The 121,896-nt window shown below is 34.0% G+C and overlaps 13 protein-coding genes, 1 long non-coding RNA gene and 4 other non-coding genes across 28 annotated transcripts; 7 read left to right on the forward strand and 11 right to left on the reverse strand.

Moving 5' to 3' along the window:
* Window positions 1-5,502: 5,502 nt before the first annotated feature.
* Window positions 5,503-7,543, reverse strand: LOC144563702 (ABC transporter G family member 10-like). The gene has a single exon (XM_078313197.1). The coding sequence runs from the start codon at window positions 7,386-7,388 to the stop codon at window positions 5,661-5,663; it is 1,728 nt and encodes a 575-aa protein (XP_078169323.1). The 5' UTR covers window positions 7,389-7,543; the 3' UTR covers window positions 5,503-5,660.
* An 11,942-nt stretch (window positions 7,544-19,485) lies between these two features.
* Window positions 19,486-21,617, forward strand: LOC144563042 (acyl transferase 4-like). Its single transcript, XM_078312410.1, has 3 exons — window positions 19,486-19,494; window positions 20,249-20,422; window positions 20,520-21,617. The coding sequence occupies exons 1-3, from the start codon at window positions 19,486-19,488 to the stop codon at window positions 21,360-21,362; spliced, it is 1,026 nt and encodes a 341-aa protein (XP_078168536.1). The 3' UTR covers window positions 21,363-21,617.
* A 789-nt stretch (window positions 21,618-22,406) lies between these two features.
* On the reverse strand, window positions 22,407-32,108 carry APG7 (ThiF family protein). Of its 2 annotated transcripts, none has more exons than XM_078312016.1 (14): window positions 31,808-32,108; window positions 31,213-31,427; window positions 30,657-30,848; window positions 30,114-30,168; window positions 29,947-30,041; window positions 29,002-29,191; window positions 28,622-28,727; window positions 27,981-28,125; window positions 27,457-27,615; window positions 26,575-26,763; window positions 25,462-25,626; window positions 25,121-25,236; window positions 24,654-24,813; window positions 22,407-22,750 (listed from the first exon to the last, which is right to left on the reverse strand). In XM_078312016.1, the coding sequence occupies exons 1-14, from the start codon at window positions 31,962-31,964 to the stop codon at window positions 22,577-22,579; spliced, it is 2,118 nt and encodes a 705-aa protein (XP_078168142.1). In that variant the 5' UTR covers window positions 31,965-32,108; the 3' UTR covers window positions 22,407-22,576. The 2 variants fall into 2 exon arrangements, with proteins under 2 accessions (XP_078168142.1, XP_078168143.1); XM_078312017.1 differs by having other exon boundaries at window positions 31,213-31,449; window positions 31,808-31,929.
* A 9,246-nt stretch (window positions 32,109-41,354) lies between these two features.
* LOC144563163 (acyl transferase 9-like) lies at window positions 41,355-43,863 on the reverse strand. The gene is made up of 3 exons (XM_078312571.1): window positions 43,497-43,863; window positions 43,090-43,225; window positions 41,355-42,354 (listed from the first exon to the last, which is right to left on the reverse strand). The coding sequence occupies exons 1-3, from the start codon at window positions 43,766-43,768 to the stop codon at window positions 41,515-41,517; spliced, it is 1,248 nt and encodes a 415-aa protein (XP_078168697.1). The 5' UTR covers window positions 43,769-43,863; the 3' UTR covers window positions 41,355-41,514.
* Window positions 43,864-47,246: 3,383 nt separating this feature from the next.
* LOC144563315 (uncharacterized) lies at window positions 47,247-51,412 on the reverse strand. 7 transcript variants are annotated; one of them, XM_078312776.1, is made up of 9 exons: window positions 51,272-51,408; window positions 50,924-51,001; window positions 50,295-50,557; window positions 49,881-49,933; window positions 49,354-49,391; window positions 48,742-48,822; window positions 48,538-48,711; window positions 47,768-48,224; window positions 47,248-47,598 (listed from the first exon to the last, which is right to left on the reverse strand). In XM_078312776.1, the coding sequence occupies exons 2-9, from the start codon at window positions 50,950-50,952 to the stop codon at window positions 47,437-47,439; spliced, it is 1,257 nt and encodes a 418-aa protein (XP_078168902.1). In that variant the 5' UTR covers window positions 50,953-51,001; window positions 51,272-51,408; the 3' UTR covers window positions 47,248-47,436. The 7 variants fall into 7 exon arrangements, with proteins under 7 accessions (XP_078168904.1, XP_078168902.1, XP_078168903.1 ...); XM_078312777.1 differs by having other exon boundaries at window positions 50,924-50,989; window positions 51,272-51,383; XM_078312780.1 differs by having other exon boundaries at window positions 47,249-47,598; window positions 50,295-50,491.
* A 4,066-nt stretch (window positions 51,413-55,478) lies between these two features.
* LOC144563165 (Adaptin ear-binding coat-associated protein 1 NECAP-1) lies at window positions 55,479-58,813 on the reverse strand. The gene is made up of 8 exons (XM_078312572.1): window positions 58,453-58,813; window positions 58,340-58,371; window positions 57,920-58,020; window positions 57,423-57,495; window positions 57,256-57,287; window positions 56,885-56,975; window positions 56,399-56,510; window positions 55,479-55,960 (listed from the first exon to the last, which is right to left on the reverse strand). The coding sequence occupies exons 1-8, from the start codon at window positions 58,558-58,560 to the stop codon at window positions 55,694-55,696; spliced, it is 816 nt and encodes a 271-aa protein (XP_078168698.1). The 5' UTR covers window positions 58,561-58,813; the 3' UTR covers window positions 55,479-55,693.
* Window positions 58,814-58,887: 74 nt separating this feature from the next.
* On the reverse strand, window positions 58,888-58,958 carry TRNAG-GCC (transfer RNA glycine (anticodon GCC)). Its single transcript has one exon. It is a non-coding gene; the product is annotated as a tRNA-Gly (tRNA).
* Window positions 58,959-59,043: 85 nt separating this feature from the next.
* Window positions 59,044-59,114, reverse strand: TRNAG-GCC (transfer RNA glycine (anticodon GCC)). Its single transcript has one exon. It is a non-coding gene; the product is annotated as a tRNA-Gly (tRNA).
* A 1,228-nt stretch (window positions 59,115-60,342) lies between these two features.
* On the forward strand, window positions 60,343-60,981 carry LOC144563044 (uncharacterized). Its single transcript, XM_078312412.1, has 2 exons — window positions 60,343-60,713; window positions 60,802-60,981. Exons 1-2 carry the CDS (start codon window positions 60,357-60,359, stop codon window positions 60,979-60,981), a joined length of 537 nt encoding a protein of 178 aa, XP_078168538.1. The 5' UTR covers window positions 60,343-60,356.
* A 790-nt stretch (window positions 60,982-61,771) lies between these two features.
* Window positions 61,772-65,449, forward strand: LOC144563166 (uncharacterized). Its single transcript, XR_013514275.1, has 3 exons — window positions 61,772-62,183; window positions 63,807-63,916; window positions 65,181-65,449. It is a non-coding gene; the product is annotated as an uncharacterized LOC144563166 (long non-coding RNA).
* Window positions 65,450-65,553: 104 nt separating this feature from the next.
* LOC144563668 (uncharacterized) lies at window positions 65,554-66,357 on the forward strand. The gene is made up of 2 exons (XM_078313143.1): window positions 65,554-65,666; window positions 65,840-66,357. Exons 1-2 carry the CDS (start codon window positions 65,582-65,584, stop codon window positions 66,178-66,180), a joined length of 426 nt encoding a protein of 141 aa, XP_078169269.1. The 5' UTR covers window positions 65,554-65,581; the 3' UTR covers window positions 66,181-66,357.
* Window positions 66,358-68,965: 2,608 nt separating this feature from the next.
* On the forward strand, window positions 68,966-75,097 carry LOC144562743 (RNA-binding (RRM/RBD/RNP motifs) family protein). Of its 3 annotated transcripts, none has more exons than XM_078311993.1 (2): window positions 68,966-70,430; window positions 72,890-73,226. In XM_078311993.1, the coding sequence occupies exon 1, from the start codon at window positions 69,041-69,043 to the stop codon at window positions 70,427-70,429; it is 1,389 nt and encodes a 462-aa protein (XP_078168119.1). In that variant the 5' UTR covers window positions 68,966-69,040; the 3' UTR covers window position 70,430; window positions 72,890-73,226. The 3 variants fall into 3 exon arrangements, with proteins under 3 accessions (XP_078168119.1, XP_078168118.1, XP_078168120.1); XM_078311992.1 differs by lacking the exon at window positions 72,890-73,226 and adding an exon at window positions 72,303-72,680; XM_078311994.1 differs by lacking the exon at window positions 72,890-73,226 and adding an exon at window positions 74,586-75,097 and having other exon boundaries at window positions 68,973-70,430.
* Window positions 75,098-77,182: 2,085 nt separating this feature from the next.
* Window positions 77,183-83,197, forward strand: MEE18 (maternal effect embryo arrest 18). 2 transcript variants are annotated; one of them, XM_078311995.1, is made up of 13 exons: window positions 77,183-77,441; window positions 77,559-77,675; window positions 78,100-78,232; window positions 78,424-78,520; window positions 78,732-78,775; window positions 79,105-79,261; window positions 80,180-80,251; window positions 80,363-80,446; window positions 80,809-80,910; window positions 81,146-81,193; window positions 81,302-81,427; window positions 82,605-82,697; window positions 82,892-83,197. In XM_078311995.1, the coding sequence occupies exons 1-13, from the start codon at window positions 77,273-77,275 to the stop codon at window positions 83,036-83,038; spliced, it is 1,389 nt and encodes a 462-aa protein (XP_078168121.1). In that variant the 5' UTR covers window positions 77,183-77,272; the 3' UTR covers window positions 83,039-83,197. The 2 variants fall into 2 exon arrangements, with proteins under 2 accessions (XP_078168121.1, XP_078168122.1); XM_078311996.1 differs by having other exon boundaries at window positions 77,247-77,441; window positions 78,081-78,232.
* A 2,549-nt stretch (window positions 83,198-85,746) lies between these two features.
* Window positions 85,747-85,832, reverse strand: LOC144563747 (small nucleolar RNA Z102/R77). Its single transcript, XR_013514415.1, has one exon. It is a non-coding gene; the product is annotated as a small nucleolar RNA Z102/R77 (small nucleolar RNA).
* Window positions 85,833-85,917: 85 nt separating this feature from the next.
* On the reverse strand, window positions 85,918-86,014 carry LOC144563746 (small nucleolar RNA Z101). Its single transcript, XR_013514414.1, has one exon. It is a non-coding gene; the product is annotated as a small nucleolar RNA Z101 (small nucleolar RNA).
* Window positions 86,015-104,260: 18,246 nt separating this feature from the next.
* On the forward strand, window positions 104,261-106,395 carry LOC144563167 (senescence-specific cysteine protease SAG39-like). The gene is made up of 4 exons (XM_078312573.1): window positions 104,261-104,775; window positions 105,026-105,137; window positions 105,576-105,831; window positions 105,941-106,395. The coding sequence occupies exons 1-4, from the start codon at window positions 104,446-104,448 to the stop codon at window positions 106,260-106,262; spliced, it is 1,020 nt and encodes a 339-aa protein (XP_078168699.1). The 5' UTR covers window positions 104,261-104,445; the 3' UTR covers window positions 106,263-106,395.
* Window positions 106,396-106,815: 420 nt separating this feature from the next.
* On the reverse strand, window positions 106,816-108,797 carry LOC144563168 (50S ribosomal protein L34). The gene is made up of 4 exons (XM_078312575.1): window positions 108,468-108,797; window positions 108,302-108,378; window positions 107,667-107,778; window positions 106,816-107,141 (listed from the first exon to the last, which is right to left on the reverse strand). Exons 1-4 carry the CDS (start codon window positions 108,737-108,739, stop codon window positions 107,012-107,014), a joined length of 591 nt encoding a protein of 196 aa, XP_078168701.1. The 5' UTR covers window positions 108,740-108,797; the 3' UTR covers window positions 106,816-107,011.
* A 6,772-nt stretch (window positions 108,798-115,569) lies between these two features.
* On the reverse strand, window positions 115,570-120,172 carry LOC144563169 (GDSL esterase/lipase At1g28600-like). The gene is made up of 5 exons (XM_078312576.1): window positions 119,841-120,172; window positions 117,860-118,075; window positions 117,271-117,419; window positions 116,742-117,018; window positions 115,570-116,068 (listed from the first exon to the last, which is right to left on the reverse strand). Exons 1-5 carry the CDS (start codon window positions 120,076-120,078, stop codon window positions 115,788-115,790), a joined length of 1,161 nt encoding a protein of 386 aa, XP_078168702.1. The 5' UTR covers window positions 120,079-120,172; the 3' UTR covers window positions 115,570-115,787.
* Between the last annotated feature and the right edge of the window lie 1,724 nt (window positions 120,173-121,896).

Here is a 121,896-nt window from a genome sequence, read left to right on the forward strand (position 1 = left end):
CTTGATCCTAATTAACGGTTTATCTTTACAAAAAAAAAATTTAACGGGATAGATTATCCCATCCAGTACTATAGCACTTTTTTTTTTAAAAAAAAAATCTCTCTTAGATGAAACTAAACTAAAAAAAAAAAAAAAGTACTACAGTGTTGGACAGGATAATCTATCCCGTCCAAGGTATATATATATTTTTTCTGCTTAGTAAGATTAGTAGGGCACTAATTTGGACGAGACGGTTTATCTCTTTCAGACATTATAGTTGGACGGGATAAACTATCCCGTTTTTCCTAAATTCCAATTTTTCAACAAAATGATACCCTTTTCCGATATTTATTTTATTGGAGCCTGATAATTGTACTCCAAACAAAATCTCCAAGCGCACTCTCCAAGTAGTTTGACAGAAAAAACTTCCAATATTATATAACTTTCATTTCCAGCGCTAATATCCAAACATTTAAAGCTTTATTTATAACATTTTACAATGCTACTCGTAAGCATTTAAACCTCTGTCTGCAAGCATTAAAATTATAAATCTGTATAGGTTTAACTTCTAACTACTTTTGTTTTCAAGTCAAAAACGGAAATATTCATTTTACCCACTTTTTTTTTCTTTGATCATTCTCATCTTTTTTCTCGACGATCCGTGATGAATTTTGCGAATCTAAAAATATGAACAAATTTTACCCAATTTTCTTTTTCAAATGAGATCCATAAAGAATAACTTTCGAGTTATATTTGTGTCGTAATTCTTTTTACCATTTTAAATTTTTGTGACTTTCAAATTTTTTTTTAATTTTACTTCAAAATAATTTAAACCTCATGTACAAGCATATAAACCTCATTAATAACACTTTAAATCTCTAGAATAAAACATATAAACCTCATGTACAAATAATTTAAACCTCAACAATAACACTTCAAAGCATATAAACCTCAACAATAACACTGCATTTACAAAGCATATAAACGTCATTTACAAAGATTTAAAAACTTAAAAATTTAAAGTGTTCATGAGTTTTACTTAAAAACAACAAATGACTTTAAAATTACTCAAAAGTATTTATTCATGGATCTTATTTGAAAGATAAAATCGAATAGAAAACGTTCATATTTTTAGATTTGTAAAATTCATCACGGATCGTCTGGAAAATAAATTATAATGATTAAAGAAGAAATAAAAAAAAAGTGGATGAAATAAATCTTTCCATTTTTGGCTTAAAGACAAAAGTAGTTAGGAGTTAAAATTATACAGATTTAGAATTTCAATGCTTTCATACAGAGGCTTATATATTTGCGAGTAACATTGTAAAATGTTATAAACATAGCTTTAAATGTTTGAATATTAGCGCTGGAAATAAAAGTTAGACAACATTGAAAGTTTTTTCTATTAAACCACTTGGAAGATACGTTCGGGTATGATGACTCGAGTACCAGAACATTTCTCTATTTTATTTTATTTTCGATTAATAAAAAAATCGGCAAAAACTTGCGCATCCAGCACAGCATGTGGGCGGGTCCATCAGCGCAGCACGTCAACGTGTGGCGACTAAATTTTCTTCGTCTCTTTTGTCGTATTTAAAAGTTTTCTTCCTCCCATTTAATTGCAGATCACCTCGCTGTCCTGCTACGTGTAGGCTCCAAAATTGAAAGCTGTGGATTTCATTAAAATGATACTAGTCACTATTTTATAATGTTTTATATACAGTATGTATACACAGTTACACACAAACATTATGCGCATGGATATGCTATACAATATGGAATCCGGATAATACGTTATTATCCGAATCGTACGCAAAATAGAGATCGGTTCATACTATAACTCAATATCTTCGTTTTCAATATCAAAACTTTTCTCATATGTAGTTTGCCAGAAACTCTTGTAGAATGTACCAGTAATTTTAGTTTGATTAATACAAATGCCTAAGGGCTTTCCTTCAAAAAAAAAAAATATCAAAACAGCTAGTTTGAATCGATTGATCTGTATCATATTTTTAAATTTTTTTTTACTATTCTTAAATTAGTACAAAATCACTATTTTAAATGATCTAAATTTTTTAAATCATATGATTTTTTTATCTATATAAAAAAATAGTAAAAAAAATTTAAAAATGAAAATTTATCTACAAATACATTTTTATATAGAGATCATATTGAATAGTTTAACCAATTATTTGAAAATTAAAATTAAAAATATTAATTTATAGTACAGACTAATCCGTACTATGCATAGTACCAAAGCCTCACTGAACATATTTTAATTCCAGCAATAAACATATGTGAGTGAGGCTATGGTACTATGCACAATGCGTATTGGTTCGTATATAAGTGGATTTATTAAGAGAATAGAGATCAATTGACCTTATTTATTTTAAAATGTTTTGTATTTATACATAATTTTTTATATAATTTAAAATAAAATTGAACCTGTACTCATATGAAACTTTTCTGAAATTCATTTACATTTGATCCTCATACAATGAAAGTCTGGCTCCACTCCTAAGTCCTTACTATGAATTTATATTATTATTTTCAAAGTTTAAATAGTCAACCTAAACTGTTCAACATAATATACATTGAAAATATGATTGTAGATCAAATATTACATTTAAATATTTTTACTATTTTTTTAAATAGACATAAAATCATTGCTTTTGAATGGTCTAAGTTTTTTAGATCAAGTGATCTTCTACCTATCTAAAATAATATAAATAAATTAAAAAAGAATTAGTCTACAAGTATTTTTTTTATTTACATATGTCAATATTGCTTGTTTGACCTTTAAAAATAACAATGTTAATTCACATTATGAACCAATCTGCGTTATGCATAGCCTTGTCATAACCTCACTCAACATATGTAAAGAATAGGTATCAAAATTAACATATCCTCTTTTATTTAAAAAAAAAAAATTCTTTTACAAATTTTAGTAAAAGAAGTAGAGGGGGAATGTTTACATACTCTTATAAAATATCAAATAATATAGTTACCCTCTAATTTTTTTTTAATATCATATTGATTTTTTTTACAAATATACAAAACCATCATACGTACCTCTCATAAGTTTTCGCATAATATGTATTGCATGATCTTAAATCACGTATCTTATGAAAAGTTTTCTGAATTAAATAACACATTAATTTTGATCCATTTATTGGTTGATGCACATATCATATTAAATGAAAGTATAGTATATAGATATAAATTGGTCGTTCTCCATTTATTAGAATCACAGGAACAAACATCTATCAAAATGCTTATGTAAAATAAAGAAAGAAATAAAGAGAGAAAAATTCATTTTCAAGCATTTAATCTATGACGACATTAAGATTATATGGCCGCTATTTTTATTAATAACATTTTAAAAAAAAATCCTTTGAAATCGGAGAATTTCAAAAATATCCGGACCGTCAATTTAATCTACGACCTCATTCTTGGAGGGGGGAAGCAGATTGAATTGGAAGGCCTCAAAAACCTAAATATCAGCATTACAGTGCATTTTTAAATTTTTAGGAGTCCAGATTAAATTGGCCATCCGAGTATTTTTGGAATTTTTCAAAAAATGTGATTTTTGATGTATTTTTTTTTTTGGAATATGGTATAGATAAAAATGTCGGATTATACGGAGAACTGTGACATGATTGCAGCCTTCCGATCTGTTTCACCAAACCAAACGATGAAACATTTTCACAGCCGTTCGATCTGTTCATTCGGGCTCAAGTGACAACAAACACAGACCCAATTATTATTAAATAGCTCTTGTTTTGTTTCGCTCTTCTGGGTTTCAATGTGAATGTTGTGACCTAAAAGTTAATTATTAGATAATTGTATTTTAAGTTTTGTATATACATTGGATTGGATGATTTATATTATTTTTTTTTTTTTTGAGTTTTATCATTTTATTTATCATTTGAGTTTTATTATTTTTAAACGAATTAAGCATTGTAATAACTCTAAATTGTTTCTAATCTTGATATTTAGCATGGAACGTTAATTAAATATTATAAGAATAAATTAGTATGAGAATTAAATACTAGTTATGATTTGCAAATTAAATGATAGTATCAGTTTAATTTCATAGATGCATAGATGCGTATTAGAGAATACAACATCAAATTGATCTTACGTGAGACATTATATGGATTGTATTTGAGTTATTAAATGTTTCATAGAGTGTTAATTAAGTTGGAATGTTTCATTTGATGTTCATTTTTTCTACATGAGACATGTATATTTGCAAACATTGTTCAGCGCTAGTCTTTACCGATAGTTATAAAGACAGTGCTTCAGCATGCATGACTTGAGTATAGGTAATGTGCTCATCAAGAAGACTGTCCATTCAAATATACAAGTGATAATATTTCTCGGTCTCTCGATGAAGTAGAATTAAATATCATAATATACAATCTACTTTGAAATCAAGAAAGTAATAAGTCATAAGAATGACACATTATTTATATCTTTAACTTATTTACGATATCATAAGACAAAAGAATTAACACGAATAATTATATTTATCTTGGACTCAATTTTTATTTTTGTCCAAAATCAAATTGGATAAAAAATTTGATTGAAATTTGCGGATAGTTTCAATAGAGATGGGCAGCTTTAAAATTAATACTTTTTTTTTTTTTTTCTGAATAAAAGATGAGGGTTAAACCCTCAAATTCCTTTATCATTTATAAGAGACACAAGCAGTGTCATTATTTACATAAGGTTCTAAAAGGAAAAGCAACAAAATGAAACTATAAAAAAGAAAAATGATGCTACAGATGGAAATAAAAATAAAATAAATATAAACTATAACCTAAAAAAGAAAGCTAAATGCCAAAGTGTAAATGAAAAAGAAACTAAGTAAAACAAGAAAATTTTACATCTATACCACCGGGATCATCAGAAGGTACTGGTACCGGACTTGCACCAGTTACCAGTTGAGTTTAGGATGTAGTATCTCTATCAAGAAACACTGATCTTGGCCATACCAGAAAACACTGGTACCGAACTGTTGCTTTAAAAACCAGTTACCAGTTGGCTTTGTATAACAAGGGGACCACTGGCTGTATCAGAAAACACTGATCTGGTCCGTACCAGTTACCAGTTGGCTTTGTATCCTTCTTTTTACTGATGCTCTAAGAACCAACTGCCATACTCATTTTTAATTTCCTCTTTAATTCTCTGCACTGTTTCAGTTTTGTCAGTAAATATTATGAAGCTTATTACCGTTTGTAGTTTGCGCACTTGCTGTATAGAATGCACTATAATTTAGTAATCAATAGTGAAGCACTTAAAATTCCACTTATTCAGAGTGAAATTCAATATTTTTTATATAAATTAAACTGTTAAAGATCTGTATATACAATTTTTTTTTTAATGGAATGGCAGAGGCTGCCATTATATAAAATTAGATAAATGTAAAATTAGCGAGATTAACATGTTTATTCATCAGAAAAGACTTGGTATTTTAGTGACAACTGACAAGTATCTTACCACTACTAATAAATCCAATCAATAGAATCCCTTATTAACAGAGACTTGGATGTATTTTTTTTCATATACTTTTACATAGTGACAATAATTAACAGCGATAAATTAATAAGAAAAATAAATTTATCTCAACAAATACACTCAATAGAAATAAAAGCTACCAAAAAGCAGAAACAAATCTATGTCCTCATCTTTTTGCACTTGAACCAGAGAAAAACAAAACAGAGCACTCTGTATCCAACAATAAAACCCAACATGACCCAGATATTGCTCCATCTCTGTGCCTCCTTCAAACCATACTGCTTCACAAACATACCTCCATTTATAACACAACCGGATGCCTCCATTTCCAAGCACTCTCTCCTCCCCTTCTCTCCGCCATACTCGTTCAAGACGAACGCCTCGAACGGATACTTAAACAAGCTTAAATAATGCATGAAGATCCAATACTTGGGTATGTTATCTTTGGAGATGAAGTAGCCAGAGAAGAGAAAGAAAGACCCCATCAGGCCGGCAATTACTGAATTGCCCATGATGAAATTAGGCACGATGGCACTGAAACAGGCAACGAACGAGTTGGCCATCAGCATGACCATCCATACTACCAGAGAGAAATAGAGGAACCTGTCAATTTCTGTTCTGAGACCCACAAGCCAGTATACCGGTACGGTGTACAGAAGTGCACCGGCCAGTAGGAACGGTAGAAATACCAATGCATTGGCTATGACATAGGAAGAGACTCTGTATGCACCTCTAGAGGTCTCCCTTTGTAAGATATTTTTCTCTTGTAGATATACTGGTAACCCCTCAGTCGTAGAAGACAGAAGGAAAGTGAGGCTAAATGCGAAAAACCCGAGGCGTGCTTGGATGTTTGTAACATTAATGAATATTGTACCGAGCCCAATACCGGCTAACACAGATTGTACCATCCTAGCTACGAATAGTTGCCTTGTTCTTAATACATTTTTAAAGAATCTCTCTGCAAGAATTAGTACCTCGCTGACATGAGAATTTGCATAGACAACCTGATCGTGCTCGACTTTAACATGCCTTGACATTTCGGTATCGTGCCTTTTTCCCATATTTTCCTCCAATTCTACAATTTTCGCACCAGGCATTGTATCCATTGCAAATTCTAGCACATTGACATGTGTAGGTATGACATGACCTAACTCCACCAACCGGGCCTCCATTGACCCGATCGAACCTTGGTGCCGCACCGTACCATCATTGACTAATATGATTTGATCAATCAATTCAAGGATCCTATAACCGGGTTGATGTATTGTCAGAACAATGGTTTTGCCTTGTGCCGAACCCATGGATTTCAGCATTTTAACAATTTGCAATGCCGAAACCGAATCCAAACCAGAAGTCGGTTCATCGAGTAATAGCACTGCCGGGTCATGTACCATGTCTACCCCAATTGAAACGCGCCTCCTCTCTCCCCCTGAAATACCACCACTTGATCCACTAATAGTAGAGCCCGCCACGTGTGACAAACCCAATTCAGCAATTAATTCACGCACCCGGTCTACAGCCTCGCTTTTCGTGGCCTTGAGCCTTAGCCGTGCACTGTACAATAAAGACTCTTCAGGGGTTAGCAAGGGGAAGAGCGCATCGTCTTGGGTCACATGACCAGATATGCGTCTGAACCGAGAGACCTCCATCGGGCTACCATTGACAAGAATTTCACCGGATACATTGCAGGGGTGAATTGCACCAGCAAGAATAGACAACAGTGTGGTTTTGCCGGCCCCGCTCGGGCCCACAATGGCTACTAATTGACCGGGTGGTGCATTGCATGTTACATTTTTAAGGATCGCTGGTTGACGGGAGGGGGCATTGGGGACATGATAAGAGATCGACTTTGTTTCGATGCGGTACCGGGTTTTTCGGGGTTTCATCGAAGGAGAATCTATTAGGAGATTGTTTAGTTTCCAAAGGAGAAAAAATGGAGGATAGTGAGGGGGTGTAAGGGAGAAAAAAAATGGGGTGGTGAGAAAAGAGAGAAAAGGGAAGAGAAGATGAGCTAACACACCAAACTAAGGTTTTGTGTGTTGAGAGGTGAGTGCTACATGGCGCTGTATTGTGGAAAGCTTGAAACAAATAGGGGATGTGAGGAGGCTTGACTTGGGAGCTTTGCTTCTGTAACCAACGGCATTATTATATTAATTAATTGGGTTGTTTGTTAATTCTAGATCTTATACAGCAACAGCACAAATTGAATTTTTAGTTGCTTCGCCAAATTCTGTAGGCGGTCCCTTGCATTACAGATCAATGCTATTACCATACCAGCTTAATTTAATAAATAAATCGTATTACAGACCAAATTGTGATATACTAGTAACACTCAGATCTTATTATGTAGTTTCCTGGTTTCAGATTATCTGTGGCGCATGTAGATTGTTTTATGGTGTAGCGAGTGGAAAATAACCGACAATTGGAACCCACATTTATTTTTTTAAGCAGTTTTTAACTTTTTTTTTTGAAAACTTGGTAGTAGCTACCAAGGTTCGTGAGGGGGAATCGAACTCTCGACCTTTGAGTATAATAATTTTAGGACATTTTTCTAGCCAATTGTGCTACCTCCCCTTTCAACAGTTTTCAACTTTTCTGTATAATTTGCTCCAAAGTAATCATCCTTTTCTCAAGTGAGACGCGTTTTTAGTTTTCGGAGAGAATTTTGGAGACTGGTATAAATTTTAGAACAGACAAAATATGACAATTATTTCTCAATTGGATTGAGATTAAAATAAACCATGAAAGTAAAAAAAAAAATTCCGTTTAATCGGGCCACATAACAATTAATAGCTCAATGACATCTTATCCAACAGTCAAGCGTATTTCATTCTTCACAACACTAATTAACAATAATAATTTTATTTATTTGTTTTGTTTTGTCTTGAAAGAAAATGATATTAATTAATGCGTCACCATAGAACAATTTCTGGAGCTTTTTAATTTCAAGTATACTATACATAATATTTATTAGCCCCTATCATTTCTCAATTGGATAATTCCTAATTAGATTGAAAGATTTCCCAAAAGAGCAATTAGTAAAATTTAGGTTGTTGTGATTTGGCTTGTGACATGGTGACAAGACAAATAAGAAAGTATGGTGCAACCAATTTGCTGACGAGCTACAACCAAACATTGACCATTTTTTTTTTTTTTTTTTTGAGAAGTTTCGGTTGGTCGGTATGTGGCCTAACCTCTCTCTATCTATTCTCCAACTCAAATGCACCAATTCTGTGTTCTTTTCTTGATTGGGTATTAAATTTGGACCTAATAACCAATTAAGAAAGCATCGAACTTAACCTAGTTAGAGTTCGATTTCGAACTAATTTTAAACCGAATTAGTTCAAAATTAAAGCAAGGTTTCGAACTAAAAAAGAGAGTTTGAGTTTGATTCGGTGCGATTCGAATCAGTTTCGAATCTAATTAACTGGTTCGAAATTGAAGTAGGATTTAGAACTAAAAATAAGAGTTTTGAACCGAGTCAGACTCAATTTGAGTTCAAATCGAATCAATTTCAAATCGAACTGCGTTTGATTCGTTTTAGAACCAAGCTAGTTTGATTCGTTTCAAACTGAATTTTTTTCGAATCAAACTCAATCGAATCACGAGCTACGAGATTTTTGTGCAGCCAATAACAATTGCTCGAGTTGATTTATATGCATATAACTAGAAAGAAAATATAATTAATCATTTCTTAATTTTATTACATAATGTGATAGTGCCCTTTTGGCAAGAACACACAGACATACTGTTTAGAACATTTTATTACCATTGGATTTGGATGGGACTAGGAAGAAATACATAGAAACCATTCAACATTTTTCAGAACAATTTTACTGTTCATCTATTTAATGATAGATTCAAAAGAAGTATTTTTCACATTTATCATAATCAAAATCTTCCAATTCAAAAGTAAAAAGAAAATGTAAATGTAAATGTATTGTTCATCATTTTTGTACTATTGGTCCAACATTCTATTTAGATAAAGGATAAATATTACACAAATTTATTTATTTTTAATATCCAAACAATATCATTTTAACATCTACCTTACAAAAATGAATGTGGACTAAACCTACTCATCATTTAAAACTTCACCGCATCATTGTGACCAACCTTCATAAGAAGTAAATAGAACCATAAATAAAAACATAAAGGTTAGTACAATAGATGAAGTGAGATACAAGAACAATTTAAACAACAACATACATTTAATAACAACTAAATATTATTTGAACTCTTAGTTAGGGTATCATTTGGAATATCTTGTTTCCTCTAAAAAAGAAACACCAATTAGTTGATTTATTTTTCTTGTAAGAAAGTGTTACTTGAAAAAAAAAAAAAAATTGGTGGTTACCTCTATCTTTTGTGATGATTGAGAAAAATAACAGCTCAGACATATCTTTGTCTACAAGATTTATTAGTGAGTACAGATTAGAGCTTTTGTTAGTACCTATTTACTTAAATATAAAAATTCTATGAAGTATGGATTGGCTATATAACTTGGAGATCCGAATCTGCTGCAATTCTTCACATGTAAACAATTTCTTGAAAAATTTGTTTTTCTGAATTGAGTTGTTGAATTATTTCGAGATGCGTGCACAAAAAAAATTGAGCAGCTAAATTTAGAAAAGCAGAAATTTCAGGATCACTGTTCCTGAATTTCGGATCGCAGCAAATTTATTTTCATAACTTGGCCATGTTGATATCTATTTTGGTTTATCAAAACTTATTGCTCAGTGTTTTTTTTTCTGGTGAAGTGTTAATGCCAAGGAAGTACAGCTGAGAAATCAAATTTTGTGCATTTCCATTTGATTCCTCCATTGTACCTTTCAAGAAAAGAAATAATCATAAAACTATGTAAATATAATACCTTAAGGTGATCTCTTTTGCCTAACAAGATATCGTAATTGAGCTTTTAATTCAAAGAAACAAAAAGTATCATTAGTGGAACGAAGTACTTTTATATTGGGCTAAAGAAATAATATACTGGTGCCCCTCTTGCTTATTTCTTTTCCTTTTACAGAGTTTTTATGAGTTCACTAAATTCTTTATCACGAATTACGGAATTAGTCATTCAAATTTGATTTTTTTTGTAGCTATTGAACTTTTATTTGTTTCAATCAAGTCAGTCTGTTACTTTTTCTGTCTGAAATACTAAGGGATAATGTTAATTCATCACCATGTCACTTTATATGTTGTTAATATTTTGGACAGAAAAAAGTAACATAATGACTAAACTGAAATAAATAAAATGTATAGTGACCATAGAGAATTAGTAATTTGACTGGAACAAATAAAAAGTACAATGACTATAGTGGGATAATCAAACTTGAATAACTAATTTGCAAAGATTTAAATAGCGTTTATTGTGTCATAGCGAAACAGATAAAAAAAAAGCGCTATGTCTATATAAAGCCGGTTTAGTGCGTCAGTAGCGTCATAACTTTTATGGTCTGAAAATACTATAACAGTCCTATAATATTGTTATAGAGCGCTATTTAAAACTTTACTAATTTGCGACAAAAAAAAATTTAGGGACCCGACGAAATCTACTCTAGTTTTATGGTTATTTCTTTTACGGGTAAGGCTAAGGTGGTATGGGTTACATAGTGGGCTACGGTGCTACGGCTCAATATTCGAGTTTTCAAAATTCAAATGGTCGATCCGAACCGTTCATCTTGTTCTCATATTAACATGTTTTTGGAGACCAAATTTTACATTTTTTGAAAATTTTTTACTATTTTTTTTAGATAGGTAGAAAATCAGTTGATCTAAAAAATTCTGCACCATTCAGATGTTTGATTTTCTACCTATCTAAAAAAATAGCAAAAAATTTCCAAAAAATATAAAATTTGATCTCCAAACACATTAATATGGAGAACAAGATGAACGGTTCGGATCGACCGTTTGGATTTTGAAAACTCGAATTTTGAACCATAACACCGTAGCCCACTATGCAACCCATAGCACCTTAGCCTTACCCTTCTTTTACATAGTTTTACATGGGTTATTTCTTTTTACATAGATTGAGGATGCAAATGGTTGCAGAAAAGCAGCCCAGAATATAGAGAATTATGAATTTACTTCCTATTGGGCTATTTTTGTGAATAAAATTGTTGAGCCTTTCTGTATGATAATTGGGCTGTTATGAAGCTCAACAAGTTGAACAAAAAGTGTGAGCCTCATGTAAAGCAGTCTAAGACTCTAAATGGGTCAATTAATAGACATTTTTTATTCATCGCACAAACATGAAATTATACAGTTGGAGTAGAACTAAGGTGTTCTCAAGTTTAAGACTTCGTAAACTCAATTCTAAAATTTATCGGATTTGCTTCAAATAATAAATATGAACCATTGAATTCCATTTATCTTACAAGTGATGTGTCTATATATAAAAAAAAATTTAATTTTCAAATTAGTGTAGTATAAAGTCAAGCGGTCAAAATTAGAAGGTTTATAAATTAATTTTAGTTCATTCATTTTTTAACGTGTTTTGACCACTTGACTCTAAACTAATTTAATTTCAAAATTTAAAATTCTGCACATCACTTATAAGGTAGATGGATTTCAACAATTCGGATTCGTTATTTGAAACCAATTCGAAAAATTTAGAGTTGAGTTCACAAAGAGGTTTGGTGAACTTAAGAACATCATAGTCCTACTGTTGGTGTAAATTTTCAAAATATTCGGATAGTTAGAAATTAATTAAAATAAATCAAATTGAAATAGAGTTACCCGGATCGTGTACGAAACACTTTCCTTAAGCGTATTCCGTCTCATCGTGCAAGATGGAACCGCAACCAAGATAATCCGGGGTTGTTGCTCCTTAGGCACGCCATGGAAGCAACTGACGATGACTCCGCAGTATCCAGTATAGATCAGATATTATTTAATTTGATTGATACACAATCAAAATGGAGAATAAATCAAAGGAGTTTATTATTTGTGGGAGCAAATCAATTTAGCAAATGGTTTTCATTTCTTTAGGAAATATTGATCAGAGAAGGGAATTCGGAGAGAGTACTAGTGTATCTGATTCCATCCTTTTAGAGATAAGATAGAAGAATATATATCTCAAAAAATTATAACGCATCAGCATTTTTAATTGAAAAGAAAATGAAATGCATCCTTGAGAATGCATTGAAGAGATACAACGGTTGATGGCAATTAATCAATAATAATTGGTCATTAATATCTTAATAAATCACATTTGATCAAAAGGAAATTGAACAGAAACGTATATCAAAATAAAATGAATAATAAAGAGGTCTATTTGACAGGCGCATCTTAGATAAAAAGTTTTAGTTTATTCCCTCAAATTTATAAATATTAAAAATAGAGATTTTAGAAAAATTATTAAAGAGAGAATTTTGAGTTTTTAGAACTCAAGTTCCAACACCTACTCATACAATTATATCTAACCCGCATAAGCTAAAAAGCTAGGAATTTGGATCCCCAAAGTAATTAAATTTTGAGTTTGGATCTAGACCGTCCGATCAGAATCCACACGAACATTGAAGAGACACTGTAAATTTCAATATGGATTGGATTGGTCTGAAATTCTAATTAGACTGTCCGGATCAAATTCAAAATTTGAGTTACTTTAGGATCCGGATCTGGATCCGAAAGCTAGATCTTTCTACAAACCCTGAAATAGCAAACGTTAGCAACACACACATTAGCAAAGACCACCACTGATTTGCATTCGGCAACGGTATTCAAGCACAAAAATCCATACCTAGATAACAAAATTCAAATCTGAACCGGTACCAACATACTGGTATCCAGCTGATATAGACAAAATTAGAGCACACTCAGAGAGGTTTACAACTTATTATTAACACACTTTGAAATGGTTACTTATTTAAAGCACTGAATTCCCCAAGTATGCGATAACTTTGCGCTTCATTCCACCACCAGCGGTACCAACGGTACTGTACCAGTATCATCTATTCCATGTGGTATCACATTGATTGGAGGCACACATTGAATCGGGATCGTATCTATCCTCTGGCATCCATCGACCCAGTCGCAATTCGATTTCTTCTTTTACTATATATTTTACAATAAAATGCTATGAGTATTATAAAATTGACCTACATTCGTATCATAAAAATATTATATAATTGATCTCCATTCATTTTTGTCCTCATAGTTTGAAATATTATCTTTGCCCTGACTTGGCTATAAAAAATTATCTTTGCTCTGACTTGGCTATATAAGAGTATTGTATAAAAAAGTGGTCACATACATGATTCTGTTATCTCATTTGGGAAACGTAATGGATATAGATCAATGTCCCCATGCCAACCTTTGAATTATAAAACATGTCTGGTCAGGAGTTTGTTTCTGCTTAGCAGCCAAATATTTATCTTTATCTTTGATCCATTACCAACTATACATAGAATGAGAAAAATGGCACGACAGAGCCAGTTCCGTCACGGAACGGTACGGCACACGTGTTAGTTACGTGCTATGACTCGCGTGTTCCGTACCGTGACTATCTTTTAAACTTTAACACGGCACAACACGACACGTGAAAGATATAGTCAGCACGTGGTCACGCGAGTCATGTATAATTAGGACCATTAATTAGATATTGATCAAATGATGAATCTTGAATAAGCTAACTTAAATTATGATCAAATAGTTACACGAGTCACATTTGGGCACAACATAACTCACGTGGTGTGACTATTCGTGTGTTGTGACCACCCCTTGACATTTTGATCATGACATATAAAATATTAATTTGATCATGACACGACATGTTTTTTCCACTCTAACGTACATTCACCAATATCTTTCAAGTTCATGGTCTCCCTTTAGAAAGGTGAGAGCTGGGAGAGCTGGTTTTTTGGCCTGTGTTGATGATATTTTACATTAACAAATTATTTGTTTCCATAATCCATCATGGAAGGGGTTATTGAATTTTCACCACCACACTAATTAATAGACAATTATAATTGAATTTATGATTTTTTTTTTTCCATTTGTTAAATTTATGGTTAAAGGGAAATCAGGTGGGGACTTGCAAATATCGGATCAAATGGCACGTTTACCTGAATTCCGGATCCAAAATTATTATTCACCCGTTATTGGATTATACAAATCTTCACACTAGAGAGTTGGGACCCTGTAATATTAATTTGTAGAAAGTTAGCACATTAGTCAATGGAGTGTCATAATTTACTTTGCTTTTTTTTATTTTTTTATTAAAAGCTAGTCTCTTGTCAATTTTCAATATTATCAATGAGCAACAAGTTGAATAAGATTATGCACAATTTGGCATGTCAACCTCAAATTTGTTAAAGTCCCATTAGGAGGAAAAGTTAATTACAAGATAACCTCAGGGAAACATATCCCCTTGATACATTTTTTTTTCTATATAATTAATAAGTTAATCTTTTCGTTCCTCTAATTCCTCTCTTTTTTAAAAAATAAAGAAAAAGGAAGCCGCCCTCTATGGATTTTTTTATATCATTTTTTAACAAAATTAGCACAATCGTACCATCAGTTTTAATTTCGTAAGATGAATATTATTAGTGAAAATACATCGATGAATTATTCTCTATGCATTTATCTAACATTCACCGTTAATTTACTGTGTTATCAATTTAATTTCTTCTCCACTTTCTTTTTCTATTTTTCTCCTCCAAGTTTGAAAGCAGATGCTCATTGGCCAGTATGAATTTACCTGTGTTATACAACATTTTTCCATTGAGAATATGATAATATGTATATTACGAATCGATCTGTACTATATATTCATATTTTTATTTTAAAGTTCAAGCAGTAGATCCGAACAGTTAAAACTGATATCTATATAGAAATGTATTTAGAGACCAAAATTTATATTTTTTTAAAGATATTTGTACTATTTTTGTAGATAGGTAGAAAATCTCTTTGATATAATTTTAAGAGTGAGTCTATGGTACTATGCATATTACGATTTGCTACCGTGCTACGGCTCTATATTAGAGTTTTCAAATTCTAACGGTCGATCCGAACCGTTCATCTTGTTCTCCATATTAATATGTGTTTGGAGACCAAATTTTACATTTTTTGAAATTTTTTTACTATTTTTTTAGATTCATTAAAAATCACTGTTTTTGGATGGTCCAGAATTTTCAGATCAAGTGATTTTCTAAATATCTAAAAAAATAGTAAAAAAATTTCAAAAAATGTAAAATTTGGTCTCCAAACACATATTAATATGGAGAACAAGATGAACGGTTCGGATCGACCGTTAGGATTTGAAAACTCTAATATAGAGCCGTAGCACGGTAACAACCCGTGATATGCATAGTACCATAGCCTCACTCTAATTTTAAACCATCTGAAAATAGCAATTTTTTATCTATCTAAAATATACAAAAAAAATGTAAATTTGATTTTGAAATTCATTTTCATATGAAAATTATATTTAACAGGTCGTATTAACTATTCAAACTTTGAATATAGAGATATAAATTCACATTACAAGGCTAATCCGTAATATATACATTATTATAGTCTCACTCATTCACCTCTGTATGATTGGACATCTGCCCTAACCTTACCCTGAAGTTTGAATTTTTTGTCATCCATATGCAATTGGATTGTTGTCCCACTCTAAAATTAAGTTCTGTCATATTCTATGAAATCTAAATTTCCAACTACGGTCTAATTTTATCTCTATTTTTTGTACTCCAATGTAAATACGTGACGTGAGGAGTTATGATTTGAGTCATGTATTGTATTCAAGTCATATTTCTACATGTCGTGTCTAAATTCAGAAAAACGATTATGTCACGTGAGTCATGACGTGACTAGTTATGTTTGATCACATTTAACTATTTTTTTTATAATTTAAGTTAGTTTATTCAAAATTTAACATTAAAGTAAAAAAAAAGTAATGTATAAAGGAAGAGTAATCAACGATGCATGAGGTCAATCAGTCAAAATAAGCAGAGCGGACTGGACTGAAATAATTTTAAACCATCTGAAAATAAACTAACTTTTTTTTGTAGATAGGTAGAAAATCACTTTGATATAATTTTAAACCATCTGAAAATAGCAATTTTTTATCTATCTAAAATATACAAAAAAAATGTAAATTTGATTTTGAAATTCATTTTCATATGAAAATTATATTTAACAGGTCGTATTAACTATTCAAACTTTGAATATAGAGATATAAATTCACATTACAAGGCTAATCCGTAATATATACATTATTATAGTCTCACTCATTCACCTCTGTATGATTGGACATCTGCCCTAACCTTACCCTGAAGTTTGAATTTTTTGTCATCCATATGCAATTGGATTGTTGTCCCACTCTAAAATTAAGTTCTGTCATATTCTATGAAATCTAAATTTCCAACTACGGTCTAATTTTATCTCTATTTTTTGTACTCCAATGTAAATACGTGACGTGAGGAGTTATGATTTGAGTCATGTATTGTATTCAAGTCATATTTCTACATGTCGTGTCTAAATTCAGAAAGACGATTATGTCACGTGAGTCATGACGTGACTAGTTATGTTTGATCACATTTAACTATTTTTTTTATAATTTAAGTTAGTTTATTCAAAATTTAACATTAAAGTAAAAAAAAAGTAATGTATAAAGGAAGAGTAATCAACGATGCATGAGGTCAATCAGTCAAAATAAGCAGAGCGGACTGGACTGAAATAATTTTAAACCATCTGAAAATAAACTAACTTTTTTTTGTAGATAGGTAGAAAATCACTTTGATATAATTTTAAACCATCTGAAAATAGCAATTTTTTATCTATCTAAAATATACAAAAAAAAATGTAAATTTGATTTTGAAGTTCATTTTCATATGAAAATTATATTTAATAGTTTATATTAACTATTTAAACTTTGAATATAGAGATATAAATTCATATTACAAGGCTGATCCGTAATATATATATTATTATAGTCTCACTCATTCACCTCTGTATGATTGGACATCTGCCCTAACCTTATGTCATCCATATGTATGGATTGCTGTCCCACTCTAAAATTAAGTTCTGTCATATCCTATGAAATCTAAATTTCCAACTACAATATAATTTTATCTCTATTTTTTGTACTCCAATGTAAATGTGTGACGTGATGCGTTATGATTTGAGTCATATATTGTGTTCAAGTTATATTTCTACATGTTGTGTCCAAATTCAGAAAGACGATCATGTCACGTGAGTCATGACGTGACTAGTCACGTTTGATCACATTTGATCACATTTAACTATTTTTTTTATAATTTAAGTTAGTTTATTCAAAATTTAACATTAAAGTCAAGAAAAGTAATGTATAAAGAAAGAGTAATCAACGATGCATGAGGTCAATCAGTCAAAATAAGCAGAGCGGACTGGACTGAAATATTTTTTTCACTCCTGACTCAAATTCTAACTACACCACTGTTCAATAGTTTAGTGTTGTTGGTTTTCTAGTCTTTAGCCCATATTTTGTTTTATAATTGGCTGATTTCATTTTTGGTGATTTTAAAAGTTTCAACTAAACTGAAACCATCATCCCGAATTTTTTATTAATAGAAATAAAATAAATAAAATATTTAAAAAGAACACTACTGTTGAGTTTTTTCGAAAACTAAGTAGACCGGGCCCTGTAAACCCGTCCCACCGGACAGGTCCAATTGACCCGTCCCGGTTAATCGGATTAGCCGTTAACTAACACCTCAAAAAAAAAAAAAAAAAAAAAAATTTCCCGGACGGGTTTAAGCATCCCGTCCCGAGTCTGTTAAAAAAAAAAAAAAAAAAAAAAATTCCGGACGGGTTTAAGCATCCCGTCCCGAGTCTGTTAAAAATAAAAAAAAAAAAATCTGGACGGGTTAAGTAAACCTGTCCAGAATTTGAAATATTGTATTTATATTATATTATTATATTATATTATATTATATTATTATATTATATTATATTATTATATTATATTATTATATTATATTATATTATTATATTATATTATTATATTATATTATATTATATTATATTATATTATTATATTATATTATATTATATTATTATATTCTATTATATTATATTATATTATTATATTATATTATATTATGATTTTATATATATTATATTTTTTTGTTTTTTATATTATATTATTATATTATTATATTATTATATTATGATTTTAAACATTTGAATTAATTTAGTATAAAGTCAATCGGTCAAGATTAAAAGATTAATAAATTAATTTTAGTGCATTTATTTTTTGAACGTTTTCTTACCGCTTGACTTTATACTAAATTAATTTGAACGTTTAAAATTTTCACATGTAGATGCATCACTCGCAAGATAGGCAGGTTCTAACGGTTTGGATTCGTCATTTGAAAACGATTTAATAAGTTTTGGAGTTAAGCTCACCAAACACTTTGGTGAACTTAAGCACAACTAAACTAGTTCTATTCATAATATAATATATATATATAAGTATATTAATATAATAATATAATATAAAAAACAAAAAAATATAATATATATAAAATCATAATATAATATAATATAATAATATAATATAATATAATATAATATAATATAATATAATATAATATAATATAATATAATAATATAATAGAATAGAATATAATAATATAATATAATATAATATAATAATATAATATAATATAATATAATAATATAATATAAATATAATATTTCAAATTCTGGACGGGTTTACTTAACCCGTCCAGATTTTTTTTTTTTTTTTTTAACAGACTCGGGATGGGATGCTTAAACCAGTCCGGAATTTTTTTTTTTTTTTTTTTTTTCCGTGATGTTAGTTGACGGCTAATCCGATTAACCGGGACGGGTCAATTGGACCCGTCCGGTGGGACGGGTTTACAGGACCCGGTCTACTTAGTTTTCGAAAAAACTCAACAGTAGTGTTCTTTTTAAATATTTTATTTATTTTATTTCTATTAATAAAAAATTCTGTCCATCATCAGGTACTCTAAAATGGTTGACGTAAGAAAGCATGTATTTATTCTGGAATCTGTGCCTTTCAGGATTTGAGCCGCTGCATTATGTATGAAATAAAAAATAAAATAAAATAATTTGAGTGGCCAATTGGACTGCTCGGCTAATGTTTTGACGTTCAGTTCAAGGAAATATTCTGGCATGACTTTCATTATTATCATTACAGTTAACTTTTAAGTTTTAAATTTTGAATTATTAAAATTTTTAAAAATAGAGACATGATATATAAAAGATAAAGGTATAAAATGGAGGCATTGAAACATTCTCATATCTTCGTAAAAAAACGAAGTCATCGTTTATACTAGAGGCGGACTAACTATATTAATTAGGAGTGGCAATAAAATAAAAATTAAAAATTTATAATTTGTACAAGTACTTATAGATACTCTTCAGTCCCCCTTAAGAAGTTAGAGTGAGTCTATGATACTAATATAGTAAAAAATTTTAAAAAAATGTAAAATTTGGTCTCCAAACACATATTAATATGGAGAACAAGATGAACGGTTCGGATCGACCGTTAGGATTTGAAAACTCGAATATAGAGCCGTAGCACGGTAACAACCCGTGATATGCATAGTACCATAGACTCACTCAATCTCCCTCTAATATTTCTGAGTTCATTAAATTTGATGCTAGAAATTTATTACTAACAACCGTTGGCAAATATTTATCTCAAACTCAGTATAACTTATGTGCATTCTATGTTAGCTGTTATTAGCTTATAGATTGAGTAATTTAACAGGGTGAGCCTGAGGTTGATTGCACCGGCGAGGGAATCTGGTTTGTCGAAGCGAATGCAAATTGTAGCCTTGAAGAAATAAATTATCTCGAAAGGCCTTTGATGGTGCCAAAGGATCAGCTGCTGCCGCAGGCCCCACCAGAAGCCAGGCTTCAAGATGAAATCCTTATGGTTCAGGTGATTATTTTTATTATTTATTTATTTATCACCCCTTTTTTGTTGCTTGTCTAGTGGACATCCATCTACAAAAGGCAACTATATGTTTAAATTTCAGGTGACTGAATTCACCTGTGGTGGATTCACAGTCGGTATCTGCTCAAGCCACCTGGTTTTTGACGGACTAGGATTCGCGCAATTTTATAAGGCGGTTGGTGACATGGCACGTAACCTTCCTGAGCCAATTGTGAAGCCAGTGTGGTTCCGGGAAAACATACCGGCCCCACCCAAGGTGCCTCATGCCGGGCCCCTTCCATCTTTCACAGTCTTCAATTTTGCCACCTTAGTGGTAGATATCTCCCTTGACAGTATCAGTCGAACTAAAGACCTTTATATGGCCGAGACGGGCAAGAGGAGCTCAACCTTTGAGGTTGTAACCGCCATGATCTTAAAATGTCGTGCACGTGCACTTGATTTGATGCCTGAAGCTGAGGTACGGCTAGGATTTGCTGCTAGCACACGGCATTTGCTCCATGGTTTGTTACCCTCTGTAGAGGGGTATTATGGTAATTGCCTCTACCCGATAGCAGTTGCAAAGTCCACTGAGGAGATCAACAAGGCTCCTCTTGTATCAGTCATTAGTCTAATAAAAGGCGCAAAGGAGGCGCTTTCGACTAAGTTTGTAGATTGGATGTATGGACGTAACGAGTCATACTACAACATGCCATTGGATTATGGAACAATGGTGGTGTCAGACTGGAGTAAGGTTGGGCTCAACGAGATCGATTTCGGGTGGGGCCCACCGAAATATGTTTTTCCATTGAATGATGATCTCGACATCATTGCTTCGGCAATCTATCTAAAACCACCTTTGCCTAAAAATGGTATCAGGCTGATGTTGCGGTGTGTCAAGGAGGAACACTCGGCTGTGTTCTGTGACGAGTTGTTGAAGTTCGCGTAAATGTGCTGTTCATGCATGCATATTATACATATGGAATCAATTAGGCATTTTCCCCCTCATAAATCATAGTTGTTGTTCTGTCATTTGAAGTTTCTTGTGATCACAAACCGTATAGGATATGTGGGATTTTGTTTATATATAGGATTTAATTTGGCAAGTGTGTTTTAATTATTGTGCCGTTATGAGTATCGCTAATTGTAGAATAAAGATTTCCTACTGTTTTTTTGTTTTGTTTTGTTTGTCAGACAAATTAATCCACTTGATACATTTTAATTTAGAAAATAAAAGTATAGCTAATTGGAGAATGCGGTGTGAATGAGTTAATTTATTGGGTCATGACTCATGATTGCCTTTCCAAAGTCCATCTTTCGCCGAAGCGAGATAACAATTACCTCTTTTTATTTTGACTTATATCAGGTTTATACTTCATAGTTGGTGTTTTAGGATTCTTCTGAGATTTTTAGTTGGAATCTTCTAACTAAAATCTTGTAAAATTTTTAGTTTGGATCAAGCTGATTCTTCTAAGATTTTAGTTAGTATATCAGGTTTATGCGATGTGAATCTTCTAAGATTTTTAAGATTCTTATCAGATTTAGGATTCTTCTAAGATAGTAAGAATCATTTTTTTTTTCAGACAGAGGTTATACTAGAAGAACACTAAGTTTTTTTTTTTTTTTTCCTTTCCTTGTCCTTTGCTTACAGCATCAGCAAAATTTAAACCTCAAAAAGATCTAAACGATCTCAAGTTTTAAGTTCCTAAAATCTTTATATCATTCAGGCTGAAATTAAATGTAAATCTAGTCGATCCAATTAAATTTTATTGCTCGCTTAGGCAGATATCGGTATGTCTTTTTTTTCCGGCTTAAATATTAATCAATAATTTTCTAAAATGATAATTCTTCTAAACGCCCCCTTGTGAAAATTAATGCCAACATACTGCTATCATTTACTTTTAAAGTGTTAACCAGTTATTTTCTTCGTGGTGGTGGGGGTGATTTGGAGAGGGGCGGGGTCGAATAAGATATAGGCCATCATTACAACTTTTTAAGTATTGGAGGAGCAAAATAAGAAAATAGTAATTTAAAAATAATTAAGTTTGTTCATCTGATGCTATATTTCAGGGCATCACCCACTACTGAAGAAATAGACAAAATTAATTAATTAATTAATTAACTAACTAATTAACTAAACATCATTCTTTTTCTTTTTGAATATCAGAAATCATCAATTTCGTCCCCGTCAGCTGCATCATCGTCAATCCAATCCAGTTGGCAAGAGCCAACTGAATTCATTAGTTCAGTTAATCCAGTTAGATCCTCTAGATAAGTTGGCTGATTAATCGCTTGCAAAATAAACTCCAATCCTCTTTGCCTATACTCTGTCACAACCTGAGATGAAAAAAGTTCGAATATATTTTACAAGATCTTTTCTCAGGGAGATGGGGAATTGTTATTGTCTGGTACCAAAATGATCAGACCATTCTTGTGATGTAATTATACAAACTAAGAAGGATAACAGTGAGGCTATGGTACAATGCATAGCGCAAATTAGTCTGTACTATGGATTAATATTTTTGTTTCAAAATCCCAATGGTCGATTCAAACTGTTTAACATGGTCTCCATATGAATATGTACTTATAAACCAAATTTTAAATTTTTCTAAATTTTTTACTATTTTTTAAATGGGAAGAAAATCACTTTTTTTTTTTAGATCAAGTGATTTTCTACTCATCTAAAAAAATAGTAAATTAAAAAAAAAATGTAAAATTTGGTTTACAAGTATATATTCATATGGAGACCATGTTAAACAGTTCGGATTGACCGTTAGAACTTTCAAACCGAAAATTTGAGTCCATAGCGCAGGCCAATATGCGTTATGCATAGTACCAACGCCTCAAAGGATAATACACATTGAGAACCATAAAACTATAATAACTACTCGCAAAAATATGTATAGCCAAAAAAGAAGCGGAGAGTTTTCTCCATACATACATTTCCATATACATTTCCATATTACATACCGTAAACAAAAAAATAGAGCTCCCTCCTTGTTGATTGGCTTTGGGCAAAATACTGACATTTTTATTAATATCCAACTTTTTTATATATTTTACCACAAATAACCATGTTTTTGAACTTTTATTAAAAATGCCCAAACCGCAAGAAAATATTGCAGTTTGAGATTTTTTTTTTAGTTTTTTGCAATATAAAAACTCCGTTGCACTATATCTCTTTGAATTTTGAAAAATAAATAAATTATAGTGTAAAGAACATATATTGAATAATCATAGATAATTTCAATGATCTTTGAATAATAAATGGAACCGTAATCCATTAAAAAAATAAGCAAACGCACACAATAATTAGTAAATGCATTTTAAAATAATTATATGGGTAATTCTTGAATAATCTCTTAGGCTTTTGAAAAAAAACTAATACTGGTCATTGTATGTCTACCATTGATAAAAAACTTAAACTGAATTTTTTGAGGCACTAAACTACGTTTTTTTGCAATTCTGATTCCGTCGGGTGCCCGGGGATCACCCCCTGGGCAAGGTTGCGACCGTCTCGTCCCCCTCTTTCTGAATTGGGATCATACACGCAAATCCGACTTTCCTAGCCAAAGTTTTGGCTATTTAAAGTTTTTTTTTTTTTAAAAACAATGCTTCCATGCAAAAACACCAATAACACACTGATGCTTTATGCCCGGCTTAAAGATGGCATAAGTGCATCGATGTTTCATTGCTAAAACATCGATGACGCATCCATACTCTCTAAACGAACATTGATGTTTTGGCAATGAAACATCGATGCACTTCTGCTGTCATCGATGTTTTCTAATAATGTCATGGCTGTTTACATGATAATTGTTATTATCTTTTTCCAAAATTCAAAGAGATATAGTGCAATGGGGTTTTATAGTGCAAAAAACTAAAAATAAAAAATAAAAATACCAAACCGCAATATTTTCTTGCGGTCCGCAAGAAAATAGTGTGGTTTTTAATAAAAGTTCAAAAACTTGGATATTAATAAAAATGTTGGGGCAAAATATGTATTGATTATATTTCACATATTATTTTGGGTTATATAAGATACTTCTAGCAGCCTGTCCGTAGAAAAAGGTATATTGCACAAAAATGGGTACAATATACACGAAGTTGCACCATTTCGGCCATGTTTCCTTTTGGCAAAAAAAATAACATCATTCAAGTCTACAGGACTGAATGATGTTTTCACCATTAGCAGGGTCACACATTAAATTTTCCTATTTAAAAATTGGAAGTAGCTTACAGCTTGTGAACAGGCAGTGCAGCTGTGAGAAGAGTGGCCGAGAAGTGTTAGTTGAGAAGATTGAGAGATAGAACCACGAATTTGGTGAGGCAATATGCCGAGTGGTGCCTCCTCACTGCTACTTACAATAGAACCCGCATTCTCTCCTTTAGCATTTATCCTATAAAAATAGAAAACTCATGAATCAGAATACAACAAGTGTGTTATTTCATAACAGATAAAACCATCATGTTGATAAAACTTCATCAAGTATGAAGCAATAATAGGGGAGTTCAAATTACTAGATGTGGTAAGGCTCTTAGCAATCTGACAAGAGATGGAATATCTTTACGCAATCTGACAAGAGATGGTATATCTTTACATATTTATTTTTCATTATTATATAGATGGCCACAAGGAGTCCAAAGTGTTACACCCCTTCATGACAAATGGAGAAATTGAAAGAAAACAAGAGTATTAAGTTATACCTATGTGGATGATGTAAAAGGCCAACCAGCAACTCGACAGCTAGAGCAGAAGCAATTGGAGCAAGCCCGGGCCGTGTAACCGTGCATTGTTGATCCAATGTGCGGTTAGAGACCGACTAAACCAAATTAAAACATGAATCAAAGAGACAATAATTTATGCTCAACTATACAAGTGCACAACTATACAAGTGCACTGCTTTCAAATAATTTCGTCTTGACCCCCTTTATCTCAAGGGAAACTGTATGTGATTCATTCATTAAAGACAAATTTCAAGTAGATTTTGAGAAGTGCAAAAGTAAGCCTGAAAAGGAAGCTAACAGGAATTATTAAAGATTATTACATCAATTGGAGCAACGACATCATTGCAGAAGTAGCATCCCAATCGTGGACCAGTGGGCTCCACATCAGTTGCAGTGCCACATGGACCTGGAGCAGTTGGCATGGGTCCTGCCCCATGCCGCATCACAAGATAACTATCAAATCCTAGTGCAGCTGTGATAGCTATCTGCGCAGGAACAAATTCCCTCAAAACTGAGAAGTTTCTAACTCAATAATATATATCAAGAGTGAGGCTATGGTACTATGCATAGCGCGTATTGATCCGTACTATGGATCAATATTTTCGTTTTCAAAACTCAAATAGTAAATCTAAACAGTTTAACATAATTTCCATATGAAAATGTACTTGCAAACTAAATTTTACATTTTTTTTTATAATTTTTTAACAATTTTATAGATGGGTAGAAAATCACTACTCTGAATGGTCTAGAATTTTTAGATCAAGTGATTTTCTACCGATCTAAAAAAATAGTATATAAATTTGAGTAGAACTAGGGTGCTCTTAAGTTCACCAAAGTTTTGGTAAGCTTAACTCTAAAACTCATCAAATCGATTTCAAATGACGAATCCGAACCGTTGAAACCCGCCTACCTTACGTGTGATGCATCTACATGTGAAATTTTTAAACATTCAAATTAATTTAGTATAAAGTCAAGCGGTCAAAATTAGAAGGTTAATAAATTAATTTTAGTGCATTCATTTTTGAACGTTTTTTGACCGCTTGACTTTATACTAAATTAATTCGAATGTTTAAAAATTTCACATGTAGATGCATCACACGTAAGGTAGGCAGGTTTCAACGGTTCGGATTGGTCATTTGAAATCGATTTGATGAGTTTTAGAGTTAAGCTCACCAAAACTTTAGTGAGCTTAAGAGCACCCTAGTTCTACTCTATAAATTTTAACAAATATAAAATTTGATTTACAAGTACATTTCTATATGGAGATCATGTTGAACGGTTCTAATCAATTGTTTGGACTTTGTAAATGGAGATATTGATTCATAGTATGGAGCAATAGCATTATGGGCTATGGAGTACCATAGCCTCACTCATATATGAATATAAAATATCCCCACAAACTCCTGCACCATCCCACGTCCTAGAAAAAATACCTTATTTTTATTTGAGCAGATAAGTGTGGGGAGCCACCGGCTCTCTCGCGTATCAGTCAATAAAAAGGTCACATCATGAGACTCAATCAAATCTTCAAGCCGCTTGCATGACTCAAGCACAGTGTCTGTTTCCTTGGCTGAAATAGGATGCCCCGGCATCGGTATTGGCATCACAATTCCCTCCGCTTCCTGTCCCAAAAAGGAGGTCACTTGGAAATGTTACGCAGCAAGTAAAAAAAGGACACATATATACAAGGGCAATGCTGTATCCACCCTTTCAAATACTTCAATACCATACTGCCCCCTTTCTCCTAACTGTCCCACTTTCTTTCAAAAAATGCCTGTACCTTCCATTCCACTTGTCCCAATGCAAAGAAGAAAGAAGAGGTATTTTGTGTATTTTTCACAAAAAATAGCTTTGGCTTGGTCTAACTAACCATTGCCAATAATTCATGAAATAAAACTTACATTTACACCAACACTCTCAAACCAAAACCCCCTGTACAACTTTGAAAAGTCAAACTGATCTGAACTCAATGTGTCTAGACCTGAGATGACCTGACCCAACCTGAATCCCAACAACCCAACAACCCAATACTAATGTGAAGCTGGACAACCCAAAAACCCAATCTGAGCAGACCCGAAATTCAAACATTATCTCAAGCTAGATGACCCAGCTACAAACCGACCCAAACCCAAATCCGATTATAAAAAGGCAAACTGACACAATCCCAACCTGACCTAACATGAGACAACCCGGAACCCGTATCAACCCTAATCTGACCCAATCCAAAACCCAAGCATAACCTAAACACAAATGAACTGAAACCTGACCCAACACAACCCAAACCACCTAATAGCCATCTCTACTCCATAACTCACCACTGCTGGAAATATCTGTTTCAAATTTCTTGCAGCTGCATTAGCCTTGAATTCACCACCATTAAGGCAGTCTTGAAATGTGTAAAGTGATTGCCTCACTGGATTAGACATGGCTACTCTGCCACTATCTACAAGAGTCATTTTTCGAACTCCCCAAGCCTGAATTAGAAAACAAACATTTTATATATCAATGAAAATCACCAAACTATAAAGCTTAACATGGATATCAGTTCCTTCTATTAAGCAGAAATAAATATCTTGGGGTTTGGTATTGCTTTTTTCAGGTCCAGTATCTGCAGGTAACAATGGCTTCTTAGTTTGAGCAACCCCACCCCCCCTGGCAGTCGCAAATTTTTAAATTCACTTTCGTTAAATTGACTGCACAGTTAAGGCTTCACTCAATTAAATTAGGGTTCCAATTTCACATTTGAAGGTATCATGAAGTCTAGTATCAATTAGTAGCAATTAAGCAATGCTATAAGCAGTGAATAAATTTTAAATGTGCAAGGATTTAGAATACTGACCATGAGAATACGTGCAACCTCACAGCCGAGTGTACCAACCCCTAGGAGTAGACATCTTACACTAGACAACATATCTAGATTGAGAGAAGGTAAAGTACGCCATCTCATGAGCTTCAAATTAAGCTCAGCAGCAGAAACAGCCAACCTAGAAACATGACAGAATTTCTACAGTATGATATACATTTCTCTGCTGCTGATTGTTTTTAGCAAAAGTATTACTTCATCGTATTGAGTTTAGAACCAATATTTTACTGCATAGGTTTTACCACTCATTAGTACATTTAATTATTTGTCATTTCTTCAACTCTTCCGGTCATCAATTGCACAACTGAGAGTTATTCAAAGTCAGGATGAATGCATACAAACCATAATTGCATAGTCGAGGTTTAACTAAAGCAAATTAGGAATAAACTGAGGCTAAAAAGCCAAATCCACACCATAAGACTTATGGTATTGTACTGTGAGGGCCAATTACAGGCGTCTATTAATTAGGTTTCATAGTTACTGGCCAAACTTCTTCTATAATTTAAACCTTCATCCTTGTTATGGAATAACAACTGTATGTCCTCACTAAATCACAAACATTGGTGCTGTAATGGCTCCAGAAATAAAGAATAGAAATGGAGGGGGAAAAACTGTACCGTTCAGGATCCAATGATTCTGCAAGGCTTACAAATCGAGGCATGAGCTTTCCTCCTTTCGGTTCCCACCCAATAGCTTTAGGTAGGCATTCTGGCTCTCTCCATGCTAGAATGGAAAACAAATGCTAAAGGTCAACAGTATCAACATAATAAAATAGAAAACAAGGTTTCATCCTCCAAGAACTATGTACAACCAATGTTTTTTTAGCACTCAAGTGCGCAAATAAGCCTCGTTACAACAAAAGTTAATTTCATTAACACATCCCAAACAAGCTAGCATTGAACAAGATGAAACCAGAACATGAAAAAGAATTGTTGTATTACTTGGATAGAAGTCAAAATCGCTGAATAACAAGCTTTAACAAAGAACAGTTTCATACCACTTGGGGGAGAGACCGAGGCTTCACCAACAAGGGAAAGTCTCATGTCAGCTGATCCTTGTTTCTCTCTATAGCAAAAGAAATTTATCTTTTCTACATTCCACCTCAAGCTAATAAATGCGAGGAAGTTTCTAAGTGGCCATCCTGGATTTGTTGGCAGATGGCACGGGTCATAAAACCCAAATAAAACCTACAAGATGGCATTTGATAGGAACTTAATACAATACAAGAATTGGCAGACATAGTTTAAGCATAAAATGTTCAACCAGGAATACTACACAGAGCTCCTCTAAGTTGATTGAGACATCACCTGCTCCTCATTTTCCTAGTTTTTTTTCAAAATTACTAAAATAGCCACCTTTTACCTCATTTATCTAGAGACAAAAAGCAAGAAGGGCCCTTTAATTTTTTTATTTTTATTTCCAGGGAAAAATAGGGTTCCAGATGATGTCCTTTTGTGTGTGTGTGTGTGTGTGTGTGTGTGTGTGATAACAACATGCAAGTTGTTAAATAAATTTCACCTAATAGATTTGAAAAACAATAGATGCTAATACATATAAATGCTTAACAAAAGTGCAGAAGATTATCAAGAAGATATAACACTTGAGTTATCATGATATGTCTGCCTATGCAAGAAACCCAAACTATATAATATACGCCCAGGCAAAATAAGAAGCATCATTTTCTGATATCTAAAATGAGTTGAACTAATCCCATCCTGTCTTTCTAATATTGGGAGAAGTACAAAAGGAGGGGCACTTTGGGCATGTCTTAAGAAATGGGAAAGTAAGTTCATAACGCCATTCTCTAAAAAGAGGACCCTAGATTTGGTTTTTTCTTTCCAAGGGGTTAGTAAGCACCTGATTTTTCATGCATGTGAAGAAAGAAACCTCTATTTACAGAATTATAACTCAAATATTTATAATAATAAAAAAAATTTACAACCTTTTGACCTTCGCTTTTGCAGAGTTCCCAATCTTTCAATGGCCTAAGAATTGCACCAGAATTTGGACTTATACTCACGAGAAAGAATGGTACATCTGTAAATTTACTCAGTTACTTATCTTTAAATTTACTCAGTTACTAAAGAAGAAGAAAAATTAAATATTGACCTGTTGTTACACTTGAATTTCTCCACTCATTGCATGCTGCCGAAAGTGAAATCCCCTGAAGTATCAAATTAAAAGAGTAAATAACATGGTTGTACCCATGTAGTCCCCAATTTACCCCAATCTGCTAATTATTCAACTCAAAACCGATCCGAAACCAAAACAAACCATCAACAATAAACCACAACATGACAAATTGGTCATTCATACAACCAAGTCCCTTTTCTTAACCCAACTTTACCCCCACAATTCTGCAATAAACCCCAAAGTTAGTTAACTGCAGTTGGCGCTTAATTGTGCAACCAACCGTTAATTAAAATTCAACTGGTCCTGAATTGATATCACAGCCAACTTCAATTCACATCATGCATTTATGACAATGAATAATATCTCAATACTGCCAAAATTTTCTCCATAAATGAACTTTAATAGAAACCGGCTGGCTAATGTCAATATCAATATAAACAGTCTAATGAGTTTCAACATTCAAAGTAAAACAAAGGAAACTGATTGAATGAAATCAAACAAAATTGACAATTAAGGAACCTCATCAGAATTGATAGCCTCTGAAGCTGGTTTGAGGTTTAACAGAGTTGCAGGAGGATCAAGAACCAAAGCTGGAAATGCGCACCAGTAATAAAACCCCCATTTTTTAAGATCAGCAAATGATATAATAAGAAATCTTAGAAGCACGGACGGATTCTCCTCTGCTCTCCCTGAGCAAATATCCTCCAAAATCTATTTCAAATCAAAGATTAGAGATTCAATTACAATATTTTTGCTTATCTAGAGCTTCTTCAAGACCTGGAGTGTGGCACAGTGCATTTTTAGAAAAAATAGATTTATGCAACATTTGTTTAACAAATTTGTCATTTTAGTATATATCTAAAGATATTGTAATTGTGCATTAATTAATCCTCAGAAGTGAATTTAGCCTCTCAGACATTATGCAATTAAACATGTCATAACAAAAATAGAGTTTTGGTAGCTGACAAAAATTAATTTCAAAAACTGATTTTAGCTTAGTTTAGATCTTTCACTGAAGTACAATATTCAGAGCTTTAGACAAAAAAAAATCTCTTTAAATCTAAATTCAGCCTACCCTTTTGGCTTCGGCCTTCAGCAAAGACTCTTTGTCTAGGTTACGAAAGCTCTCCAAAGTATTTGTGTTGAGTAGAGTCCCAGGAATTGGGCATTTGTTCCTGTTTCCTCTCACCCGCTCTAATAGAGATTCCGTGTTTGAATCAGATGGCAGAGACTCAGAATGAAGTGCCAAGTAGTTTGACACACTTGAATGAGAGCAGGGAGCATAAAACCCTGTTTTCATAATTCATCAAAGCTAAAATCATTCTTTTTAGCAAATTCAGCAGCCAAATAAGGAGAAGCTTATACATATCAGAGCTGTTTCAATCATGAATTGTTTGACTATATGTGGATGGATCTTGCACAATGGAGAAAACTATTCCAGCTAAATTGTCAGAATTTCTCATAGATGATCAATCTCACACTCAAATTCTCAATCCACTAGCAAAATTCCCTTGATTACCGAGTCATGGAGAACTACGTTAGGATAGTTTTCTAATTTAGAAAAATATCAGGTATCAAACTCAAAAATCCTGAAACAACAATGTTGGAGCATAGTAGAAGGAAAAGTAAAGATAGAATTGACAGAAAAGGAGAGAGGCAACGGTACGGACCTGAGATGGGAATCGGGGATTGATCGGTACGAAGAGTGTCGAGCTTAAGCGCCGAGAGACGGCGCCAGAACCCGTGATCGACTATGCTCTGAAACGGCGCGAACTGGAGGATCCGACCTTCACTTGACGGCGACGGCGAATGAGAGGTATTCGCCATTGAAATCCGACACCGAGAGTTTGCCTTGGCCTTGCTTGATAAAATGCTTCTCTTCTACCTGTCTCGCAATAGTTAATCGGCTCTTTGCTTGTCGTGCTTGCTAGTTGCTTGCTTGTGCGTGCAGCAGCAAACTGTTTATTAATTCAGGTCGGGTTGGTCTATGATTTTTCGAATTTCTATCACCTAAGGTAACTCAAATTTTGAGTTTAGATCCGGACTGTCTAATCTTCTTTGACGCGAATATTAAGGCCCCGTGCGTTTCATACCTGTCCAAATTCTGATCGGATGGTTCAGATTCAAACTTAAAAATTGAGTTACCTCAGAGGATTCTATTCGGTGAAGAGGCGAGCCTTTCTGGTTTTTGCTAGTTGCAACCGCTAGAATAGTAAAATAGCGTAATAGCTTTAATTGCTAAAATTAAACTGAATGTTATTTATAATCATCGTCAATGTTATTATTGTCATAATTATAATTATTATTACTACTATTTATTTAATTCATATTATTTTTATTATATACCATCATCTTTATTTTAACTCTTATTTAAGTACAAATATAACAAGTTAACAACACTGTTCATTAATCATTCTATTTTTACTATTCAAATACTACATTTCTCACTTTTTTTTTTGTCAAATGAGACAAATGAGCTATTGATCCGTGCAAGTAATAGTATTAAACTTTGTTGACTTTCTTATTTGTTTTACAGGATATCGGATAAGTTCTGATATTATAATTTTATTTTATAATAAAACGAAAGTATTTTTTAAATTGATCATTTCTTTTTATTTTGTTTTCAAAAAATTGGAATCTCATCATCTCATGTCAAGCGTCTAATTATCTAATTCTCCCAATTCCAAGCGTCTAATTATCTAATTCTCCCAATTCCGTTTGCAAGCGACCACCACAAGCTGTGTGATCAGATTGTTTAGTGTTGCTATAAGAAACTTCAACCAAACACAGTTACAGTTTGTTGCCAGGTGCCAAACTTGGTTCATGTCCTCGCTGAATTCGGATCCCATGAAGTAACCTAATTTTTGAGTTTTGATCCAGACGAGATGTTCTAACACGAATCTTAAAGAGCCAAACTCTTCAAAAGTTCAAATAATACTGGCCCTCTGTGCTATAGCCTTGCTATGATTGTGACGTCCAAAGAAATGCCATATGGGCAATTTTAAGCGAAAATGGAGGGTTTAGTTGAGTGCTCACTTAATCTGATAGCTTGTTACACTAAAATCTCATGGGCAATTTTTAGCTTGTTACTGTAAGCATTTCTTGTGAAATTTCCTTGAGTGCAAGTTTGTCTGAATTACACTAAAATCTTGTTATACTTGCAAATTAGAATGGACATTCTCAAAATTGTTATTTTTACTCGACATAGATAGTTGCACGGATTAACATTCTGATGTGGTATTTTTTTTTTTTTTTTCGGCCAGCAGTGCCCTTAGGCTTTCATTCATACATAAAAACATTACATTCAGGGGTTACATTTGCAAATAAAGGAAAAGTGTTTCATAATCAAATTTATCTAATCTACCCAAATTTGCTAGTTCGTGGCCCATTACAGTTCTTTCCCTCAGAATATGTTTACATACAAACCCTCTATATGCTCTCATTATGCTCCAGACTTGCATTGTCTCACTATGCGCCCTCCAATCCACGCTAACCGGTATTCTGGTCGTGTTGAGTATTTTTACCAGCTCCATTGAATTGGTTAACAAGGTGCAGCTTGCTATGCCATTTTCTATTGCCACCTTCATACCTTCTAATAGGTAATAACGCCAAGGCCTCTTTGGAAAGGTGAGAGTGGTACAGAATATCCCACCCCATATTGTACCAGCACATTGTTTGTATGAATTACATACCCCATTCCTCCCTGATCTGGTAAGTGGAAAGACCCATCCACTATGCAAATTGTACCTGGTAGCTGGCTGCTGGCAGCTGGCCTGTGAGCTCTGCCATGCTGGTCTCGGCCCTGCTAGTTGCCTCTTGGTATGAGATTCGCCCATTTGATGCATGGAAATTGCTGAGTTGAGTACAAACTGTGGTGCTTGAGAATTTCCTTGATAAACCTGATCACACCGAGCCTTCCATATTGCCCAAACTATTGCCACTAGACAAAACTGCCCCTGGTCTAGGCCCTTCGATAGTTGCATGACATGGTATCTAACATAATTGAATAGGTACAGAATGGTTTTTTTTTTTTTTTTTTTGAGATTAATGCTCTTAATCTAGGTAACTGAGCAAAAATCTTCAGGGCATAAGACAACAAATCTGGTTTATGACCATTGCCTGTATCAATCCTCTTTAATTGCAGCCCACAATGACTTTGCCTTCCGTGTCAGTAATTCTGAACTAGCCAAAGGCAACACTTTTAAAGTCATGCGAGTGCCAGTGGTTGTAGTACCTCCATAAATACTGAAAATAAAGAAATTTGAAGCATAAATCAAAACAAATAACTAATCATTGTTTGTACTGTACTACCAATTATTATTATAAATTTAGTAAAAAGTGGTATATAAAACCTTGACTAGTACTCACATCAAAACTTGTCAGATCGGTATGGTAATACTATCAAGTTCACAATCAATTTAACTACATTGTAAAGCTGTATCAGATAGAAAGTAAAGGTAATTTCCTTCAAATTTTTTTTTCTTTTGTTCCACTTATTCAAATAAGTTCATACCAGAAAAACAAACACATCTGATAAAAATAGTAAACTGATCATTATATTAATTTAAGATAGAAAAAAAAGAACTCGAGCTATAAACTTTCAAAACTAGCTCATACTATCCCTTAATTCTGCAATTTATGTTCAAAATTAGAGAGAAGAGTAGTCAATTAGGTACTACTCTGTTTCATTTAGTCAATGGTCACCTGACATTTCTTGCTTCAATTCATTTTCTGTTTTTTTGCGGGCAAAAGTAGTCAATTAGGTACTACTCTGTGTTACGCCAGCTTTTATTGAGCTTCCTCTAAAGAAGAGTGTACCTACCAGTGTTGCACCTGAAGGCTCGTATCATGTACCAGTACTGACACTACTTCATTTTCCTGAGAGAACAATCTATAGTTCCTCTCTCGTTTCAATTTTAGGTACAACTTAAATATTCACACATGCAACTTCCTGTATTTGGAGTGCTGTTTGCCAATTCAGCAAACATGTGCGTACCAGTACTAACTAGTACATAACAAGTAAGCATGTATTTAGATAAATATGATGATTCTTAACTAATTAAGGGTACTGGCAACCATGAAATGCAAGAACTACAAACTGAACCTTGTAAGCTACGGAAATTGCTTTTGTTCATTTTCAAAGGGTTAATTATGGTAAGCATGAGAAACAATATAATTTCAGAGGAAGAAGAAGCATTTCAACAAAAATAATAGAAAAAGAAGAAGTAAACATCTTCATTGCTTTCATTACTTCCAAGGAAGAGAAGCATTTCAACAAAAATTTGCCCCAAAAAATAATTAACTTGACAAAACCTAAAATAACATTAAGCAAATCAACAGCGTAATCCATTCATTAGCCCAATTAACTTCAACTTCCCATCACTTTACTAAACAAAGAAGAATAACTCTAACTCCATACCAGAAACCCTAGACTGACAACCCCATACCACCAACCCTAAACCCTAGACTGACATATTAGACCATAAAATCCTAAACCCTAACCTGACTAATTAGACCATAGAAGATGGAGGCCTTTGGATTGGCCCCACCGATGACCTGAAAAATCCATCAGAGATGATCTTGTCCTCTCTGCATAAATGAAATTCCTTAATCAAACAGTAATTCAAGGCCTTGTCACAATACTTGCACGCCCCCCGAGGAAGTCCAACGTGAACATGGAGGCAGACGGCCTTCTGACGGATAAGGTCAGAATTCGCCATCATGCGAACTATCTCTCTGTTGCTACGCTCGATGAAAACGGTGATTTCGTCATGGCTAGCTCCAACCACGTCAGACAGTCCTCGAACAACATCGGAGAAGCCTTGGGATGGAAGCACTACAATAAACGAGCGATGTAGCGTGGTTCCACTCTCCAAGTCGCGGAAAATCACAGGGAGGAAGAGAGGGGAGGAGGTCAATATTGCCGCCATGAGTAGAGGAAGAAGAGTATTGAGCAATCCGCCTTAAATCGCCTTCAATCGCTCGATCTCAATGAGAGAATAAAGAAAATGGAACGGTCCGATATATAAAGACCTTGCGCAAATAAGCAAGGGAAAAGGAAACGGGGGCTCTGTTGCCTAAGTCGGTTATCTTCTGCACCGTCCGATTCTGCATCAATATTTGTGTGGTGCGATGAGAGGATTCTGACTTGACGGAGCGTGGAGCGTGTTCGTTAATAACTCTAACCCAAAAATATAACGGCTAGAAATTAGAATAGACTAATAGTAAAATAGCGTAATTACTTTTTTTTTTTTTTTTTTAAGCTAAGAAGCAGCAACCAGCCGACATTTTTATTTTTACCTCATTAAAAAATTATTTTAATAATAATAACCAAAGTTTAGCAACAATTTTAAAAATACTCCACTCGTGAAATTCACGGTGTGAAATTTTAATTCCAATTTTTTTTTTAAAAACAGAAATTTGTTTTTATTTTTTATTTTTTGTATTGAAATATTAGAAATGTTGGATATATTTCTTTGAAAATAGATAAAATACAATATAATTTGATTTATTAGAAAAACTGTAACAAATAACCCGGATCAATATTTTTCAGGCCGGATTTTTCGCGGCTGTAAGAAAAATTAATATATTTTTGTATGTGTTATTGGAAAAAAATAAAAATGCTTAGATTCTGAGTTATTGATCCCGGTTCAAAACTCACTTCTATGTAATCTAGAAAATATTGTGATCCTTCTAGGACATTTAATTTATGGAAAGTTGTATCTATTTTTGAACCGGGATCAATAACTCGGAATCTAAGCATTTTTATTTTTTTCCAATAACACATAAAGAAATATATTAATTTTTCTTACAGCCGCGAAAAATTCGGCCTCAAAAATATTGATCCGGGTTATTTGTTACTTGTTACAGTCTTTCGAATAAATCAAATTATATTGTATTCCATCTATTTTCAAAGAAATATATCCAACATGTCTAATATTTCAATACAAAAAAAAAACAAATTTATGTTTTATAAAAAAAAAAAAATTCCAGCCCGTGGAAAAATTCCACGGATGGTGTATTTTTAAAATTGTTACTAAACTTTGGTTATTATTATTAAAATAATTTTTTAATGGGGTAAAAATAAAAATGTCCGAGCAACCAGCGTAATTACGTAATTACCTTATTGATAAAATTAAACTGAATGCTATTTGCAAATAAGGAAAGGGAGCGGGGGACTAATTTTGGTTCGATGTCTGAGCTTGGTTTAATGCCATCCAATCCTGCATTAGCATTGGTGGGATAATAGGATTTTGACTTTACGAGGTGTTTTCTTTCGTTCAGTCAAAAATAGAGCAAAATAAATTATCTTCTATCTACCGTTCAGATCTTTATTTTTTATAAGTATGGTTTACTGATAACATAAAAAGCTAAATTTAAGAGTGAAAATTTAGCTTTTTTTTCATACTAACTAAATCAGGTCAACAAAATTTTAATCTATTAGCCATGTAATTGATTTTCTCAAAAAATAATAAATAGCGTAATTACTGTTGTGAGGCCTTGCTGTATTTATTTTCTCGACGCACTCAGTACGGATAATATTGTTGGACACATGGCATGACAGGATTTTTGTATTTGTATTAATAAAGTTGTACAATTTTATTATTTTTTGACATTTTTGTTCATATTAAATTTATTGTTTAATCTCTGTTTATTTAACACTGTATTTAATTATAGAATCAATAATTATCAAGTATGATTGCATATGATAGTAACCGGCAAAAGAAATATAAATTAAAATAGTGTATTTTGTTGTAATTCAAAAATGAGGAGGGTTCAAATGCCTCTATTTTCTGTGTCTCCATCATGTCTCCATTTTTTAAAACTTTAATAACTTAAAAGTCAAAACAAAACCATTAGATATGATCTATGTTATTTTATCTAGGTGCTCATAAAAAAATATCACATTCCAATTTTGTTTTTATGTGAATCAATAAGTAGAAAAATCAACGTCTAGAAATTATCCATATTAGTACATTTTTTGTAACTTCTTGATGACAACCAAAATAAAATTGAAATGTCATAATTTTTTACACGTGCATAGATAAAATGATGTAGATCACATCCAATGGTTTATTTTGAATTTTGAATTATTAAAGTTTTAAAAATGAAGACATGATGAAGGTACAAAAAAATGGAGCCATTTGAACCCTCATCTTCAAAAATTGCTTCATCATTCATATTATAATTTTCAAACGTTGGATAAAAAGTGAAATTATTTTTACTTGATTCACTTACCTATAAGCTCTCCAGTCTCCATCCCATAAAATAAATAAAAATAAAATAGAAAAACTTATGTGTCATCAACCATTTTACAACTTGTTTCTCTATTACATTCAAACCATCTATGTTCAAGTAATGCGTTTAATTTCTACTAACACTTAGCTACATTTAATCAATTGCTGCCAAAAATAAAAGAAATTTGGTTGGTCTTCTTATTCCCAAGCGCGGGAGGCCCAAAATATTTTAAGTTGGTTGACTAATTACTCATTAGAGATGCTCATTGCCTACAGTGCATTTATATTTGTCCTTTTTTTTTCCTGAGAAAAGTGGGCTTAAAAGATAAATTCTCACCATGAGTTTGAATTACCTCTGTATAGATCCTTACCATGTGTTTGAAGTGCCTCAAATCACAGAGGTTCCTGCTGTCGACTTTCAAAGACAAAAGAAGCAATAAATCAAATGAAATGCCTGGCAGAAAAATTTAGTAAGAATTCGCAACAGCGGTTTGGGGAGGGATAATGTGGCAGTACAACATCCCGGGCACTACTGCTATCCATCAGACGGTGTTGGGCTTTATGGCATGAACACAACAGGAGCGTGTTTTCACATTAGAGCAAATCGGTTCGGCTGCTCATCAGTGGTACTGGCATGGATATCGAAAACTGGTACAGACACATATAGGGGGCACCATGGGAAGAGCGAAGAGGAGACAGACATGAAGTGTGAAACTCACCAGGGGTACCAGCATGGATATTCAGCGCTTGTTGGCACATGTAATTGTAAATAATATGCTGTAAAAACGTATTTCTTGTTAAATGAAAATAGAAACACCTTATCTTTCAATCTTTGATTGACCTTAATAAAGCGAAGTTTCTGTTAATTCAAGATTCAAGGACTATTCATGGTTAAAATCAGGATTTCTTTCCCTTTTCTTCTTTATTTTTTCTGATACCGGGAGGTCAGAGACCAGTCCTCTGCCAATTCATGGTCAGGACTGGATCTGTCCCTAAATAAACCAAAACTGAGGTCTTAGCTGCAAATTTCAAGTCCTCGGTTTGATCAATGAAATGGGAATGTTGTCTTTCCATTTAATATGCAGAGATGAATATGATTCTCTCACTTTGGAGCATTCCATGATTTTCATCTGTTAGTTCATTCCTTAGATTTATACTAGAAGGTTTTATATTCATGAAAGCACTTATTTTGAAATGAAATAAAAAACAGCGGCTGATCTGAATTCATGTTTCGACAAAAGAAAATTGAAATTTCTTATGTTTGGAAGGGCCTAGTTGCGCCTTTTACATTCTTGATTCTATCAGCCTTTGCATATCCAAGTATCTGTACATTATACATAAACAGCTCACTTGTCCCCAAGTCTGGTACCAGTATACCGGTGCTGCACCAATATTGTCCGAGTATCAAACACTAGACATATAGAAGAACAAAGAAAAACTTGAAAATCCCTATGATTTCTGATTTTCTTTGCAAAAAGATAATAATAAAGATTTCTTTGTGATTTGAAGCCTAATTATTACTACGATTCCTTAATGAAACGAAGATTCAAAGCAAAAGAAATAGGTTGATCCAGTGTATGAACACAAGATCAGATCATGTGCAAAATTCTGCTCTATTCAATAGAGCACTAAATTTAGTTTACCAATTTACTGAGATTGGTATATCTTTTACCAGAAAACCAGGGAATGGAGAAAAGATATCCCTTTGGGACCATGATTTGGGGATGGATATCTTAAAGCTCCAGTTTCCACACCTGAGCATTCATTTTTTGCAACAAAACATCACACTACAAAGGGCACTGTCAGCATATTAGCAATGAAGGGAGGTCCAAGGATAAAGAGTAGTGTCAGTAATATTTGGAAACTCAAAGAGCCCCCAAGGATGAAAATCTTCGCCTGGCTCATGATAATGCTTGGTCAACATGTGTGCGCGCTATGCAGACATAATTCAGAAATGATTACACACTTTATCCCCATACACCCTGACAGTATACGCAATTAAGGATCAATGAGACACTGAGAATCAATTTACCAGTAGGGCTGGTTACTGCACCAGATGCCCTGGTACAAGGAATTTTCACAAAAGAAGAACTTAAGAGCAACATTGCTAATCACTAAACCCCTCATATCAGACACAGCCATGAGCGTCTAAGCACTCTGCATACATTCAGCTTCAGCATGTTTTTTATTTATTTATCTTCAAAGCTTTTCTTTTAACTTTTTTAAGACCTCATAGCTAGCAAATGGGTTACGGTAGATTCATTTTCTCTCTTTTAATTTCATTTTTTTGCATGCCTCACATGTTTTTAGTCAATTTATTAACTTTTCTGGTGTAAGTTACCAAATTCTGTAACTTCCAATCATTGGGGCAGATTTATTTTATCTCCATAGTTTCTTGACAGCTATTAAGGATCTCCATCAGAAAAGGGCAAAACAGGGAAAAAAAAAAAAAACCAGATTCAAAGGGTTTCAAAAATCGGACTAAAACTTCATGATTTAACAAAGGACTTCATAGCAACAGAATTCATTCATAGAAGCACAGAGAAGAAGAACAAAACAGAAACAAATGCAAAAATCAATACCAGTAATCATTATTATTAAATTATATTATTATCGTAATCATTATTATTACTACTATTTATTTTATTCATATTATTTTTATTATATTATTATGATCTTTATTTTTGTTATAACACTGTATAACAATTATTCTATTTTTACTAATCGACTACTACATTTCTCACACTTCTGTTATCAAATGAGCCATTGATCCGAGCAAGTACTAATACTAAACTGTGTTGCCTTTTCTTATTGGGGAAATTTTACAGGATATTGGATAGGTTCTGATATTATAAGTCTTCTTTTATAAAAAAAACAAAACTATGTTTTATAATTGGCCATCTTCTTTTTTTCAAAAAATTGGAATCTCATTTCAAGCGCCAAATTACCTAAATTCTCCTCATCAACACATTCAATACAATTTAGAACGTAAAAGGAGAAATATATTATAGATATTTCCTCATTAAACAATTCAAATAGCACAACCACAAAACTACACGTAAAAAAAATGAAAAGAGAGAAGAATTTATTCTTTCGAAAAAGAAAAACAATCAAACTATCTCCGAAATATCTTGGTGAATCTAAAACTTGAGCAGGTCATCACAGAACTCTGCTGAGTGCTCTTCTTCAACACACCGCAACATCAATCTGATCCCCTGCTTAGGAGTTGGTGGCTTGAGATAAATAACCGACCCAACAATGTTCACATCATCATTCAATGTAAAAACATATTTCGGTTCTCCCCACCCGTAATCCACTTCGTTGAACCCGACCCGACTCCAATCTGAAACCGTTACCGTGCCATAATCCAAAGGCACATTATAGTGTGTGTCAGAACCACCACTCATCCAATCAACAAACTTTGTCGAAAGAGCATCCTTTGCATCTTTTATCAGGGTTATGGCCTCCACAAGAGATGCATTGTTCATCTCCTCACTTGTTTTGGTAATCCCAACAGGGTAGACACAATTACCATAATACCCCTCCACTGTTGGCAAAACCCCATGGAGTAAATGGCGTGTGCTGGCCGCAAACCCTAACCGGACCTCAGCAGTGTCGGCCAATTTAATAGCTTTTGCACGGGCTTTAAAGATCATCGCACTTATAACGTCAAAAGTGGAGCACTTCTTAGCTGTCTCGGCAGTGAATTTATCCTTGATTCGGTTGATGCTGTCAGGTGATATCTCAATTACAGAGGTGACGAAATTGAAGGCTGTGAAGGAAGGAGGGGGCCCACTGAATGGCACCTTAGGTGGGTCAGGTATGGTTTCTCGGAACCACACTGGCTTCACAATTGGCTCTGGGAGCCCACGTGCCATGTCACCAACTGCTTTGAGGAATTGCGCTGCACCTTGGCCGTCAAAAACCAGGTGGCTAAAGCAGATGCCAACAGCAAACCCACCGCACGTGAATTGAGTGATCTGAGATCAATAAGAAAATATGTTTCATTTAGCGCATAGTTCATTTTAAGCAGAGAATAATTGCAACAAATGGTGAATCAGTATTGCCACACTGTTGATTTGTAACCGATAGATTGAGAATGAGATGATTGTTGCATTGGAATGTTAGATAGAAAATCATAGTGTTGAAAAGGAATATTGAAACTTAATGTTACAGAAAAAGGAGCACATCGTGCAGTTGACACCTACCTATGTGCACTACTAACTAATAAAGGGACTAAAAAAAGTTAGGTAGGTTGATTGGCATATTTCATGTGGAAAGGCAAATGTTCTCCCATGATCAACCCAAGATATGTCATATTTAATTGCTCAAAAGTTTTATTATTTTTTTTTCAGAGTAAATGAGCGATTCTAACCATCCAACGGAAGTACACTAGTAAGATATCTCTGTCATTACCTGTTAGCTAATGAAAGGTTCATCTCTCATTTTATTCAAACTAATTTAAGTAATTTCCTTTCTTCCCTATTTTAACAAGTGCAGTGATCTTGATTGCACACCAAAACATTTCCTAATCAAGATTTACTATTTACTTGCCACTAATTTATAATGGTGGTTAAAAAAAGATTCAAGTATTTCACACAGATTGAAAACTAGGTAACTCCTGCCGATCATTCAATGGTTAATAAGTCAAACCCTTCTAATTCGCTCCAGATCTACCCCAAACATAAATTTGAAAAAACAAAAGGAGAGATAACCTGAGCCATGAGGATCTGATCTTCAAGCTTCACACTAGAAGGAGGCCGAGGCAGCATCTCCTCCTTTGGAATCATCAATGGCCTCTCGAGATAATTTACATCTTCTAGACTACAATTAGCCGTTGCCTCTACATACCTGCAAATGAAATAACAAAATTTTAAGGGGACACATTTTAATTTCATGCTTTTCTAGATCAAAATGCATCAAGCAATTATGATCATTGACTTGTAAGAGTATCTCACTCTGGGGTTAAACTTTAATGGACATAACTTCACTACGGAAATCCACAGGAGATCAACCCAAATTTTCCTGGATCGAACTCTGATCTCGGTTTTTATTTATAAATTTCGTGCTTTAAATGACAAAACTTCGAAATTTTGATCGAGATAAGAAAGATCCACTGTACCAGATACCCTCTCCAGTGCAGTCCACGACTGGAACCCCCGGAGTGGGCTCCGCGATCCTCCCTGCGACAGGGTAGTAAGGCACAAGCGCCTTGGCAAAAGCTTCTTTGATCTTCACCTGCGGCTGCTCACCGTGCGAGAAGACCGAGATGAAGTCGACCGAGACGCGCACGGCCGCGGTGCGGTCAATGGAGGAGAGAGGGAGGGTCCCGGTCGGAGTGGAGGCGACCGGAGGGACCAGAACTGGAGAGGACTTGGTCACGGCGTAGCTCATGGTGTGGCGAGATGTGGGGAGAGATAAGAGTCGGGTTGGTGGAAAGAAAGAGGAGAGGAAATGGTATAAATAATGCTGTGCTGCGCTGACTCTCCTCTGGCTGGTGACTAGTGAGGAAGGTGAAAGAGTGAGAGTACATTCCTCTGAGGTAGCAGAAGATTCATTTTTAGATCCGGATCGTCTGATCAGAATCCGGGCCAATTTAGTCCAAGGTGGAATGCACAAGGACTTCAATATTCGTGCGGATCCTGATCGGACGGTCCATATAAAAACAGAAATATTCTGTTACCTTAGGTGTTAAGAATTCGGTGAAAGAGCACTATTGAGAATTGAGAGGAACTCTTCTCCTTTCGGGAAAATGGAGTCATCCAGTGTTCAGCTCCCTGGTTTTTCTCCGTTCTTTTCTTCTTTTTCCCCCAAAATTTTGAAATTGAGATAAACACAAATTAATCTGACTTTGGATTGAACCGCATGGATCTTGATTCTCGTCTCAGAGACGCATATCTAATTTTTGTAAGAAGTATTTAAAAAGATAAATAACAGTAACCCTTATTTTGCAAAAAAAAAAAACAACAAAAGAAACCCCGAGTTTGGATGAGATCAAGTATTGAAGTCGGAAGGGCAAGTTAATGTTAGGTTGTTAACTGTCTTAATTGGCTTCTCTCATTGTGGACGACCTGTTGCTTATGATTATGTACCAGTGTTGTAAATAACGGTATGCGGTTATCGGACGGACATGATACCGTCAAGCGATTAATTAGGAATAATCAGAAAAAATCGACTATAATCGAAAATAATCAATCGATTAATCAAAAAAATTTGTGACAGTTTGATTACTACTAACGACTAATCGACCGATTAATTGGTCTAAACTTATATTTTTTATAACACTGCTTTGTACATTGGGTTCTCTTTTTTTGGAAAAATTTCATATATACCACTCAAAAATTATGAAATTACGTATTTACCATCTAAATTTCTATAATTACATATTTATCATCAAAAAATCTAATAACTCAAATATTTACTCAATTAATAAAAAAAATAAGATTAATTAAGTTTAAGATTCTATAAAATATAATTCATAAGTTATTTTTCCTCCTTTTTTTTGACGTAACTTTTCATTTTCGTTTAAACCTCTTTCCTCATGTCGTCTCTTTCACTTAAACTCAGAGAGAAGGAGCAACAAACTCGAAATTAAGGATTCCAACTCCAGCCTGATCGTATAAAAACAAGGTAATCACTCCAATTTTTTCAATAAAATAACTCATATTGAATTCGACGATGATATCGCAACCTGTTATCAAAGTAGTAACTAAATTTAAGAGTCTGTGTTTTGTTATTGGCTTAGTTTGAAATATCTATTTTAAATATTTTATATTGGATATAAAGGAGAACGGAGTTGCTAAATTAATCATTGATTAATTATAATTTTAAGAAAATTAAACACAATTAATTTGAGTTATGAGTATATTTGAGATATACTAAAGTTATATGGGGTAAATATGTGAGTTATTAGAATTTTAGATGGTCAATATGTAATTTCACAGTTTTGAGTGGTATACATGAAATTCTCTTCTTTTTTTTTCTTTTTTTTGACCTTTGTTACTATTGTTGTAAATTTTGATCAGACTACAATCATCGTACAAAGAAGTGACCATTAGGCTGTGCTCCAGAAGCCTGTCGCACAGAGGAAGGGGACGGGAGAGGAAGGAAGGGGAACGCGCTCGTGTTACTCCGTCTACATCCCAAATCGGGGGGTACGAATTTCGCAGCTTTTGTACACTTGATTTCCCCCTGCCACAGTGCCGTCTCCCCTCCTCTCCTCTCCTCTCCTCTCCTCTCGGATCTCCTCGTTTCTGGAGCGAGTAAACGAGGCGGGCAGCAGCGGTCTGAGCGCGTCTCCCCTCCCTTCCCTTTAATGAGCGTTACCCTCCGCAACGCGGAGCACAGCCTTAGTTACTAATCTGCGCGCATGACTAAAATTTCAGCTATAGGTAAATTCAAGATGTGATGATCACGCTGGCAAATTCAATTGCCTGTTTAATTGAGGACACTTAAATTTTTTTTCTGGACATGGTTCAATAGGGGAATGATTTTAACAGGAAGTTTTGGCTTCATACAGCACATAAATCCTATATAATGTTGTTTTGATTCTATAGTACGCACGCTGCATGAAGCTAAAACTGTTCTGTTAATATCTTTACCCGGTTCAATATTTGCAATTTATCGTTTTATACTTTCTTATTATTCAGTTTAGCGACCATCATCTGATTAAAAAATATATACAATCATCAACGTGTGTTGCATGAAAACAACTGTTCATAGAAATGTATTTAAAGAATATCTGTAGTGCGCCAACTTTCTTTTATGATATTTCTAACAGCTATCGCCATCAATTACTTTTTATTTACTTATCTTGACGTTTTCATACTAATCATCATTATTAGTTGCAGATTATCCATAATTATCTTTTTCGATGAAAACCCATAACTATCTTTTAATATTATTGAAACGCGTAATGGAAGATTTTATGATAAAATAGTTTGCAACTTAACAATTTTTTTTAGTTGAAATGCTTATCAATATGGAGAATTCTGATCCAACTTATAGAAGTAGAGAATCGGTCTTTAATTTAGTGACAACTGACAAAGGCAATGTTTTTCTATGTCGAAAGTCGCACTATTGAAATTTAAATATATTTTTTTTAAATATTAAATAGTTGGGCAGTTTAATTCTGATCTTTATTGAGAAAAATCTAGTTAGAGTCTTAGAGATGCACAATTATATTAGTCTTCTGAATAGCCCGCTTTAAAAAGTCCATTTACGTAGTCGCTACCAAGCTTTTTTTTTTTTTTTTAAAAAAAAAAAAATCATTTACTGTTAAGCATGCATTTTTGTTTTTCTAGGCAAGTCTTTATTTTCCGAAATTAATTCCATAGTGCCTTCAGATGACATTCTTAATATTGAGCTAATGTAGTACCTTTTTTTGTAAAATACTTTGCATTGGAGGGGGGGTTAGTCTTCTTAAGATTTGAAGGTAATTTAAGATTATGCTACAAAATTATCAATTTAGCTCCCAAAGCTCAATGTGCTATGATTTAAATTTAATTAAAAATATATATATTGTAGCCTCCTCGTTTATTTAGTTGAAACTCCGTCACTTTTAGAAGAACAAGTAAAAGTAGAAGATTGTGAGGTCCTGGAAAAAGAAAAATCATTGATTTGATTATAATGCACACCTGCACATAAAGAAATGTTGGCATCCAGATGCTAACCTGTAATAAAATAGATGGCTCCCTGAAAAGGAGTTTATGCTTTAAAATAATCTGTCACAAAATTACCTTAATGCTTTTCATTTGTGCTATCTAGTTTGGCTCATTTAGAGTGAAATAATCTCCCATTTCAATGCTTCGAAAGCCTTAAAAGGTATTTTATGAGGCTTAATTACAGGCAGACTTGGACTTCTCAATATATGAAAACGATTTTAGCTTGGCTAAAATAATTTGGTTTTACTGAAAGAATTTAGTTTAATGCACAAATTACTAAAAATAATTCCTCAAAAAAAAAAACTCATGGTTTGACTTGTAGCACTAGGAAGTTAAAAACCATATTAGGAAAGGCCTCTCCAACCTCTCCAACCTCAGTATCTGACAAACGGAACCTTCTCAGCTTCTTTTATCCTTGACCAACTGAAGCTGATCTGAAAGAGAGATGCCAATTCCTATTCTCTCCTTTGTAAATTCTATATCCCATTCATCACCAATTCTGTCAGATACTATTTCTTTTGAACTGCTGGCGACTTCCAGTCTCTTTTTCCAAAGATGGAGCTGAATTTCATAAAGATAAACATAAATTTTGAAGTACAATTCATTTCCATTTTGTTTTTAACAGATAACATCTTGTTTTCTTAAAAGAGTAAAGCAAATAATTCCTCCAATATCACTTCTGGTAGCTGTTTGGTGCTGTACCAGTATGTGCAGGAGGCAATATTATTACCTTAGTTAGACGATCCTTAACTAGCCGGTCACTTTTTGCATTCATTTTCATTTTACCCCTTCCATTCCTTTCTCTCCTACTTTCTCCTCTCTCTGGTGCCTTTTTCTCTTTGATCATCGCAAGAATTCCCTTGCGCAGCCTTTTGTCCTTCCTGTTCTTCTCCATCTTCTTCTTCTCTCTCTCCATCTTCCTTTTAATTCTTGCATCAATTTTCTCCTTCATTGCTTCTGAAATCAATTCCTCTTTTTTTTTATAGTAGCTATCCCAATCAAGCTCTCTTTCACCACAGCCGCCTATTTTGGCTATATCTGAAATAATTGCTGCCCAGTTCACATATAACATGTTCTGATGATGTTTTTGTTTGAGGCGATAGCTGAAATAATCACTGCCTTGTTTCTTTTTACGCTCATCCCAGACCTGTTTCATCTTTCTGCCTATCTGCTCTTTTACTTCTTTGCTGAAACAATAAGAAGAAGGTGCATAACATACATTGTATAAACATCATCAAATGCGCAATTTACATGGCAGACCTCGACTTTTAAGTAACAATAATTTCACCTGAACTTGAATATTTATATATAGAGAGAGATAGGCTAATGTGCTTTATATATAAACTTGAATATTTACTCAAAATGATCTCCATGAAAATGTACATCGAGACTGAATTTTGCATTTTTAGAAAATTTACTAGTTTTTTAGATAGATAGAATTAAGTTGAGAAAACCAACTTATGGTAAGCAACAAATATGTAGTTAAGTTTCTATATGTACCTGTGAGGACCCCACGTTATTCTCACCTTTTTCTTCTTCTCTTTCTCCTTCTTCCTTGCTTCTGAAATCAATTCCTCTCTTATTTTATAGTAGCTATTCCAATTGAGCTCTCTTTCACCATAGCCGCCTATTTTAGCTATAGCAGCAATAATCTCTGCCCAGTTCTTATGTAACCTATCCTGATAACATTTCTTTTTATGTAACCTATCCTGATAACATTTATTTTTGCGGCGCATATACCAGGTCTCTTTTAGCCTGGTGCTTATCAGCTCTTTTACATTTTTGCTGAAACAGTAAGAAAAAAGGTGCATAAAATACATTTTATAAACATCATCAAATGCACAATTTACATAACAGGTCTTGAATTTTTTTGTAGTGACAATAATTTCACCTGAAGTTGAATATATATAATGAATGAGACCATGGTATTATGCATAGCGCAGATTGGACTACACTATGGATCTGCTAAACATTATTTCCATATGAAGATGTACTTACAGATTAAATTTTAGATTTATTAGAATTTTTTTATTACTTTTTTAGATAGGTAGAAAAACATTACTTTTTGAATGGTCCACCTATCTAAAAAAATTCTAAAAAATGTACAATTTGATCTACAAGTACATTTTGATATGGAGATCATGTTCAATGGTTCAGATCGATTGTTTGAACTATGAAAATGGAGATATTGATCCATAGTATAGACCAATATGTGCTATGCATAGAACCGTAACCTCACTGATAATATAATATATGACAAAACCAACTTATGGTAAACAACATTATGCAAATATATAGTTAAGTTTCTATATGTACCTGTGAGTACCTTGCATTCCCCTCAACTTTTTCCTAACCTAAAAGTGAGAAACGGACAAGATGTGAAATTTGAACCTAGAAACTAGAAAGAGGAGGGTTCAAATGCACCCTATCTTTCAAATCATTTTTCTTCGTTTTCAAAGTCCGAATAGTTAATCCGAACCGTTAGATATGATCTATATATTAAGATGTGCTTGGAGACCAAATTTTATATTTTTTGGAATTTTTTTACTATTTATTAAGCCACTTTGAAAATCGCTGATTTTGCATTTTCTGGACCATTGAATCAGCGATTTTTAAAGTGGCTTAATAAATAGTAAAAAAATTCCAAAAAAATGTAAAATTTGGTCTCCAAGCACATCTTAATATATAGATCGCATCTAACGGTTCGGATTGACTATTCAGACTTTGAAAATAGAGAAAAATGATAGGGTGCATTTGGGTGCATTTGAACCCTCCTCAACTAGAAATATAGGTAAAAAAAAGTGAACTACATAATTGAATAAAAATATCTTACATGGCATCACCTTGGGGTCACTCAAAGCTTCACGTGTTCTCTCTCTGATCCGTTGGATAGTCTCTGAAAGATGGAAGTAATAGAATAATTGGCATGGGCACATCTGAAACCTTTTGATTTAAACACATCTGAAACTCTTTGATTTAAACTCTCTGAAAGATGAAAGACCTAAATAGAAGGGAGTTGTAGATTCTAGCAACAAAAGCCAAATTGAAGAGAACTTGTAGTAGACGCAAAGCATAACATAAATTAGACAAGACTAAAATGAAAACCCTACAGACAGCATCTAACCAAAAAGAATGAAAAATTATTTTGGGATGCAGTAATAATCAGAATAACAACAACAATGATCAAGAAAAAAAAGGCTCTTCTTAAAATGTGAATTAAGTTGGAGGGGTATACATTCAACTTAGAAAGAAAATACCTTCTGAATGCTTTCTTCCTTTGTTCCAAGCAATGGAGCCTTTTTTGGCCTCTGAAATTTTGCGCCTCCTCTCTATCTCTATAAATGTCAAGGGCTTGCCATTCTTGCGGATCAATTCTTGACCCATTTCAAGCTTGGTCTCAACATGAGCTTGACATGCGTTTGTTTGACTCATTAGATGGTATTTTGTTGGCATTCTATGTTTCATCATAAATAACAAATCCCAGGTACTTGTCAGAAATGTATTTGCCATTGCATGCTTCCTGGAATAACAAATTATATTGCATTTAAGAGGTCACATCCAAAATATAACTTTTGTATAAGAAATTTACTATATATTCTCATGAATTTTTAACCAACATCGATTGGATGCGTAGATTTGAGGCACTTAGTGTTTGTATATTCTTTCTTTGATTATAACTTCGACATTTAACTTTAACCAGTCAGTCCCTGAACAGTTCTGTTTCCTACCAGTATGATCAAACTATTATGTATACAAAAAGGGAAGGAACACTGAAGGGCCTTTTTTACTTGAAAAAATAAGCTTTGTACTTTAGAAAAATGAAAACTACAACATTTTAAGCTAAACTTATTGAACACAAGATACAATAACTAGTTTTGAACTTCACCTCCACTTAATTTCTGCAATCAGTGACATCAGATTCTAACTTCTAAGCTCTATAATCAACCTTCTCCTGATATAATTTCTGACCAAATAGAGTCGATAATAAAGGCTAAGTTAACCTACATAACTTGAGGGGAGTAATGCTCAGAAGATTTTCTGAAATGTGGTTAACATAGAAGGCCAAATATTGGCTTTAACAGTCAATTTAAAAGACTGAGCATTAAGAACCTTTTAAGTAAAATTTCACGATTGGATATTTGGAACAAAGGAAGAGACAAAAGGAAAAATGGAGGAGAAAGACTACACAACTACACATTCACAGTAGACCGAGAGAGAGAGAGAGAGAGTGTACCGTTCCTGTAGATAAGAGATGGGGCCAAGAGCAAACGAGCTAGAGAGAGTTAATGATTCCATAGCACCATTGCCAGAAATGTGTGCATCCGAGTGCGCGAGCGTGGGATAGGGAAAGAGAAGAAAGGGGAGGTGGAGGCTAGAAAAGTAGAAAGCTAAAGTGAAATGGATAACGTTCGTCATTATTTTCACAGAGAGGTTACGAAGGTCTGCAAAGAGGGTTTGGGTGCCGCAAACGGATCGGATACGGATCGGGTAAACCCATATCCGTATTCGCATATGGATCAGATATTAAAAGGATAGATATATACATAAATATTTTTTATAATATATATTAAATATTTATTATACAGATATGGGTAATTAAAATTCAAAATATTATTTGGACACAGATATTCGGATACAGATCCGAACATAGTCAGATATTATCCGATCCGTTTGCACCCGACTGCAAATTAGAAGAAAAAAGAAAAAAAATTCAGAATTGGGCTGATTTTCTGAAATGTATGAACAAATAATAAGCCAGTCCCTGAACATCCAATTTACAACATATTGGTCCTCAAATATTATAAAATAACATATTAGTTTGTCCGTTGATACATTAGCATGTGAAGTTTTAATTAATCTAGATCTTATTTGTTTTATTTATGATTGTAAAATCATCAAAATATATAAGTAAATTTTAAATTATTTTTTACATGAAAATAGATTTATTAGCTTAAAATTATAATAAATATTATACATAATTTTCAGGCCGAAATTCCATGAAATTTTAAATTTCAGCCTAGTGAGAAATAATTTTTTAACCATCTCATTTCTATGAAAAATCAAAATCCTTCTCTCATATTTTCTCTTATAAGATTTTATACTCATGAGAAAATAAGACTGTCTGAGAAATCACAAGTCTCTTTTACTTCCCCCTCACATATAAAAAGAGAAAATTATATATCAAATTCTCAACCTTTTGGATTGAATTGGTCAAATTATACTTATCCTTATTCTCAGATTCTCCCTTGTTATTTCCATACAACCACTGGTGCTCCCATTTTGGTTTATTCAGGATTAAGTACTCTTTTGGATATTTATCTTATCCAACTTGGAGCCAGAATATATTATATACGATGAGGCAAAATTTGAAGGCATAACATAAATTTATTATAGAGTGATGCTACGGTATATGTATAGTGCATTTTGATCTATATTACTTATATTTTTATTTTCAAAATATAACTCGAACAATTTATCTATTGTACATTTTTCTATTTCTTTTATTATCTTAGATGGGTAGAAAATCACTACTTTTGAATGATCTAGAATTTTTAGATCAAGTGAATTTGTGCCTATTCAAAAAAATAGTACAAAAATATAAAATTTGGCATCCAATTACATTTTTATATGTAGATTATATTGAGCGGAGTGGATCGATTATTTGAACGTTAAAAATGAAAATATACATACATTGAGCAACCAGAGTGTGCTATGCGTAATGCCATAACCTCTCTTTTCATTATAATCTAAACAAAAATATTATTTTTTTAAGAAAAGTGAGGAATTTCCACCAATTTCATTGAGAACCAGAGTTATTCACTGAGACCGATATCGAAATGGTACCATTTCTCTATGAAATCGTTTTTACTACTTGGAACAAAATCAAGCATACGGATCAATATCCTCCCAAGTACTGTAGATGATTGTCCTCACTTTACGGTTTGAGATTTACACTCAGCTGGTTTGATATTTGAGCTAGCGCAGGGCAGTATTATGAGCTTTGAGATTTGTGCCAAGTTAAAAAGAATCGTCTGGATCCACTAATTGTAAAAGATTTCCTTTTCAGGTACCTTGGAGGATGTGAATTCTAACCATACATCTCAAAAGCACCAAGCTACCTACTACAAAGTATGCTAAGTCATAAAAGCAGTAGTAAAATCAGAAATTATCATCAATAAGTTAATTAAACTAGACAAAAGTTATTTTTCAAGTTGAATCTTCAGGAGACGGATCTTGCCCATTTGTTGGACCCATAAGGAGGGGGGGTCTGCCTCTCCCACGTCTTCCCCTTGATGTTCCTCCTCTACTTCTGTACCATTCTAAACTGGCATCTGAAAATCATTTGTATCAAGAGGCAAAAACTAAGAGAGTTTAAAAAGAGAATTATTTTGCAAGCCAACTTTAATATTGAAACTGTAAGTTTTGTTAAAACATAGAGAATTTTCTCTATCTGCACTGTCAAAAGAAACAGCACGCCGATTTCCTGAAATTCATATCCTCTACATTAACTTACTGTGCGTTAATAGATTTGGACCGTCCAATTGAGATCTGTACTAATATTAAAGGACCCCGTACGTCATAGGCGGGGCCGGATTGGCTCCGATCTTGTCCGAACGGCCTACATGCATTATACTCAAAAAGATAAAAGATTATGTTTTGAGTTAATGCAGAGATACGCGTTCGATCTCCCGAAATTTTTAAAATTACCATTTTATAAAAAATGTTAAACCAAAACACCAGTTCTGGCTGTTTTTTACAAAAGTCGCATGGCCGCTTGCCCTGGAAGCGGCCACATGGAGCTTGGCCGCTTTGGAGGGAAGCGGGCACCTATTATGGGCCGCTTTGGGGGCCAGCGGCCACTGTTCATTTTTTATTTTTTATTTTTTTTAACAGAATTTTTTTTTTATTGTTTGTATTAAAATATTAGAAATGTTGAACATATTTCTTTGAAAATAGATGAAATACAATATAATTTGATTTATTAGAAAGACTGCAACAAATAACGCGGATCAATATTTTTCAGGCCGGATTTTTCGCGGTTGTAAGAAAAATTAATATATTTCTTTATGTGTTATTGGAAAATAATAAAAATACTTAGATTCTGAGTTATTGATCCCGGTTCAAAATTCACTTCTAGGTAATACAAAAAATATTATGATCCTTCTAGTACATTTAATTTTTAAAAAGTTGTATCTATTTTTAGAATTATTTTTAATATGAAAGTAATTTAGTATGGACAAATCAGGTTGTGACACATCATAATTATGATAAATTGGACCATCTAAATTGTGACGCATCATAACATATGCAAAAAAAGGTTTGCACGCCCATGCAATTGAGCCATCTAAAGTGTATTTACTTTCCTCTTAATGTGTAAACACTTGGAAGTTCGGAACCTTTGATGACAAAAACAGAAATAGACAGGTTTGCATCAACTTTATACGAGCGTGCCAATTTGCACTCACTGGTGGTTGCTTAATTGGTTTCTAGTCTATTCAGCTTTTAACCGAATTAGAAAACTTTGAACTAATTGTTTCAGTTTTTTTTTTTTTTTGAAATGAACTAGTTTGGTTCAATTTTTAATCTATTTCGGTTTTTCTATTAATTGGTTCGATTAATATTATGATCCTTCTAGTTCGAAATGAACTAGTTTCGGTTTTTCTATTAAGGATCATAATGCACTAGAAGGATCATAATATTTTTAAAAATAGATATAACTTTTTATAAATTAAATGTATTAGAAAGATCACAATATTTTCTGGATTACCTAGAAGTGACTTTTGAACCGGGATCAATAACTCAAAATCTAAGTATTTTTATTATTTTCCAATAACACATAAAGAAATATATTAATTTTTCTTACAGCCGCGAAAAATCCGGCCTGAAAAATATTGATCCGGTTATTTGTTGCAGTCTTTCTAATAAATCAAATTATATTGTATTTCATCTATTTTCAAAGAAATATGTTCAACATTTCTAATATTTTAATACAAACAATAAAAATAAAATTCTGTTAAAAAAAAAAAAAAAAAAAATGAACAGTGGCCGCTGGCCCCCAAAGCGGCCCATAATAGGTGCCCGCTTCCCTCCAAAGCGGCCAAGCTCCATGTGGCCGCTTCCAGGGCAAGCGGCCATGCGATTTTTGTAAAAAACAGCCAGAACTGGTGTTTTGGTTTAACATTTTTTATAAAATGGTATATTTAAAAATTTCGGTTCGATCTCCTGCTCTTACTTGACTCCAAGTAACCCACAAAATTCGTCAAGATAAGGTGTTGTGATTTGTGAATTACCCACAAATCGCAATTTAAAAGAACTGAATGTGACATGAATACTTAGATCTATTAAAAAGTTAAAGGGACATTATTCATTGTAACTACTTTCTGTAAATTTGTATACAACTTTTAGTGTACTGAGCTCAATTTGTCAAGTCACCAGTGAAGTTTCAGAGATTATTATACTTATTGCATTATAACATGATACAGCTCACTCTTTTACAGGGGTAGTACACAACTTACATAGCGCCAAAGAAAATGGAAAAGAATAAAGAAAAATGAAATGTATCATTCTAGAAATATGAAAAACAAAGAAACAACATCACTTATTTGTTAAAAGAATTTCATACACAAATTTAAGCACTCAAAATGTAATCTCAAACTCAACCAGCCACCTGAAAATCCCCAAAATCATCGTCTTCGGTAGTATCCTGACTACAACTCTCTCCAGTTGAGTGGCAACTGGTGTCAGGACTATCTTTGGAAAAAGGGGAATTTACTGACAAGCTCTGAGTAGGCGACGGTGGAGGGGGCAACTTTAGGGACAAAGTGGAGCTCTCTTTTGTACCTGATGCTTGATTATCAGTCAATGAGAGTTTGTTCAACCCTTGTTCGAAAAATGCTGATTTGGCTCGTTTGCCTCCCTCTTTCTGCGCAGAGATAATTAGTTGATGTTAAAAAACTCATGTAATAAATAGTTTTAAATTGAAAAAAATGTCAGTGCAGACCTCAATTGAGCAATAACAACAATAACCTTTTATGATTATGAAATGATAATTTAATTATGTGTCAATTTGACCTAATTAAACCCAAGTTGGCACATCTCACTCTGAGCTGTGCAAATAAACACCAAACCACAAATAAAAAGAGATAACAGGACACGAAAACAACCAAAATAATACCATACCATTAAAGTTTGTGCCAGTAAAATGCTGGGTGTTCAGTGCATGCAATATGGACCACACCAAATTAAGAAACCAGGTATCATCTTCCTTTGGGTATTAAACTAAAATAAACTCAAAAAGGCTCCCATAGAATTTCAGAAATTGCTCTTTTCCAAGTCACAGACAAAAGGAGCAAAATATTACATTTTTTAGCTGCAGAACTAGAGTTTCGCCTTCTTTGAGACTGTAATCAACTGCTGATGTGTTCTGATATTGTTGCTCCATCTCTTCAGCAGCTTTCTTTTTATTAAGGTACCTTTTTTGATGCAACAAAAGAAAGAAGGCATTAAAAATGAAAAAAGTAAGAGATTCACCAATTCTTTACTTTGTGAATAATTGGTGCTCTGAAAATAACCTAGATCTATGTGGTTCGGAATCAGATTAAGCTTTCTCAACTATACTCGAGGAGTCGAGGTTACTGAAATCAGCCTGAAGATACACTCTTCCTCATTGAAATATTTGATTAGACACATATACACTTAAAAATGTCTTAAATTAGGTTCTCTCATTATTTTATTTAGGAAATCAATTTGTCTTACTACGACATAGTCGTGTAACTTCATGCCTTTCCTAAGAATATAAACAAGAGAAACAACAGTAAGATAACACAAAAATTAAATAAAAACATACTTCATGTGGTCATGAAGAGCAGCTTGGAAGTCATAAGCTTGAGGCCTTTCACGGAAACCGATACCAATAAATGCATGCCGCTGACGGCCACCTGTAGCTCATTGTTTTAATATTCTTAGGATTTAATTTGTTTTTATGGAGCCTGAGCAAATATACTTGTCTTCCATTTTTCTCAAGTGAAAGAGATGAGAGCAGAGGGAAGTAACAAATGGATATCTCATCTTCTTTACATAGACAAACAATCTATTTCTTGACAGCCACTGTCAAGATTTTCAAAAAAAAAAAAAAAAAAACAATCTATTTTGTTCCTAATTTCAAATTGGTAATCTAATGAATAAAAAAGGAAAAGAAAATTTGAGACAGTTGATTACCTATGTTCTCTTCAATCCGAAGCACAAAGTATCTGAAGAAGGAAAACAAATACAAAATCTAACTAAAAGGATAACTAAAAATACATGCAAACTAGAAAAAAAAAATTGGTTCCATGCCCCTGGATTAGTCAAGTCTAACACACAGTTTTAACAGGAGGGGTACAAACCTGCTACTATCAATGACAGCTTCGACTGGATGCGGTTCACCTTCTTTTAGAAATGCTCTAGCATACAACTCTCCTGACAAATAAACAAAACATATGTACTGATGAGGAACCAGCAGTTTTGACCATTAAAGAATGAGAAACAGCAAGCAAATGCACAACAAAATGTTCTTCGAAATGTTTTTTTGTTTTTTTAAAGGTAGATTTACATAATTTGCCAGAGCTATCCTCTCCAGTTTCTTTGGAGAATGCCATGAGCAAACAGAGAGAGTTTGGATCATTATTTTGAAGAGAAAGGTGAAATAATAACATGGAGTCACGGACCATAATTTAGAATATATTAAGAGACATTAAATATGCTCCTATTCACAAAGTTGTGCAAGAAATAACAAGCATAAACAGATTTTGCATTGGAGGAATTTTCCTTTATAGGTATACTGAGACAATTAAAATGCTCTATTAAGGGTATTACTGGCACTGTAACAGGCCTTGGTACCAACCTTTTTTGTTGTCTTCAAGTTGAATAATGCATTCCTCTCCCTTGCTTATGACTTTAAGTGTGCCTTCCCAAACCCACTTGTTTATATCCCATTCATCGGCTCTGAGATTGTTAAAAATTTAGTCAGTATCATAAAACTTTATATCAGTAACACCGCATATGCTGGCAATTAGAAAAGATAGGTCAGTTAATGCCCCAAATTGTGCATTTCCAGAATGTTGGATTGCAAAGGCACCTCTTATAATTGGCCAAATTAACTCACCCCTAACCCCAGGATATTCTTGTTTTTCATCGAGGCATAAATCAAGGCTAATTAATGAGAACAGCAGTTTGTTTATGCAACGAGGATTAAAAGGATTTAATTGAGGTATTGCAAAAGGTAATTCAATTATTAAAATTTAGTAATTTACAAAAGAAGTACCTATAAGAAGCTGCACTCTTTCTTGGAGGTATCTACACGAAAAGGCCAGACATTAAACCCCAAATCAAATACAATTTATCAGTACTAGATTGAAGTAGGTATCAGAAGTGTACCAAGTAGACATAGCACTCGGATACTTGGAAGAGAACAAGCTCAAGTGCCTCGCTCTCCTCGCTCTCCTCTTCAGCTTCTTTTCCTTTTTCTTCTTTCTCTTTTTCCATTTAAAAACGAGAAATAAACCGTCGATTTAGAATCGGTGATGGATATTGTCGACCTTTAATTGGTTGATTAAAGAAAGGAAGTTCGAAAAAAGGAAAGAGAGGGCTGGATCGAGAGGTGGAATGTCTATAGACTATAGTTTGAGGGTTGAAAAATTGGGAGCTGGCTTGAAGGCGAAGGGTAACTGGTGTGAACGCGAGAGGTAGTCTGGTAAATGTAACAGTAGTAACAGTCTAACAGAGGATGCTGTTGCCTGGAGCCCTGGACTCCTCTGGAGGAGAAAAAACGAAAAAAGTTTACAATAAATGACAAACTAAATTAAAAAAAAATGCACCAGCCGGGAATCGAACCCGGGTCTGTACCGTGGCAGGGTACTATTCTACCACTAGACCACTGGTGCTTAAGTGATCGAAATCGGGATTTTTATTCTAATATAAAATATGAAAAACGTTTACAGTATATTAAAAAATAAAAATATATAAATGTGCACCAGCCGGGAATCGAACCCGGGTCTGTACCGTGGCAGGGTACTATTCTACCACTAGACCACTGGTGCTTTTATGATTTAAATCGGGATTTTACATGGTGATCTATAATCTGACAAAAAGTTTTAAAATAAACGAAAAATAAAGACATGTAAACGGATCGCTTCTTGACACTTAGACTGTGCTCCAGTTGTGGGTAATAGAGGGGAGGGGAAAAAAGAGTAAGTTACACGCTCCACAAAAAAAAATTGAGAGGTAGAGTAAACAGCGAGAGTGACCGGCTTACTCTACTTGGACGAAATTCGTCCCTCCCAATTCGGGGTGTAGCGGAGGGAAAAGAGGGCCCACCAACGACAATTTACTCATTCTACCCTTTCCCGCCTCTTCAACTCTGCGTTTTTTGTTTTCCCTCCTTCCGTGCACAAATAGATATAAGTGAAATCAGTTTATCTTCTTCTCTCGTGCCCTCACTTGATCAGGTAAGATGTGAAAACTTTGATACTGATTTGCAGACAATGATCTATTTGCCTTGATCAAAGCAAAGAACGATCTATTTACTCATTTTCAGAAATCTCAGTTTTCACTTTTCACATTATTTCTTTACTTTGATTTTTAATCGAGAGAAAATGTGAAAACTTTGATGCATTTCGTACTTTGATTTCTAAAAGGCAAAGAGAACAATCAAATGAAAAATGTGAAACTATCAAATTTAATTGGAAGTTAGAAATTGATACTGGTACCAATCTTATACTAGTACCAATCTTATATTAGTTCGAATCAAATGAAAGATGAAAAATGTGAAACCATCAATTTTTTTTTTTTGTACTGTTACCAATCTTATACTAGATAATTGGTACTGGTACCAAACTTATAAAGCATGATGATATTCTCTTTTTCTTTTTTTTGTCATGCTCAAAACAAGAAATTACTTAACTCATTTTTACTGACAAACTGTTCCTTTACTTTTGCTAGGCGATTTCTGCAAATTCTTTTGACGAAATTGGTACGTTTATTGCCAAAGTGTTCCTTTACTGACAAACTTTACCGTCCTTTCAGCTTCTAATTTTTATGAATGATCTAAAAATTATAATACTGCAAATACTACTGTATAACCATTTCAATGAATTGCAACACTGAAAACAACTTATGGAGCATATAGTTTTAGAAATTATGCCATGTAGAAAATTTATTGCCTTCTCATATAAGAGTGCCTATGGTCACAACATGATATGATGCAAATGAGCTAACTTAAAATACCAGCATGCTTCATTATCGAACCTAACTTATGATCTTTCATAATTTGCAGTTTTGAAATGGGAAAAAGGAAGGATTCATCCAACACCGCTGGAAATGGCAAGGAAGAATTCCTTCATTGGAACACCGCCATGGATGGCTATCTCATTGATGCATTTGTTCACCAAAATGAGATTGGAAATCGAGTAGGTGGCACATTTACCAGTAAGGCTTATGATAACGTACTTTCAGAGCTCTCAACGGTATTTCCTGAGAAAAAAATTGACAAGGAGCGAATTAAGAATCGCATCAAGTACATAAAGAAAGGATTTGGACCGTGCTATGATATATTCAAAAATGGATTAAGTGGCTTCAGTTGGGATCCATTGAATAGTATGTGGTGTGCCGAGCCAGAGGTGTGGGATAAATTAGTGGAGGTAAGTATTTTGTCGCTAATTAAATAATTTCCAATGCATAACAAATTATTAATCTCGGGTTTTCTAATTTAGTAAATTATTTTGGAAGGCTCATCCTAATGCAGCTTCATGGAGAAACAGGCCCGTATATCATTATGAAAAATTGGCGCGTTTGTATGGGAATGACCGTGCAACCGGAGAAGAAGCTGAAACACCTGCTGAAATTAGGGAAAGAGAAAGAGATCTGAGACAGATTAATCACAATATTTGTTATATTCCGAAATTTTAAAACAATAATTAATTTGCTAAAACGATGTTTATGCTTAAACACAAATTTTTATTTAAAATTTATGATCATTCTGAATTTTTATTTTTATCTGACTGATTTACATCGAATTGAAAATTTCGAAATATAACGAGTTGTGAAAATACGTATATTAAAATGTAGAAATTTAGAAATAAAATAAACTACAAAACCAATAATAATTTTTATAATTATTCACGAAATCTACAAATCAAAATTCAGTACAAATTATGAAATAGAAAATCTCAAGGGTGAGAATGACAATAAGAAATTAATTAATAGGAAAATTAAATGAAGTCATAAATAGATTTGAATCTCAACAATGAACATTCGAAGATTCGTATTTAATTCTAAATGCAAGTTCGATAGTTTATAAGTGTCATGGTTTAATTAAAAGAAATAAATAAAATTCAATCCGCCACACGAATGGCTGAACGACATTAGCCTCACCCTCTCCCTCTCCCATCTTTCTTTCTTCCTCTCTTTACACGTGGGATGCATATCCCTCTCCTTCTCTCCCTATTCCTTCCTGGAGAAGGATTGGCCAAAGCCAATTTTAATTCTTTTGTCGGATCCGCATGCCCTTCTCTCTCTCTTTATTTCCTTCATGGGAAATCTCAACCATTCAAATACAATTGGCACAAATCTTAAAGCAGACCCCCTCCCATTCAAAACCCTCAATTCTCTCTTCTCTCTTTCTCTCCCCTGCTTCTGGGTCCCGATACCCTCCTTCTCTCTTTCGTCGTGTCTCTTCGGAGAAACCTAAGAGAGGTGATCGCCTCTCTCTCTTTCGATGGCGCGAACGCCACAGGCGCCTCAGTTCCACCTGTCCCGTCGTTTTGCCTGCGAGGGTGCAGCCGCTGACGGTACGGCTGTCAGTGAGCTACCCCTCCCCGCCTTGCTGCCTTGTTTGATACCGGGTTCTATAAATATCTCTCTCTCTCTCGTTTTGGGTTGGATGGTTTGCTTGCTTGTTGTTTAGTTGTGCTCATGTGCTGAGATTTTTGCTCTATTCCCCTCTATTTTCTGATTTTCGTTGATTGAGAGAGAGAGATCAAAGCTTAAAGCTTTCGATTGTGATACTTGATCGAGGCCTTTGCCGTTCTGGTGCTGGCCTTGTGTTGTTCTGGTGCTCGCTTGGAGCCGACCGTTTCTTTCCCTCTCCATACCGTGCTAGCTCAAATCGGGTAAAATTCTGAAACGCTCGTTTAAATTGATCGGATTTTGTTCTTTGCGCGAGTTGTTGATTTTCTCGGCAAGGATCTGACTTGGGTCTGTGCTGCCTTGTCCTCATGGCCGCCCCCCCTTGTTTCTATTTTCCCTTTCCTTTTCTGTCCTTGTTGGCTCGGTGTTGTATGTGTGATGTGCTTGTGCCTTGCTACTGCTTGACTGGTACTGTCCCAGTACCTGTTCTGGTACTGTCTCGGTGAAATTCTGTTCTGCTTCCTTGTTGTTGTCTCTGGTTGCTTGACTGGTACCATACCAGTGCCTGTTCTGATACTGACTCGGGGTTGGCCTAGTTACTTGGATGAGATGATTTGTTATGGTACTGTGTTGATGTTGTACTGGTAATGTGTGACTGGTACACCCGTTGTGCTAATGTGCTTGTATGTGATGCTGGTACCAGTGATACCAGCCCAGTGAACTGCTGGTACTGTGCTGAATTGTTGTGTACCAGACCTTGACTTGACAGGGACCAAAATGTAAATAAATTAAATTGGGGGTTGTTTGTGCAAAATACAAACCCTTGGAAGTATTTAAAATCTAAGGGGCCAAGGTGCAATTTTACATTAAATTTGGGCTTGGCCCTTTTTCTTGTTGGGTTCGGCTGAAAAATTAAGTTGGGCTTAGGCCCTTGTATAAAAACAGAAACAAATGAATTGGAATTGGGCTTTGATTTGTTGGGCCTATATCTAATTTATTAATAAATTAGAACAAGGCTTGGGCCTTAGTATAAATGGGCTTGGCAGATTTTAAAAGGTTTTTAAAGTTAAAATAATTCTTTTTAAACATTTTTCGAACTTGTATAAAAATTCGTTGCTAATTAATAAAGAACAATTAATTAGCAACGAAAAATATTCGTTATGGACTTAGATTCGAAACGGCTAATTAAACGTAGAAATTAAATTAGTTATAAAAATAACGAACTGCGCGACTTAGGAATAAATTAATTAGAAACACGCAAACTAATTAAGGGTTTCGATTTTAATTTTATAAAACGAATTATACATCTAAAATATAAAGTAGCTTAACTATATTAAAATGGATTATAAATTTCGTAATAATCATATAATTTATATATTTTATTAAAATATTTGTCTTAGGGATTTTAATTATAAATTAACTCCCGAAACCGAATTTCGACCCATTTAAAATTAACTATAGTCCATTTAAAATAAATCACGTAGATAGAAAATTAAAATATATGAATTAAGTAAAACCCGTTAATTTACCGTAGCTCTCGAACAATTATTTTTAATCACGAATAATTCGACATTTGAATTTCTACAAGCAATATATCTTCAAATTAAATTATTAAAAATATAAGTTAATTTAGAATTAAATTAGATTAATGTAGATCAAAGTGAATGATCAATATCTGACGCATTTATAAGAAATTAAGATTTATGCTAAGCTCAAGGACATGAAAATAAATAATTAATATATGCCCAACCGGATCAGTTAGACTGACTGAATCGGTAAATTTATAAAACTGAAATAATCAAAGGATTTAACTTGCACATTAACTGGGATGAGGGTTAGAATAAAATTAGCGTAGATTTTAATTAGTTTAAATTACGTGATCACAGATCAGTTAACTCCGTACGAGTCCGACCCGTGGGCCGATCCGACTGACCCGCAGTTAGGAGCATACGCGGAGCACGCTGATTATTAGCGACAGAGGCTCCAGCCCCCTCAGGTGTGGGATATCTGAATTATTCTTTTCGTGGGCGTACTCTTACCAGTCGATCCATCTGACCTGACATCCGCACTGTATTTTAAGTAGTTGCATTAAAACTGTAGAGCATGTTTATCCTTTTTCTGCACTATAGGTAGAATTGCATAAGCCCTGAAAAACCTGAATTTACTGTATTGTAGGAGTAATTAAATAATACTATACTGATATTATTAGAATATTAGGATACTAGTTTGTCTTTTTCTCGTGGAGACAATATATTATTATTATATTACGTGCATACGCATGCATTGGTGAGAGTTGAGCAGAGTCGAGTGACTTCGTTCCGTTTTGGTGTCACTTGGCATGGGACGGCCCGACAGCCACTGAGCTGAGGATCACTTGATCCTTGGATGGCTTTAGGATATTATATGTATAAACTTTGATTATATATCATTTTTTGATCATTTTACTATTTGACGTGAGCAGTTCCGATCTCGAGTTCTGTGGCACGATACGATTCGGGAATTTATTCCTTCCCTACATTAGGAGCTACTTTGCCTAGAACGGAAGTTCCCAAGGTCCAATGCGGGTCTTGAGGAATGAAGTGCAAGTGCATAAGGTCGGCGAGCCTTGATGCGCGGGGTCGAGCTCGAGTCGAGCCCCTGATTCCTATTGGTCTGGCCGGACGGTAGAGTTCTCTCCTGCTCATGAGGGAAGAGATTAACTTTTTACGACTTGCATTGTATGATTTCTCCTATTGGATATGTTTGGGTGATGAATCGTTAGGCGAGATGACACACTGGATTTGATATAACCATCGGCTAGTGTGTTGTATAACTTGTGGGCAATGCTCGATGTCATTAGGCAACGTGTATCATTGTACCTATGAACACAGTCCTTGGATTATATTGGTTGGATCGTTAGATCCTATTGGCACAGCACGGGGTGATATACTTTATCCATATTATTATTATTATTATTTTATTTGACACACACAGTGCAAGGAGTACTGGATTCCTACTTGTTTTATATCCGATATTACACCTTGATTTTTCTTTGGGTTTGTTCTGCATGTTGGCATAATAGGATAATCGCATCATGGCATCATTCAAAGTATTACAAATTATATTAGATATTAATATAGGTTCACCCATGTGCATATTTGTAAATTGTATTCATTTTATAAATAAAAGTGCTTTGACCGTAGAGGATCCCTGAGGGGATAATTCTGGGTCACATACTGGGCGATTCGTCGCTCACCCACAAGTTGTTTCGTGGGTTTTAGGTACGGGTTCTGGCGGTCCGCAGCAGGAGATGTCAGGAGCTGTCCCCGAGGGCCACACCACTTGACCTAGTTAGGGTTAGGCTTTTGATTAGGTTTACGAGTCCCGTATTTCCTGTGTTATATATACGGGCTCGATAGATCATGTATCCCCTTCTATAGATGGTGTTATTTGGATCCGAGATGGATCGAACTATATGTTATGTATGTGTATGTTTATTTATTTGCTATGTGACTGATGCTTGATATTTATATTATTTTGTTTCCGCTGCTGTTTGATTTATTATCCATGATTAGCCTTGCGTGCTTAATGATTAATTAAGCACGAGGCGAGGTTGATCACACCTTAATCCAGAATCCCTGGTTTGGGGTGTGACAATATTACCATTGAAGATGTTGATCACATGGTATCTACTGATGAAGTGATTTTAGAAAGCTACATCATGTCTACAAATGAAAGCTCTCCACTACTCAATAGGCAACCTGAAGGTATTGTTCTCTAGTCCATCAATTTACTTATGTCATGTGCATATTCACAATTTTTTGGAGGGGGTATTTGCATATTGTAGATTTCAAAATTCACAATTTTTTGGCTGCCTTAGCTAGTTGTGTCCTCTTGTATAAACTAAGATACTGATGCTGGTTTTTGAACCCTTTGGCAGGTAGTTCTCCACCACTTAATAGGCAACGTGAAGGTAATTCTTCTAACAAAAAAGCTAAGACCAAGGAATTGATAGATAATGATATTTCAATTTTGAAAGAATCATTCCAAGTTGTAGCTGATGCTATCTTGAAATCAACTAATGAGCTCGTCAAATCACAACCAACACCTCCAATAGCAAAGAGTGAAATTTGGAATATGTTGGTGGAGCTAGGTTTTGATGGCCTAGAGAGAATGGAGACATATCTCTTTCTAATCAAGAATCCTGATATGTTGGATGCTTTCCTTGGATGTCCTTTAAGTGAGCATAAGAAACTTCTAGAAATTATGTCCCTCAATTAAGGTACTTGAACTACTGCCCTTTTGTTTGATGCTATGTTATGCATCATTTTTGTGGATAAAAACTTGTGTGAAGATGGAAAAAAATATAGTTTTTGAGAGTTGGTGATAGTTTATGTGATGGAGATATATATTTTGTGAATGAAACTTGATATAATATTTATAGACTCATTTACGATTGATGTAATGTTTTCTATTGTCTTACCAGTAAGATTGTGATGATACTTTTTATTTACAAAATTTAATATTTAGATCTAAAACATAGATATTTGAAGCTGTCTTTAATCATTGTCAGACATGTTCCTCCTGTGAGATATTATAAAATGCTATTTGTATCTTTTTAGTTAGATACTAGTAATATTGTACCACGGCATGTACAAATATAATGTTAATATTAGGGTCTACTTGCAAAAATATGTTCCAGTTATAAAATGTTATTTCTATTATTCTGTCATATTCATTTTACGCCAAAATATGTTCCAGTATCTTAGTTTAACTAAATTAAGTTGATAAATAAATTCACATTTGGAATGAATATGTTAAACTATTAAATATTCACATTTGGCTGATCTTTGATTTTTGAGGGACTTGCTTGTAAGTTAATAAAAACTTCAAGGACTGACATGTAACTTTTGTCTACCTTCATTGTCAGCTTCTTTTCTTTGCTTACTGTTACATATTATTTTATTCAGCTTTTTTTAGTTTATATCTATTATGATTTATTTATGCTTCTTAGAGCTTACTTTTTTCACTATTCAAATGATACAGAAGGCATAAGATGATTTATGTACCATTATACCGGTATTGTATTGTACCGTTGTATCAGTATGGAAATTATTTATATACTGAAGAAGAAAGGCACATGTCGTTAGAAAAAAATATCAGAGAAGGAATTTATATAATTTGTGAAGATGTACATTTATTTAATTATTTATATATTATATGTAACTTAATTAAAGGAGACGTCATTAGAGCAGGTCCTGAAGGGATGGAAGTATATCAAAAATGTTGAGCAAGTCCGAAAGGATGCAAGTATATCAAGAATATTGGCATAACCAGAGCAGGTTGTGAAGGACTTCTCTATTTTGTTGGTGTGAGGGTAAATTAGTAATTTTAAATAAAATATAAATTGAATTAAAAGAAGTATCCAGTTCTCCCTTTCCTCTGTATGCTTTTCTGGAGCAAGTAAACATCTTAAAAAGTCCCCCTCCCCTCCCCTCCTCTCCCCTCCCCTCCCCTCCCCTTCTACTTTAAACTTCTGGAGCACAGTCTTACCTATTCTGGTCTCACGAATTGGATTTGAAGATTGGATCGACATTTCTTTCAAGATCAGCTACAGTCGCCGGTGGCAGCAGATAGAATTGTGCTGTATCATTTTGGTCTGGCCAAAGGGTCGGAAAGTGCTTGGTAGCACTATCGGGAACCAGAAATAAGTCTGCTGTGATTCCAGTGGAATAACAGGGTCCTGTTATTCTGATTCCAACCATTCAATTTTATTGAGGTTTGTGTATGAAAAAGTTTCTTTATTGAAATTCGCGTATGAAAAACTTTGAACGGTTGCCATCAGAATAACAGGACCCTGTTATTCCACTGGAATCACAGCAGATTTATTTCCGAGGGAACCTTGTCTTGATATAGTTAGGTTCCTGATGGTAAATCCCAGTGGCAACTTTGAAATCAAGGGATTTTAAGGAGGCACTTTCCATTCCTGTCTTTTTTGAGAAGAGGAACTGTTTTGACCGATTTTGTCTGGATTTGAATCCGAAAAATTACTTAAATTATCTAATCCGTATCCAGGACTATTCGTACTTGTATCCGTATTTGAAAATTATAACGACTAAGAATATAGTAAAATATTTAACTATCCATAACTATTCGTATCTAACTGTTCATACTCTCAGACCATAATAAATGTAATATATGTTCTTAAATTGATTTATTAAATTGCATATACATACTAATGATTTATTAAAATGTATATACATATATATTGTAATGAACAATATAACAACACTATGACATAATTAGTAACTAATGTTTTGATAATATGATATATTTTTTGTAACCAACAAATTTATTCTGAAAAATGTTAGATCTAATTTATGAATGAAAAAAAAAAATATAAATTATATTCTTTACTAGAATGTACATTAGTAATTTATTTTTAATTATTTGTATCCATCCGACATCTAATCCGTATCCATATCAATTTAATATCCGATCCGTATCCGGCTGTTTACACTCTTTACTAGAACAGACTATTTGCTGTGATTTTTTTATTCTACAGTCTGTTCGCTGTGTGAAGACAAAACTACTCTGTTAAAATCTTACCCCTCTGAATTCCCCAGCACACCCGCACCCCCCCCCCCCGAATTCACATCCTCTCCAATACCTGATAAGGGAATCTTTTACAATTACTAGATCTGAACCGTAATTTTTAACTTGGCACGAATCTCAAAGCCCAAAAATGGGGCCCCCTACAGTGACCCGAATCCCAAGCCGGTTGAGATTTAATCTCAAACCGTAAAGTAAGTGATCCTCTGCAATAATTGTGCAATACCTGAGAGGATACGGGTTCCCCCCACCCCCCACCACCAAGTGCGTATACGTCCAGGTACCTGAGGTGCAATTTCAAAAACGAACAGTTCAGATTAATTCTATTCAAATCAAACTTAATCCGGTAACCTCTGTGACTGTAGGGCATGCTTTAAGATTTGTTCCATGCTAAAAGAACGGTCCTGATTGTTAGCTTGCACCTCAGGTACCTGGGGTGATGCGGATTCCATTTATTGTTTAGGGCTTTTGCTCTCTGTTTCTTTCTCTCTCACTTCCATCCCCAGTCCACACACACCCACACCCACAAATGGAGCCCTACTCGAAGAAACGCAGGCCCAACGAAGACGGTGCTCCGATCACCACCGCCGCCGGGCCTCCACCTTACTCAGCTGCGGCTTCTTCTCCCCTCCTCGCGAAGGATGATGTATTGCGCATAATCGAGCCTCTCTCCCGCGATCAGCTGGCTGACATAGTCGCCTCGGCTGCGTGCCATGGTGGTCCTGCACTTGATTTGGTCCGATTTCTCTGCAACCGGGACCCGGCTCAGCGCAAGCTCTTCATTCGCGGCCTCGGCTGGGACACCACGCAGGAATCCCTCAGGTCAGTCTTCTCCTCTTATGGGGAGTTAGAAGAGGCTGTTGTGATCTCTGACAAGACCACTGGAAAGAGCAAAGGCTACGGCTTCATCACTTTCCGTCACGTGGACGGTGTAGTTCTCGCATTGAAGGATCCATCTAAGAAGATTGACGGCCGGATCACTGTGGTACAGCTTGCCTCAGCTGGTCTCTCTGATAAGTCAGCTCCAAATTCTGCTCAGAAAGCAGCTGAGTTGGCACTTCGCAAGATATTTGTTGGGAATGTACTTCCTGATATGTCGTCAGAAAGACTCTTGTCACATTTCTCGACCTACGGAGAGATAGAAGAGGGTCCTCTGGGATTTGATAAACAGACAGGGAAGTTTAGAGGATTTGCCTTGTTTGTGTATAAGACTGTCAGTGGGGCCCAGGCAGCTTTGGCTAGTCCAAACAAGATTTTTGATGGGCACACACTTGTCTGTAAGCTGGCTGGAGAAGGTAAGAAGGGAAAGGCTGGTGACGCATTAGAATCAGGTCTAGTTGGTCCCACTGGTCGGAGTCAAACAGGTGTGCGTAATTCTGATGTTGGCGTGTCTGGTATAGGCTCTTTGCCAGGACAGTATGGTGGTTTCAGTGCCGGGTTATCGTCTTATGCTGGTTCAGCTACTGGGTTGTCTTCTTATGGTGGTACTGGAAATATTACAGGAATTTCTTCCTTTGGTGGTGGTTTCCCCTTTCCGGGTTCTTTATCTGGTAACCCTGGTCCTGCAGCTGGTATTGCTTCTCTTAACACTGCTAATAACACTGGAGCTGGGCTTGGTATGGGAGCTCATGGGCCTGGTACGCAGTATGGGAGTTTAGCGGGTATGGGTCTGAGCTCAGGTTCAGGCCTGAACTCCAGTTCAGGCATGCTTGCTAAAATGGGGTTGGGAAATTTAGGAACCTCTACTTCAGCACTGCTTCGAGGAAACTCGGGTGTGGGTATGGGTGGAGGCTTTGCGGATGTGCCGTTTTGGGGACCTGATGGCCAGATGCAAGTGGGTTTGGGTCTCCCATCCAGTGCTTCAGCTAGGATGCCGGCCCGGCCAGGGTTATATCCCAACTTGCCTCCATATTACTGAGGTAACCAATTAAATGATTCAATATTACTTCTCTTTTTGTTTTTAAAATTACTTTGTTGGTTGCTTCAGCATTTTGTGTTATGTGTTTTAGTCCTTCATGCTAAAATATTAAAATTTGACAAGTGATTCCTATTTGATCCTTCCACTAATCTCCTACCTTGCATAACAATTGATCAATGCTACAGAGGAACTATTAAGATTTACGTGAGTCCCTTTGGAAAGGATTTTTAAGTGCAAACGTTAAAATGAAAGCCAGAAACTTGTAGAGGAACTCTATTCTTGATGCATCTTTTCCTCGTGCATTTCATTTATGGAAGTAACAAAATTTACAAATAAAACAATGGATAAGAATTGTAGAATACTTGCAGGATACTTTACTCTTTTTGTTATGCATGATACTTTACTCTTTTTGTTATGCATGTTGTTGTGTGATTTCCTCTTATCTGCCTACTGTTTGTTCTGTTGTTGTGTTTTTTTGTTATGCATATTTGGCTTTGCTATTATTGGGTTACGTCTTACATGTGGTGCGATATCTCGAACTTAAATCTGGGTTTTCTTTATGTATCCTCCAATTGGTGTTGTGTCTTTCAGTCAATTACCATTAGTCAAATGATGCTTGTTAACAGAATAATTGTAAGATATAGTATACTCTTTGACAAATAAGCTATATTACACTTAAGCATCAAGATGATGCTTTATTGTGTAGATATAAAAATAAGATGTTATTTTTTTCCTTATCTTTTTTGGGTGCACTTTGTTTTGCATTATGTCTCTTAGCTATCTAGATAGTGTGGATTACCTAGTAGCTCTATTATTCATCTTTCAATTTGTTCTGTGGTTTTGTTTTTTAGTTTTTGAAAACAGTCAGCGTGCCACTTGTTTCCCTTCCTTGAGGGATATCACCACCCATAGGTTCCTCATTCCGCAGGGAACGTACCGCATTCCCTTTCCCATTCCTTATATCTTATTGTTTCCCGTTCCCTGGTAACCCATTGGACCTGAAGTTAACCACAGTAACATGAGTGTACCTGAAGTTTGATAATACTACTGGAGAGGCAGGCATGAATTGAATATTGTATTCATAATTCTCAGTGTATTTTATTATGATACACAAATATATTTGGTATTTGGTGGAGAAAGGCCAATTGAAGTGCATATTGGATAAGAAGGACAGATCTCACTAGTTCATCTTTTGCTTTTTATCATTTTTAGTATTCACTTGTTCATTTATAATCATCATCATTCATGTTTAATTATCATTTTGTTAGAAGTTGTACTAATCGCTGCTAGTAGTATTATCCTTAAAAAAAATGAAAATAGTGGTGTGCCAGCTATATGCATTAGGCTTAGAAACACCAAAGAACTATCCTTATATTACATTTTTATTAGTAAAGAAATTTCTATACTTTTGAAATTGGACGAACAGGTTAAGGAAATAATTAGAAACCCCCAACCTGAAAAACAAGTGAAGGATAAAAGAAAAGAAAAAGGGGAATGGAAACAAAAAAAAGAGAGGGGAAATGATAATTAAGCTGAATCGTTCTATGGATTGATGATTTGTATTAGAGAAGGCCTTCTAAACCCGTGCAATAATTGTGCAGACATGTACTCTACTATTTTATCCTGCTAAAAAGCATTCTATTATATCTGGTTGTACTTTTGGGTTGTGTTTTACTACATTGATTGCAGTTGCAAATCTTGACTTTAGAATTCACTTTTTGGTTCTATAATATATTATAAATTAATTATGAGGGAAAAAAAATATAAGATTTGCTTTAAAATCATTGGATCAATAACTAAAATGTATTATTGATTTTGTTTTGAAACAGTTAGCGTTTTTTTAAGTGTTTGTGTAATGCCTCACTTGATTCAGGTATATTAAATGCAATCCGTTGGAGTTTATGAAGTGTCTCTGCTTTGATGGATCAGATGGTTTCATAAGTAATAGAAGTTTGAATTATTAGCTTTTAAGAGGATAATCATACAAATTCAGTTCCCTCTTGAAAGATTGTGTGCTATCATTTATCAGTTTAGTTATCTCATAATTAATTGTATTAATGTGAATGTTCATGGCACAATATGCTCTCTAGCTTTAGATATTAGATGGAGATTTTACTTATAAGTTATGTATTGTCGCTTCTCTTATTTGATGCAACAGTAATGCATTGTACTTTTTCTTTTATAACAATCGACTGTTATGTTTCCCTGGTGTAAGGCAAGGGTAATAGCAAGTAGAAATTCTGTTCTGTACTTTTGGGTTGTGTTTTACTACATTGATTGAATTCGCAAATCTTGACTTTAGAATTCACTTTTTGTTCTATATATATTATAAATTAATTATGAAAAAAAAAAATAAGACTTGTTTTAAAATCATTGGATCAATAACTAAACGAATTATTGATTTTGTTTTGAAACAGTTAGTGTTTTTTAAGTGTTTGTGTAATGCATCAATTGATTCAGGTATATTAAATGCAAATCTCTTGGAGTTTATGAAGTGTCTCTGCTTTAATGGATCAGATGGTTTTGTTAGTAATAGAAGTTTGAATTGTTAGCTTTTAAGAGGATAATTATACAAACCCAGTTCCCTCTTGAAAGATTGTGTACTATCATTTATCAGTTTAGTTATCTCATAATTAATTGTATTAATGTGAATGTTCATTGTGCAAAATGCTCTCTAGCTTTAGATATTAGATGAAGATTTTACTTATGAAGTTATGTATTGTCACTTCTCTTATTTGATGCAACAGTAATGCATTGTACTTTTCTTTTCCTTTTATAACAGTGGGCTGTTATGTTTCCCTAGTGTAAGGCAAGGGTTATAGCAAGTTCTGTTCTGTTTAGGCAGGTGTAGTATTGCTGAGCTTGGTGTTGTGTTCGTACTGGTTTTGAGACAGTAGACTTAGGGGCCTCTTATCTGGTATAAGAAATAATAATAATAAAAAAAAAAGAGGTACTGGCTGAAATAGGCCATTAATTACAAATAGGTGACGTAACAGTTATATTGGATTCCCCAATTCAACCAGATAAAATGTCTGTCTTTTAGATTTTTTTAATTAGAAAAATTCAAAAAAGGAAAATGGAAACTCAGTCGAGTTACATAAATATTCCATCTTGTTTGGTTTCAGTTTATTTAATTTTTCTTGAAAGATTTCTGATGTTTTCGTGGTTGTATGTATGTGCTTATAATTATATATGCATGACTGTGTTTGATTTTGGTGTGATTCTGGGCCTCCTCTCTGTTGGTTATTTTCACCAGCCTTGGTACAATTGTTTGTGGGCCCTCTTGTCAAAAATAGGCAAATACTGGTTTTACATTTGTCTTTAGAATGTCAATTGATCTCACAATTTTTATTTTTTTTCTGAATGTCATAAGACTCACAAGATATTGTTTGCTTTATCTCATGGAAGATAGAAGTGCTATCAAATTGTAAGCTAAGATACTTGAACTAAATACTTCTTTTGTTGTGCAAAGTTGAAAAATCTGAGTTAAGAGGCATGGTACTGAAGCTGCAAAAGACTGTTTTGTTGCACTTCTTTTTTATGTACTTCTATGGTTGATAGATGAGGGCTTACTTTATGCCTAAGCTATCATATCTTTTGGTAATATTTTGTTCATGAATTGCATATTGTCTGTTCATGCACATATTGCCATGATTTTGAAGTTTACTATGGATGTTCATTAGTTTCACTTAAAGAGTAACAATTACAGCATCTGCAAATGTTTGGATTTTCTTCATCTATTGAAAGTTTCAAATGATCTGTTGTTGATTATTTTGTTATGACTAACTCATTATCTAGATTAGTTCACCCCTTGTTCTTTTGTTAGTAATGATTTTCTAAAATGTTACCTGCTGTCAGTGTACCTTTTTCTTAAAATCTTCTTGGTCTCGTACTTGTTGATACATCAATCTTCGTGAAATCACAACACAACTGTACCTTTTTTTTTTAATCAAGTGTATCTCTTTGGTGTCATTGGTTTCTCTGGTTGCACCGTTGATGGCTTTCATGCTGTCACTTTTTAGTTTGATTGTCTTAAAGCTAGTAACGTACCCCTTGAATAAGGTCATGAATAGGTTTGTTGTTTTCCCCTTCCGGTGGGGTTACGATTCTTGCAATTTCGTGCAGTTTTTTTGTACATTTGAAATGTATTTTTTAGGAAATATGATCACTGCTACTTTTTATTAAAAAGTTCGAGGACCAAAACCTGAACTTTTTTAAATGATCAGCTCCTGATAGAAAGAAAGGGAACCACTATTTGCTTACAATCGTGGTTCCTCATATATATATATATATATATTTGTTTTTTTATGCTACTGATGAAAAGATCTGAAAGAGCTTTGCAAATAATTGGTACATGCAAATTTGATGGAGTTCCATTCCCCAGAGAAAATGTAAATTTTTCAGTGGTATTAAAAGTTGAAAAGGTAGTGGAAGCACAGGCTATTCAACAATGGATGATTGGTACCGGGTAGTTCGGTACACAGATCGATTGAGGTGGGTGGCAGTCAGGAGTAGTTCATTGTCTGACCAGGCACTGAATTTTTTTCTCTTTCATTTCATTTTTGGATTTGCTGCTAATGTAAAAACAAATTTGACATGATTGTTGTAACTGTAACCAACGACTTCAAAATAAATATAGACCTTGATTTCAGGTTTATCTTTTTCTAATATTGGAGCATGGTAATTGCAAAAGGCGTTCTGTTTGGTTTTGTATTTGTAACTGTTACGCCAATTCTAGAGGCTATTGGTAGATAATATGATATAAAGTGTTGACATTCTTACACAGCTGGCTTTTAGCAGACAGCAAAGAAATAGTTTATTATTTTATTTTCATGTTTAGCTGATGTATATCATGCTTTGCTAGTGCCTACGGTTGTGGTCGATTACATGAATTGGTATCCAGTACAGCGCTGCACCGGTGCAGCTAGGGGTGTTCATTGGGTTCATTGGCTCCGGTTTAGTCGGTTTCGAACCGAATCAAATTAGTTTGGACTAAATGGTTCGGTTTTTTGGTTTAATGGTTCGGTTCATTTTGGCTTTTTTTTAAAACATAATTATAACTTTGGTTCGGTTCGGTTTGAAAATTTTCAAAACCGAAAACCAAACCGATTGAACTTTTATATATATGAATTTAGTCCGGACGGCTCCGGTTTATTTCGTAATACCACGGTTTATTTCTTAATTAATTGCTTCAAATACTTTGGTTTGTTTCTTAATATTCCGGTTTATTTTTTAATATACTTTGGTTTATTATAAATCAATTGCTTTAAATAAAAAAAATAATATATTTTGGTTTGAATTCAACAAACTGAAATAAAACTTTGATTTGATTTGGTTCAATTCAGCTGCAATACTAAATTAGTTTGGTTTGATTCGATTTTTAAAATCAAATTATAACTTTGATTTGCCTACTCAACCGAACCAAACCGATGAACACCCTAGATACAGCGCAAAATCTTATACAGGTTCAAGGTTCATATTTATTTATTTATTTCCCCATTGTCACTATTTTTTTTTCCTACTAATAAAAAAATGGGTCAAGTTCAAGGTTCATAGTTATTGAGATTCAAAAAAATAACTCCTTGAACTATCCAAGGCCATAATGACATAAATCTTATACAGGTTATTCACTTCTATCGATTTAGGGAAGTAATATCAAAGAACTCATGGATTGGAGAGAACATCTCTTTTTGTGCATCTAATCTTGTCTTGGTATGCATGCTGAATCACAGAACTGATTTATATCCAACGATTTCAGAATTCGCATCCTCTGAGATATCTCATATTTTGCGTGACTTTTTGGAAAATCTTAACCGTTGCAGTACGTTCTGCGCAAATCTCAAAAATCAAATAATACTGCCCCCCTACATCACCCCTGAATAGGTGCCGGACACGTCGGTCACGCAAAATATGAGATATCTCAGAGGATACGCACTCACGATTTCAATGGGAACTAAATATATGTTAATCCCATCTATTTAAGTTTCTGATACCTAATTTGTTTAACTATTTGTGTGGCATACAAAAAAAATAACATCTATCGATTTAGAAACATAGATACTGAGATGGTACCGTTCAAAACTCAGCCACATTCCCCCACCATCATTTTATAGCTAATGTAGCAATCGAGAAACCTTGTAGACAATTGTACAGCTATTTTACATCAAATTTTTTTTATTTACAATTCCTCTTAAAGTATAAAATAGTAATAATAATAATAGTAATAGTAATAATAGTAGTAATAATAGTAGTAGTAATAATAGTTATAATAGTAATAATAATTATAATATAATAAATAACCATGTTATTCTGATACTTCATATATAGTCATGTATCGTTCTGTCGTAATCATATCGCTTCGAAAATTATGGTATCATTGTATATGTATCATATCTAATACGATACCCGTATTTGTATCCATTGTATCCTTGCAACATAAATAAATAGAGAAAAAGAAAGGAATTTGTATCACCTAAGGTGACAAAATATTTCCGTTTAGATTTGAACCGTTCATTCAGAATTGACACGACTATTAAAGCGGTCCTGTACGCTCTACCTCGACCGAATTGGCCCAGATTCCTATACCGTAATCCAAACAGATATATCCTGTTACCACCGAGGATATGGATTCGAAAAAAAAACTATTGCAGTCTTGCCGATGGCCATAAAGCAAGATAAAGAAAAAAAAAACTGCCACGTATTTGACAAGTAATCCGATGGATCCCATGCGTCAGTTTGTGACCCAATTCCCTCCCCTCCCATCCTGTCCACCAAAAAATTCTCCATCAGAGTACGAAACAAAAGGTACGAGAAAAGGCATATTTAATTAACCATCTACCGGAAATGGCGCATGGATTCTCTCCTACCATCTCTATTCGAAATTCTGTCAGCCCGGCTAGATCTCTCTTCTCCAAAACTAGACTGAGATCCTGCAAACAGCTTTCCTCCATGGCCTTAGCGCATTGCCACGACACTTCGCCTTGCTCCTCCCCTTCTCTGCTTGTTTTCTCAGGTAATTGAGCTCTCTCTGCTTTTTCTGAGACCAATTGATTTCGACCTTGGACACTTGACTTCCGTGATTTTGTTGTTCAAATTTCTGATGTATTGAATTTTTGGGGTTTTCAATCAGGTGGAACAGCATTTAATGGTGTGGTAGAAGAACTGAAAAAGGTAACAACTCGAGTTGCACATGTGTTACCTGTTTCTGACGACGGTGGAAGTACAGCAGAGATTGTTCGGGTGCTTGGTAAATTATATTTTTATTTTTAGCAAAATATTTTGCAATTAGAATTGGAATTGCAATTTCAGACAGTGTCATAATACTCAAGTTTGCCCCCTGAAATTATTACTTTTGAACATTTCACTGAGACTTTATGACAGTTGTGGTGGGTAGTGTCTGGTACATGCTGGTATCAGCTTACAGGAACAGCTCATTTTTTACCAAATTTCAGACACTTTACTGAATTCAAACACAAGACACGGTGACAGAAGGAAAAAACAAAACACAAACAAACTCCTTAATTCTATCATTAGTGCACAATTTGGTACATCCCTTGAAGTCCTTGCTCCCGTATTTTACCAGGAATGACCTGACAGGCTACTGTCATAAAATCTGTCTTCTAGTAGTATACCAATATATTTTTATTTATAGAGAATACATGACCTGACAGGTGGGCCTGCTGTGGGAGACATAAGGTCAAGATGTTTAAGACTGTCAGACGAAAGCACATCAGAAGCTTTAGCCGTCAGAAGGTTGCTTGGCCATCGGTTGCCCCTTGATCCATCTGAAGCCAAATTGAAGTGGTAGGTTTCAAATGTCTGTACTAAACTGGTAAGAGAATGCACCAAACTAGTCTGTGTTCATTGTTCTTTTCCCAAATTAGGTTCCTTCTACTATGTTTATTTGGAATTTTGAACAAATTAAGCTTTGTCAAGGTACAGAAATGGATTGTACCAATACATTAGCAGTTCTAAAGTTCAACTATTTTGGATAGGCACAAGATAGTGGAAGGTGAAGACCTTTTATGGGATGGTGTGTCACGGCCTTATAGAGAGACTATCCGTGCATTTCTTGTGTATTTTCAAAACCAGGTTTTCTTATTTATTGATTTTTTATTGAAATCCTTCTCTAGCTGAGTTATCTAGCTTTCCTAAATTTTAATTGCATTTTCTAGTCTTATGATGCACATTAAAAATTGTTTCAGTAAGCTATTATTGTTAAGGTGAGATATTTTCATTTTGTTTTTGTTGTGGATTAAATAGTTATTCTTGTTTGGTTTAATATGGATAGATTTCTTTTCAGATCCTGAGACGGTCTGATGAATCATTTTGCTTCGGCAATGGCAGGTGATGCTTCCTAAGGTGAATAGAAAAACATTAGTTCAAATAATTCATCTGCAAAATAGTTTCTCAAAAATCCATGCATATTCATCCCAATTGCTTGCTCTTGAAGCTGCATAGGGTTTTATGTGCTAAATATTTTCCTCAAAAATATTCATCCCATATAAATAGTTTCTAAAAATACCTGCATATTTATCCCAATTGCTTGATTTTGAAACAGCATAGGTTTGTTATGTACAATTAACTTTCTTTTTTTGGTGATTGGTTGATTTTACAATTTTACCTTTTCATTTTACAAACTTTGCCATGACATGTTGATATTGCTTTTTGCTCAGTATTGGGAATTTCTTCTTTGCTGGGGCTCGTATATTCTTTCAGTCACTGGATGCTGCCATATTTTTATTTTCTCGTGTGTCACAAATTCCCACAGAAAGTCTCGTTCTGCCGGTAATTTCCACCAATGACAGACTCACTTTGGGGTGCGAACTGTGGGTATGTTGTCTATTTGTCCATTTATTTTATTAAATCTATTTTTTGGGGGGTGATTCCCAAAAAAATAAACTTCTGTGCAATTTTAGTATCATATGGTGATGAATCAAGGGCTTTCAATTTCACACTGAAAGTTTATATCACTTGATAAATTGTTAAACATGAACCAAAATCTCATCATTTATTGCAGACGTGATATATGCACCATATGCATCATGCTTATATGGATTCAGATTTAATTTTTATTTTAACAATTGTCAAGTGATCCATCCTCTTTCTTTTTTTCTTTTATAAAATAAAGTTGATGATTGTATCACCACTTTTTCACATTAACATAAATAAATGTTGATCTAGATATTATTGGTTGCTTCGGAGCAATTGATAATGGGCTTAGTTCGACTATCACGACAATCACTATATGTTGAAATCCAACATTCTGGGTGTTACCCACACACACAACATCATGATTCATGCATGTGAATGATGATGTGCTTTTTGACTGTTCATTAAACAATTTGAAATTAATTATCTTCTGATTTAAATGAGCTTTGATCCAGTATCAAATGGTGAAGAATATCATAACACTTGACAGTGAAGCTATATGTTTAAATTATGTCTAATTAAGAAAACTGCATTTTACATAATGATGTTGTATAATTGCTTCTTGCTGTATCAGACCTCTGCCATGTGATCAAATCCTCTGTCACGAAGAATTTATTTTCTTTTTAGTTGTTCACTATAGTTGAACAACAGATTAAATATAGAAAATGTTTCTTTAAAATAGTTGGCTGTAATAGTATACAAATCTTCTGTATCTTTTTCTCTAAGAAAAAGCGAGCTTCTAATGAAGCATCTATTGGAGTGTTCTTTAACAATTTGAATCTTGAAAACTTATTCTAAGCTTTCATTTCCTTTTTCAAGGATGGAACCATCATACGTGGTCAAAATGAAATTTCTCATCCTACCAATGGCCGTACAGAGCAAATTAATAAGGTACATTGCTGAAATAAATAATTTTAAGTATTTCACATTTTTGTCATACAGCACATCGCTTCTTTATTTGTCCATCTCATCCTTCTCATTATCTGTAATTCTGATTGGAAGGATTACACTTCTTGTTCTGCATTGCCTTCAAGAATTAAGCGTGTCTTTTACATGTCAAGTGAGGGAAGCAATTTGTTACATGAGGTTGGTGCTATTTAGATGCTTTCCATTGAAACATGGTATCAGTTTGGACAGTTAGATACCAGTGGGCCTGTATGGGTACTGGTTTAAAGATAGATTAGACCACCTTTTGGCTGTTTTTGACCCCTCCTTTTTTTGTGGTTAGTTGACAACACTAAGGGTAAATTTTGGCAAAAACTGAGCACTAATTGAGAAAAATATTACATCAAAGCCCTTTTGCAGATCTGAAGTTTGTTGAGAAATTGGGGAAGTTGTTACTTGTCATGTAGTTCTTTCTGCAGGGCATATGATAGTATTTAATTGGTCAACATCAATGTTGTCTTTTATGTATTTACTATTATTACTATTTCCTTTTTATAATATAGGTATTTCCAGCTGCTAATCCTATGGTACTGGAGGAGCTAACTAAGGTTGATTGTATAGTATATGGCATGGGATCCCTTTTTACTTCTATTTGTCCAGCACTGGTATTTATTTTTATTTGAATTTACTTTGCAGATGCTTAATTTTTTGCTTAATTGAGGCTAATCAGGGTTACCTTAAGGGCTGAATGGAGGCTTGCTTAAGCTTCAAGATATGCCATCAAATGACATAAAAGTTGCATAAATCCATAGTTCCATACTGTTTACTGGCTAAAATACATAATTTATTTTGTTTTCACTAAATTATATATAGGGTGTATTAATAGTAAACGTATTACAGGTATTACAAGGCATTGGGGAGATAATCTCTTCAAGATCCATCCCTAAGGTACAACTTCATTGATCTTTCTACTTGTGAGTTATGAAAGGAAAAAAAAGAAAGAAACAGATTCTGAAACTAAGAAAAGATTTACTGAATTTTTAATTTATGGAAAAGGTACTTCTGTTGAACGGCACTCATGATAGGGAAACAGCAGGCTTATCTGCTTCTGGGTTTGTAACTGCAATTACAGATTCCCTGAACCGGACTTACGGTGCTCCTCACAAGAGCCTGAATAATCATGTAAGTTGTAAATTAGATTTCTTTTTACATTACTTTTTAATGAGTTTAGCTAGTACAACATCAGTGTCATTTCAACCTATATAACACTAACTCTAAAACCTATCAAATTGACTTCAAACGGTGAATCCAAACCGTTCAAACCCATCTACTTCATTAGTTGTGCGTTTACATGCAAAATTTATAACTTTTCGAATTTATTTAGTATTAAGTCAAGCGGTCAAATGTGTGAGTTTTTAAATTAATTTTAATACATTAATTTTTCAATATTTTTGCCGCTTGATTTGATACTAAAATAACTCGAAAATATAAAAAATTTGTATGTAAACGCATCACTCATAATGTAAATCGGTTTGAACGGTTTGGATTAGTCGTTCGAAGTCGATTTGATAGGTTTTAGAGTTGGTGTTATATAGACTGAAATGACACTGATGTTATATTAGCCAAACTCCTTTTTAATATCTTTTTTGAAAAGTCGTTCGGTCTGAAATATATAATAGCTCCATTTGATGCGCTACCTTATTGTGAATCTATCTAAAATCTGATTTTTGCCCTTTGACTATTGCACTTGATTAGACTATACCATTGGACTGCTTTAGGTTAAATCCATCTCTAAACTATTGTCCTTGGTTCAAATTACCCCTTCCATCACTTCAGGCGATGATGTCTTGACATGGCATTTCAAATAATGTTTTGGTGCATGGTGATGCACTTATTAGTGTGACTGATGCCGCATCACTGATGGCAAATATCTACTCTTAAAGAAAGAACAGAAAGAAAGAAAAAGGTTTAGATTGGCCAAGTGCAGTAACTTAGGGGGCTGAAAGCAAACTTTACTTTTCTTGAGTGTTGAGAATAAATTAACTTCAGCCGATGACAAGTTGGGTTTGAGTTGAGCCATCATTGCACAATATAGGGATAAATTGAGTTTCAATTTTATATTCATTGTTTAAATTGATGTTCAAGTTATTTCCTTAGTTGGAATTTTAGAAAACAATAGCAGTATATATATTGCCGGTTGTGTTACCAGTACAATTTTCTTCAAGGACCAATACCGTGTGGAGGAACTTCGGCCTGTGCTTCTAAATTTAAATATGCATTCAACTCTTCTTGGTAAAAAATATTTTCCTTTTACCCTAATATCCTTTGTTTTTAATTTTACAAATTTTTTTTAACACAGACTAGCGACTACATAAATGCTATATTAGTTCCCCGAGATGGTCAAGTCCCTGTTGACATTGATATTTTAGCTTCTCAAGGAATCTTTCATGTGGTATGTTCACCTTTCTCTTATATTTTGTTGGTTAAATTGCACATCATACTGCTTTTGCGTGTTTGTCATGAAATTTCTTGAAATTTCGCTGAGTTTGTAGTTTTGTTGATCTTCCCGTTATTATCCTTTACACTGTTGGGGAGATTGTATTATTGCACTATAATTTATCTTTTTTTGGCAAAATTTCTTCACAGGTTCCTGTTGACTCAATCCATGACCGCAATGTTGGGTTAATATTTGACCCGAAATCTTTAATTAAGGCCTTAACTGATTTGATATGTGAAACCGCCACTGTTGCTGTTAAGCATCCTGAAGCTCCCATCAGCACTTCAGAAGTATAATTCAAAGGTTACTTTTTTGTTGTTAGGTTCCTTGTTCATTTCGGGAGGATTACAGAACGCAGTTTAATCACCTTTATTTTGCCAAAGTACATTTTGACTACATTATAGTTCATGTTTTAATATTGAATTTCATATTTATTTTTTTGTGTGCAGTTATTGTATTGTCTCAGTTTGATAAGTTTGGATACTGCTTTAGTACTGATTCATGCCAACCAATAGCAGTTTTTTTTTTTTTTTTTCTTTTTCATTGGTAGTGTAACAGTTGTTTAGTAACAGTGTTGGTTTAGTTCTACTTTTGTTGGTAATGATAACATATGTTTAGTTAGAGTGTTGGATCGGTGCTTCTCATGTTCATATTTAGTTTATTCCAAAGTTCTTAATTGGCCACTGTCTCAATTTGTTTAAAATAAATCAGTTTATAAAATCAAATTAAATAATTTCATATAGCTTGTTCATACTTCTTGCTTGTTTGTTTCTTCCATTGGAACATCGTATACGCCACCTTTGATGTATGATATAGGTATGTGTAAATGCATAAAATCAGTTTGAACGGTTTCAATTAATCATTTAAAGTATATTCAATCAATTTTGAAATTGATGTCATATGACACTGATGTTATACCAGCGGGACTTTTTAATAGCCTACAAAAATTGACCAATAGGTAATATTACCGTGAAAACACCATATTATTGAATAACCCTATAAAATTTTAACAATTTTTATTTCTTTTATCTATTTAATAAACTTTTTTGGTATTCAAAATAAAATAGAATTCAATAACCAAATTCGGACCTGCTTTTTTCTCCCTCGGATTTTTGGTGATTTTCATATTCGAATCCTTTAAAGATTATAAAATATTTGATGCGGGTCAACATTTATTATTTGAGGAGATTTTGAATTGAATTGACATTCCATTTAAATCTTGCCATAGATTTTTTAAAATAACAAATTGTATATGTCTGAACATGACACAATTTTATAATACTAATAACAAAAAAAAAATGATTGAAAATCAATTACTTTGTATAGCTTGTTCATACTTCGCGTCTTATTTTTTAGGAAAATTTTTTAGTGTGCCAATACAAAATTTTAAAATAGCCAATTTACCCGTAAAAACACCATAACATCTTATTTCTCCATAGAAATTTAACATTTTTTTTCTATCTCCTTTTTATTAAATACTTTAAGAATTATACAAGATGCTTGATTAAGTCATGGTTTCTACTGATTCCTATATATATGAGATTATTAATTGACTCATGTTAATCAATTTTGATTTCTCTGTTGCATAATGTATGTCGCCTACCAGTTAGGTTTTACGCTGCAATTTTTGCATAGTTTGCTATTTCGTATTGCAGCACCACCATATCGAGGTATTCTCAGACAATTTAAAAACAATATCATTCATAACATTCATTTTCACATTCCCTGGTGCACCGGTACATGAGTGAAGAGTCTTTTAATAACTTCACTGAAATTGGTAATTAATTTTGTAATAATTGGCAACACCATTTTCTAAAAATAAAAAAAAATATAGTTACATGAATCCGAGCCCCAAGGCCATTTCAATGGGTGAAGGAACATGGCAGTTGTACTTTCCATCAGGGACGATTTTGCAATATTAAATGGGGCAATGGGAGAATTAGCTGAATTAAGTAATATCTTTGTTTTTAGTGAACTCTAGTTATTTTATTGATTTTCTGTTCCTGGTTTCAGTTCAGGTGCAGGGACGAGTGCTGAGCCTTCTGTTAGCAATAACGACACCTTGCATATTACTGCAGAAACAAATGAGATGTATGAATCTTAGACAGCATTATCAGAAGAGGAAATTGGATGACTTGTATGATCAGTTACGAGAAGAGTACAAGTCAGCCAAGAGCTCAGCAATTCAACCAGCTAAAAGCTTTCTAAGAAACCAGCTTAATTTGTTCTCCAAAACCGTACTTCGATGTGTTAATTAATTTGTTGACCAAGTTACAATTCCAAAAGCGTAAGCAATTGACAACAAAATACTTTATTGGTTGCAGTAACAGTATTATTCTGTCTACGTAACTTCTTACTAGCACATAACCAATAAAAGAATTTTTCAAAACGGGAGAGAGATGGTACCAGCGGTACTGGAAAAGAATTTTTCAAAACGGGGTGATGAGTGGAGAAAGTATCGGGAAAGAAAAATGGAACGGAGAAAAAAAAAGGTAGATAGCTGATGTGGCGGTCAAAATGAAATTAAATCTAATTTCATGTGTAGAGTATTTGAAATTGCAATTGCAAAACCTTTCACTAATGGAGTTGCTCTTACATGTTCTATTCACTTACTAATACCTTGGTTTCTTCTGATGCTTTAATATCTCCAGCAAAAGAACCCCAAAACTGTACACATCAGACTTTTACTGATAACTTGTCATCCATCGCATACTCAGATATGGATTTGGTTCAAAATGTTGCATAAAAGAAATTTAATTTAATTAGCCCATATGATGTCAGAAATGTACCCATTTAGTAACACATCTATTTAACTAGAGCTAATTTTCTAAAAAAAAATCGTAGAGCTAAGAGCCACATGATCATGCATTCATGTTAATTAAAATTATAACCAGTACATACCGGTACAGGTACACAAACCAAAAGGTTTCTGCAATTATGTATGCCAGTAACATTAAAAAACATGAAAAAGATTAAGCGAAGAAAAAAGAATGAAATGACAACAGGGTGATCAGATAGAGCTAATACAAATGTAGCCATCATCTCGGCTATCAAACCAATAGGGAAACAATATCATTCCTCATATCAACCCTTTTGTTCCAACGAGTTAAGACACAATATTGGGATAAACCTTACAAAAAACACAAATTAACAAAAGATTCGATATATATACAATGGAAGGCATCAGATCTCCAAGGTGATAGAAAGGGTTACATCACTGAACAATCAGATGCAAATTACCCATTATTTCAGTTGTTCCTCATTTGGCCCCCAAACAAAATATCAAAATTTCGCTTTCTCAAAGAAGATGAAAAGAAGAGATGGGAAATACAAACAAAGAAGCAATACAAAGAAAAATAGAAGCTGAAAGGACCCAGCGATGCGAATAGAACACAGTAGAGAGGGAAGATTATATAAGAAGGCGAGAGGCGGGTGAAAAATTAGGGTTAGGGTTTTGCTTTGGGAAGTTAAATAGCGGCTGAACGATCCTCTTGCTGTCAGCCGTTCGATTAGATTTAGAACATTCATCAGAGCGGTTAATTTCATGTGTCCAGTACGCAAACCTTAATTTCATGGGCCATTAATTAATGCGACCAAGTATAAACTGGCCCATACCGGCCCATTAAGTTTTACTTTAACAGGCTGAGAACGCGTACTGCTGTTTCTTCCATATATTTCAAGAGAGAAATCCGGCCTGCCTTGTTGAAGGGGTTTAGTCTTCTAATTTTAAAAATCGTCATTGATACATCAAAATTCAATTAAATTATGAACAGATAAATAAAAAATAAAAATCTATTCTCACATAGGCACCAAACACTTGTGAAAAATATTCCTTTTTTTAGTACAAAAGCTCATAAATGTTTATAGAATAGTAACTATCCGAAAAGAGACTAATGAACAGGTTGGTATGCCTAACCAAAGAACAAATGAAGACTTTGGTGCTCTCATGCATTGCATTTGTTTTTTATTTTTTTTAGTAAAGGTTAGAGATCAAGTCACCCAACTATTTAATATCTTTGTAATACAACAAATAATTTCCTCCGTGTGGGTTTCGAATTCATAACCTCTTCATGCATTGCATTTTTAATTGTTACTTAGTAAGTCAAAATTTATGAACCTCTTTTCGGGTAAACTAAAACAGAAAAAAAAAAATTAATTTCATGTGTCCAGTATAGTACAGAGATTGTGTTCCGTATATTTATATACATAATTTTTTTCCTTTCCAAATTTTTACATTTTATATTTTCTTTCGACCCATGAATATATAAATCATGTACCAAAATTTTTATTAGTATCCAAAATTAATAAATAATTTACAAATCTATATTTTGGTGCATCGGATTTCGAAATCTGTCCAAACCAAAAATTAAATTTCCAATTTCATACAAACTTTTTGAAAAAAAAAATTCCGATTTCAAACAGTCCGAAACTGGAGTTTAAATTTCCAGTTAGAAGAAACGGAGATAAAATCTCTGGTTCTAACCGTTTTTCTAATTAAATAGATTAAAAAAATATTATATTATAATACTGCCAAAAAGTAATATTAGTATTGACATTGAAAGAATATTATATTGTAATACTGAAAAAAAAAAAACTTCGGAGTGTAATGTTTGAATATTAAATTTGAAAAAAGTTACACGGATGGTTTACAAAAAGTGTGATGTTTAAATATTCAAAGTTCACACATCATTGAAAGAATTCTTCCGGTAATACTGCCAAAAAATTTAAAACTTAGAATCGGAGATCTCCGGTTTCGGACTGTCTAGAACCGGAAATATTTTTTGCGAAAAATTTGTATAAAATCAGAAATTTAATTTTTAATTTGAACAGATTTTGAAATCCAACCCATCAAAATGTGAATTTGTAAATTATTTATTAATTTTAGATATTAATAAAATTTTCGGAATCATGTACATATAAAATTTCATTAGCACTGCAGAAAAATTCCTCATAGACTATAATTACCGGACCTAGGTATTTACTTTCTAAGCATAATCATGATAACTTCTTAAATAATATAGTATTAATTTTGTATTTTTTTTCAGAATAGCGAATAGACAAACAAAATGCGTATTCGCATATTATTCGGCAGAAACACATACTAATATACTATGCACAATTTACATATAATATCCGTATTATTTGCCATTTTATATTCATATTATTCGCATGCTATCTAAAAACATAAGCTTGTTGTTGTTCTTTACACATATCATTATTGATAGTCTACATATTTAAATAGCGTTTATTGTGTCATAACAAAATAGTTAAAAAAAACGCTATGTCCAAATAATGTCATTATAGTTCACTATAGCGACGCTATATTGCCGCTATAACGTGCTATTTAAAACCTTGATTTATATATATTGAAAATCATTTGACATAAATGTCGATAAAAAAATGTTGTAAACAACTCTCGTGTCAAGTGTCTCTAAACTCTACTTGTTACATTCCGAAATTTTAAAACTTGATTAAAATTGATAAATCGATCAATTGGCTTAAATAAAAAGTTTAATTAACTTAACGATCGTTCAGAAATTTTCTGACCGACTAAAACGGAACTAAAATTTCGTAATATAAATAATGTATGAAATTATGTACAATAAAATTTAGAGATTTAGAATAAAATAAAATATAGCACTATAGATAAATTGTAACTATTCGGTAAATTCATAACTTAGAAAAATTTGTTACAAGATCATGGAATTTTAGAAAAGGAAATAAATTGACTCGTGTAAGTAAATGACCTAGTTGAAATCTAGATTTAAAATATAACAATACGAATTATTTGTACACATAAATTATGAAATTTATAAATCTTGTTTATTAATGAATTATAGAAGTTTAATTAAATATATATATATAAATAGAGATGTACAATTAATACCAAATGATTTGAATATTAGAATAGAGAAATAAAAGTACAAAATATTCATACGAAATTAATTGCAAAATTTTACGAAACTTCGATTCGAATTAATAGGAGAAACAGATTTTTAAACCAATCAAATGAGATCATATTGAAATCCTGAATTGTTTGGACCTTTGGATTAGATCCAACACGAATCTTGAAGCACCCCCTTTAATAAACCCTTCCTCTCTTTCTCTCCTCTCCCTCCCTACCCGTGAGACCCAGCCCCCCCTCTGTCTTCTCTTCTACGCCAAACCAAGGGGGTCTCCGCCCCCTCCCCTTCCGCCGCTGCCACGGCCAGCCCGCCGCCCGCCGCCCCATCTCTCTCTCTTTCCTTCTCGGTCCGACCCGCCAGAAACCCCTCTCTCTCTCTCGGTTTCTGCCTCCACTGCCCCTCCGCACCACCCCTCCTCCTCTCTCGCTGACCCCCGCCATCACCACCAAACCTTTCCTCTTTTCCCTCTCCAACCCGTGGACCTCCTCGTCCAATTAATATCTCTCTTTTGCACCGATTGCCTCTACACTCGTGAGGACCCGAAACCCTAGAAATTGGGGGTCCGTCCTTGTTGCTCGCGGGTGCTAATCGGGTGTCTCTTGGTGCTAATGTGGTGTTTGGAGACGCTAAATCTGTGGTGGTTGATTCAATTTTGGTGGCCACAAGGCACGGCGAAACCCTTGGAATCGGCCACTTTCTTTCGACATTCTCTCTTTCGGGTAATTTCCAAAATAAATTCTAAACTTCTTGATTGGTGTCTGGATGAACCGATTAATGTCGTAGGATGTGAATTTGCTAGTTTTCGAGTACGGGTTGTTGATTTTCCCGACTCGATCGATTTGTTCGAATAAATTAAGTATAAAGGACTATATTGTAAAATGATTTTTATTAATGGTCGGAATTGTAAAAGATAGGACCATTGTGATTTGTATTAATTAAAGGGAATTGTAGTAAATTTCACCTTTGCTCGGGTTGTTGATTTTCCCGACAAATGGTGTTGACTTGAGGCTTGAGCCGTGTGGTTGATTTCTGGTGTGTCTATTCTGATCTGACCTGTGACTTGTTTCTGTTTTGCTGGTTCGCTTTGTTGTCTTGCTTTCTGTTCTGTTTTGCTGGTTCTGTGTTGATGTTGTACTAGTAAATTGCGACTAGTACCTCCATGTTGTTGTTGTGTATGTGCTGCTGGTACCAATCGGTACTAGCCCAGTGATACCACTGGTATTGTGCTGATTTTGTGTGTGTACCAGTCCTTGACTTGACAGGGACCAAAAAATGTAAATAAATTAAATTGAGGGCTGTTTTGTGCAAAATACAAGCCTTGGGAATTTTTATAAAAAAAAATAAGGGGTATGAATTATAAAATATAAGGCTTATATGAGTTGTATAAAAATAAGGGGCCAACTTGTAAGATGTAAATTGTTTGAGGCTATGGTCGGCCTATGCATTAGAAATGTTATAAATGGACTTGGAATAAATTGTGAATTGTTAATTAGAGGCGTAAACCTTTGCTAAATTATGGGCCTTTAATTAAATTGAATTGGAATAAAATAATTGATACGTAAATTGGGCCTTTGAATATTTAATTGGATAAATAAGGTGAATTGGACTTGAATTAAATGATTATAAATGAGCCGAAAGGTATAAAAGAATTGACGAATTAAAAGACGGCTTTTGGAATTTAAGTTTTGATAATGTAACCGAACTAAACCAAGTAAACGTATAATATAGGTGTAGGCTCAGTCGAGCAAGATTTCGCGAGGCAATTCGAGACGCCTGATCTTTAAACTAAGCGATACGCTCGTCATAATAAGGTGCGGGGTTCTTGGAATTGTTTGATACTTTATTTTCAGGAATTAAACCGTGAATTCGTTTGTCATGTTGAATATCATTGATTGCATCATTGAATTGTGTAGAGCATTTGCATAGCCCAATCAAATTAAACTCGAATTGATGTGACTTGAGTGATTTGCATGCTGGTATGGTTGTAGGTTGTGTCGATCTATTATGATCTGATTTGATTGAAAGTCACCACGATTGGATTGAATATGTATGTGAATGGATTTACGAAGTTAAGTACTTGGATCCAATGAATTTGCCAAGTCGGGCTGTATGCTGACTTGGATTCCCAGGATCCTAATGGCCTTAGGTGAACGGCCCTCGATATTCCCAGTACCGGTTGGGACGAGGGAGGGTGATTATGTTATGAGATGTGATTGGAAATATTATGTTATGAGATGTGATTGGAAATCGTGGGTGACATGTGTAACGTCTATGGCTCGGTGGCATTCTCCTACGTGTTAATGCATTTGAAAGGTCAATTGAATATTACGACTATTGGAATGATTCCAGAGAGGATTTTCTTTATATGATTCAAACTAGACCTTAATAAACTGTTAAGCCAAGCGATTGCAGATGGGTGTCAGATAAAGGGTCCAGCGGTTGGCCATCTGTAGGTGTCAGTAACCCTACAGATGTGGGTTTGATAATGGTTCAGCTCGAAAGAACATCTGTAATTGCTACAAGCCCTATTGAATTGAGTTAAGCCAAAATATATGTTGTGTTTGAAATTCATCTTGGAAATTCCGTAAACTGTGTTTCAGGTTGATTAAATTGTTTTCGAGCATTGGCATTCTGTTATTTATGATTATATATATCTGTTTGAACTGTTATTGTTTGGGTTTCATTTTTGAATGTAGAGTCTGATTGCAAGTCCAATAATCTAAACTGTGGCAAATTTCGCACTGGGAATTTATTCTCACCCCCACCCTCCCGATTATTTTCAGGTTTATTGGACGGACGCAGCAAGTGAGGATATTGGTAATGCATATAAAAGATCCACTGCCTTGCGTGTATATGTGACACCTGATAGATACACGCGGCAGGCTGTCAGACCCGGTGGATTTGGGGTGTGACACTACTATTTACTTTACATTTAGTTTAGGACAAAGTTATTATAGTTTCCACCAAGAATAACTTATAGACACGCTATAATATTATTACTTAGACCAAAAATATAAAAGACCTATTCACCCCCCCCCCCCCCCCCCCCCCGCGCCCCCCAAGGTACCTTTGGGACCAACAATTTGTTCAATTTTCGTATGCCATACTGTTCACTTCACTTCAGAAAACGAGAGAGACAGAGAGAAAGGAAAGGGCTGTCAGTTCGGTACTAGCATACCGAATTACAGTAGTTTGTCAACTTGTTCATGTGGATACTAATAGCAAACGCAACTGCTGTCGTTGGTGCGTAAATCTGACATAGAGAAGGAGCAAAGAGAACAACTAGACAAAGATTTTCACAACGCGTTTAGTGGTAAACTCTATTTTAATCTTGAAATTAATTTTATACATAGATTCTGGCTTTCGAATAGTGAACAAATCTTGAACTGATTTGAATTGTTGCACATATAACCTATCTGAAACCTTACAACTCGTACATTGAAAGCATCAATGTGTAACCACTATCATTCAGATAAAGGACTGAGAACTAAACACGCTTGTCTACAAAAACAATGAGAACTTCTAAGTGTCATCCTCTAGATAGAACTTACTCACTTCTTCTAATAATTCTTCTACACTATAGCTTGTCTCATTCAAATAAATAGTTCTTTGCTTAATTTCTTGAATAATACTTCTCTTTTGCCTCATTATTGATTGATTTAAAATACCCACCATATTTTACTATTATCTTATAACAAGATGCATTTATCCTGAAAAAAAAACCTACAAAGTAAGGTATTGCAAAACTATATTAAAATTTTCATTATATTCCAATTACTATTACCAATATATGTTCTTTATTTAACCTAATTTTTAACTTATTGGTTTATTGCTAGAAGAAACTGAAAATAAAGAAAAAAAATGATCACTTACTTTTGAACTCCCGTCAACATGCTTCTCTTTTCTCATTGTTTGCAACTTCTTACAAGTCGATATGTTGCTGATCGTTGGTGGATTCTCAATTTGATCTCCGTGGTTATCGCTAGAGATTGTAGCTTCAATTGAAGACTTAGGGTCAGGAGCAATTATAATGGAAGAGAAGAGATCTTCATTTTTCATAGTAAATACTAGTCAGAGGAAAGAGAAAAGTTGTTATTAATTGTTGGATGTTACTGGTACTGTTGTTTTGAGCTAACTTAATTTATTCATTACTATAGTTCTTCTTAAGCTAAATTAGACTAGACCTTAATTCCATAAATTAAAAACAGTGTATCTTAGGTACTAGATAATTGTTGAATTCTTTAATTCCAGTTAGTTAATTTCATACTGGTACAGATTCACCACGACCAAATTAAGTTGCTATTAATTTATAAAATCCATTTCTCTTTGTTTTCTTGACAGAAGGCAATGGCATATCAATTAGGCTGGTTAAGCTGCTTCGACCAATTAGTCTTAAAGGAGATATGTACCAAATCAATCTTAAAGGAGATCTTAAAGGAAAAATGTCACGGCAGAGCCGGCTCTGTCACGGAACGGCACGATACGGCACGCGTGTCATTTACGTGTCGTGACTCGCGTGTCCCGTGCTGTGATCATTTTTTGGAACTTTGACACGACACGGCACGCTACGTGCAAAATTTAGTTACGACACAGCACGTGGTCACGCGAGTCATGTGTAATTAGGACAATTAAATATTGATCAAATGGTGAATCTTGAATAAACCAACTTAAATTATGATCAAATGGTCATGCGAGACACGTTTGAGCACAACGTGACTCACGTAGAGTGACTATTTACATACCGTGACCCTTCCTTGATATTTTGGTCACCGCACGACATGGTACGTGAAAAAATAACTTGATCACGGCACGGCACGAGATCAAAGTCACAGCATGTTAGTCACAATACGGCACATTTTTTCACTCTTGGAAAGAAAGAAGACAAATAGACAGAAGGAAATATTAGATGCGAATTCTTTCTTTTTCTGATTCAATGCTCAGATACAAATTGAATGGATATCTCTATTTAGAAGAAAGGTATAATGGTCAATATAATTTTTAAAATAATTAAATAAAAAGATAAGGGGATAAAAAAATGTTAGAATTTGAGTGTGCAGTTATATTCTACTTAATCGTTAAATCATAAATGATCATTAAATATGAGGGTTCGCCAATAAATATATTTTTGGAGGAAACTTAGGAGAGGCTGCTAAGTGCGCCAATAAATATTTTTGAAGGAATCTCAGCAGCGGCTGCTAAGTGCGCCAATAAATATCATTCAACAATTTTGTCAAACTTGATGCTGATTAATTAGATTCATGATATAACATAATTTTTATATATTAATATTTGAGATCATTTTAAAATGTCAGTATCATTTATCAATTCAATGCTAAAATTTGACGATCAAGAAAAAGTATTCAGTTGTTCATGTAGAGTGTTGAAAAAAATAATTTAAGGAAATCAATTCAAGACTAGGATCTTAACAGAGTAGTTTTGACTTAAATGCAGCATACAGACTATAGAATCAAAACAGCCCTTTATAATGTTAATGCGCTGCATGAAGTGAAAACTTCTCTGTTAATATCCTTACCTCCCATTCAAGACCATCCAGTTTATAGAAACATATTAAAAAGTAAATTAGGAAGACCAATTGATAAAGTCATCTTTAATTAGGAGTGCCAATTGGTAAAACTATCTTCAAATCACTGAAAATGACAATCTTTTTACTTAAAAAGAAAAAAAAAGGTAATGACAAATTTAAATTTTAAAAATAAAAAAGTCAAGAAGTGTGCATGCATGTAACCATGTCCTTATTTCCATTGCTGCTGGGTCGCAATTGTTAATGTTTTTTCTGAATTTCTCTTCAAAGTTATCTAAAAACATAATCTTCCTTACTGGACTCAAAATTGTTGTTAGGCTGTCTGTTGTTGTTTGGACATAAACAGTATGTTTGGATATACTGAGAATAGTGAGAATAGTGTTGTTCCAATCCATTCAAACATACTCAATTGCTATTTGGAACAGCGAGAATAGCGTTGTTCCGCTATTCCTACAAAAAGTCGGAATAATAATTGGTGTTTTCTCAAATGTTCAATTCCTCCATCGCTATTCTAAATTTTCAATTCAAACAACATTTTCGTTATTCCAAATAGCACCACATCAACACTATTCTCACACTCTTCCAAAAATCACTATTCTCATCTACTATTCTCAAATAGTAGCTATTCTAGCTATTCTAGAGTGCATCCAAATATACATGTTTGTGCCAATTTCTTACACACTTGCCGAGGATTTTTTTTAGAAACCATAAATAATAAAAAAAAAATTATCAAACCAACTTGATTGGTTTCGTTTTTACAAAAAAAAACATGAAAACTAAAAAAGCATTTCAGTTTGAACTTCTTTCTTTTTTCTGTATCGACTTGTCATTTCAATCCGTGATAATATCACAAGTTTTCAGCCCACAACCACACTATTTTTTTGCAAAATATGTGAAACTACTTCGGGCCGAAATGACAATTCAGTACGTAAAAAAAAAAATCACTCCAGATCAAAATACCATTTCAGTTCCTATATTTTTTGCAAAAAGGAATCAACTTGGTTAAGTAATTTTTTTTTTAATTTATGGTTTCTGAAAAAATTCACTTGCAGAGCGAACAATATCAATCAGCTATAGTAAAAACAAAGAATTGAGGCATCATCAATTGGCCATGTCAATTTCGTTAGTCATTTTCTCATAGGGACCCTTTTTGTTATTATATCAGACAGGCATGCTTGTGGTGCTAACTTTCAGAAATATTTCTCTATGAATGATGGGCTATTAGATGGATTTCATACATACTACGATTTTATAAAACGAACGGAAATTTTATTTTCTGTTTTTTATGACTTTTTTAAGTGTGGCTTTTTTTTTTGTTCTTTTTATCCTATCTAAGCATTTTTCTCAAATAGAAATATAACGAATTTCGATGTGGTCATGAATCATGATAGGCTAGTTTTAAAGGAATCCAAAAAAATTTCGATACCTTTTTATGAAATCAAAATATTTCGTAATAATTTTATAATAACGCACATACATTATTTTATAGTAATTTCTAAAGTAAAATTTCTGCTTTGGATTCCTCCTCGTTTGAAACAGGATTTTTTATTAGTAGAAATTATTAGAAAAGTTGAGAGATAAATAAAAAGAGTGCGTTTATTTTGTTATACATAGAAAAATCGGTAAATTATATACCGGTATAAACTCCCTCTTTTAATTTTGTATTCATATAATGATACAAAAGATGAGCTATCTTGTACCATCTGACGAAAATGAGGTCACAAATGTATTTTTATATTAATTAAATAGTGTGGATCCACTTTTCATTGTATAAAAAAATATTTCAAAAAAAAAAAAAATTTGAATCAGTATAATTCTTACCGATTCGAATTTTGAATATTTTTTCATCAGTATAAATTTTACTAATATTTGTACGTATAAAAATATAACAATACTCTTCCTATTTCACTCTCTACTTTTTTTAATATTTTCTACATAAAGAAAATTCTCCGTTTGAAAGGGATTTCTTGGTTTTCCCAACAAGATACCTCCCACTGGAGAAAATGGAGAGAGAATCTTTGGCAGTACTTAGTCTGTCATGATCTGTCTTGATCAGGTGCGATCCATTGTGGCGAATTCTTTGTATAATAACGTGTAGCTATCCTTTTGAAATCTAGGAAGGTGCATACTGCATGGGGATAGGGGAGACTATTTGGGCGGTTGTGTTCGAACCAAATTGAATTTTGTCCAAATAAAATTCTATTTGATTTGCATTTGCATAGCTAGATATAAGTCGAATCGGCCGAATAATTTAATCAATCAAAGTACAAATCGAATCAAATAAGACGAATTTTAGTTTGGTTTAACTTTTTTTTTTAATTGACGATAATAATCACTAACAAATATATTGGTTAAAAAAAAATATTTATACAATTTTTTAATTACATAGACCGATAAACCGAATATTTCACTATTTGTCAAACACATAAGAAGTGCTTAAAGCACTTCCAACTCTCTTCATTGTTCTTCTTCTAAGTAAGAATACTCTCTCTAATAATGAATTTTTGTTGTAGCTTCATTTATCAGTATTGATGGCGGTTTGCTAGACTTGGAGAACATTTTTTTTGTTTCTTTCCTTTCAAAGTGTTCATACTTGTGTTGTCCATGCTATATTCCATAATCTCTTTGCTTCTATGGTTAAGGACTTTCTTCTTTGGACCTAGGCCTCGGTGATGGTACTCTCCCACCTTCTATTTCTCTATCTAAGCCATTCAAAATCAATCATACGGCTTCAATTATTTTTTTTATTAATATAATCTATTAAAACAAATTAGATATAATTGAAGCCGTATGATCTATTTTGAACGGCTCGAATGGAAGAATAGGAGAGTGCTCCTTTTCTTAAGAAAAAAAAGCAGATTGGAATCCTCGATGATGGTACTCTCCCACCTTCTTAAGAGATTGATTATCTGTGTTCCCAACCCTTGTCAGAAACTAACTACAAACAGACAGTTCCGCATGATATGGTCATGTGTTTCTATGTTGGTCCTATTGCACATAACACATTCCATACTGACTGATAAATATTAGTCATATACATCAAATGACTAATATTTATCTTCTTTTTAGTTGAAAATATATACAACATAAATTGTGTAACTTTTGATGCAATGAACAGTGATAAAATGATAAATTAATAATTGATAAAAAAATAAAATAAAATTTTTGTAGTAATCTGTTACAATGAAATACCATAGAGAATCGACATTTGCATTTCCAAGTAAAAGTCCGCGCATCGACTCTTTTTGCATTAGTTTAAATTTTTAAAGTATTGTCGTATTTTCAATCGAATTAACTGCTGCAGGGAAGCAGCTTGGGTCCGATGCTCATTGGATCCAAAGTGGTTTCAATGGGTTCGGTAACCGTCAGATCTGCTTTAAGATTTGCGTTTGCAATTTCGCGTTTGCTTTAAAATCCGTATACACGAATTCTAAAGCAGATCCGACGGTTACCAAATCCAATGGAACCACTTTGGATCCAATGGGCATCGGACCCCAAGCACTCTTGCTGCAGATCATAGTACAAATTGGCTTGTATTATTTATTCAGCACTTTTGAACGTCGAACCCTAAATAATTTAATATTCACCAAAAATGTCGAAGTTTAGCCTTATTCTAATTTTTTGGATTTATATATGCTTAGTTTGAAATTTTATATAAATTTACATTTATTTTAAAAAAAAATGTACTTCTCATCTTTACTACAAAATAACTCTAATATGTTGAATAAATTTCACGACTATGTTATTTTTATTTTTTTTATTGGGCCCAAAATTATAAAAAAAAAAAAAACTATAATCAATGAAGAATAACTCTAACATTGTTTCCAACAAGTATTCTTTTGTTTCCGGAACGAATCTGAAAAATAACCCTACTTAATAATAATAATAATAATAATAATAATAATAATAATAATAATAATAATATTAGCAATAGCAATAGTAATAGTAATAGTAATAGTAATAATAATAATAATAATAATAATAATAATAATAATAATAATAATAATAATAATAAGAAGAAGAAGAAGAAGAAGAAGAAGAGTGAGTCTATGGTACTATGCATATTACGATTTGGTCCGTAATACGGATTAATATTAGACTTTTCAAAATCTTAACGGTCGATCCGAACCGTTCATCTTGTTCTCCATATTAATATGTGTTTGGAGACCAAATTTTACATTTTTTGAAATTCTTTTACTATTTTTTTAGATTTATTGAAAATCACTGTTTTTGGATGGTCCAGAATTTTCAGATCAAGTGATTTTCTAAATATCTAAAAAAATAGTAAACAAATTTCAAAAAATGTAAAATTTGGTCTCCAAACACATATTAATATGGACAACAAGATGAACGGTTCGGATCAATCGTTAGGATTTTAAAAAGTCGAATATTGAGCCGTATTACAGACCAACCCGTGATATGCATAGTACCATAGACTCACTCTAATAATAATAACGACGTGGTGCATAAAATTGTTGTAGGATAAGAAAACTCAGACATTATCCTGAAAAAATAAAATAAAATAATAATAATGATAATAATAATAAAAATAATAAAAATAATGATAATGGTAATGATAATGATGATAATAATAATAATAATAATAATAATAATGACGTGGTGCATAAAAAAAGGTATAATAGCTTGAGAAAGGTGCATTCTGTAAAAACAAAGGATATGATGATGGTCACCTTTGTGGCGAAAGATCATTCCCTTGGATTAGGAAATTAAGCAGCTCACATTGCAAAAGCTGAAGGTTGCCTTGCACTCATATTTCTCAATCAAAAATTGACAGGGTCAAATTTGTTCTGTCCCCTTGCTCAATTATGGAGAATACGTCTGATATCTCCATATTATATCTAAATTACAGTTCTGATTTACACTAAAATATGTGCTTTAAAGCCTATAAATGTGGATTTTTACTTTGAAATGTGGTACTGCTATGCTTTGTTTGGTATTTTGCAGGAGAAGGGGCGAAAAACTGGATCTGACTACTTTTCATACGGCCCGTATGACATTCCATACGGACCGTACAGGATCTGCCCAACCACACAGAAGGTTCCACAACAGAGGCACAAAGTCTCCAAGACAAAGCACAGGCATACGGCCCGTACGGGGTCCCCTACGGGCCGTAGGACGCTAATTCGGAAAATCCAGCTGGAATCTGAATTGAGCATAATTTAAGGAGGCCGAAAAGGAAGCCTCTGGGGGCGTGATCTGAGGCATTAAATGAGATATTCCACATCGAAAAAAGAGAGATTCATTCACTGGAACTTGGACAACTTTTCTTGGAGCAAAAGACAAGAGGAGGAGAGGAGGAAGAGAGGTGAAAAACGCGAGTTTGCAACGGATCTTCGGATTTTCCACTGTTTTGTCATGAACTCTTTCATTTCTTGTTATTTGTGTTATCTTCTAAACATGAGTAGCTAATTTACTTTGTTTCTAGGGTTAAGATGTAGTTTCTAGTTTGGCTTTGTTTGCATGCTACTTGGATTTTGTGTTGAATGCTTTGTTTTTACCTTGTTGAGTAGTATTTTGATTGCTTTATTTGTGCTTGCTTGAATTGATTAGTCATCCCATTAGATGAATGCGCACATCTAAGTGTTAGGAGTCAAGTCTATGACATTTAATCCAACCGAATAAAGTATATGAAGTAGGGTGAAACCAAGGAGTACCCGAAAGGTGAAACTTTCCTTGAGGCGAAAGTCCTTGGATACTTTTAGTAAACCAACAAGTAACTTGGATAAATTATGCCAAAATGCGAAAGTTGAGGTTTAACGCATCTAAGAGGGGAGTATTTGAGTCTAGTAATCGGGTACTAGGCCAAAATGCGAAAGTTTGAGGTTAGGTATCTAGATCTGGTCGATAGAAACCCTAAACATTAGCATCAACGCAGAAAACAGTAGCTGCTGATCGGCGTAAAAGCGCAACGCAAGTTTCGGTACGCTTGGGAGCGTACCTTTTAAACCGCGGTTACACCTTCCGATTAGGGTTGCAAGTGCACAACCCTATCGAGGAGTATAATCGGGTATCGATCCACAGGGACGGTTTCTTTATCTAGAATTTTACTTAGCTTAGCTAAAGACTAGAAGTGAGAAAAAGGGGTTTTGGTGTTTAATTTTCCTAAGGAATCAACTCAAACAATCACACAATGATATAGAATAGTAAATGTGCAAGAAAAGGTATAAACTGTGTTTTGATTTGGGATAAAAGGTGTTTCAAGGGTTTCAGACTTCATCTCTGATTTGCCTCTAGTGGTACGGCCCTTACCAAGTTGGTACGGCCAGGCCGCACCAACCTGGTATGACCAAGCCGTATGGGGCTTGGTACGGGTAGGCCGCACCACTCTTGTAAGGGCCGTACTGGTTTACCAGAACAGAGCTTACAAGTTCGAGTTGATGCATTTCTTGCTGGTACCTCGTATTAAACTCTTGATAAAGGTTCAATTGACCATACCTAAGGTTCCTAAACCTCAACTCTCGTTTGTTGGTTCAAGATCTAAGTTTTGGATTCAATTCTTCACCTTCTAGGGTTTCTAAACCTCAACTCTCGTGTTTTGGTCCAGATCCTCTAGTTGATTGATTGGAGATCTAAGGTAACCTCTAATCTGTCGATTAGAGGAGAATTCAACCTTTCGGCTTCAATTCGATCAAGTCTACCTAAAGGGATTGGTTTGGTTGAGAGAAGGCAATGGTCACATGACCTTGTTAGGGTTGATCTACCACTATAGGCACACCACATGCAATCACAGAAACACAAAGCAATCAAGAAAAACAAATTCACAATCAATTCAATCACAAGAGTTCATACAAGATCCAAATCAAGAAAAGCAACACAAATCAAGAAAATCCATCTACAAACCCTAGAAACGAAAGTCTACTACTCACAAGTCATGGATCTGTCCAGATATACAAGAAAAGAGATAGAGAAAGTCATGAAAGAACTAGATTGAAGATCGGGAATGGAGAAGGTGTAGATCCGTCGATTCTCGCCTCTTCCTCTTCCTTGATCTTCTCTTCTTGCTCCTTTGCTCTCTTTCTCTCTTTCACTGAGCTCTCAATCTGGAATGAATTGGAATCCCCGAAAATGGAGAGATCCCCCGCTTTAAATAGCCTCTGCCAAGATTTGAATTCTGTCAGGCGGCATCTATGTACGGCCCGTACCAAGGTGGTACGGCCAGGCCGTACAAGATGGGAAAGAGGCTGGATCGGCTAAGTCTGGTAAGGGCCGTACCAAATCTGGTAAGGGCCGTACCAAGTCTGGTAAGGGTTGTACCAAATCTGGTAAGGGCCGTACCAAATCTGGTAAGGGCCGTACCAAGCCTGGTAAGGGTAGGCCGTACCAAGTCTGGTAAGGGCCGTACCAAGCCTGGTAAGGGCCGTACCAAGCCTGGTAAGGGTCGTACCAGGGAGTCCAAAAACGCCGTTTCTTCGTGTATTTTGCTCCAATCCTGCAGAAAACAAACAAACTCTCAACAGTACCAAATTCTAAGGATATATCAATGAAATGCACATGATTTTGACAATTTAGAACGTGAATTTGGTACGAAATCAAGTCAAATATAGGCTAAATATGCGAGGTATCAGCTGCAACATTAACTCGGGGTCCCCTACGGACCGTACGGGAATCCGTACGGGCCGTATGCCTCGGAGCTGAACAAAAATGAAATCTGAACCCTGGAAACGCCTTTTTATCAATTGAAAACAACTTTAATTCTCTTTATTGTCTTTTAAAATTGTCATAAATCATTAGAATTGTTAGAACCGAACCAAACCAATTTTTCTCACTCCTAGAATCTCAAGTAATTTTAAGACGAGTCCGGTCATTTTCTTCCGTCCCTGTGGATCGATACCTGAGCATACTCATCGATAAGATAGTACACTTGCTATCTGATTTGACAGAGTATAACAAATGTTTAAAAGGTATAACTTGCTATACTGAAACTTTGTAGCATATATTCTGTGCGAACAACGTCATTATTTTTGTTTTACGTAGAAATGTGGATATCTAGCTTACTAATTTTTATTTAATATTTTATTTGGCTTTAAAACTATGATTTTTCATACGGAGAGTGTTGTTCTTTGCCCCTTAAATTAAAGACTGGTTCTTGAGAATAGATCATTATATATATGAAAATTTAAAGAGCGATATATTATTGTTTATAGTGCAGATTGGTATGTTCTATGGATTAAAATCTTTGTTTTTCACAGCTCATATAGTTGATCAGAACAGTTCAACATGATTTCAATATAAAATTGTACTTGCGTACTAAAATTTATTATTTTTTACTATTTTTTTAGATTGGTACAAATTCACTATTTTTGAATGGTCTTGAATCTTTAATTCAAGTAATTTTCTATCTATTTAAAAAATACTAAAAAGGAAAAAAATGTAAAATTTGATCTATAAGTATATTTTCATACGATAAACATTGTGAACGGTTCAAATCGACTATTTGAACTTTTGAAAACAATAATAGTAATCTATAGTACAGACTACAGACTAAAATATATGTGTTATGCATAGTGTACAATAGCCTCACTCAAAATGATTAAAATGCACTAAACACATAGGTATCATAAAAACCATCCTAAATAATTGTTGCCAAAATGTGAGAATGACATTTTTGATGTTTTGTTAAGAAATTAGAATCGTACAAGCCAAAAACTCCCAAAGGAAATCAAAGACCGGTTGAATTTAAATCTGAGTACAGTCTTTCAATTTGAACACACAAAGCCGCCTCTTATCATGTATGGCATCATATTATTTTTAAGATATAATGATTGATGGTCAAGCCACTCAACATCTTTAATATCCACAAAAATATGATCGGATTTCGAACATGCGACATCTTATACTGAAAATATTGTCTTTTGTCACTAAATCAAAAAACTAATTCTTGTATGGCATCATATCTAAAAAATAAATCGATAACGTTATTTTGTCAATAAAATGATTTTTTTTTTAAACATGTGTGGTTATATATAAAAAAAATCATGAAATGAACAGTCTAAACTAACAGATCAAATAATGAATTTAAACTGTTGAATTTGATCTATATATAATTATATATATTACAGTCAATTCGTTTTGTATAACATAAAAAGAGAAGTTTTTTAAAAATAAATTCATTCAGCAAAAAAGTTTGAATTTTAAATTTCTTGATTTTATATGAAATGAACATGAAATTTGGAATATAATCACTTCTCTCTTCAAATATACTTGAAATAGATTCAATACTATTTTTTCTACAAGTGCGTATATGATGAGAATTTCCTTGCTACTTGGATTTAATCTATGTTGCGTGGTCTTTTGGAGTCTGTACCAAGTAGAAGAGAAGTCGAACTCATTTGAATTTCCCATAGAAGGCGACTGGTGAAAAAATGATTTTTGGAAAGAAAAAAATCAATTCATCTATGAAATAAATCCAACTAGAAATGTGATTGAAGTTCTCATTTTTGGAAGTGACCATGTGATCATCTTTTAGGATGCTGATGCCTTGATGGGGAAACTTTTGTTCTCAAACTAAACTGTTGTAAACTCCTTTGGGAAATCATCAACTGGTATCAAAATCAATCCATGCTTTTAGTTAGTTTGGCATTCAATCCATGTTTTTTTTTTCCTTCTTAAAAACAACTTTTGTAAACCAATCAAACGGATTAGAAGCTTTTAAAGAAATTCACACCTTAATCAGTCGAGTTAAATTATACATGAATTTTAAAAACATGTATTTGATCTAGTGGCAAAGGTATATGGCTTCTATATGGGAGGTCGTGGGTTCGAAACTCACAAAGTGGAGAAATTCTCAGTATTAATTCACATGGGTTTAAAATGTGTTGGGTCGCTTGATCATCAACCCATATTTTGAGTGAATAATACCTGAATATGCTGAGTTAAATTATATGAACCGTGTTATTGTGAACCAAGTAACAGCAAGGGCATAAAATGCTTTAAGTCCAAATGAGCTTAATTCAAATAATGAGATATAGGCATAATCTTTTTCACTTTTAGAGGTCAATTTCATTATTTATTTTGTTATTTATTTCTACAGGTACGTCATTTTAATGCTCACCATTTTCATGATTGTGCTTTGAGATAACATCAGTCATTATTAAATGATTCCTTCTTACGGTCCCATTACGCATAAAAAATACCCTCCCATAAACAAACTCATCTATATATACCCCATCTCAATTGTTGCATATATATAACTACACCAAACCTTACCGGAAGCTATAAGCAAAACCAACCAACCATGTATTTCATTTCTCAAATACTATGGCTAGTAGCAATACTACTTGCCTTGGTATCCTTGACTGTTGCCACTGACTTGTCTATCGTTGACATGCCTATGTCGGCACGACACGAGAAATGGATGGCACAACATGGGCGTGTATACAAAAATGCCGAAGAGAAGGCACACCGCTTTGAAATATTCAAGACTAATGCTGAGTATGTGCACTCAGTTAACCGTGCCGGAAACCGCACGTACCAGCTTGGCCTAAACCAATTTGCTGATTTGACCAATGAAGAGTTCAAGGCCTCCTTCCTTGGCTTTAAGCCAAACCCTTCCGCGGCAAAAGAGGTGCTTGATTTCTATTCTCTTGTATTTGTACCAATTGCTTTTGCTCAAGTTTGCTTCTTTCTACTTTTCCAAGTGACAAACCTTCTGCTTTTCTACTATTGAAATCATAAAGTTACCAGTTTGCAGCTTGTTGAACCAACTAGTTGCATGCAAACAGTGTTGCGCGATATCAATTAGCATTGCTCTAATGTCAGGAAACAGGCTTTGAAATAGCTAGGAAGAACTTACAATCTCTGATTTTTTTTCACAGGAAAAAGAAGTAGAACAACCTTTTATGTATGCAAATCTAGCTGACGTGCCAGGTGCTATGGACTGGAGAGCTCGTGGCGCAGTTACTGGGGTCAAGGATCAAAACCCTTGTGGTATGTGCAAGACCAGATATCCACTAAACAACTCTCGACATATTTATTCCTTGCCAACTATACTGTTGTAATATATTTTAATATGGTTGGTGTGTAATTTCATATAGCAACGTCAGTAAAAATTTAAACAAACAAAATTACCTCCTGACCATCATAGGAAAAGCTTTGGTTGAAACCAAATGTTATTATTTCTACTGGTACATCCTCGTACAAGACTGAACAAAAAATTGACTCAGCATAGCAGACCGGTGTTCGTACTCGAGGCCCTATAATTCGGCAATATATTTATGCTTATCTAATCCTAAGAGGGTAAGTTACATTGAGTACCAAACTGGTATTGAGTCTGGTACACACCTGTGCTGGGCCAAGTTGGTAATAATATCATAACCCAAAATGAATAATCCACAATTAAAACAATTGAATTCAATGCATTCAAAGGGTGTTGCTGGGCGTTCTCGGCAGTGGCAGCAATGGAAGGCATCGTGAAATTAAAAACCGGCCAGCTGATGTCCTTGTCAGAGCAGGAAATTCTGGATTGCACCGGGAATGGCATGTCATGTGATGGCGGCACCATGGAGGCCGCCTTCAGCTTTGCTGTCAGAAACAGAGGCCTTGCAACCGAAAGCAACTACCCTTACACCAGAAATCAAGGGTACTGTAATTCCAGAAAGTCTGCTTCTGCTGCCACTATCAGGTCTGAACCTATTAATTTCTCAAACTGAAAGATACTAATTTCACCTTATTATCAGTTATCTATTTTAGTATCCATTTATTATTTTTTATTTTGTGGAAAAAATTATTAGGGGCTATCAAGAGGTGCCAAGGAGCGAAGCAGCATTGCTAAATGCAGTAGCAAACCAGCCGGTCTCGGCAGGGGTAGAGGGTTCAGGTATAGACTTCCAACTCTATGATGGAGGTCTCTTCACAGGGTATTGTGGAACCGATTTGGACCATGCTGTTACAGTCGTCGGCTATGGCACATCTGCTGGGACCAAATACTGGCTGGTCAAGAACTCATGGGGCTCAGGCTGGGGCGAGGGAGGGTACATGCGGATGCAACGTGACATCGGTTCGTATGGAGGTCTATGTGGCATTACATTGCAAGCATCATATCCAACTGCATAATTCAATGAATGGTTGAAGAAACCGTATTTGCATATATTACTTGGGATTTTATAACTGTTATGTGCTGTAAGCAATTTATAGATACAAGTTGCAGTCCTAATATTAGCAGAAGGCAGTTGTCAATGTTTGCATATATTACTTGGGATTTTATAACTGTTATGTGTTGTAAGCAATTTATAGATACAAGTTGTAGTCCTAATATTAGCAGAAGGCAATTGTCAATGCTTATGGACAGGCTATCGACTATATTCAACACCTTAGTGTATAATAGCAGATTATTTAATAGGTATATTATTGTAGGTGGTCAATCTTCTAAGCTTTCAGATGGACCTATATAAGTTTTAAATTTGATTTCCATGTTCATTAACAAAGGTAGTTGTACACTTTGCATTTGTTAAATTGCATCAACTAAAAAGTTAATCAGCCATCTTTTAACAAACAACATCAATTATTTTATCAAGCACATATGCACCAAAAGAACAGTATAAAATAGTTTTTGTTTTCCTTTGAACAAGCCAAGACCGAATCAAATCCAAATTCAATGGCATTAATGTCAGTTTCAAGCTTTTGTATGCCACCAAAGACAAATTTTACCTATTTAATATTACTCACCAATATCTCCAGAATATTACAGTTTTACTGAGAAATCCATGTACAGATACGATAACAAGTCTCACTGGGGAAACTATTTATTCTAGCACAAAAATGAGATTAAGCAAGAGAGGAACTCACAAAACACAGTAGATACACTAATAACCTACATAAATAGCAGCATTTACGATATAGCAGTCGTCATTTTTATCTCCCATAGCTTCAATGCATGTGCCGCTTGAACAAATCATCCCCCCATCTACCACTTCAAAGCTAACAATTTCACCACTTCAAGAAAGAGGAGAAGTTCAAACAGATTATTTACATTTTAATGCCACAGTAAGATGTTTGTTAATATGGATATAACAACTGCAAAAATGGGGTTGGATTATATCGTACAATGTGAAGGAGAGCTTTATGAATTATAAAAATAGTTTTTTACCAAGTACAGATAGAGTGCATTGGGGACTGACATCACTTATTTGTGAAAATTATCATGATAATTTGACATGAAAGCTTCCCGCAATATACCGTGCTTTGTGCTGTGCTTTGTTCAGCACATGCATCCATGAATATCTCTAAGCTTACATTTTGCATTTTTCATATTTCAGTACCCTCTGACAGTATCTATGTGTCCTGATGCATACCTATTAATATGCAATAATCTCAAGGGTAAGTTGGATTTCCTTGCACTCAATTTAACCTTGTTACTGATGATTCGCTATATTCCAAATGACCTCAATATATAGGAAACAAGTAATAAACACAATAAAAAGTATAGGATGTTATATGCAAGAGTCAAAAGGAACTTACTAGGGAAAGACAGATTTAACTCTGTCTGCGTCAAGTAAATGTTGGGTTGATCGAGGGACCCCTAACTGTATCTTAAGCTTCATCTGGCCAGAATTCACACCTGGTATTGTCCCTGAAATGCACACATAACAGCGCATGTCAGTGTTGTAAATAACGGTATGCGGTTGTCAGACGGACATGGTACCGCCAAGCAATTAATCGGGAATAATCGGCCATAATCAGAAATAATCGACTGATTAGTCAGAAAATTCCATGATGGTTTGGTCACCGCCAACGACTAATCAGCCTAAACGGACGTTTTTTACAACACCGGCGCATGTCATTTCAAAACTATTAGTAGCAAATCATATCAGACCTAGTTGTTTTCTTAAAAATGTCAATTTACATGCATGTACTGCCAGTACTCAACTCTCAGAAGGCCCCAAATGTGCCTCAGTTGGGCAATTAAATTAAAAAGCAGAGGGGGGGGGGGGGGGGGGGGGGACGCTCAAGTTCAAGACAAACTAACGACCAAATTTGAGAATGATCGGTGAATTAGGAAGCTCAAGTTCCAATCAGTAACGATGCATTGATCAAATTTCTTCAGCACCGTACTAAACCATAGTTTCCAAATCGCAAATAAAAAATAAAGGTACCTTGTCTAAATGCCGGGATGGAGTTAGAAGAGATTGCATCTTTGCATGCTCGCATTGCCGCCACAGTTATATCTTGTCTGCTCTCAAGTTAAACCACAAAAAATTAGGCAAATTTAATCACCTTCACATTAAGTGTTTAGAGAGAGAGTGTGTATAGAGAGAGAACCCATGCTGATCGTAGCCAACTCCCATCTCAACAAAGAGGAGGTTGAAAGAGTGACTAGAGCGTGTCTCCTCTCGCCGCTCTGTCGGTTTCTCTTTGAATTCCATGGCAAAGCTTGAGTCAGAGATTTGAGAGCAATGGGAAGAGGTAAAGCTAAGGTAGCTTCTCCTCCCTCCTCCTTTTCTTCTTGTAATGGCGATGAGGTGTGAGTTGGAGCGAGGAAGGAAGAGACGGGATGATTCGGTGAAGCTAGGGATCTGACAACTGATCAGCATCTCTTATTCCTGTTTCTCTCTTTCGACCCTTTTCCTTGCTTTTTGTTTCAGTTTTTCAGTACAGTACATAATTGCAATGATTTGAGCTTTCTGGGCTTCTTTCGGGCCCAGAATTAAGGGGAAAAGCCTAAGGTCTTGTTCAAGGTTCAAGAAAAGAGAAATATAGGCTAAAGTGTAAGGGAGAGGGGGGTTTCCGATGGGCATCGGACCAAATCCGGTTCGATGGGGGGTTTAAACCGTCAGATCTGCTTTAGAATTCGTGTGTACGGATTTTAAAGCAGATGCGAAATTGCGGGTGCGAATCCTAAAGCAGATCTGACGGTTTAAACCCCCCATCGAACCGGATTTGGTCCGATGCCCATCGGACACCCCCCTCTCCCAAAGTGTAAAGGGAAAGGGGTTAAAGGGAGCCAGCCCATTTTTTGACTAAAATGATTCCTTTTTTATCTTAAAACTTTTTGTATGTTGTCTACACCCAGATAAAAGGGGTCCGGATCCTCTAAAGTAATCCAACTATTGGATTTTGGATTAGGACTGTTTGATTTGAATCTGTCGCTTAAGATCACTTCGGAATTCGGATTCATTACTTGAGATGTGTGCGCTCTACTTCAGATGAATTATCACGGATTAGAATCAGACGGTCCGGATCTAAAACCCAAAAGTTGAGTTACTTCACTGCATCTCAACTCAGATAAAAGGGGATCCGTATCCTCCCAGGTACCTGACTCAACACAATGGACGGTTCAGATTTAATTTCAACTGGTGGGGGGCTCGGAATGGCGTTAGGGGTAGTATTATTTATGCTTTGAGATTCGTGTCAAATGTACTCAGTCAGGTGAGGGGATGTGAATTCAATAAAAGGTCGGATAAGAAAGGAAGGGACCAGAATTTTTTTTGAGGAACCGTAAATTCCAATGAGATATCGCTGGGCCGCTGGCCTTAAAAAGCACAAGAAAATTATGAGGAAAAAGAAAAATTGATGAAACATTAATGCATATATTAAAATAATAAAACATTAATATATTAAAATTAATTGTTTTTTTATCAAACTAAATGAATTAAAAAAATTAATAGATTTTGTATGTAAATAATAGACCAGCTTAAAAACTTTTGAATCCATCGTGTGAAGCTCATCTAGTAGTTGGATTCAAACTTAGACAATTTGTAATCGGTGACACTTAGACTGAAATGCCATAAAATAGTTGGTTTCTTTAATGTAACACCTCTAGTATTTTGGTAGGGATTTTGTTGGCCAACCCTAGAAGAGATTTGTAGGCCATGCCCATTCAAACTGCAAAGGAAGAAAAAAAATTGATTGATACTTTTGTCTTGTTTTGAACTAACCTGTCAATGAAAAATCTAGCACCTCAAGAATAAGAGCGGATCTCAGTATATCTTAGGTGCTAAGCTACTTTTATAATTTCAAATTTTTAATTATATATATTAAAAAAAAATTAAACGTTTTATATAATTTAGCCTCCCTCAATATATATCACATGTTTATTTGTAGTCTAGTGATTAAAACTTTACTTTATAGTGGAGAGAACATGAGTTCAAATCTCATTCACTATATTGTACATTTTAATTTTAGTCCTTTTGTCAAAAAAAAAAAAAAAAAAAAAATTCCGCTCCTAAGCAAGAAGGCATCAACGAAATTGACTATGAATAGCACCATGAATCTAAACTGAACGCGCAAATCTTAACGCACATAGAACGGACAAATTTGAAACCCAAATTTGTTCCAATACCCATCCAACCCTTCGGTCTGATCTTCAAGTTAATAGCATGATACCTGTGTTCCTAGCCCTATCATCGTCTCATCTTCCAAAAGATAACAAATTAAGGAAAGAAGCATTACTTTAGTAGTCGGCTCAAATAGTGATTTGACATAATACAACTATACAAACTATGCACCCAATTGAATATTTTATATACCTATTCAAGGATCGATCCGTATGCTCCCAGGTACCTGACGAGTGCTATCCTCTGAGATATCTCATATTTTGCGTGACCGACGTGTGTGGTGCCTATTCGGGGATACTGCAGGGGCAGTATTATTTGAGCTTTGAGATTCGTGCATAACGTATTTGAACGGTTGAGATTTTTCAAAAAGTCACGCAAAATATAAATTATCCCAGAGGATGCGAATTCGTACCTGACTGAGTAAAATTAACTCTCGTTAAATCTCAGTCGAGCGATTGAAAATCAGTGTCTATTTAAATAGAGAGATATGTTTTAAAATTTGTATCAAGTTAAAACAGACGATTCAGATTTAATTGTATTCAGTGAGATAATTGGAATTTTTTTCCTAAACCATAATTAATAAAACAAATTTTACGGAACCAATATGATTGATTTTATTTTTCCAAAAATCATAATGACCAAAATTGTCTTTTCTCCAGACCGTGGGGTTCCCACGGTCTCAATTATTTTATTTTTTTATAAAACAGAATTTTTCTAATATTTTTTATTTTTTGTATTAAAATATTAGAAATGTTGAATATATTTCTTTGAAAATAGATGAAATACAATAATTTGATTTATTAGAAAGACTGCAATAAATAACTCGGATCAATATTTTTCAAGTCGGGTTTTTCGCGGCTGTAAGAAAAATTAATATATTTTTTTATGTGTTATTGGAAAAAAAATAAAAATGCTTAGATTCTGAGTTATTGATCCCGGTTCAAAAGTCACTTCTAGGTAATCCAGAAAATATTGTGATCCTTCTAGGACATTTAATTTATAAAAAGTCATATCTATTTTGAGAATTCTTTTTGAATAACAATCATTAATAACTTAAAAGTTTTTGTTTTTTTCAAAAATAGATACAACTTTTCATAAATTAAATGTACTAGAAGGATCACAATATTTTCTGGATTATCTAGAAGTGACTTTTGAACCGGAATCAATAACTCAGAATCTAAGCATTTTTATTTTTTTTCCAATAACACATAAAGAAATATATTAATTTTTCTTACAGCCACGAAAAATCCGACCTTAAAAATATTGATCCGGGTTATTTATTGCAGTCTTTCTAATAAATCAAATTATATTGTATTTCATCTATTTTCAAAGAAATATTTTCAACATTTCTAATATTTTAACACAAAAAATTTAAAAAATTTAAAAAACTCTGTTTTATATAAAAAAAAGAAGTTGAGACTGTGGGAACCCCACGGTCTGGAGAAAAGACAATTTTGAGACCGTGGGAACCCCACGGTTCTTATGGTTTTTGAAAAAAAAAAAGAAACCCAATCATATTGGTTCCGCAAAATTCGTTTTATTAATTATGGTTTATGAAAAAAATTCAGATAATTGCACTGGATACAAATCCCCTATTCAAAGGTGTTAACCAATCGCACTATAATTTTCGAGACTAGTTCTATTCTGCATTTTTTATTTATTTGATGCGCTAAGACACCCTGTGTCAAACAAAATAGCAACCAAGGGCATCCATGTAAAGAAACAATACTGGTGTGAATACGACGAATTTGAAGCAAAGAATCTTTAATAGATGAGCAAAACGGGGAATTATTGGATCATACGCGGTTATTTATTTAAATAAAATCAATCTTTGACTCTTAAATTATTATATATATTCAGTTTAATTAAGTTCAATTCAGTCCTCGAAATTATTGCACTTAAGTTATTTAGTTTTTTTTTTTTTACGTGTCACCATCCACCAATGCCTTGCACGATATCTGAATTTATGATTGCTGAAGTCAAACGAATGGAAACAAAGAATGTTGTAATTGAAAACAACCACCACGAGATTCAACCTCATCTAATTACTAGTATCATACCTGTGCGTTACAACGGTGACATATTATAAGAAACAAATATATCAATGAAAATAATAATTATCTAAAAATTAAAACACATGTTAATAAAAAATTTATATGATTCTGTATTTTTAATTAACTTTAATTGTGATCTCTGATAACAATTTGATGATGTGATGATTTTTTATTTTTAAGTACCAATGATATCAAATAATAGCTCGATTCGAATCTAATATCAAATATCATACAACAATTCAATATTAACATATAATATGATATAAAAAAAACATAAATAAAAAGTGTTATCGTGTGTATGTATAGGATACACACACACACACACATTATAAGAAAAATGAGGAGGGATCAAGTTACAACACTTGAAAGTTACAACAAAGTTACAACATCATTTTTTTTCATTTTCAAAGTCCAAATCGTCGATCCAAACCATTAGATATTCAATCTATATTAAAATGTGCTTACAGACCAAATTTTACATTTTTTGAAATTTTTTTGCTATTTATTAAGATGGGTACAAAATTGCTGTTTTTTAATGGTGCAGAATTTTAATAAAAACAGCGATTTTGTACCCATCTTAATAAATAGCAAAAAAATTTCAAAAAATGTAAAATTTGGTCTGCAAGCACATTTTAATATAGATTGAATATCTAACGGTTTGGATCGACGATTTGGACTTTGAAAATGAAAAAAAATGATGTTGTAACTTTGTTGTAACTTTCAAGTGTTGTAACTTGATCCCTCCTCAAGAAAAATATATATTCACACCCACATTCCAATTTATACTCTTCTTTGTTTCCAATTTAGAACACACACACACACACACATTGATATATTCTAAATTGTCCACACCAATATGTATAGAAACAAAAAAAAAGAAATAAGGAAATAAAAAAAATGATTTTCATTGTGATCCATATAAAAACGAAGAAGTAAGGAAACAATAAATAAGAAAATGGAAGGTGGAGTCTTCTCAATTGAAGATGAGAAATATGGAAACAAAAAAAATAAGGAAACGGATAAATATATCGCTAAATTTCAGAATTTATTCAATTTTAATTGTAACGTATCGTGTGGCAGCATATGTGGTGGGTATGTTTTTAACTAAATTTAGACTTCTATACATAAAACAGATGCATTTAATCAAAAGAAGACAAAATATGTAATTGGAGAGCTGAGGTCAAATCCGAAGTTTCATCTCTCAATCGTAGCCGTTGGCGGATCGGACACCCAACGTGCTTAATAATAGAATAGAGATATGTTCAAACTTGCCAAAGCGCTTTATGGATTAAAACAAGCTCCTAGCTAGAGTTTCTAGCTAGTATGTTAGATTAAACTTCTTTCTGATTGATAATGTGTTCACAAGGAAAAATAAAAGATATCAAGTATTTTTCACATAGAAACGGGATGGAACAGTTTTACTAGTACAAATCATGTGGATGATATTTAAAAATTATTTTGGTTTCATAAATGCTGCACTTGTCAAGGAACTTAATAAACTAGATTTAGTAATTTTATACAAAAATTATTTTGCAATATTATTACTCTTGTTCTTTGTTATATATAGGATAAATTTCACTAGAGGCCACTAAACTTTGTTATTTGTTACAAATTGGTCATTCAAGTTTGATTTGTTCATTTTTAGCCACTCAACTTTGTTATTTGTTATAATCAAGTCACTCTATCCAAAATGCTAACGGAATATGCTCATTCCGTTAGTATTTTGGATGAAATATGCTCATTATGTTAGTATATTGGACGGAATGAGTATATTCCGTTAATATTTTAGATGGAATGAGAATATTCCATTAAGATTTTGGATGGAAAAATATAGAGGGACTTATTTGGAACAAATAACAAAGTTTAGTGACTAAAAAGAGACAAATCGATCTTGAATGACCAATTCGTGACAAATAACAAAGTTTAGTGACCTCTAGCGAAATTTACCCTTATATATATTATGGAGCAAAGAGTTCATAAATACTACAAGAGAAACGAATTATAAAATATACATCAAAGGAAATCATAGAAAAATAATTATGTTTTTGCTTGGGAAAATCAATTTGTTCAAATAAATCACATTAAATCAGAGTTCACATGATCTTTGCATCTTCGTTTTAATTTATGCGCTTGATTTTATTTTTTTCTAGAATATCTGTCAATAATTGAACTATTTTTCCAACTACTTGACTAGTTTATTAACAAGCAATTTTACCCAATTATTTGAGCTATATCAATTATCATAGTAGAACTAGGGTGTTTCTAAGTTCCCTATTGTGAACTCAACTCTAAAATCTATCGAATTGGTTTTAAATGACAAATCCAAACTATTAAAATCCTTCTACCTTACGAGTGATGCATTTAAATAAAAAAAAAATTAATTTTGTATAGAGTCAAGTGGTCAAAAAACGTCCAAAAATTAAATACATTAAAATTAATTTATAAACTTTCTAATTTTGACCACTTGACTCTATACAAAATTAATTTTAAATTTTAAATTTTTTACATATAGATGCATCACTCATAACTCCGCCTGTGTAGTTTCTGCACAGCCTATCCCAAGACAGAATAAAGGAGGAGGGTTGTGATAGGCGTGGCTCGCCACATAAAAAACAGTCATTCTTTTATGAAATGAAACCCATAGATAGATTTTATGATTGTAATTGGGTTTTATTTCTAGCCTATCCCAACTTGTTTGGAACTAAAGGCTTGGTTGTTGTTGTTATAGACGCATCACTCGTAAGGTAGAATGATTTCAATGGTTTCAATTCATCGTTTGAAAATAATTCAAATGATTTTAGAGTTGAGTTTACAAGAGAGCTTGATGAGCTTAGGAACACCCTAGTTCTACTCCAATTATCAAATTGAATAGAAAAAAAGGACCGGGGAACAACCAACGTGCCATTCATAACTTATAAAATAAAAAATATACCTACTACAATTGGGTAAACGGATAGCTCTCATATTTATGTTAAAGGGTTATAAGAGCTATGTTTGTACTTTATTCATAAATAGATTGCCAAAACTATCTAATTACAGAGGAAACATATCTCTTATAAATAAAATTCTACAAGGACACTATGCACTCTTTTGTGCAAACCTGAAAATTTTCATGTGGCACCAAAAATGAGCCAACTATATAAACGCCTTAATTTCCTATGCAGATGTTTTTCATGATTCTTTTCTATATATTTAATATCAAATGTTAAAATAAATCAAAGGGGAAGATAACAAAGCAGCACCATGTCTCTTTATGTACTGCTAAATGGGTCAGAGAAAGGTAGCTTAAGTGTACCAGTGTTGCGTTTGAAATTTGTACAAGTTTTAATCAAAGGAGGGGAGGCATAAGGCCCCTCTAAAATGCCTTCTGCCACGAGCTTGTAACTAGACTCTGTCAGGTGGAGCCCATCCCATGAGGCATAAGTTGACGGATCTTTACAAACAGATGAACCAGGTGAACCACATAGTATTGATGGCGTACAGTTGTAAGGCGCATCACTTCCGCAACATGCATTTAGTGGCACCTCAATTCCTACAAAATTTGAATTAAAATTAAAATTAAGCTTTAAATGCAGCAAACAACGCACAAAAAACCCTTGTTTTATCTTTGATAAAGTATCAACCCTGAACTGCACAATTCATGTGCCCCAAGGAACCTCAGAATTTATGTATATCCCATAAAACAATAAATATCTTGTAATACACTTATCAAACATAGGAAATGCAACCTACACAACCGAAACTCTTCACCATGTACCAATTATTACCCCTCTTTCCTCATTTATGTAGAGAAGAAAGAAGAGAGAGAAAGAAAGGGCAGTTAGAATAAGGAATCCTTTTGAAGAAAATAAGCAAGTGATATATGCACATCATAAATGATATTTTCATTTCTTCTAGATTTTATTTTAGTAGTAATACAAATTCAAAACAAAGCCAAAAACAAAGCTTATTCTGAATCTCTTTTTATTGGTAACATAGTAAATAAAATACCAGAACCAATGTACTGACCTTTGTCAAATATTCCTTTCAAATGTTGGATATCCTCTTATTATAATTGAATTTCATATTTCACTGGACAAATATATATAACTGTGGGATTTCAAGTGCATTCGGACTTTTGGAGTCATTGAATTGCAAGCTTGGCTAGCAGAAGCAGTTAAGAACTTGTACCAAATATAAAATTTTATCAAGGGAAACAAACTCACCAAACTGGAGAGGATGTCGAAAGATGTTCATAGAAGTCCCGTAATAATCGGCATAAATTATGGTCACATTAGGATAGCTGTCTCTTAAGCTATTTATCTTGTTGATAATCATTCTGTTATGGTATTCGGCGAATTCATTCAGCCAATTTATACATCCTGTCTTTGGATCATAATCTTCTTCATTCTTGCTCTGATAAACTACAAGGTACAATGGTACACAACCAATCGGAAAGTTTCCCGGTACAACCAATGTCTTAGCACCTAGTTGTATCAATTCCTACAAATTTAAGACATAGCAACAGCAATCAGAAGAAAATACCGACAGTGCAAATGTTACATTCAGAAAGCTGTTTGAAACTAGGAGTCACTATATAGAACACATATATTTGCTTAATTAAGAATAAAAAGCTTTGCTCAACACTACAAGATTAAAATAAGACAAATCTCATGTTGTTCTTTGCATAATACAACCAACAGATGGTCTATGATCAGTTTATATAGGAGTAATTCATGGAAGATTTGGGATTACCTTAACAGCAGCACCAATGGAATCGGCAACATCAGGCACAATGTCACGAATCTCTTCAAGGGTTTTCTTTCGGATGAATAGGTGATTGTAGTCATTCCCACCAATCTCTCCAACAAAGAACAGTGAATTCCTCATCAATTCATCTCGTTCTATAAATGAAGTAGATGTTAGATATTAGAGAAGAGAGGAAAGAGAAAGAATCAGGGATTTTGTATTGTACTCATAGTGCCGTTACAAATATGTACACTTATAGTACTGCGCCCATGCTTGATGTCACGATTCAAATTTATCATTTTCCTTGTTGTTGGTTCCTCTTCAGACTGTGTTTAGTTTTTATTCTATTATAGAAAATGACGTTTTTCATTGATTGGCCCAAAATCCAGTCTTGACAAATCTTAATCACAAAATATGGTAGAAAGAAAAGACTAAACATCTGCCGCATTATCTCATCCGTGCTGTAACTAGGCCCTAAGATGACATAATGAAGCCTCACATTCACCTAATATTCCCCAAAGATTAAGAGAGTACAACTATATGCTGATTGATATAGCACAACTCAACAATTCATGATACAAATTCATGTGTGTACCTTGCTGGATGGGCAGTAGACGAAGCAGTTGCTTGAACCACCGAACCTGCTCATCTAAGGAGTGCTCAGTCCAATTGGGCTCCACATCCCTCTCCCTGAAATAGTTGTTTTTTAGAGCGGTAGCCCCACCAACAGCAAAATTTGCACCATACTTGAAATCCTCTACACTACGGCCCGCCAGGTATGGCACCGTAAATGGCAACCCAAATGCCTCAGCTACAAAATACAAGAGATTTATCTTAGGTACTGAATTTAGAAAAACAGTAATGAATGATCCAGGAGCATTTGCTTAAAACACTGATTTTATTTTTTGAAAAATAAGGTATTACAAACTAACGAGATGTTAGAATTAATCTACTGATGTTCACAATTATTGATAAATTATGCTGATTTTGAGTGATAGAATTTCTCTGTAAAACCCAAAAAAAATTCTGTTGTTAAAATTTTCCATTAAATAGTGCGCATTTTTTCAGTTTGACCCTCCTTTTAACTATCTTTAATAATAATGACTTTCTCTCGAATAAAGTTAGGGCTTTAGTGTTAGCAAAAAAAATTCAGAAAGATTATACTCCAAAAAATGAATTTAATGAAAAATATCTCTTTTCATGCAAATTATTATGTGAAAACAGTATTTCATTCGATAAATATTTTCTTAAATCAGCAGTTAAGCTGCTATGTTTAAGACCTTTTAGGAGAAGGATGAATGCAAATGATGCTTAATTGAATGACTGGTCTTTTATAAAAACTAATAGGCAGAAATAAAACATATCATATCATCATGTACTAAAGTATACATAGACTTAAAAAAATGCCCGTGATGAATCCATACCAGAGAAAGTGGAAGTCTGAGCCAACTGGAGATGACTAGAAGCAAGCCATAAGAACTGAACCTAATATAACTCAATCTGACTCAAAATTAAGTCGACCAAGACATCAAATTACTATATTCTCTAGAGAATGACCTGAAAACACAGCCCAGAGACTTGACATAGCTAGAATTCAGAAGTCCCTAGACCCCAAAAAATGCCCGTGATGCATCCATACCAGAGAAAGTGGAAGTCTGAGCCAACTGGAGATGACTAGAAGCAAGCCATAAGAACTGAACCTAATATAACTCAATCTGACTCAAAATTAAGTCGACCCCAAGACATCAAATTACTATATTCTCTAGAGAATGACCTGAAAACACAGCCCAGAGACTTGACATAGCTAGAATTCAGAAGTCCCTAGACCCCAAAAAACCGCAATTTTTTATGGGTTAATCGTAAATTTAATCCCACATTAGTTGCTCAACATAAAGAACCTAACTTCAATCTACCTTATTACTCTAATAGCTTAGCAACAACTATGTCAAAGAAAAAAATTAGAAAACATCAAAACAAGACAAAGTTAGATGAACTATAAGGTAAGAATTGACATACTAAGAAAGTGACACCTTACATTTGTGTTGACAATTTCATTTAATTTTGGAGGGATTAAATTGAAAATGACTGAATGTTCAACAATTTCATTTGTTTATTTCAAAATTACGAAATCCCATCCAATTATCAAAAAGTGTCCAACTTTGATCGACCCAATTTATAACCTTCTGTGATTGAAAAATCAGAAAGGAGACATATGCCGCATATTCATAATAAGCAAGCACAATACTAAGAATCAAAGAATCATGGTTTTCCAAAAGCCTCGAACAAGAAACGGTAAAACATCACAGAAATGAGAAAACCCATGCCATAGGGAACTAATAGTTTATATTAGAAACTTCAGGGACCAAACTGAAATAAGTTTTAGAAAAAACAACATGAGAGCACCGGAAGCACGATGCCTTTATCAGGTTCATTAGCAGCCACGATTGTCATCTCCCAAACTAACTTGTCATAATAAAACCCTTAGGGATCAAACTGAAAAAAGCTGTCGTAAAATAAAAACTGAAATGAATAAAGAAACGAACATCAGAAAGGCTACAGAGGTAATGGAAACGAACCGATGAAGTCAACGATGACCCGACCGTCGCTGAACCGGCCAGTAGGACGGCCGAAGAAGCTCTGTCCGTACGGGAGCTGAGCCACCGGATCAGGCTGGCCTCTGATCGAATGAAGGAAGTTTCCGGTATCCGTAAGAGAATCACCGAATGCGAAGAGGCGCGTGTAGCATCCCGACGCGAGAGAAGGAAGGAAGATGAGACAGAGAGAGATGAGAGAGGCCAGAGGAGATGTCGCCATGGGAGAATGGGAGAGAAGAGGGGAGCGGAGGGTTTGAAAAAAGTGCGCAGCTTTTGAGACGCACACACGAGATTCCTTCCCGTTGGAAGAGGTGGGGTTATTGTGTTTTATGTATGGATTAATCCTATGGAACAGCTGGAATAAATCTGCTGTAATTCTAAAGGAATAACAAGAACCTATTATTTCAATCTCAACCGTTAAAAAATTTGTTATGCGAATCTTAAGATAGAATGTTTTCCATGCACAAATCTTTATGAAGATCAATGGTTTAAATTGAATAACAGGTTCCTGTTATTCATCTGGAATAACAGCAGATTTATTTCCTGGAACGGCAAAAGCCGTGTCAAGTTTAGATCTTGGACGGACCCACCCAAAAATCTCCTTTAGCTTGTGGGATCCAAATGTCAATGATTAGCCACAGAGAAAAACTTGTAATACGTTTTTCAGAAGATCCCAAGTTCTGAGGTGATATAATAGGGAATTTGGAATGGGAAGTCAACACGGATAATAACCCATCGGATGAAGACATTCATCCCATGTGCCTTTCTTATTGGATTATGAAGAATATATTCCTTCCTGTATTAGGTGATCTGAATCATCCGATTGTTTATGTATAACAATACATGTTTTTATTACCTACTATTTAATTATAGCGTGTTACTCATGCCTATTATGTGTTTTTTTAAGTAAAACCGTAGTGATTTTATTAATTTAAAGAGTTATAAATTAGTTATGTGTTTTTTTTAAGTAAAACCGTAGTGATTTTATTAATTTAAAGAGTTATAAATTGGTTGCTAAATAGACAAAAAAATGTTTTAGAGAACACTCAGCTGTAAATAAATTAAATACGCATAGTGGTATGTGAATTCTGTGCACACAATTTTAGCCATCCTTACTTGATAAAAATGATAGGAGTCTAGTAATAGTTTCCTCTGTGCATATAGTTGTTCTGCTGACAGATATCATCGTATAAGACATTGAATCAAATCAGACCAAGAATAATGTATTATGGAATTTGGTTTTAAGACAAGACCTTTTTTTTAATAGTAGAAGAATAAAGCTCTTCTAAGAATATTTATAATATAATGAGTAAAGATTGAACTCTTAATAACTATCTCCACAAATAAACATCATGTAAATTTAAGGACCAAATATATATCTTTAGAGAAAATTACATAAAGGGACAACTTTAGCATATGTCCATATTAATGATATATTAATTTAATATTCTTTATGATCATAGTAGAAAGGATTTAACTAAAAAAATTAGAAATGTGTCATGCATCATATAAGTGTGATATATATTAACTTATTTAAAAAATGCTAATAATTTATTATTTTAATTTTGAAATCAAATTTTAGGTCGTCATAAAAATTTTACTTCAATATTTTTATTGAAATATAAGTTTATTTAACTAGATTGATTGAACTTCCTAAAACGGGTAGGCAGTAGGCAGGCAGGCGAACGCCATGAAAATTTAGTATTTTTTTAATAACTAATGTTGGTGCCATACAGGTACGTTTGTGGGCATATTGGGGTACACAAAAAAATTTAAATTCCAAAATCTAGTGGGCCTTTTTAGATGTCATCGCCTAGCGTGACAACTGACAAGTGAAAGCCCCGCCAAGATTTACAAAAAGAAAATAACATGCTTCAAATAAAATAAATAAAAAATAAATAACAGGTTTATAGGGATCAGTAGTGTATTTATACTCGGGCGGGTACGGGTACCCCGGGTATACCCGTCTTGGGTACGGGTACGTCTCGGGTACGGGTATACTCGGGTACAAGGGTATTCGGGTACGGGTATGGCGGGT

The sequence above is a fragment of the Carex rostrata genome, chromosome 12 (assembly GCF_964058835.1).
Source record: "Carex rostrata chromosome 12, lpCarRost1.2, whole genome shotgun sequence".
NCBI classification, from domain to species: Eukaryota; Viridiplantae; Streptophyta; class Magnoliopsida; order Poales; family Cyperaceae; genus Carex; species Carex rostrata.

Bases quoted from the DNA above. Each gene is read 5' to 3' on its own strand.
- LOC144563165 (XM_078312572.1), bottom strand. From the start codon at position 58,560: ATGGAAAAAGAGAAAGAAGAAAAAGGAAAAGAAGCTGAAGAGGAGAGC. The intron at 58,021-58,339 runs GTACTTCTTTTG...TAACAATCTCAG, and splicing joins AAGAGTGCAGCTTCTTATAG to AGCCGATGAATGGGATATAA. The intron at 57,496-57,919 runs GTTGGTACCAAG...TTTATTTGTCAG, and splicing joins ACTTGAAGACAACAAAAAAG to GAGAGTTGTATGCTAGAGCA.
- APG7 (XM_078312016.1), bottom strand. From the start codon at position 31,964: ATGGCGAATACCTCTCATTCGCCGTCGCCGTCAAGTGAAGGTCGGATC. The intron at 27,616-27,980 runs GTCAGTATTCTA...TTTCTAATTCAG, and splicing joins AGGTTGCACGTATTCTCATG to GCTTGGGGAGTTCGAAAAAT. The intron at 25,237-25,461 runs GTAATAATCTTT...AATTTGGTTTAG, and splicing joins ATGTCGTTGCTCCAATTGAT to TCGGTCTCTAACCGCACATT.
- LOC144562743 (XM_078311993.1), top strand. From the start codon at position 69,041: ATGGAGCCCTACTCGAAGAAACGCAGGCCCAACGAAGACGGTGCTCCG.
- LOC144563315 (XM_078312775.1), bottom strand. From the start codon at position 51,333: ATGGAATCATTAACTCTCTCTAGCTCGTTTGCTCTTGGCCCCATCTCT. The intron at 49,934-50,294 runs GTATTTTCTTTC...TCCATCTTTCAG, and splicing joins AGGAAGAAAGCATTCAGAAG to AGACTATCCAACGGATCAGA. The intron at 48,823-49,353 runs GTACATATAGAA...TTACTGTTTCAG, and splicing joins GGAATGCAAGGTACTCACAG to CAAAAATGTAAAAGAGCTGA.
- LOC144563668 (XM_078313143.1), top strand. From the start codon at position 65,582: ATGGTATCTACTGATGAAGTGATTTTAGAAAGCTACATCATGTCTACA. The intron at 65,667-65,839 runs GTATTGTTCTCT...ACCCTTTGGCAG, and splicing joins ACTCAATAGGCAACCTGAAG to GTAGTTCTCCACCACTTAAT.
- LOC144563044 (XM_078312412.1), top strand. From the start codon at position 60,357: ATGGGAAAAAGGAAGGATTCATCCAACACCGCTGGAAATGGCAAGGAA. The intron at 60,714-60,801 runs GTAAGTATTTTG...TTATTTTGGAAG, and splicing joins TGTGGGATAAATTAGTGGAG to GCTCATCCTAATGCAGCTTC.
- LOC144563169 (XM_078312576.1), bottom strand. From the start codon at position 120,078: ATGGCGACATCTCCTCTGGCCTCTCTCATCTCTCTCTGTCTCATCTTC. The intron at 117,420-117,859 runs GTACACACATGA...CTTCATTTATAG, and splicing joins TCTACTGCCCATCCAGCAAG to AACGAGATGAATTGATGAGG. The intron at 116,069-116,741 runs GTGAGTTTGTTT...CAAATTTTGTAG, and splicing joins TCGACATCCTCTCCAGTTTG to GAATTGAGGTGCCACTAAAT.
- MEE18 (XM_078311995.1), top strand. From the start codon at position 77,273: ATGGCGCATGGATTCTCTCCTACCATCTCTATTCGAAATTCTGTCAGC. The intron at 80,252-80,362 runs GTACATTGCTGA...TCTGATTGGAAG, and splicing joins GTACAGAGCAAATTAATAAG to GATTACACTTCTTGTTCTGC. The intron at 80,447-80,808 runs GTTGGTGCTATT...TTTATAATATAG, and splicing joins GAAGCAATTTGTTACATGAG to GTATTTCCAGCTGCTAATCC.
- LOC144563702 (XM_078313197.1), bottom strand. From the start codon at position 7,388: ATGAAACCCCGAAAAACCCGGTACCGCATCGAAACAAAGTCGATCTCT.
- LOC144563167 (XM_078312573.1), top strand. From the start codon at position 104,446: ATGTATTTCATTTCTCAAATACTATGGCTAGTAGCAATACTACTTGCC. The intron at 105,138-105,575 runs GTATGTGCAAGA...ATGCATTCAAAG, and splicing joins CAAGGATCAAAACCCTTGTG to GGTGTTGCTGGGCGTTCTCG. The intron at 105,832-105,940 runs GTCTGAACCTAT...AAAAATTATTAG, and splicing joins GCTTCTGCTGCCACTATCAG to GGGCTATCAAGAGGTGCCAA.
- LOC144563042 (XM_078312410.1), top strand. The intron at 20,423-20,519 runs GTGATTATTTTT...TTTAAATTTCAG, and splicing joins ATGAAATCCTTATGGTTCAG to GTGACTGAATTCACCTGTGG.
- LOC144563168 (XM_078312575.1), bottom strand. From the start codon at position 108,739: ATGCTGATCAGTTGTCAGATCCCTAGCTTCACCGAATCATCCCGTCTC. The intron at 108,379-108,467 runs GTTCTCTCTCTA...ACTTGAGAGCAG, and splicing joins GTTGGCTACGATCAGCATGG to ACAAGATATAACTGTGGCGG. The intron at 107,142-107,666 runs GTAAGTTCCTTT...TCTTTCTTGAAG, and splicing joins GTTAAATCTGTCTTTCCCTA to TGGTGAAATTGTTAGCTTTG.
- LOC144563163 (XM_078312571.1), bottom strand. From the start codon at position 43,768: ATGAGCTACGCCGTGACCAAGTCCTCTCCAGTTCTGGTCCCTCCGGTC. The intron at 43,226-43,496 runs GTACAGTGGATC...TTTCATTTGCAG, and splicing joins TGCACTGGAGAGGGTATCTG to GTATGTAGAGGCAACGGCTA. The intron at 42,355-43,089 runs GTTATCTCTCCT...TATTGATCTCAG, and splicing joins ATCAGATCCTCATGGCTCAG to ATCACTCAATTCACGTGCGG.